Here is a 106,172-nt window from a genome sequence, read left to right as displayed (position 1 = left end):
GAGGGTTGTCGTTTCATTCTGTGGGTGGATTGAAAACTTTTCCACACTCCGCCAATATTATTCTCAGAATTTGGAACTCCTCATTTAAGTTTATTAATTTTGCATATAATTACTGTTTGTATTCTCTTCATGATGCCTCATACCCTTTCTAGTAGGGTAATCAACGATATAAATGACAACAAACGTCATTCAATTATTCAAACATTAAGTAAGTTTTCAGCACGCTCTCATATAGTGTGTCTGTTCTCTTAAATCCCTCAAATCTAATGTAAATGTCTGATATCCAGGACATTTTAAAGCAATCGTAACATTTTAAAAATTTAAAAAGTAATTTTTTAATTAATAGCTACTCACTTCATCGCATATTTAATCCTTAAAATCCAAAACGTTAATTTATGGTGTTTTATCGTCTGCTTCATGATTTATTGCAAAAATTTTCCTACCATCATCTATTTTATAAAAAAAAACTGTTTGGCCATACAAATAAAATGTTTTTTTAAGGATCAAGGGAAACTTTACGAGGGATTTTTGGCCGAATTGGCAATATTTTAAAATCGTCACACAACACATCATTCTAAAGGGGATATACTAAAAGAATTGTGTAGGAGAGAGCAGGGTTAAAGTTAGTACAAAATAAAATAAATAGGAATATAGAGAGGCATTTTACTTTAAATGGAAAACTGTTGAAATTTAAATTAACATTTTTCAATTTGCAACCAAAATAATACAATGTAATTTGACAATATATTCTTTAAAAGTCATTAATGTCTTAAGACGTTTGATCTATATTTCTGAGGATGGAGCCTTGAGGCAGTGCCAGAAAATAAAATCGTCTAATGGTAGGGGAGACTGGGGCAAAAAGTCACAAATCGAAAATTTCAAAATTCAATATCTTCCAAGATAAATAAGACAGCGGCTTAAATTTTTTTCCATAGATAGCATCCATAGACCTTCTTCGATGTTCTATGTTTGTTAGAATTCGAACAAGGAATTTAGAAAACAAAAAAATATCAAAATTTTAGCCCTATTTTTGAAATATTTTCCTTGAAGAATATATCAATTATTACCTACTTATTATACAAAATTTATGCACTGATGATTATTTCCTAAATGACTTGGATTCTTTGAATACGAGGCCGCTATCTATTTTATAATTTTACAAAGATTCTTCTCTCAATAAATCTTTTTTAATTAAGAACGACCACTTGGGGTAAAAAGTAACAAAAGGTATGAAGCAAAAGGTAAGAAAAACCGAAACAATTTATGGGGTCTCACGGCAAAAAAAAACATCAATGTCATGTGTCGCCACTTGTTGTTTGCATCGGTTAAACGATTTGCAGTCTTTTGTGTGTGTTTTTTTTTTCTAAAATAGCTTGAAAAGCACTTTTCAAGTTTTTATCGTTCAAATACAGAAAACGGTGTTTTACAAAGGTGTAGAGGAATTAATTTCCTATGAAAATATGTTATCTAGGATTTTTTTTTGTAATTTACGGAATCCCGTAATAAAGCGAATTAAAGTGTGATAACATCCCATGCCTGATACTATTTGCCCCAGCATTTTTGAGAATGGTCACAAAATTACGTTTTATAAAATGGCTCGATAAATGTACTTCCTTGCAAAATAGAGGAAAATTACTTTCACAAAGTTGTAAAGGGGTAAATTTCCTATAAAACTGCGCTAATTAGAAATTTCTGGGGCGTTCGAGTCGTTAGTAAAAAAAATAAAATATACGTTTTGCGACTTTTTGCCCCAGTCTCCCCTACATATAGCTGGCTATTGCTACCGAATTAACAAAACAAAAAAAACAATTTCCAGTAAAAATTCTTTATTTTTCTTATTTATTACTCGAATTGACCAAAGAAAGCATTTACATAATCTTATTTTTTTGACCTTTAAAATTTCCGAATTGTCTTTCCTAATATTAGAAAAGTGACATTGCATGTTTGTACGTCTTTTAGTAAAAACAGGCCTGCATGGTCTATCCGGTTTGATAAGATTGAAGGTTTCTTAGGTGTTCGACTATCGCATTTTCGGATCATCTAGTCTAGTCTAAATGCTCTGTCTTGTTAAATGTTATCATAATTCTTGAATTGTCTTTTAATTCTCATGTTTTCAATTCCTAATTTAATTTTATAACCATTGTAAATGACAACAACACGTGTTAATTTCTTAGCTAAGTTATACGGGATTCAGACCTAAGGCTTAGCCATATGGCTTAACTTCTCTAACTTCTTATCAATCAATATTTTTCATAAAATTTTCACTTACAATTGTATTATAAAACCCAAATAATCTATTGGATTCTAAAGAACCAAATTAATTGGTTGTTTTTTTAAGATTTTGAGACCTGCTGGAACTGGGCTAAACCTCTAGTCTGAAGACGGCCTTACCGTTTGCCCATTATGTTTCTATTCTAGTGGTTTCTATCTTATTTCCCAATGGGAATCTTTATTTGCTTCAATTGACATTCTATATGACTTTAGACAAGAAGCACACATATTTTTTATAAATCAGTGGAAGCCGAAATCCCGAAGAACAAAATCCCGAATGCTAAAATCCCGAAAGCAAAAATCCTGAAAGCAAAAATCCCGAAAGCCAAATTCTCGAATGTTCAAAATTCTGAAAGGGTTGAAATTATATTGAGGATAATTTCCCAAAACATAGAAGAGATTTCCTTTTGCATATAACTACGACCCAGATAAATTCGGGAACTTGGCTCTCAGGATTATGATCTTATGGCCATTTTCTTAATCTTCAAATATGTTTTACAGATTATCTAATTTCATATTTAGCCTATGTGATGTGTATTAGTTGCGTCCAAGTGTATTATTCGTTCTATGGAGATAAATATAATAATCTCATTTGAAGGGTTTTGGAGAACACAATAAATATGGCACAGACCTAATGGTTTCAAAGGTTTCAAAGGTTTCAAACAATTTTGAAGAAAAACATGTGTTAAATTGTTTGTAACTACACTGAGAGAAATCCGAAAAAGTTAAAATAACATTCCGGAAATCTCTATTTTACCTTGCATTTTTGATCCGAAATCTGTGTAAATATTACCCTTTTTAGGTGTATTAGGGGTTAAATTAACCCTTTTTCATGTTGATTTTACCCTTAAAAAGGTGTAAAATTAACATTAAAAAATGTTGATATATTTTTACACCTAAAAAGTGTTAAAGTTACGAGGAAAAAAAGTTAATCGCACCCCCTTTTTTTCTCAGTGTAGGTAATGACAAAAATCTAAACGAAATTTGCGAAAAGCACAAACTTATGCATATTTTTTCTTTAATTTCCGTTAAATTATTTTCAAAAAATAAGAAAAAGAATAAATCAATGCGTAACTAATTTTTAGAGTGAGCTATCAAGATTACGAGTATATGCCGCAAAGTTAGCACGCATTTTGCTGTATCTCTGCAATTCGAATATATCGAAAAAACATAGGTAATAATGTCTTTCTTCGACTATTGTCCTTCCACATTAATTCAGGTTCATCAAACCAATTTCTAATTTTCTGAAAGGTTATAAGATCGGAAACTCCTTCAACTAGCCTTGGGATATTTAAGGAGGTGAAGAGCTATTATACGTCTGCAAAGTAATTACTCTAGCAACCCCGCTTTTCCCTAGAATGAAACGATCATAGACAATAGATGGAAATTTATGTATTGTTGAATGAGTATTGGGTGCAAAATAAAAAAGAACGTAAAAATGCTAAAGCTATTCTCTTTTTTGCCTGAAACATTATGATGAGTTAGTCACGAAGTCCCTTTCGACGGATTGTTTGAATGAGGATGTGAATGGCAGAGAATATGATGTCCTCTTGGACAGGAATTTAGTTTGAACATCCATTTTCCCACGTCTGATGAATGATGCTGAAGCCCTTTTGAACCGTCAAACTTTATCACAGCTTATACATATAATGTTTCAAAATGAGATTTTTTTCCCCGAGAAACATCTCAGTAATGAGAATTGATTGACGTTTTGATTTTATGCGCAACTCTGAGGGATATATGGGTGTAATGACAAATAGAAAAGAAATTGATATAAATATATTTTGTACATCAGAATTTCAGATGTAAAATTAATTTTAGAAAAATTCCAAATGTCTCGTTTGATATAGATTATATCAGTGGCAGCACAACGTAATTATTGTTGTAAATGTACATGTTGCACAAAAGGTTGGATTTTGTTGAGATTTATTTGCCATCAAATCGAATTTATGTGCATTTTATTTGAAACTCCCCATAAAATTGATGTTCTCGAGGATTGAAGAAATTGCATTTGAAGCCAAGATACGTTCTGATATTTTCTATCCACATTTTCTATTCTCATGATATCCTTGCAGTGTAACCATTCAGAAAGATTTACTCCTTCTTCATGCTGTATGATTCCTTATCAGAAAGGTAATTTTTGATACTCCATCACTCTGCCTTTCAGTTCATTTTTACTCAAGCATAAAAAATGTGTGCTTTTAGTAAAAAACAGAAATATTGCATATAAAAGTGTTTCCTTATCGATGGGTTCAAAATTAAATCTCTCCTCAGGCTCATCTTATAGTGATACTGTGCAAGAAATAAAAAACAGTCAAGAGGGAAAACATCATGCTCTTGAAAGATTGTTGAGGACAGATAATAAAAATGTGAAAACGTTCTAAGCTTTATAATGTTCTTTTGGTATATAAGCAGCTTTTGAAGGTAATATTGACCATTTCACGGAGAGACTTTTTTTTTTGCAAAGACATGAGATCTTTTCCAATTAAAAAGCTTTCTACTTGCAAACATCACACGAAACGAAATTTCTTTTTTGTGTTAAGAAGAATAATATTTATCTTAAGGTCGTCATCATCAGTTCTTTTTTTTTAGTACTTAAGCTATAATTCTTTTACATACACCTACAATAGCTGTGATAATACACCATATCTGCAATATAATACCAAAAGCACATGGTAAACTGTACAGAATATGAAGCTTTGGGCCATAAAATGGTAGAAACAGCCGGAGAGCATCGCAAAGCACTCGTAAAGCTAAACGAAAGGGAAATCAGTGAAGCTCTTTGTGTGGAAAGTAAGAGTGGTTGATGATGAGGAAATTTGTTTGATGGCTTTTGTAATGGGTATCCCTCCTTTTTTGCAAATTTTCACCTTTGTCCCCCTGTCCCCATGATCCGTCTGATCCCATTTAAGAAATATCATTAAATATCTATTACAGACGGAAAACATTATATTCTAGGAATAGAAATGTGTACATAAGAGAATTTTTATTGATGACTTAAAACAGAAAATTAATTTCATAATTAAACTTATGAATGATTTACGGCGAAACACGAAAATTGTTCTTATGGTTTTGGAATTATGGCTTAGAGCTTAGATGATATTTCAAAAACCAAAATGACTCTAGAATTAGGGGAAAGTGCTCTCCCTTCGAACGTTCATGCCTTCGAATAATGCGAATATCTTTTGTTTTTCGTAAGAGATTTACACTAAATTATCACAGAATTATCAACAATTGATGATTAGCCAACTAATATTTAATAGAAATGTGTAAGTCTCTTCACTGAGAAAAAAAAGAGGGTGCGATTAACTTTTTTTCGTCATCACTTTAATATTTTTAGGTGTAAAAATATATCAACATTTTTTAATGTTAATTTTACACATTTTTAAGGCTAAAATTAACATGAAAAGGGTTAACTTTAACCCCCAATACACCTAAAAAGGGTAATATTTACACCGATTTTGGATCAATACTCCAGGGTAAAATTAACATTTCCGTAATGTTATTTTAACTTTTTCGGATTTCTCTCAGTGTTAGAAAAACTAAAAGAAAATTCACAATTTATCCGAAGGCATGAACGTTCGAAGGGAGGAGTACTTTCCCCTACTTTGTTGAATATACAAAAAATTTGCAAGTCCTTTGTATTCAAATGTCTAACCGTCTACTAAACAAATAGAAATAATAATAAAATTGAACGAAAGTGGCTACAGTATTGTCAATGTTATTGAACCACTAAACAACGCCAGGTTGAATACGTTCTGATCCCTACAGCTTATTACTTTTCTTTTTTTCAGGAGACCTTTACCCAAATAAGATCCAAGATAGATCATTTTATTTATTTTCTAAAATAATTGTTAGGAGCTAGGTGTACGTACACAAAAAAAATGATAAATGATACAATTTTTATTTATCTCAAAGGAATACTAAGTCATTTTTGGTTCTTTTTTCTGATTTTTTTTTTATAGAGAAGAAAAGAAAAAAGAATAAAAACCTGTTTTTCTCGCCCTTTTCCTGCTGTAGCAGTAACTTTTTCATGAAGATATTATATGTATTTCATCGCAATCTCCATAATTTTGGGTTAGATGAACCATAAAGAAAATGCTCTAATAATGGTAAGCCCATTAAAGCCCTATTAGGATGAGCAGTTTACGCAACTAATATAACTTTCAGTATTCCCAAGGGTAGTCCAGAGTCCAGGCATTCATTTCATTGGTAATTTGGTAATTTGGTAATTAATTGTTTTAAAAATTCTGAAGTAAAGTTGGAAGGCTGATTGAGAAATTGAGTTGCAAATAGCATTTCTTTTTGTATCTCTACGAAAATAATCATGCTTTACATTACACGGTCCCAAGCTTCATAATGACTAAACTTTTCCTATGTTTTTCAATAAATGTGACTAATCGCACCCATATATTTTAAAAACTAGGGGAAAGTGTCCTGTTTTCAAAATACGGAGTCAGATTTATTCAGAAATATAGAAAAAATAAGCCATTATGAAGCTTGGGACCGTGCAAAGCACTTTCCCCATAACCATATTAGCGGTTTACAACTTGGATTTTTTCATTGTTTTGTGAATTATTACTAATAATTAGATTAATTTAAATTTTATTGCTACCGTTTCGCAAGTAGATGTAATCGTGCGAGTATAAGGTAAGTTGGTCAGCTTGTGAAAGTGTCAGTCAAAGCGCCAGCTTTCGAATATTGTAAATTTTTATAGGATTTCTCAGGAAAAGGTAATAAATATTGGTCATCAGTCATCATAATGTCTTATTCGAATATAATTTTGCGTCGTGAAAAAAAGAAAAAAGCGCAAAATTCGAAGGCTGGTGCATTCAGCAACTGACAACGTTCCACGAACTGTTTAAAAATGAGCACTTTTATCAGAATATCCCTGATTTTTGTATTGAAAATCAAGAAAAGTTAATTATTATAGAGATATAAAATTGTATTTTTTGCATGTTTGATTACCTCGTCGCAGCCCTTTAATGTTTATTAAATAAATCTGTAAATTTTACTGCTCGAACTCCACAAAGAAAGTAGTGTACAGTGTAAATAATTCCTCAATTCCTCAATTTTGAGTTACATATTTCGATTCCTTACCCCCCACCCAAAGGGTCATATCTAGGTAAAATTTTTCAAATTTGAACTTTCGAGTTTTCGACGATACGCTGTTTGTCCGTCCGCCCGTCAGTCCATCCGCCTATAGGTCAAACGGTTAGAGATAGAGAATTGAGACCATCAGGGGACCATCCATAAGTTGACCCTGTTACCATTAACATGCTCCGCATTTTCCTCCTACCCTTTGCCAGCCCTCTAAAACCATGTTTTTTTTTTAATTGCTCGAAAATGTGTCGTGCGATTTTTTTTCATTTTTGGATATATTTTAGAGATTACCCAGACTGACCTTTCGTTCATTAATTCTTAATAACGCTTCAGGGGATCTATATCTTCTAGTTTAGGAGATATTCGCGCTTAAAGATTTGCATACAATATAGGCTTAGGCTTAAAATTCTTTTTATTGACAACTTTAGGGGGTCTGTCTCTTCTAGTTTAGGATATATTCGCGTTTAAAGATTTGCACACGATTTAGGCTTAAGAATTTTTTTTTATGTAAAATTTAAGGGTCACCACTTAGTTTAAGAGATAATCGCGTTTCAAATTTTGCACGCAATTTAACCCTAATTTTTTTTTTTTTGTGAAGTTTAGAAAGTCTAATTCTTTCTATATCTTCTAGTTTATGGCCTCTACCATGGATTACTATATTCTTGGATATAGTAGGTAGAGATTTTCGTTTCATAGTAGTGAAAACAAACCAAATAAAAGTGCACCCAGGAATGATGCGATTTGATGCTGAGAAATGAAAATGTAGGATTTAACTCTTTCACGTCATTAGGGTCATATTATATGACCCGGTGAAAAACAATTTTTTTGACAATTTACATTAATTGAAATCTATCGGTTTGTGCACGACATCATAACAGAAGGATGTAAGATTCTTGGCTAATTTTCTCAAGACTCCAGATATTCAGGAAAAGAAAATATTTGAGATTAAAAATCAAGAATTTCGAACTTTGTGAAATGACTTTTCTTTTTCAAAATTTTTTATATTCATTTATTTTATTTTAGCAAAAAGTTCTTTAGAAACACAAAATAGAATATCCAAAGATTGTATATTGCATATTTTGATATAATAAACTACTCTCGATTGTCCAGAAAAGCGTGTAGAATTTTCCGGGTCATATATGACCCTATTGTCAGCAAGGGAAAAGTTTATGAAAGTGTTTTCGTGCCAACAATGCAGTTGGGACAGTTGAGACATTGTTTTTCTTTGTGAAATACAGGAGGAAAATATCTTGCTCCTGGACATTTCATCTTATATCTGATGAATTATTTATAACATATTTTGCAATATTTTAGAATATTCTGCAAGCGTCTCATATTGTGCAATTGCATTGTGTGTGAATAAATAAGTAGATAATTTTATTTTTGCCAAATACTACTCAAAATATTGTGACAGTGACAATTCAAGGGATTACCAGGAAGATTTCTTGAACACCAGGAGTACAGTATTCATCAAGACAATCTAGTTTGCCATGGTTTTGGCCAAATTAATAACTTCAAGCAAAAAAAACTCTTAAAAAGCCCGTGATATAGATTTTGAAAATGGTATGTACACTTCCCTTGAGGACAATAGGGTCATATATAACCCGGGGTTTTTCCGAGTTTTCACGCAATGGAATTTTTTTTCCTCTCTGAACTATTATATTTGATTATTATAAAGCATTAGGAAAAACTCAATTTTACATGAATTCATCTGCTGCATAAAAGTGTGACGCGAAAGACCCATCAAAAATAGTCTGCTGATTTCGTCACGAAATCGGCAGATTTAATCGGCGCGTCGGCAGATAATATGCCGACCGTCCTCATATTCCCATCAACCCATCGATCCCCATCGAAAATTTTATCGGCATCGTATCGATTTTTCGATTAATTTTTGCCGCACTTTAACGGGCTTTCTCGATGAACTGTTAACAGGAAAGCAAAGTGCGAGTGGAAACCGCGAGAGCGCGTTAGTTGCTCTTAACATTTGGAGCTGAGAAGGTGTTTTCCGTGGTGCTCTGTGTTTTCTTCCAATTTTTAAGGTAAGTTTTCCATTTTCATTCGAGTAAACTAGTGAAATATGTTACTAAAAGTTTCTCAATGTGGTTCACAAAGATATTTTTATTGTGAAGTGTTTTTCCTGCATCAATTTCGCGAGTAAAAATACTTTGTGCAATTTTTGACAGCTCGCCATCTTTATAATTTTCCGCTTGTGAATTTATTTTCTACAACTTTATTTTTACGTTTTGTACTTTCAGAAAGTCATCATCATCAAGTCCAGATGAAGATTCCTGAGCGTAAGCTTCCAGAGATGCACTCCCACTAGAGAGACTTTACATGGAGCAATCGTAATCCCAATATCCCGAGAGGAGATGTGTTGAATCATGTTGAAATATTATTAAAAATAAATCTGTTTAAATTGAAATAAAGTATTTTTCTAATAATTTTGGGGGCGTGGGGAGTGAAATATATGCGTAGACAGGCTACTGAAAGTCTCAGCAGATTTTCAGACGTTGTGTCTGCCTTAATACGCAAGAGACATACGCATAAAATCTGCAGACATATCTGCCGACTTTTAGAACAGCGTCGTGTTGCACTTCGAGAACAAACGTCGGCAGATAATATGAGGACGGTCGGCGTATTATCTGCCGACGCGCCGATTAAATCTGCCGATTTCGTGACGAAATCAGCAGACTATTTTTGATGGGTTATCTGCCGACGTTTGTTCTCGAAGTGCAACACGACGCTGTTCTAAAAGTCGGCAGATATGTCTGCAGATTTTATGCGACTGTCTCTTGCGATTAAAGGCAGACACGACGTCTGAAAATCTGCTGAGACTTTTAGTAGCCTGTCTACACATATATTTCACTCCCCACGCCCCCAAAATTATTAGGAAAATACTTTATTTCATTTAAAATTGATTTATTAATGACACAACGTCTACATGTGTGAAGGTGTGTTGTGTGTTTAGCGAAATTCTGTCCTGGAGATGATGTTCTGTCCTGAAATCTCAAAGTTGAGATGGGGCTTGCTCCGTGAGTCCCTTGAAGTGACAGATAAGACCCTCCTGGAAACACCGTTCACCTTTTTTCCGGGCTTTGATGATGATTTTCTGGAAGTGTACAAAATGTCCTAAATTAAATATAAATTAGGAAAAAAATGTCTAAAACTTGTCTAGATGAATACACAATAACTCTATTTATATAAATAATGCATTAGGGAATTATTAAATCACAGAATTATCGTGAAATTCACGAGAAAATAAATTGACAAGTGAAAAATTAAAGATGGCGAGCACTCGAAAATTGCACAAAGTATTTTTTTTCTCGCGAAATTGAGGAAGAAAACAACTACACAATAAAAACAGCTTTATGTAACACATCTAGAATCTTTGGCTAACATATTCCACTAGTTTATTTGAATGAAAATGGAAAACTTACCATGAAAATTAGTGGAAAACACGGAGCAACACAGAATGCACCTTTTCAGCTCGAAATGTCAAGAGCAACTAACGCCTCTCGCGGTTTTCACACGCACTTCGCATTTCTTGTCAACAGTTCATCGAGAAACCCGTAAAAGTACAGTAAAATTAAATCGAAAAATCGGTGTAATACCGACAAAATTTTCGATGAGGATCGATGAGTTGATGGGGAGTTAAGTGATTTTCAGTCTCGAGAATATCAAGAAGCAAAGGGTACAGTACGACGTCTTTATTCGTACTTTTATTCACTTTGTTTGCACTAATGGGACACAAAAATATCTACCTACTATCCAGGAATATAGTAATCCGTGCTTTTACACACGTGTACAACTTTTTTCGGGGGGGAGGGAGTACAACGAGTACAACGAATGAAACATTTGATTTCAATTCGCGCGCGAAAAGCTCACACCACGCCTTATGGTACGCCATCGGCAAGCACTCGAACTAAACTTTTTAAGGTTAAGTACGTTGGCGATGGAAAATGCGCCAAAATTTGACGTTGCTTGTTTGTGTTTGTGGTGTTTTTGTGCGATATTGTTGTGAAATCCAAAAACCGGATTGGAAAACAAAATAGAGTTGCAACTGCTAAAAATTGTTAATCTGGATGATTAATTATTTTGCAAAGGAGATTGAAGATGGAGGAACAAATTGAAGTGGAACAGTGTCCCATAAATTACCGTTTTAAGGTGAAATTCCAGGCTTTTTTGTATGTTTGAAATCTTGACATTGACCTTCGGATTTTATTTCCAGACCATAATCACGAAATTGAAGGATCTCAAAGCTAAGGAAGCTAATACAAAGGAGATCTTCAGCACAGTGATGGAATTCCTAGCAGATCTTCCAAAATTGAAGGCGAAACATTTGGTGGAGACAGTTGAATTCTGTGAAGAGTTGATTCGGGATCAGGAATCCTCTTTCATTGCTTGGAAAGATATAATGCCACCCACTGTAGTTGCTATTAATGAACTCCCGGAGATCAATGTCAACGGGATTTCAATGGCTGGTGGTGAATACCGTCAGAAGATCATTCTTTCCTTGACAACACTGAAATGGAATAAGCAAATTGTAATTCCGTTGGCTGAGATGTTCAGGGAATTGGTGATCACGAAGGAGGAGAGGGAAAAAGTTATGAAGAAATTGTGTGAATCTCTTCCAAAAATCACTCCAGCGGAAATCCCTTCACTGGCCTATCAATTGTTTTCTCTCTGCAAGAACCCTACACTTCTTCTCATGCCAATCTTGAATCTCCAGAGGTATTTCAATATATTCCACTACCAGAAGGCGTACGAAGATGTCCAGAGCAATACTACAGACTTTGATGAAGCTGAGATACATTCGGACAAGGAGATGAGGAATTTCGAAGAGACTGTTTTGTATCATCTGAACAACATTACAGAGTTTTCCATGACGGAAAAAGAGATTGTGGCAACTTTTCGAGCTCTTGCAGCCACACCGAATTATATCCTTACACCTTTTGTCACCACAGCTATCCTGACAATCTCCAAGATCAATCGACAAATTGATATGAATCGCTTGTCTACATCTATATCCCTCTCCTTTTTGCGATCTGTGATCAAGAATGCTGAGAAGGAGAAGGAAATGGCCAGTGAATCTGCTTGGTGTCGAAGCACATTCAACAGAAACTTCATCAATATTGAGAAACTATTTGAGATCTTATTTGAACAGAGCAAAGTCGGAATGGATGTAGTGACTCCAGGTTTTGTTGGACTACTCTTCATCTTGCTGAAATCAAAGAATCAAAGCAGTCTCAACACTCTGGCCGTCAGTCTTCTGCAGCAATTCCTGCGAAAAAGGCCACAATTTGGCCGTGGAATTGTCAAACACCTTCTAGAATTTCTCATGGCCAACTACGAAGCACCCCAGTTGGCTGAATGTATGAATAATCTCAGTCTTACTAGCACCCTTGCGGTTTCCGAATGCATGGACGGCCTGAAGAATCTCATGGACTTCCTCCTGATGATTCCAGGACTTCAGGCCATGAGAATTGTCTCATTCATCTATCCCCTGATCAGAATTTCCTACGTCACGAGGGACTATTTGATAGATACCCTGAGGAAGGCAATGTTTTCGCACGATGAATGGACCAGAACCTTTGGTATCTATGGCTTTTGTACACTCCTCAAGCACCTGAAGAACAGCAATTCACGGCGCATTGGCTCAAGCAATGTCGGGATTATGAGTCAAATCAGCATTTCAGGTTTTTCCATGATGTCCCAATCAACTCTGGGGAATCGTGGTAATCCCAATCGGGACTTTGATATGCTAACAATGGAAATTCTTGGTATTCTCCGAAAGGTCTTTGACGAAAATATCCAAATGAAAGAGATTCTCTATGATACTCTCCTAAGAGCAGTTGATCAAAACACCCAGCTAGCTCCTCATGTTCTCTTTTTCATCGACTTCCACTTCCGGAATTACTTTGAAGTGGATCAGCTCAATTTCACCATAAAATTCCGGGAATTTATCACAGAATCAGAAGACAAGATTGAAGTATGGGACAATCTTGGAGCCCTAATCTACTTTGTGGGATTCTGTGTGGTCACATGTGATAAGTTCGAACTGCAGTACGATACGGGAATTCTCAAGGATCTCCTGGAATCGCTGATCAATCGCATTGCAGATGTCACTTTGGAGAGTTTGGGTGTTTCAGGAACAGCCTCTCCGCTCAACATTGCCATCGGCACTCACTTTGTCCAGTGCCTGGAGGGAGTGATGGCATACTGTGCTCTGGCTTCAACTCCCTCAAATCAGTATATAGGGAAAATTGGAAAGATCTTCGAGCACTACGAGAAGTGCAACAAAACCCTAAAGGATATGTGGGAGTCAGTGAAGAAATCGGCAGGAAAGAAGGGCAAAAAGGGCAACATGACTAAAACCACAATGATCACTCAGCAGATGTCTCAATTACCACAATTTTCAGCTGGAAAGCGTTCAAGCATTTGGGATTTTGCTACGTTGGAGAGATTCCTGATCGTTATCTATGAGTGAGTACTTATGCTATATAAGACTTCTAATAATCACAGCTAGTAGGGGAGACTGGGGTAAAACTTGTCAAAACGCATATTTAATTCTTTCACGAGCTCTGAGAAAACTTAACTCTTTCGTCTCTTTTGGGACTCTGAGTACCCAAAAGAGACGAAAGAGTTAAACGTTTTATAATGAGCATATTCTTATAGGAAATTTACTGCTCTACAACATTGCAGAAGACTATTTTCCTCTATCTTTTCGAAAGAAATGTGATTTTCAAATCATTTTCTAAAAGTCGATTTTGTGGAGATTTTAAAAATTTCTGGGGCAAATTTTGTCAGTCTTCGGATAATTTGTGACGTTTTACTCCCGCAAACGTTAAAAATATCAAATAGACATATTTTTATAGGAAATTTATTCCTCTACAACTTTGTCGAAGATAATTTTTCTCTATCTTAACGAGAAATGTGCTTAAATTAAGCTAATCAGTATTGATATTTTTCTGCCAAATATTCCAAAAATAGGGCTCAAAATTCCATTATTTTTTATTTAACATAATCCTTCCTCGAATCCCTTGAAACTTTGTAAGTTTAAGAAGGTTGATGAAGGCTGTCAAGCCGCAGTCTCTTTTATTTTAGAAAATAGTGAATATTGAAATTTTCGTTTTGACAAAGTTTGCCCCAGTCTCCCCTAATCATTAGAAAATTTTGTATTTGGTACGCCCAAAGCAAAAACTAGCTGCATTATACGATAGAGAGTTAAAAGAGTCTCTGCATAACTCCCAAAAATAATCTTGGGATTAGTGATTACGTTCAAAGAAAAAATATCTAAGAAAAGGGACAGATAATCCTAATCGGCTTATGTAGGTGAGATTCTTAACGTGAGCTAACTTGGAATGCATGCAAATTCGATTTAGAGCTGAAGTTGGGAGACGCCATTCAGTTATCTTGAATCAAATTCGTGAAATTATGCAAATTTTGTATTTAAACCAAAATATCAAAGATTTGGATGGAGTGGCAGAAAAGTGATATATGGGTGAAATGTAGACCAGAAAGTTCTCTATAATTTTGCCGTAGAACTTGATCTCATCAATTACTCAGAAGCCGAGATAATCGAGATTGTTTGTTTCTCAACTCGTTTTTTCAACCAGAGCGCCCCAAGTGTTTATTTGATGAACTTCAACTATATCAAAGAATTGTTGTATTTTGTGAGACTTTCCATTTAACTCTTTCGCCTCCCACTTTTATTCAGCAGATGAATTCATGTAAAATTGAGTTTTTTCTAATGCTTTATGATCAAATATAATAGTTCAGATAGGAAAAAAAATTTCCATTGCGTGAAAACTCGGAAAAACCCCGGGTCATATAATATATGACCCTATTGTCCTCAAGGGAAGTGTACATACCATTTTCAAAATCTATATCACGGGCTTTTTAAGAGTTTTTTTTTGCTTGAAGTTACTAATTTGGCCAAAACTATGGCAAACTTGATTGTCTTGATGAATACTGTACTCCTGGTGTTCAAGAAATCTTCCTGGTAATCCCTTGAACAGTCACTGTCACAATATTTTGAGTGGTATTAGGCAAAAATAAACTTATTCACACAATACAATTGCACAATATGAGACGCTTGCAGAATACTCTAAAATATTGCAAAATATGTTATAATTCATCAGATATAAGATGAAATGTCCAGGAGCAAGATATTTTCCTCCTGTATTTCACAAAGAAAAACAATGTCCCAACTACATTTCGCTATAGATTTGGGACGAAAACACTGTTATCCTTGGGGACAATAGGGTCATATATGACCCGGAAAATTCTACACGCTTTTCTGGAAAATTGAGAGTAGTTTATTACATCAAAATATGCAATATACAATATTTGGATATTCTATTTTGTGTTTCTAAAGAACTTTTTGCTGAAAAAAAAAAAATTATTATAAAAAATTTTGAAAAAGAAAAGTCATTTCGCAAAGTTCGAAATTAGTGATTTTTGATCTCAAATATTTTCTTTTCCTGAATATCTGGAGTCTTGAGAAAATTAGCCAAGAATCTTACATCCTTCTATTATGATGTCGTGCAAAAACCGATAGATTTCAATTAATGTAAATAGTAAAAAAAATTGTTTTTCCCCGGGTCATATATGACCCTAATGACGCGAAAGAGTTAAAACCCTATTTTAAGTGTCTTGGTTGAATAGAAGCAGTCAAATTGGCATCTGAGTGGTTTCAAAGCATTATTATGGGAAAAGTCATTTTTTTTCACACTAAAACGACAAAATTGGACAGATAGCATTGTCTGAACAAAAAATGATATATGGACGAAATATAGATATAAATGTCCTTTACAATTATGCCGAAATAATCATCAAGATCGGTTAAGCATTTGTCGAGTTGAGGTTATTTTATATTGAAATTGGTTTTTCGACTGTGGCGCTATAGCGCCCCTAGCGTTGGTCCTACGAAGTTCAAATGTTTTAGAAAGTTGTAGCGCTTTGTCATACCTTTAATTTGCGCCCTCGCCCTCACTCGACAAAATCGGTCAAACAGAACCGGAAATATGCCATCATATCTCCGGTTCTATTGTAACCACAGCGAACCCACGCCACTTTTTGGAAACTTAATAGCCTAGACTACAACATTGTGAAATTTGATCAAAATGCCCAATGGCGTGTTTAAGAAAAATTAGTTTGAATGTGCTAATGTAAAAGTGCTCATCGAGAAGAAACCAAAAGCCCAAAATGTACGTCAAAATGTGAATTAGAACCGGAGATAGAGGCTGGTCAATTTTAGAAATTTGACCGGTTATAGTTCGGGTCATGGGTTATCGATCGACTTAAGTACTCTTTTGTTTGATAGGTTGTAGATCTTACATTTTCCGCCTTAGCGCAGAATCACATTGACAGTGCAAAGCCTCAACTTATTTGGTTAATTTACGCATTTTCATTGCAATTTTTACGCAAATTCTCAATTACCGTATTACTTTATCTCATACTCCGTGGCACTAGGTGAAAATAGTATAAGAAAATTTAATAAATAAAACGAAAGTGTGATAAACGGTGAGCAAAAGAACTGTACGAAAAACTGTAGCAAAAAACCTAGTTTTTTTGTTGGTCACTGTTTATCGCATTTTCATTTTATTTATACAATTTTCTTATACTATTTTTACCTAGTACCACGAAGTATGAGATAAGGTAATACGGTAATTGAGAATTTGCGTAAGAATCACAATAAAAATGCGTAAATCAACGAAATACGGAAAGCATATTACTGTCAATGTGATTCTGCTCTTATAGCAATAAATGCTCTGCTGAGACAATCCTAAATATTCGCGGAGACGCAATGTCTCCTTTCTAGGCCAACGCCTCTGGTGATGGTGAAAACGACTGTAATAGTTTAGTCGATCGTTCGATCTCAGTGAGTACGGTCGTGAGTTCGTCTGAAGTCGTCGTACAAGCGATAGAACATAGTGCGGAAAGCTCGCGACAGTTTGGAGCCCACACCAGTCAATTGCATAAGCAGGTCACCTCCTAAGTATATTAGATTTAAGAATAGATATTGCTTATTAGGTACCTTATAAGGTATAATCTGCGGCTACAACATACTAAAATTTGTGCCCGATGCACAATAATGGAGTTTTTGAGTTAGTTAATTTAGAAAATTGATTTTTTTAATAGGCTAATTCAATCCAATTTCCAGACGCTTTAACTTTGACAGAGGATTCAACACATTATGTTCGTATTTTTTCTGAAGAGAATTACATAAATTTGCTCCTTGACTCTTCTAGAATGTCACTGTTTAGTGAAAATTCTTTAGATATAATTTGAAAATTTCTTAAATACAAGAAGAAGACACGAGTGCAAAATGCTTCTATTGGAAACAAATTAATCCAAATGGAGCCAAGGGAAAGTTTCTAATTGGAGACAAACAGTGTAAGTGAAACCGCGGCGAAAAGCTTCCAAAACCTTGTTGAGTTGCTCTTGAGTGCAGGATTTATTCTTATTCCTGGTCTTTTCTACTTTCTCATCTAAAACAAAAAGAAAATCTCTCCAAAAAAATCATATTTCCGGGGTTTCCTATTGAAGCATTTGCAGACATTTCAGATAAACCCTTTTTATTCACGAAATAGGTAATTATTTCATTTGAACTTCACGTACCGTTAACAATAAAAATCAGCACTTAATTTAACTAAAATTATCCAGAAATATGACATAAATGTTAAACAAAACGAACAGTCATCTTATTGTGTTTTTCATTGGAAAACATGGTCGACCTATGAAAAATTAAATGGTGAAAAGGTACACTTTTAATTTTTCTTACAAATTAACAAATTAAAATTTGTGAATATCAATGAATTTTCGCTTTATTTGGACCAAAATTAACTGTATAATGAAACTGACGTATAGAAAATATATAAATATAGTAATTTAGTACTGTATTTATCATGAAAACAATGACGTTTCCATTTGGAGTAGCGAAAAATTTCCATTTAGAGCAGGTTTTGAATTAGCTTAATTTACCCTAATAACACTCCTAGCGTTGGTTTTATGAACTGGCGATGTTAGAACGGGAAGTGGCATTTCAAGATACTCGCTTTCTTCCAGTGTCCCAACTTAGAATTCTCTTTGGGTCATAAGATTTCTTTGATTTGAAAGATCTTTAACATTTTGTATTCCATGAGATTCACTGTGTTAATTGCACAGGGCTGTACCTACATAAAATAATGAATGATAATTTATTAGTTTATTAGTTACTTTATGCAAAGGATGTTATACCAGTATAACATCCTTTTTAGCATAATAATTTCTCAATGAGAGCCTATAATTAGGGAAACCTACATAAAAATTACTTTCAGGAAAGCCGGAGTTTTTGGATCAACTCAGCATATAACTTCCGTTAGGGAAAATCGCGAGTTTCACTGTCACGTCTTAAGGATGACCAGAGATTTTATTAGAGATTTTCCCTCTCAGCCAGAATATAAGCATGTGGCCAATAGTCGACGGCTCTCAATGCTTCTCTGTTCTTGTTCAAAGACCCTCTTTGAACACTGCGTAAAGAGGTAATTATTGCAGATCTTCAATCAAATCTGATGATTCTCTAGAATGTTCTTCTGAATTGCAGATTATTTTCCATTATGGAGAGATTTGACGTGGAAGCAGCAATGTTGGGAGTAGAGGCATTCAAGCAGTGCCTTGTCACGGCAAATGTTGTGTACAAAAGGAAACTGGCAGAGATTTTGCGAATTGTGACGGGTCAGAATCAGTCAATTCCAGAAAATATTTCCATTCTGGTGGCAGTGATTCAGGAACTTCTGGAGAAATGCATGGAGGAGACATCTCTCTTTGACATTGATGCCAATTCTCGTCAAATTCCGGGAATTTTGCTCACATGTCTGGAGATACTCTACTCACACATTCCACCAGAACGACCAGAATCACCGGATGCATTCAATTGGCTCCACAATTTTTGCCAGAAGTATTCTATTGTGGGAAAAAATCTGGAGAATGTGCACAAAATGCTTTTTGTGCAGCATCTGAAGACAGATGAGGGATTTTTTCTCAATTCTGTGGCTTCACAGTTGAGTGATGTAATGGGTGTAATTGGATGTGGACCAGATAATCCTACTCCGTCGAATCTTGAGTCCATTGAGGAGGACACTGCTGAGAGTTGCCTCTTGCATTTGTTGCAGGTATTGAGGAAGGAAGTGACAGATGTTGACTATCTGATCATGAAGGTTAAGAGTATCCTGGCCAAGTTGAAAATCATGGGAACGATGAATGATGATGAACATATTGAGCCTCTGGTTGGGATGGAGAGAGCAGTTTGTATGCATCTTATCAAGGTGGCAAATTGTATGCTCACACTTTCGAATATCCAGATCAAGTTGGGAGCTCCCGTTGAGACCATTCTTCGGCTGATTATCTCCTTCTATGGGGCAGTTACCAGTGTGACTAAACACTTTATTGTTAGGCATCCACTGATTCCTGTTAATTTTTCAGTCACGCGTTTTGAGAAGTTAGTTCAAGTTAGCGGAGGATCTTTGGCCAAGGGATGCTATCAACTGATCAAGTACATTTATGATCAATTATCACCAGAATCTGAAGAAGATGCACCCGCCAGAGGAGCCAAGAAGAAGGAATCTGTGGCTATTGTGGTGAGAAATACCCGGTATTTGTCCACAGTGATCCGTGAAATGGAGAATTTCAACAAATTCGTGAGGATGCTTGGCAGAAAATCAAAGAACAAAGTGCTCGAGAAGTATCTCCATGAGGACTGTGTCAGGGATTTTCGTATCAAGGCAGATAGGCTCAAGGATGCCATGCCTGGTGACATTGAGGAATATTCTTCGCCTGAAAGTGATGAGGAATGCAATCCCAATTCTTCCAGTGACAACGAAGACTCTCAGGAAATCCAAGCAACAGGCAGTAGTGCATCGAGCACAGTTCAGGATGTTGTCCCGGAATCTGATCATGAGGATGCTATTCGTCAGAATGTCCGGAAAATCCGCAACAAGACCAAGAAAAAATCCTCAGAATCCGATAAAGAAGAATCTCCCCCGAAGGCTGTCAAGAAAACGAAAGCCCCAGTGAAATTAAACAAGAGAGCAGCAGGGATTGTTGTAAAGTCCACCAGGAAGAAGCCGCAAGAGGATTCAGCGACGCCTCCAGTTGCCAAAAGACTCAGAAAGTCAAAGTAATTTTTATATTTTTTTTTATTCATGGAAATTATGGGCACATAAGTGAATTCAATTGGAACGAATAAATTATGGATTATGAAGCAATTAACACACAGATTACTCTTTGATTCTGACAAGGAATGTCTCAATTTTGCAATTCACCAAGTGGAAAAGGGAGGATCTCGATGACTTCATCTCGACTATTCCTCATTAGAAATCAAAGTTGGTACAATATTTCTACAATAAAGCCCAAAAGTGTCCACAAAAGTGCAACGGAAGATTAATAATCAGAATATTGAGAGAAAAATGTTTCAAATATTTTTTTTTATAATTCTAACTGTGTTATCACACTTGCACATTAAAATTTTAATGATTCACATTAATTGTCGATGATGAGAGTTCAAATGTGTAATTTGTATGTTTGAGTCATTTTATATTCAAAATTTGATCTATTTGTTGATAAAAAGGTAGACTTGGCCCGCAAAATTTGATATAAATTGATTTATAGCATAAATGCGAAAAATTAATGCGATTTTCTCTTTAATTTTTTAATGTGAAAAATATTTATGCTTTAGGTAAATTTAAACTTATTTTTGCAGGCCAAGTCCACTTCTTTATCAATAAATAGAAAAACCCCAAATATTAAGTGACTTAAAAACACAAATAACATATTTGGACGCTCACACGCGACAATTAATGTGAATCACATTAAAATTTTAATGTGCAAGTGTGATAACGCCGTAATAAAGAGTTCAATTCTGCAACGAGATCAAGATCTTGATCTTATCTTGGCTTCAAGGCTTCAAAAATGAATTTCTACATTTTGAAAAATTCTTTTTAAATCCTATTGGAATATATGATAATCCTTAATTTTTGAAATTGAGCTCTCACTAAATTCTAAAATACTTGTATATTGTTTGTATTGTCCCTAATACAATGCTTCATGCTTTTGAAATTTTTGCATAATAATCTCCATCATAATAAGTTGTGATTCTTTATATTCATATCTTCTTTATAAACAAGCAGTCAACAATAGGGAAAATTGGGGCAGCATTGAAATTGGACTTTTTTTTTATTTTTAAATGAAACTGAACGTTATTTTGATATAATTTAGCTCAACAATTGAATTGCGAAGCTAAATTGTAACATGATAAAGCTCAATTCCATTTAAAAAAAAAAGGAAAAAGCCAAATTTCAAAACTGCCCCAATTCAAAAGTGCCCCACTTCCCTCTACGCCATATTTTAAATTAGGGGAAAGAATTCTTATAAATTAATTTAAGGGTAAGTGTGCTAAATTCCGGCCAGCTTGCAATTTCGGTCACCTTTAGTGTTCCTCAAATTTCCAAGAATTTTTAGTTTTTACATACTCTAGAGATTATACAATGCAAAAAAATAACAAAAAATGCATCATCGACAAACGAGATGACGTGAAAAAGGCTTTGGGAGAATTTCTGAAAGGCAAAGATCTATGAGAACGAAGGTGGCCGAAATAGGCCACCAAACCTATGTCTACATTTTTATTCATTCATTCATTTTCAACCGCTTATCCCTATTGGGGTCGCGGGCCCATGACATCCAATCTAGCAGCCCACGCCTGTCGGTCCTCCGCCACTTCAGGAAGATGTTCGGGTTCGATCCCGAGGCGTTCCAAGGCAAGATTCTGAATTTGATTCAGCCACCTTGTCCTAGGTCTGCCTCGAGGCCGAGGTCTCCTCACAATGGCTTGCATAGCTTACATTTTTATTCATTTTAAAATATATTAAGAATGATTTTAGAGTTAATAAAGACGGTAAACTGTCTACAAGGTTCCTAGCAACACTCCCTAAGTATAAGGAATAAAAAAAAATCAATTTGTATTAAAATTATTAAATTTCAAACTTGAGACTTTGACGCTTGCATGCAACTATGCCGAAATTTAGCACACTTACCCAATAAAATCCTTTTTCGCTTCTTTTTATTAACATCCAAAGGGATCTTTTAGGATTTCTTTTCAAAATAATATTTTTTTTTTGAAAAGGGGCAGAAGATATTTTAAAAATTGTCTTTGACATAATGTCTGAGAGGTAAATTCCTATTGAAATCAGTTAATTATGGCTCCGGCGCTCCTTTTAGGTCACAAAAATTTCATAAAGTCGAAATTCGAATACTTTTCTCTCTCAAACGATTTGCATAAGTCTCTCCTACTCTTTAGGACTCTTCTTCTTCTTTTGAACATCATAACTAATTCAATTTAGCTCAATTGAATTTGGAGTGCTAGAGAATGAGATAGACATGTAAAACGTATGTGAAAGAAAGGAATGTGAATTTTGATTTCATGAAATTTTCCCGATCTAAAAGGTGTGCCGCAGCCATTAGCAATCTTTTAGCCCTTTTTGAGTGTTGAAAAAAAATATTGGTTTTGATACATTTGACCTAGGTTCCCTTATTCAACCTCGTTCTTTCTTGAATATCCGTTAAGGAAAAATATATAGAAAAATTCCCAGATTTCTATTCAAAAATTCTTCTTAAGGTTTATATCTAGGAACTTCCTCGCCATCCCCTATAGCTGAGAAATGAAGTGGTAAATAGAAAACTAATTTTCTGCACAGTTACTGCTCGAACTCCACAGAGACGCCAGTATTTCTCATCCGAATGGCATCATGTTTAAGCTTGTTGGAAAGGTCTTGGAATTTCCGATACAACTGAACCGGTTCCAATTACGAACCGGTTCATAACCAATAAATATTTTTTATCTGAAATTCAATTCACTCCCAAATTATTTTGAGCAATGTTTCGATGATTTATAAATAGTTTCAAAACGGTTATACAAATCAGTAATGAATCGGTTATGAATCGATAAGTGTTTTTTATCCGAAAATAAATTTTATTACCCCAAAGCCATTTTGGGGGATTTTTTGAGTGATTTATGAATCGATTCAAATCGATTGAGAACCAGTAAACGTTTAATAATGTAAAAGTAGGGGAGACTGGGGCAAAATTTGTCAAAACGAAAATTTCAATATTCACTATTTTCTAAAATAAAAGAGACTACTTAAACTTACAAAGTTTCAAGGGATTCGATGGAGGATTATGTAAAATAAGAAATAATGAAATTTTGAGCCCTATTTTTTTTTTGAATATTTGGCTTACAGAAAATATCAATACTGATGCTCAATTTAAGCACATTTCTCGTTAAGATAGAGAAAAATTATCTTCGACAAAGTTGTAGCACTGAGTGAGAGATATCCGAAAAAGTTAAAATAACATTCCGGAAATGTTTATTTTACTTTGCAGTATTTATCCGAAATCGGTGTAAATATTGTGCTTTTTAGGTGTATTAGGGGTTAAAGTTACCTTTTTTCATGTTAATTTTATGCTTAAAAAGGTGTAAAATTAACATTAAAAAATGTTGATATATTTTTATATCTAAAAAGTGTTAAAGTTATGAGGAAAAAATGTTAATCGCACCCCTGTTTTTCTCTCAGTGGAGGAATAAATTTCCTATAAAAATATGTCTATTTGATATTTTTAACGTTACGAGAGTGAAACGTTACAAATTATACGAAGACTGACAAAATTTGCCGAAGTAATTTTGAGAATCTCCACAAAATCGACTTTTAGAAAATGATTCGAAAATCACATTTCTTTCCGGATAAAGGAAAATAGTCTTCTGCAATGTTGTAGAGCAGTAAATTTCCTATAAGAATATGCTCATTATAAAACGTTTAAGTGTTCTCAGAGCTCGTGAAAGAATTAAATATGCGTTTTGACAAGTTTTGCCCCAATCTCTCCTACTTTTGAGGTATAGCATCTAAGTAACGAGTTCGAGCAATTCGCAACTCTGGGACACTGCTCCCTTTTTGATATTAAGATGTGTCGAAACGGTCAAAACTTTTAGCTCCGCCCATAATCGAACACTTTTGACGTGGCTCATCTTACAAGTCGAATTGATAGTGAAAGAATCACAGCTCACAAAGCTTTAAAAAGAAGCATTTTTGCAATGTATTTCAGGACGCAAAAGAATTCAAATTGTAAAATTTTCTCAGTTAGATTTTATCTCTCAAATATTTCTATTCACCTTTACGAACACTTTTGAACGATAGTGTATATCTTATACGAATTATTATCAAATACAAACTGTAGTAAGAAAACTGAATTATAGAAAAAAAAGAAACTGTGATAATAAACGATGGAATTGGTGGCTACAAAAATGATTAAATACTGTAATGAGATGAAATGATTCTTAACTGCTAACATTTGAAATTCTTTTTTTTTTAAGAGGCTCTCCTGCAATTTCTTAATCAACTATGCATGCTTTTTTGATGAGAATTTCTCATATCCTTTTTTTCCTTCTTCTTCTTTTTGTTTTTGGTACAATCACAATAATTTTGTAACAATAATTTCTTCATTTAACTTTTAGTGAGGTATATTTTTATAATTTTTGTTTATTTTTTTTATCTATTGAGCTATTGCAAGTTGTGTGTGTGTGTGTGGAAATCCAGGAAGGATACAAGAATTTCCTTCAGCTGAATTTTAAGGCTATGGCATTGGATTTGATTTGTGTTGTGGTGGATTTACCCAATTGAATTGAATCCCTGATTTACAATACAATTCCCCTGCTGATGCTCTTACAGATCAAGAGCCCAGGGAAAATTGCATTTCCTGTAAAAATTTATAACTATTGCAAAATTTAACATTTGAGGTAATACATTTGTAAATAACTATTGCTGTGTTGGCTGTAAAATAAAATAACTATTGTGGTTTTATGTGGCTATTGTAGGTGTGGAGGTTTTGTAATAAAATAATCTGTTTTTTATAGTTTGTGGTGAAAAAAAAATACCCGTCACTTTCAGTAAATATCCTTCTGAGATTGATTTGATTAGTGATTTGATAACAGAACAAAAATTAAAAAAAAAAAATGAAATGATAAACGAAGAAATATTCAACGGGAGGTAAATTGCAGGTAGTTAATGTTATCGTCGCGACTTAAGATCTCTAAGCGACAAAATCCAGGGGGCGATTGAAGCCACCCTTTCGGTTCATGTACTGCCGGTACTTTCGCTTGAGAATCACGTGAACTTCTCCGGCATTGTTACCCTCTACCTTCTTGTTTTTAGTGGTGTCAAAGCCACAGAAGCCCATCGTGCGCAGCATCTCTTGCTCCTCTGGACTCTTCCCCTCGAGATCTGCCTCACTCACTGACGGACGTTCACTACCGCCAGCACTAGAACTCCCACCGCCGCTTCCGCCTCCGCGGCCTCGAGATCTCGAGGGGCCCGGCTGTTCACGACGATCTCGCTCACGTACATACTCCCTGGATCTCGATCTAGACCTACCCCATGTCCACCAACAAACAAACCCTATTAACTTCAGTCACAGGGACAAGAGATCCAAGCCAAAACTACGTCAATGACATCAATTCAAAAATTTACCAGATTCAATGCATTTGGAATATCGTCGGTTCCGAAGAAGACTATTGTAAGTCTACCTAAACTGAGAGAAATCCGAAAAAGTTAAAGTAACATTCCGGAAATGTTAAATTTTACCCTGCAGTATTAATCCGAAATCGGTGTAAATATTACCCTTTTTAGGTGTATTATGGGTTAAAGTTACCCTTTTTCATGTTAATTTTACCCTTAAAAAGGTGTAAAATTAACATTATAAAATGTTGATATATTTTTACACCTAAAAAGTGTTAAAGTTATGAGAAAAAAAGTTGATCGCACCCTCTTTTTTTCTCAGTGTACAGTAGTATAAAAAGATGGTATCATTGAATGCAGAAACCTTAGATCTACATTCCCACAAAATTTTATGTTGATTAATTTCTTCCTGCAAAAGTTACTAAAAAAAACTAAAAATAGTTCGGAGCATTTTTCGAACTTATTCCAAAGAATATTATTGTAAAAAGGGTAACAATAGTATTCCCCGGAAAATATTTAATCTTTAATTATCGTAAAATGGTTTACAATACTCTAATCTGTAAAAAAAATAAATTGGGAAATTTAGGTATTGTAACTCGTTTTATAATAGGAAAACTAGAGATAAGCCCAGATAAGCTTATGGTAGCAGAGATTCTTTACAGGTAACCTGGAAATGCGTTCAATTATGGAGTGCTTGCAACTCGGAATGTGTGAATTGAATTTTGGGGGTAAAGAATCGCGTCGAGTAAACTGTTCTCGGCCACCGAAATGGATAAAATTGGCTCGACGCGATTCTTTACCCTCAAAATTCAACTCACAATCGAATTTTCACGCATTCCGAGTTGCACGCATTTCGAGGATATCTGTAAAGAATCTCAGCTACCATAAGCTTATCTGGGCTTATCACTGGTCATTTTCTATTTTAAATAGTCTGAGTGGGGAAGACCAACAAAAGAAAAAAAAGTTCATTGAAATCGGTTAATAAACATAAGTGATAGAGTCCGGTCCATATGGATATTAGAAAGGGTCGGGGTACAGTGGGTTGGGGTAGTGACGGATGGGTCCCATCGTTAGAAAGATCTTGCTCTCAGATACAATATATGCTAAAATTTCATCGAAATCCCTTGATAAAAACAGAAATGCAGTCCGGTCATGAGATTTTTGATTATAGCTCGGATCAGGGAACATTGATGGAAGAGTGCGACCCACCGTTGGAAAGGTCTCGACCTCAGCTACAACATATTAAAATTTGAAGAAAAAGCGTTGTCTAGTTTTCGCAATATTCGAGATCGAGTAACTGAAAATCGATTTTTCGATTAATCGGACCTTCGATTTAATCGGATGAAATTGGGAAGTCATAAAGGTTGTATTACTCCACGAGAGCTTTCCAAAACATCAAAATTTTTCCAAATCCGACAATTAGAAGCGGAAATATAACCATTTGAAAATTGAATTTTTGACCCCCTCCAGCTCGTGTCAGGGGAGTCGAAGGAGGTTAAGTTCAGTATCGATCGAAAGGTCTTGGGCTCAGCTATAACATACTAGAATTTGAGATCGATCCATGCCATAGGGGCTGAATTATTGAGAAAACAAAATTTGGGGGTGTTTCAAAATGGCGGAAGGAGGGGGCGGGGGATGGATCTGACGTCAGCTACTTCTAGCCGCCCAGCGACATTTAACCTTTGCCGAAAACCGCTTGTGGATATCTCTTTCCGTTCTCTCTCCAGAAGTGGTTATACGACGGACGGACGGACGGACGAACAGACGGGACGTCCACGAAAATCGATTTTTGGCGCATATGATATTCATGATCTATGAGTGTCAAAACGCATATATCCAAAATTTGGGCCCGATCTGATGAGGTCGGATTTCACCTAGGACAACAAAACCGAGATTGTAAAGAAACTCAGCTAAAGAGAATTTGCGATTTACAATAATTCTGCGCGGAAATTTTGACGAATTTCGTATTGCAAAACGACTTACAATACTATAACTTGGAGTTTTATAGAGTAAAATCCGAGCGTTTGCATGGCAATTCTATTGTAAGTCATAATTTCATGTAAACAAGAGGTTATAAATTTAACGCGAAGTCAATATAGTCAATTTGCCATTATCAAAATAGTCAGAAATTGAAGCAAATTTGTATGCAAAAATTAATTAAATTTGACCATGCAATAATTATAATTTCACAAAAAAATAGTCCCTAGATAACAATTTTACCTATGAATTCAAAAAATTGGGAAAGAGCGCAATAAAAATGTAAAGATGTAATTTTATGTGATAGACAAATCAAATTTATATATATATATATAAGGTTTATAAATGAAATTTGTATCTTGAATTCAGTTCTTTGTTCTTTAATGTTGTTGAATTTCAAGATGTTGAATTTGGAATTGTTGAATTTAAAAATTATTGAATTTTTATGTGTAAATTCAAAAATTGTTGAATTCTGTTTATTGTTGAATTTTCTTTTCATTTCGAAGATTTTGATTTTTTTGCCTTTTTAGACATTTTTATTGGTTTTTCCTGTACTCGGGATCCCCCCTAATGCGAAATGATTACATCTGATGCTCCGATCTTCACGATATACTTATTATGCAAATAAATATTTGATGTTCTATATGACTTTTGCCCAATGAAAAGCATCTCGACAGAAGTATAAGTCTTAATTCGAAATTCAACAATCTTTCTTTACACAACTTTTGTTTAAAAATCAACAACTTTTGTCTCAAAATTCAACAAATTTTGTTTAAAAATTCAACACATTTGGTTGAAATACACAATGCTTCACACTATAATAGTGTTAAAAATTATGATCAAACTATAATAGTTGTAATTTTTGATGATGTGCCAAAAAATACCATAAAGTTGTGTATTTTTTCACATTATAATAATGTGAAAAACTGTAATCATACTATAAAAGTGGTAATTTTTAGAACTTGTCAAACAGTTTTAAATCACGAAACATTTTTGAAAAATTTTTATAATTATAGCAGTGAGATATTTTACACAAAACGCAATTAAATAATTAATTTATCCGATTTCACACTATTATAGTGTTAAAATTTTACACATTTTTTCAAATTAAACAACATTGTTGAAAATTTTTCAACTATAATAAGTGGTAATTTTCAATCACGTGACAATAAATTACCAAAATGTTGTGCATTTTTTAAACATTTTTAAATTAAACAAGTAAAATGGTCGATTTTGCACTATTATAGGGGAAAGTGGTCTGCCTTTGAATGCGACAGCCTTTGAATATTGTAATTTTTTCACTTTTCTTTAAAGCATAAATTCTTTTCTATTAACTATTAGATAGCTATTCATAATCCTCACAAGTCATCAAAAAATGCAGACCCTAGCTCTTATTTTCTAGGTGCTAGGGCAAAAAAACGAATCTGAGCTCTAAACTGTAATTTTGATGTTCCACAATTCATGTGTTTTTTCATAATTAAAATAATTTTTCGAACAAATCTTCTATTGTGAGTCATAGAAGGTTATTCTTGGATGGTATTTCTCCAAATACATTTTGATTCAGATGAGACAATTTTTGTGGGTGATAAAAGTTTGCAAATATTGCTCTGCGGCAGCCTTTGAATCTTAATGTTGTGTGCCTTTGAATCCTCTCTTTCCATGCATTGAAACATCTGACAGCTTCCTGTCCGGGAGCAGAATAGAACTCCTACTTTGGTCTGACGAATGTCATACAAATACTTATAAAATGCTATCTTGCTCCGGCCGGGATGTTTCAAACTGACAATTGTCAACTTCAATGGCGTTTTATTACAAATTTTCAAGTGAAAAACAGAGCTTCAGAAAAATGTAAAAAATGTTGTTGTATAATGACTTTTGACTGCAGTGGTGGTTTTATTGAGTGCATTAGGGTTCATGCTAATCAATTATGGGCCGTTTAATGTTACAGCCCTAATACTCTCAGTGAAAAATTAAGATTCAAAGGCTGCCCAACCACATTCAAAGGCAGACCATGCAGGCTGCCTTTGAATATATCGACATAACATTTTCAAGTTCCTCACTAGGAAAAACTGAGGACTTGGGAGTCCTGAATGGGGTAAGCATAGAAGCTTAATGAACAAGAGAATATTTTGGTGTAGTGAAAAGTAAAACTCATGTTGTAGTTTACTCTGAAAAAAATCTCAAATTTTGAACATCATTTTTCGTTCAAAGGCAGACCACTTTCCCCTAATAGTAAAATTTTACACATTTTTTTACTGTGTACGCTCTATTTATATTTCTAAAAAATCGGTATATCAAATTCAATATAAATATTTCTATTGTAAGTCATTTTAAATTACCAAGTTCTGATTTTTTTCCAATATTGTATGTCGACTTATCACATGCATCTTGTTAAAAATTCCGCTCTAGGTTATGATAAGTCGAGATACATTATATAGATTTTTCCGACTGTTAAATTTTCCAAAAAACATTAATAGATAGGCATTTTTTTTTACATTTTCCACTAAAACTGCAATCGTGGAACATGTTTCATGAGGAAGTACTTACATTTTTCTACGATATATTGCAAAAAGTAGAGGGAAACTAATTGCAGTAAAATTTTTATAGCTTAATATTATATCTCAAACATTTAAACTTCTCTCCTGAAAAGTTGTATTTTAGAGACTTACAATAGTCTTCTTTGGAACCAACGATATGAGCTTGGATTTCATTGCAAGTGGAGAGAAGGTGAATTATAAAAAAAGAGGGCACACAATACACTACACTTAGTCCTTCACCTCGATCTGCGTGGTGGACGATCGCTCCTCTCCCGGCTCCTTGAATGGGATCGATGTGATCTCAAGCGGCGGTCGCTGCGCTCCCAGTCATCTCTTTCGCGAGATCTCTGACGCTTCTTCCTCTTCTCTCGATCACGTTCCTTCTCCTTTCGACGGTCGCGACGTGTAGCGGGGCTCGGTGATGGTGTGCGCCCCATTTCCCTGAGAAAGCCTCTCCTCTGTACCCAGAAAAAGTGAGGTTATTGTATCAAACTATACGTCTACTACAACTAAATAAACTCAAATGCACAAGAACTGAAATGGAAACAATGCGACAGACTTGAAACTTACCTTTGTGCAAGAAATTAGTTCACTTAACAATCCTTAAAACTAAAAAATGCTAAAATAAGAAAAAAACTATGCAAACATCGCGCAAGCGGTGTGTCAACTGTCAACTGTGCAGTGCAGTTGTCATATCCAGCCACGAGTGGCGCTTGCTATGTTAAAGAGGTCGATGTTTAAGGATTTCTTCCAATGCAAAAAAAAATTCTTATAGCAATCTTTGATTTCTCAAAACTTTTTTTTTGAATGTTTCTTCATTTATAATTCAGTAAGCTAAAGTAATTGCTGTTTTTTATTTGGTTTTATTCTTAAAAGATATATAAAAACCGTTAAGAGCTTTGAAATAAAATGCGATAGTGGCGCATTGGGTGATGGGATTTCTAATTACAAAATATAGTTCTAAGATTGCCCAAGAAGCCAGTGCAAATTGGCGCTGTATGCCTCTGGCGACAAGAAAAGTCGACATTTTGGATATCGGAAGGAAGTTACGAACGAGCAGAACGACGAAAAGTGCCCCCAAAATTGGTAAATGCTGTAGAAATTTGTGAAATATCATCAAGTCTGTGTGCTCCATGTGGCTGGTGGTGTCTAAATGTGGCGGTAGTGCTGTAGATACTGAGAAATAGTTGATTGAAAAGAAGAGAGTCTCATTTGCTCTTGGATATTGGGCGTATGCCACTTATTTGGTGAAAAAAAATTTGGACGATATTTGAGTGTATTTGCCACCATTTGCGCCCGGATACTTCTATCCAAATTGCCAGGACGCTTCCCAGAAGTCCAGAAGTTGTGTGTGCAGAGACGCCAAACAATTGGATAGGACGGCTGCAAGACGGTAAGTTATCTTGGGGGTCACTTTCCATCATCCGGCGATACATAATAATTTTTTTTTTACCGTATTTGTGTGTTTGCAATGCGGCCGCGTCTATTCCTTCCCGCTTATATAATTAATGTTGAGTCGCTACTTTTCACTGATTCAATTAAGCGCCGGTTGTGCTAACTCCTCTTTCTCGCCATCTCGGCCACAATGGGAAGACGTCTTCTTCTGGGTGTGGTGCGTCAAATTGGATATTTTTCGCCCATTTGCCCGTCCGGACACTGTGTGTGAGTGAGAGATTCAGGGAGTGGGTTCCAAAGTGGTCAAATTGAGGCTATATGAATATGCAATTTCGGGGAGCAAATGGTGGACAATAAAAGTTTTTTTTTTGGGGGATGCGTGATGAGATGCTAAAAATATCACCCAGCAACACACATAATTCCACCTCTCAAATCAATTAACCCAATTACAATTTCCTTGACACTGCTTCAGCTTCTCTCTCTTGTTTAATCCTACTTTCAAATTTGGGAATCTGGACAGTAGTGTGTCTATTCCAATAAGAAGAGATGTTCCTTAACAAGTTTCTTTGTTTGAGTACTCAGAAAAGCAAGAAAATCGATTTTTCACCAATAGTGAGAGGATTTCTTTTCGTCTCTCCCATCTTTTTCAGCTCTCTTCCATGTGAAAATTCTCAGTGAGAGAGCAGGAAGAAGCACTGGGACTGGGACTAGGTTATTATGATTCTCTTGTTAGCCCACTATTGGAATAAGTTATTTTTTCAGATGGCTAAGTCAAATCCAAGCAAATATTCGTAGAAACACATCAGCATGGGATCCTTGTGTTAAGATCCCCTGAAGCCAAAATTGATTCTGATTTCCTTCCTGATAAGAATTCTAAACCTCAAACTTACCAGTTAATCATGCTTCCATATCAATGTCATAAAATCAGTTTATTGAGAACTAGAAATTAAAAGTTTTATTACAAGTAACTCGGCTGCTGAAAATTTTCCATAAGAACTGTGAAACATAAAAAAATTCATAGTGAATAGAAGTAGGGAAAGTTTTCAGGCTTCGCATATACTCTGGCTTCGAACACTTCATATTTTACTGAACGAAATCCGAGCGAGGAGAGAGAGCAGTGTCCATTCAGATGCTTCAATCATTTACACCGGGCGGGACTCGAACTCACATCTGTTACAGGCGACCCGAGGATCACACCGCCCAAGGGCCGAACGCTCTTACCAATTGCACCACGGACCCCTAGTGTATAATAATCCCTCGACTTTTTCATCCCCAAATTTCTATCTTCCACCATTCGGGGACCACCACTTTCTCAACAAATCTTCGCGTTTCAGACGATTTCTGAGAAATCTTGACACGCTGTTTGTCCGTCCGTCTGTCCGTCCGTCTGGTCGCCAGCTCTAGAGGCCAAACGGTAAGAGCAATAACCATTTATTTTAAGCTTAACACAGGGGACGATTAGATATTGACTATACGATAGATGAGGGAGGAATAAATTCAAAATTCAATTTGTGCAAAATATATTTTGATCGACTGAGATGAAACTCGGTAAACACTTTGAAAATAGCCTTTACAATAATAAGTGATAATTATGCTGGTTCAACATTCTAATCCCAGAGGAACTAGGACACTTGGGACATTCGAATGGCACCCCCATAAGTCAACCCAAAAATCGTTAACATGTTTCTATCAAAATATTTGCTTATGAAAAGAATTGTTTTTTTTTCTAAACATTGTTAACAAAGTATTGCCCAAACCTCTACGTCCTTTAAATTAAATAACCCAAAAGAGATTGAGAATCTTTTGATGTATTACAGGTTTAGGGTACAGTCAGCCCTTTTGGCCATGTAAGCACTTTTGGCCACCTAAAGTAAAATCACATTGTAAGGCAATTATAAGTTTATTTAGAACTAATCTAACGAATCAGAAAACCATATTTGATTTTGTATCGACTTGATTAATCCTAAGTTATTGAAAGAAATTCTCGACAAGGTAAACAATTACTAAAAAAAACATGGGATTCTTAAGAAACTTGTTAATATTAAGAGGAATTGTTTTGCATTATTTCATATTTTGATGAAAATATTTGATGTTATTCAATGAAAGTCCACTTCTTAATTGACTAAATTTTATTGTGATATCATCCTTAATAAGATTTTCTAACAAATTAAATAAAAATCGGATGTGGCTAAAAGAGCTTACTTTTTTCGGCTGTGTAAGTACTTTTGGCCATTCATTTTCCCTTACATTTTACATGTGGATTTCAGTAAAAAACAATCGTAACTTTTGACTGATTTTTATATCAAAAAGAAAATGTGCAAAAAGTCGTTTAAAATACTCTAAAATCACATAAAATTGGTGTTAACTCTTTCGCGTCCCACTTTTATTCAGCAGATGAATTCATGCAAAATTGAGTTTTTCCTAATGCTTTATGATGAAATATAATAGTTCTGAGAGGAAAAAAATTTTCCATTGCGTGAAAACTCGGAAAACCCCCGGGTCATATATGACCCTGTCGTCCTCAAGGGAAGTGTATTTACCATTTTCAAAATCTATATCACGGGCTTTTTAAGAGTTTTTTTTGCTTTAAGTTACTAATTTGGCCAAAACCATGGTAAACTGGATTGTTTTGATGAACACTGTACTCCTGGTGTTCGAGGAATCTTCCTGGTAATCCCTTGAACAGTCACTGTCACAATATTTTGAGTGGTATTTGGCAAAAATAAACTTATCCACATATTTATTCACACACAATACAATTGCACAATATGAGACGCTTGCAGAATACTCTAAAATATTGCAAAATATGTTATAATTCATCAGATATAAGATGAAATGTCCAGGAGCAAGATGTCCCACCTGCATTTCACAAAGAAAAACAATGTCCCAACTACATTTCGCTGCAGGTTTGGGACGAAAACACTGTTATCCTTGGGGACTATAGGGTCATATATGACCCGGAAAATTCTACACGCTTCTCTGGAAAATTGAATGTAGTTTATTATATCAAAATATGCAATATACAATCTTTGGATATTCTATTTCGTATTTCTAAAGAACTTTTTGCTGAAAAAAATATATGAATATAAAAAATGTTGAAAAAGAAAAGTCATTTCACAAAGTTCGAAATTCGTGATTTTTGATCTCAAATATTTTCTTTTCCTGAATATCTGGAGTCTTGAGAAAATTAGCCAAGAATCTTACATCCTTCTATTATGATGTCGTGCACAAACCGATAGATTTCAATTAATGTAAATAGTCAAAAGAAATTGTTTTTTCCCCGGGTCATATATGACCCTAATGACGCGAAAGAGTTAAATAAGAATAGGACTTGTGCTGTGTATTTGTGAAAGTTTTCGAAAGCTATTTCTTCTGTTATTTTATTAAAATTCTATTGAAAACAAGTGGCCAAAAGTGTTTATACACAATGACCAAAAGTGCTTACAAAGTGGCCAAAAGTACTGAAACATGCATAGTTGCATAAAATGCATTTTTCACTAAAATATCCAAAAAAAAATTGGAAATTCTCTTGGATTATTAGGAAGAAACGGCTTTAAGGTATCTTTGTACAGAATTTCATTTTATTTAAATAAAGATTATAAAAATTACAAGCACATGAAACCGTAAAGTGGCCAAAAGTACTTACTCCACCCTATCTCAAAATTTTCAAAATGTACAGATTTAAAGGGTCCTTGCACTTTAAATTTAAAAGAGATTTAAAAGAAGAATAACCATTTATTTTAAGCTTAACACAGGGGGCTATTAGATCCTGACTATACGATAGATGAGGAATAAATCCAAAATTAAATTTCTGCAAAATATATTTTGATCGACTATGATCAAACTCGGTAACCACTTTGAAAATAGCCTTTACAATAATAAATCATAATTATGCTGGTTCAACATTCTAATCCCAGAGGAACTAGACCTTCTCGCAAGAGGAGTTCGAAACAGGCATTATTATTTTTTTCTTATGCAGGAATGGGGTTATCAATCAATCCCATGCCCCGTTAAATCAAGTTCAGTGAAGTTCAATGAATGTAATTCAAATACCTTTAATGCCTGAAAAATTCCTGGTGACTTAAATCAAATATCCAAATTTTCATATAAAATTATGAATATGATACCTTTTGATATTTTAAAAATGTGAGATATATTAAGCGACTCCCGTTTACGATCATCCCGATCATCTATAACAGCTAAAACCATTTTGTAGATTTTTTTTAAATGCTCTCTGGTGAGAGGCAGCCAACGCGATTAGCATTATCTGCATCTTTACGGTCATATTTAAAGTTAGAAAATCAATGCTCCTTCGTTGCTTTTGGTGAGACAGGAATTTAGATATTACTCATCAAGCCAAGCTTTTGCTATGACCGTATTTTTTTCTTATCAAAAACCAATGGTAAATCAACACACGAAATTGTCTTAAACCCATTTGGTTTTGATAGTATCAAAAGTTGTTTCACTATTCACTACATTCACTACATACTCTGAAGTATATAAAAAATGAATACAAAAATATGAGACTGATGAACACCTATCAAGACTAAAGCCTCCCTCTTTAATGTTTATTGGAGTGTATCCGAAAAACGGGCTGACTTGAACCATCTTGCCCTTAACAGGGGTTAACTTAATTGAGGATGCATAATTTTGTTTGTAAATATGTTTTCAAAATTTCCTATAAGAGTGAGCGAGATGACTAGTCTAGATTTCATTCACCCTCATTTAAACGTCAAAAAAATTGTTTACAAAACAAAAGTTATTGTGCGCTGGGCATGAATCTTACGCAAATAATTAGATTTGTTATAAAACCCTCGCAAAATAGTCTTTTGTCTGCTACTTAACTGTTAAGCATCTGTCAATTATAGTGCAATCTATATGTCACGTTTTGGAGCTTACTATACATTATAAAGTTTAGTCACCAAATTATTCATAATATATTGTATTAATTGATGTCTTGATATGCAGGTTTTCTTTATTTTGATAAACACACTCATGGGCTATTAATTTAGCGAAAAATCATAGTATAACCTATTTAAATCCAATACGAACCACTTGGCTTTACCTAACAGTCAGGTTTTAATCAAGTTAGATTGCAATAGTTGTGATTTTCAAAGGTTTTCCAGGTGATAATTTACCCTTTTGCTGACACGCAATTTACCACACACCCTCTCAATTTCATTTCAAGCCACACATGAATCCTCTCCTCAAGGCGTCTTGTGGCAAAAAGGTCTATCGAGTGCCAAGTAAAAATTTTTGGTGTTTTAGGATTTATTAATAAAATCTGACGTCAACTTCGAATGCGATATCTCTCATTATTTCCCGTTCACTCGTCTCACGGTCCTCTCTTTTGATATAATAATACACTCTTAATCAATGCAAACATTCATTGGATTTAGCATGAATGAGGGGAAAAAATAATGGAAACACACATTTAACGCGGGATTTCTTTTATATCAGAAAACCACACATTAGTATTATAGAGTATATAGAATAATTCTGAGTTCTGAAGATGAGAGGAAATTGCATGATGATAATTCTGTCACAATTCAAAGGTCTATTGCTTGGAAAATTTTCTAGGGGATTTATTTCACACCCTCTTGCAATTTCCGGAGCATTTGCACATGATAGTCATCTCGAAAGAACGAGACGGACAACAGAAAATCATTGAGTCAGTGAATCCATGGGAAATGGGGTCAAAGTTGGTGTGGAGGAAATAAATGGATAATGTTACGAAAAAGAAGAGTTCTTTGTCTTGCTGTGCGAATAAAAAAAGAATGTACACTCTTGGAAAGATTTCTTGTAAGTTTTTAGAGTTCTTTTAGATGTAAACTATTGGTAAACTTGATAATTTTGCTTTAAGCAATCTAACTTGATATTGCAGTTTATGGCAAGGTCAATAAACTCATGCGTTATTTAATTTAATTTGAGATTATTTAAAGCCGGTTATTTTAAATAATATTTTTCAAAATTCAGAATTACCATCACAAAGCCTTGCTCAAGTTTACCCAGTTAAGAATACAAAAGATTTTGTGTGTGTGTGGTTAATCACTTTAAATTTCTAAATCAAACATCAAAAGTTCATGTAGGTTGAATCGCAAAGAGCGTCGTGTTGTGTTATATTGTTGAACGGAAAACGGGGCAAAGGAAGAGGTTGAAGATCTCAAAATGAATGTACTGCAAGTGGGAGAAAAGGCAAAAAGACACAGAAAACAGTTAAAGAAGTTGAATGGTAAAATTGTAGAGTGGTAAATACTTTTTCTTTTAGTCCAGTCGATGAGGAGCCACAAGAAAAAAAAAGACGAACATTTACGAGAAGCAACAGTTATGCAATAAAATTACAAGTCGTCAATGTTGATGCTTTTTAGCATATATCTTTTTGTTGTTGATGCCATATTACACAAAGCCTACAAAGAGTGAAACTTTTTATTCGTGCGCGAAATTTAAACTCAAAATGGCAAAATTCTACGACTTTTTGTGACGAATTGTTATCAAGTGTGGATTTATGTTTTGGGATATTTATGGACATTTACCTCACACATTGAATGCGCGGCTTTAAAACAAAATGAAAAATTGATAACATTTTAAACTCTGTGAGTGTGATTGCACAAAGCGAAAGGGAAGAAAAATGAAATGAATATGTTAGGCAAGTGGAAGTGGGTGAAAGATGGAAAATATTATTTGTGTGACAAGTCTTGAATAGGATGGAGAAAGAGAAATAGGAGTGAGAAAATTGTATCGTATCGAGCACCACACCTATATTTACTTTAATGCACGTCAATTATCAATAATCAGTGATAATGATGCGATGTGTGACTGGAAAATGTTCAATCTTCTTACTGGCACGTTCGTACTATTCAGACAGCAATTTGCTTGAGGGTTTCAGTTGAGATTTTAGCTGAGAATTCACGGCTATTGCCATTTAAACCGAAGTCTTAGTTAAGATGACTGGATATAATTCTATATTTCTAGTCTGCTTCAAACAATTTTAATTTTTCATTAAGAGTAGGTAGTCATAACAACAAGAAAGTTGTTTTGGGAATACACAGGCGATTTGCTAAACAGCAATATTTTTAACATTTTCACATCTTAATTTCTTGAATTTGCAAAAATAACTGACAATAACAAGCTATTTGTACATTCATCTATTATTCATTAGAAAATCACATTAAAAAAAACTATAATTCAAAAGGAATTTTTACTTTCATTGAGTCATAGAATTTAAATTAGTTTTCCTATAACAAAGAAACTTCATTATAAGAAAACGTCACTTTTAGCACTCAAGTGGAATATAGCGAATTAGGTCAGTACTTGTAATTCTTCTTAAGTGGAATTAAAAGGGAATAAATTTTGCAAAGTGTTTACATTATGAGGAATTTTAAGAAATTTTGAACATTACAGAGGGTCCCGGGATTAGCATATCGGAATTATATGCATATTATTATGCAAATACACTCATGCAGGGGCATGACATTTCCTATGTTTCCCATATATCTAGCGAGCCGAAAAACTTTTGAGTTTATTAGCTGTTTTCTGTCATTGTAGAATGAATTAGCAAAAAATACTAATATAAAATAAAAGCCAATTTAATAATGAAGAGGCAACCGAAAATCCTAAATTGGCAACCTACGTAATTTTGGAGATATCTCGTGAAATGTGTACGAAAACAGGGAAAAAATTACACTAAAGCCGGTCGCATTTTTTAGAACTAATGTCACCCCCCCTGCACTCATGCATGTTTGCCTGCTATTAGGAGCTCATTTTTGAAATACCCCTAAGATGTATGTAATTCTTGCATATTTTACAGCTTTCCGTAACTTATTCAAATGAAGTCTCCAGAAAATATGCAAAATTTCTTTATTCACAAAGCCATTTTGCGCGCTTTTTTCTCTGTCCTGAAAATATGCATAGGGGAGACTGGGGCACATGTAACCATTTTCGATAGATGCGAATTTGAGGTGATTTTCCAAGGACACCGTGATTTTTTGGAAAATATTTCTTAGCTCATGTTTTACCCTTTGGTATAGGCAATTCGTCGAGGGTAATGCGGATGCTGGAAAACAATTGAGTTTTCCATAAAAATAAAATTTGTGTCACTGTGCATTTTTCTCTTTTCACAAAATACCTGGGGTAGAAGTAACCACTTTCTGGGGAGGATGTAAACACCTTTTTTCCCACCCTTGAAATTAACTTTGCACCACTTTCGATTATTTTAATTTCTTAAGAGATATATAAAACTGTATATTTTTCAAAAAATCACGACACTTTTTACAAAGAATAATTAAAATAGCAAAAAAACTAAAAGCATGCATATCAAAGACATTTTTCAATGGATTTTCCCCATATTTTGACATCATGTAACTTTTTATTGAACACAGCGCCACCAATTTTTTTCGTAGTCAGTGAATTATAGATATTTCGCATGAAGGTCAATTTCCCGCTCTTTTACCTACTCATTTTGTGAAATTGAAATTGCCTGATTACATCTACCCCAAATGCTGTTTTCTGACCAATTATTAATTCTTTCAAAAAAATGAGAATATGAATTTCTCTAGTAAATGCATAAATATAATCCTAAAAGATGTAGGAAAGAACTGATATTGCTACATTTCGATTATTCTACACAGTTTTTAATTTCCAGGTGGAAATCCAAATGATCAAAATAATTGAAATATCAACATTTTCAGGAAAAATGATTTTTATTTTTAAAGTATTAGGAATATATTGACCAATTCATCTGTGGACATACATCCCCATGGTATCTATGAATGCTTATGGGTTTTATCCTCTGGAGTCTTAAAATTATTGAAAAAAATCACAGTGTTTACAACTACCCCAGATTACTACTGCCCCAGTTCCCCCTAATCCCGGAACCCCCTGTACGTTTAACAACAACTTAGTTTTAATCCTTTTGTAGCCGACAATTTCTCTTTTTCTAAACGAGAAATGTTTAGTTTTCGAGACCTTCTCCAAAAAATGTTTAATAGCGCAAAAAAGTCTTTTGGTTTAGCATAGGCAGACAAGGCGAACTGGAGACGAAATAGTTCGATGGTCATTTTTGAAGAACGATCTAGGTTAAAAGATTAGGTTCTTACGGGGGTCCCATGATTACTCACCTGTCAGAATTATGCAAATTACGGAAGCCAGCTCCTAACAAGGTCACCTTTTTTTAAATGGAGCTATTTGAAGCCAATTTATAAATTGATTTCGGACTCAGCCCGCAGTGCTCTGAGGAGAAATGTATTTAAACAGAAATCTAGTATATTTATCCCTCCATACAGTACCGGATCTTATAATATGAAAGGACTTTCTCAGTTTTCAGATATTTCGTGTAACGGTGGCCAGTGCACACAATTCCTATATAGGGGGATAGTTACTTTTAAAATTGAACTTTTTTCTCTGATTTTTAAAATGAATTAAGATTTACATTCCAGTTTTATTTAAAGTTGTCCAGTTCTATTTAAAAATGAGAGAAAAATGTCCAATTTTAAAGCTGCCCTATTTCAAGGGTGCCCCACTTCGCCTTATGAATTTAAGTGAAGTATGAGGGCTAATGATAGTTTGCATATATTACGGTATTTTTGTAACTCACAAAAGAAATATTCTGCACACTGCATAAGCAATTTATCATGGTGCATAAAACCAGTTCGTGCGGTTTTTATCGATCCCGAAAATGTGCATAATCTCGTGACCCCCTGTATCAAGTACTTAATAGATAGGTACTTAATTTAATGCAACGCATTAATTTTAAGGAGTTGTATAACAGCTAATTAACTAGCAAATGTATGAAAGGGGATAATCCGAATAACACCTTATCTTTATACTTACCCGTATAATTTTTAAAAAGAAAACTAATCGGGAAATCCTAAAACGAACAATAGTAAATTCTACTATTTTGACGATTTTAGCTAAAATTCTTTACAATCTCAGCTTTTGTGGTCCTAGGTGAAATCCTACCTACCTCGTCTGATCGGGCCCAAATTTTGGATTTACATGTTTTGACACTCATAGATCACGAATATCATATGCGCCAAAAATCGATTTTCATGGACCTCCCGTCCGTCCGTAGTATAACCACTTCTGGAGAGAGAACGGAAAGAGATATCGACAAGCGGTTTTCGGCAAAGGTTAAATGTCGACAAGCGGCTAGAAGTAGGTGATGTCTGATCCATCCGCCACCCCCTCCTTCCGTCAACTTGAAACACCCCCAAATTTTGTTTTCTCAATAACTCAGCCCCTATGGCATCGATCGATCTCAAATTTTAGTATGTTGTAGCTTGGCCTAAGAGCTTTCGATCAATACCAAACTTAAGGCCCCCGACCCCCCTGACCCATGCTCTAATTATCGGAATTCGAAAAATTTTGGTGTTTTGGAAAGCTCTCGTTAAGTACTAAAAACCACAACCATACTGATACCCCAATTTCATACGATTTAATCGAAGGTTCGATTAATGGAAAAATCGATTTTCGATTAATCAATCTCGAATATTTCGAAAACTAGACGATGCTTTAGGCGAATCCCTATTTTATCTGGGAAGATAATTTAAATTTTAATTTTTTCTTTTACTTTACCTAAAAGGTCTTAAATTTTCTGTCTTGTCACATTTTGCCCCAAATTTCCGTCCCCATTTGACCTAGGTCATTAAAGTTTTGGTTTTATTGCTTTTAAAATCATGCAAATTCTATTCCACAGTCTTTCAAACTAGAACATAATTATCTCTATGAGTGTTTATTGTTAATTAATTCTACTGATTGACAAGTCAATTGAATTTGCAAATATTTAAATTCAAGGTGAGATGGTGGCTAACTGAAGAATCATAATTTCAATAAGTTTTCATGTTCATTTGATGAGTTTTACCGTGATCCTCAATTGTGCATGAGATGGATGGAAGAATGTGTGAAGATGCTGATAGGGGGTAATTTCTAATTAAATAATTAATTAGAAAAGTGCAATGGATATAATAGGGGGGAGAAAATAAATGAGGAGAGAGACTTGGTCATTGAATTGGATAATAAACAGTTTTCAATTTCATTTGATCCACTCACATGTCTCATAATAGCAATTTCTTATTCTTTTTTTCTGCTTTTAGAGCTTTTTGTTTTCCTATTTGTTCGTGCAAGAGAAATAATAAAAAAAGAGTTTTCAACACATGCAAAATAGTGTAGGTACACACAATTTATTTCTAGAATGAATGAGTAGTTATTGTGAAAATTAAATGCACATAAATATACATACATATGTATGGGAACTGCGAAATGTCAGAAAAAAAACCATAATATTGTTTAATAAAAAAAAAGAAACATTGGAGAGAAAAAAGTGAAAGAATGAGAATTTAGGACACTTTCAAGTTAATTTTTTTCCGCTTTAGCTCTCCTAATTCTCACCAGTTAGTTATTGTGTTTTTGTTGAAAGAAAAGATGACAAATTTGCTGTTTACTTGGGTGATTCAAATTACAAAGCAAAATTATATATATATAGTTTATGAAATATCCACTAAAATTGCAATTAGTATGGCTTTTTCGTGTGGCTTTGCAAAAGTATCACCATGTGAGTACTGCGGGAAATGTTGGAAAGAATATTTTTGTTGCTTTTATTCACCCATGAACGATGACATCATCGTCAGAGTGGCAAAATGCGCACGCTTCGTTAGCACGAATGGCGAAGAGATGCTGTTTTGTGAATTCTGTTCTTTCTATTTGCCATTCTCTTGCTGGCTTTTTTTTCCTGCTGATCACACGGTATTCTCTCTTGGATTATGACCACACACATTCGATGTGGTGTGGATACCAGTTGATAGTAATCAGCAGTATGAAAAAGAAAAAAACATTGTGAGATAAGTTTTCAAATACGGAGAGTCGCCAAGAAAAATGTGATTTAGGTCCATCAATATCTCTTCCCTTCAGCATGTTTCTTCTCACACATTCCTCTCTTTCGCTTCCCCTAAATCACTTGTAGCGAAAATTCTCTGATTTTCTGGTTTATTTTTATCATCATCTCACCAATAACACAACACACACCATCATCAATACGCAGAGGCCACACAGTCAAGATTGTAAGGCACTTGAACGGAATTTTTAGTTGGAGGAATTGGGAAGAATACTTGTGTCTATATAGTTTCTTATTTTTTTCTTGAGAATGGCACTAGAGTTTAGTGAGAGAAGAGGGAAGAACAAGTTGTAAGAACGATTTTGGATAGAGCAATAATGCTACCTTTTTTATTTCTCTTCGTTTCCCCCCAAAAAAAAATTATTTGGCTTCCATATTTCGATTTTCGTGAGGGAAGTAAGAAGACAAAAAACAACAACTAAAGCATAATCAATGGACAAAAATTCAATGTAAGTGTTGCGTGTGAATAGTTGCTAACGTTTGTAAACAAAAAGGCACAAAAATTGGCGCCGAGATGACTGAGGGCAGCGTTTTATTGCAGTGTAGTTCACAAGCATGTGTAGACAACAAGTATTCAAAGCATGTAATTTGCTTCCAAAATAGGGGGTTCTCACACATGAAACATGATGTACAGTTTTTTTTTTGTTTCTGCTATGTTTCATCAAGTGATTTTTCATGTTTTTAATATATAGGGTAAGTGTGCCAAATTCCGGCCATCTTGCAATTTCGGCCACCTTTTTTGTTCCTCGAATTTCCATGAACTTTTAGATTTTACGTACTCTAGAGATTATACAATGCAAAAGAATAACAGAAAAGCAAAAGAATAAACGAGATGACGTGAAAAATATATTGGAAGAATTCCGGAAGGGCAAGAAACTATGAGAATGAAGGTGGCCGAAATAGGGCACCAAAGCTATGTCTATATTTTTATTCATTTTAAAATGTATAAGAATGATTTTAGAGTAAATAAAGACGGTAAACTCTTTACAAGGTTCCAAGCAACACTCTTTCAGAAGAAAGAATAAAAAAAATCAATTTGTATTTAAAATATTACATTTCAAACTTGAGACTTTGACGCTTGCATGCAACTATGTCGAAATTTGGCACACTTACTCTAGCTAGGAAAATCTGTGCCTTATTTCAATTATAAAGTGTATTAGCAGAACACACTTCATATTGACCAATCTAAGTTCTAAATCTCAGAAAATGTTGGTTGATTGTCGGAGAAGGGATGGAAATTAAAATTTTATCCCTTTTTTCTCACACATTTTGTTCTTTAGTATTATGAACTAGACTAGACTTTAAGATCGGGTTTAAATTTGAAGCAGTTAGCATGTTAATTGGGACGCCTCCGTGAGTAGAGCGGCGATTTGACAACTACAATACCGTGTTCAGAAGACTAAAATTCATATTTAGTAAATTTAAAACTATTTTCACAAAGAATGGGACTCTGTGTCATAAAATTGAAAGTAATATCCTAGATAGACTTAGGGTTTAAGTCTAGAGCGAACTTGAAACTGATAGGAATGTGGTCTAATAATTATTTTGATTATAATTACATTAAACCGTTAAATATAATAGATGATCTCAAATTGTAAAAGACCTTTAACGCCAGAAGAATTTCTGGTGATCTAACGAGGATTCGATTCAGGAACATTTGCATCATACTCTAAAATTACAGCAAATTCAATTTTATAATGCCGGCACAATATTCCATACAGGAACTAGGTCTTCCCACGCAGTGGTATATCTAGACATTATATATTAGGTGAGATTCTTAACAATCTCACCTACTATAATCCTAACAAAATTTCATGTCGTCCGATCGACCTCAAATTTGGCCAAAATGTGTTTCAGCACTTCCTGATCACGAATATATATGTGGCTAATTTACGTTCCCGGCCGGCCGGCCGGCCGCTCTTTGGAGCTTAATAGCTCCTAAACTAAAATAGATATCGACTTGCGGTTTTCGGCAAAGGTTATATATCGGGTGAAAATTGCAACTTGGTGCATTGACCCCCCACCCCCCACCCCTCCTTCCGCCATTTTGAAGACCCCCCTTTTTTTGTTTTCTCAATAGCTCCGCCCCTATGGCATCGAGCGGGCTCAAATTTTAGTATGTTATAGCTGGGCCTTAGAGCTTTCCATCAATACCAAACTTAAGGTCCCCTGACCCCCCAGACCCGAGCTATAAGGGTCCAAAAAAAATTTCTTAAAATGGCCATAACTCAGGTTCTAATTGCCAGAATTTAAAAAGTGAGGGCTTTTTGGAAAGCTCTCGTGAAATGCCACTTCCCCTTCTAACATCGCAAGTTCATAAAACCACCGCTAGGGGCGCTTTTTTTTAAAAGAAAATTTTTATTTCATTTTTTTTAATCTATCTCCGGTTCTAATTAACATAGCGACCTAAATTTTACCTTTTTGGTTTCGTCTCGATGAGCACTTTCAGATGGAAGTTCAAAAAGTCACCACAGGTGGCGCTGTGATAGCGTCAAAATTCATCGAAAATCAAAGTCACTTTTCTCAAAAACGGCATTGTGCAAGTTAATGAAATTTTAGTATGTTGTAGTCCAGTCTAGGACGTTTCCAAAATGGTGCGTATGTGCGCTGTGGTTTCAATAGAACCGGAGATATGAGGGGTCAAAGTTCACAAAATTCAAAAAATCATATCTCCGGTTCTATGTGACCGATTTTGATGAATGAGGGCTTAAACGAAAGATCTCACCAAATGCTACAACTTTCTAGAATATTTGAACTTTGTGGGACCAACACCAGGGGCGCCACAGTCGAAAAACCAATTTCAATATCACATAACCTCAATTATCTCGACTGTCGCTGAACCGATTTTGATGATTACTTCAACATAATTGTAGAGCACATTTGTCTCTACATTTCGTCCATACATCATTTTCCACTCAGACTACGCTATCACTCCGATTTTGCCGTTTAAGTGTGAAAAAATTGATTTTTCCCATAATAACGCTTTGAAATCACTCAGATGCCAATTTGACTGCCTCTACTCCACCAAGACACTTAAAATAGGGTTTTAAATGGAAAATCCCACAGAATACAACAATTCTTTGATATAGTTGAAGTTCAACAAATGACTACTTGGGGAACTCTGGATGAAAAAACGAGTTAAGAAACAAAAAACCTCGCTAATCTTGGCTTCTGAGTAATCGATGAGATCATGTTCTATGGGAAAATTATAGAGAACATTCTGGTCTACATTTCACCCATATATCACTTTTGTGCCAGTTCATCCAAATCCTTGATATTTTGGTTTAAATACAAAATTTGTATAATTTCACGAATTTGATTCAAGATAACTGAATGGCGTCTCCCAACTTCAGCTCTAAATCGAATTTGCATGCACTCCGAGTTAGCTCACGTTAAGAATCTCACCTACATAAGCCGGTTAGGATTATCTGTCCCTTTATTTTTTTCTTATACGAGATGATTTTGTCAGTCCCATGTTCCGTTTAAACAAGTGCTGTGAAGCTCACTGGGTGCAATCCGAACCGAGCACCTTTACCGCCAGAAAAATTCCTAGTGAACTAAAGGGGATTCGAACCCAAGACACATAAATAATAGATCTAGTGCTTTACCACTTGACCGCTTGACCCATTTGTACGATCCCTAGCTTATAGTTATAATTTCTAAAGTGTGTAATATTTATGACACCTGGGCTCATGCCCGTTTGGCATACAGCTCACTTGAGCTAGCCATACTACTCTCGCAATGCTTTGATTCGCGGAAATCGACGGAGCAGCAGTTGACTGATTTGCCTTTTTTTTCAAAATTGTTAATGCAATTTTGTAAGGAATGACTAAGCATTAAAAGCAGTTTTCTTTTCTGCAACGGCTTATACAACCTGTGAAGGAAGATTTCCAGATTGCCTCTGGAGGTTGGTCACCAACACTAAGACGGCGGTGGACGCAATAGAGGGAAAATAAGTCACTATTCCTGTAATCTTGTTGCGCTTTTAAAGCATTTGTCGATGAATAAAATATCTATCTATCTATCTATAATAACTAATTTTTTCCTGTTTCTTAATAAATGTGATACTTCGCACGCATATTTTAAAACCTAGGGACAATTGTCCTGTTCTTAAAATTATTATTATTAATAATCGGAATATTTGTTACAATGTAATCATACTTATATGTTACTGTTGTTCTATCCAGTGTTATAAGAATCTGCTAGTCCAGACTCGCCCATGAGCGCCTTCCCCGCATTGTGGATACTTCTTCCATACTCCCGAAGTTGTTGGGCAAAGGCGGTGCATTTTATTACATGTGAAAATGTTTTTTTTTTTCCTAAACATTCAGTTGTTTGCACCGGGCGGAACTCGAACTCACAACTTTGAGCGTCGACTCAGAGATCTCATCCGCCCAAGACCAACGGTCTTACCTATTGCGCCACTGAGATCCTCGGTTTTTAAAATATATTGCGAAGTTACATTTATTCAGAAACATAGGAAAAATTTAGTCATTACGAAACTTGGGATCATACGAAGCATAGACACTTTCCCCTAATCTCTTTCATTGCGTATGCTATTTTGTTCTATGTTATTTATCTTATGGTCACACCAATATTTCATGCCTTGTTTTATAAGATAAAATCACACGTTAAATCTTACATAGATTAGGGGAAGTGCTTATAATTTTGGACAGTCTGCTTATAAGCATCGAAGTTCCAAGTTTGAAGTGCGATATTTTCTATACTAATTGACATTTCTTGTTACTCTCTTTTCAGAAGGGTTGTTTAGAAACTTAGCAAGCTATTTATCGTCTTATTTTTATTAAAATTAGTTTTAATACGTTTAAAAATGAATTGATATGTAGAGGTGAATTTGACTCTTATTTTGGACAACTTGGTTATTAATTTTTACAACTTGTCTGTAAATTTGGACAGATAATCTGCCTCAACAGGATGCCCATTGTTCTTCATTTGATGAACCAATCTTACCAAGTCCTCTTCCTGTTCATGTAAGGGAAACGTAGAATGTCACAGAAGCCCGGAAACTTTCCATATCATTCATTAAAGTGAGTTGACTTCGATACTCCAAGTACGTGCGGATTCGCTCATTCCCTGACTTTTCCGGGAGCCTTTCAGGGCATTTCTCGCTACATCTCTTTCGTAGAGATGATGCTCCTTTGTTTCTCCAGGCATTTGTCCAGCCTAGTCATCACAAAAGCTAAAACTTCACGAAATTTCGTGAGAAAAACACCTGTCCAAAATAAGACTCATCACCTCACTGGTGAATGTCTTAAAAAATTTCCCATTTTTCACACGAAAAATCTAATTCACAAGGCAAATCTCACTTCAGGTCAAATGTACAAATCATCAGTAACGTGAATCAACACAATATTCAATGAATATTCAATAATATCACTCAAAAACAGCGAACAAACTTTGTTAGTACTTCACCAAAACTAAATAAGACTGAAGTAAGCCACGAAGTTCTGTCATATTTCTCGTAAGCAATTGCTCACACTGAATTTTCAACAAAACAATTTCAACTTAAATCATATTCAAAATTTAACGTATTTAGTGTCAAAATCTTCCAAAAAGAACAAATATTTAGATAGAATTCATTTTTCATCAAATATTGGAATAAAAATCCATCATTTTAATCAATTTATTTTTAGTGTCCAATTTTACCCTCAAAGTGTCCAAATTTAGAAACTGTCCAAAATTATGAGCAGTTACCCTATAATTCGTCAAATAAAACTGTCAAATTTAAGTACGTCTAATCTCAATTTATTCTTTGGGTTTCAGTTTTTCTTTTTGGATTTTGATCAATAAACAATACTTTAATATTTTTATTGTTTATAATATTTTTTGTGTTTTCAGTTGAGATTCTGTCTTTTGGTAATTTTTACCTTTGTTTCCATTTTTCTTAGTCCATCATTTTGTTCAATTTCTTGTACAATTCTACAATGCTATATTCCTCACTTGAAAGCCCCTATATAATTTTTATATAAAAAGGGTAGAAAAATATTACGGCGACTCGAAGGGGTCATAATTTCAAACAAAGCAAATGGAAAAATTTTATGTGTGAAACACGTCAGAATTTATTGAGATGTGATATTGTAATTGAGTTCCGTGGTTCCTTATATATTCAGCAAAGTGATGATGTATGCGATGTAATATTTTGTAGGAGAATTCAATTATAATATTTACATTTGTCGCGTCTATTTCATAAATGCTGACGTGATATTTAGACATATTTATTCCAATATGATTGGAGTTGAAGAGAGTGTAAAAGACTCACTGAATCTCCGCCTATTGAATTGTTCATTTATGTTAATATTAGTGCGAATGTGTTTGGGTAGAGATGAAAAGTGTACAAAAAAAAAATAAAAGTGAGACAATCCAATGTGTTTTGGTATGTTGTGAGAGATGAAGGGAGAGAAACTGGACAAATTTATGCAAATAAAATGATGACGGGAAGCTAGTGAATTGATGGACAAAATAATAATAAGTGATAATGCCAAGAGTGAAGAATAAACAGTTTCATATTGACTTAACACAGTTGGGTACAAATCCACCATTTGCCAACAATTTATTTCTAACTTTCTGATATAGTATTAAAAAAAAACTTACTAATAGCTTTCTGCTGGAGAAACACTAAAAGAGATATTATGCAAAATGTTGCTGCATTCAAGTTTGCAATCGGTTGTTGATCTCACCAAGAGATATTGCAAGAAATAATATAAAATAGGATCTCTGTCTCTCTCTCTCCCTTGAATACTCCATTGAAGCGTCACAGGTATTGATTTTCGCCAAGGTGAATGTTCATGTGACATGAAATGGAATAGGCGAAAAATGCTGCAAGGTGAAAAGGATGGTGTTATATGGCAAAAAGTGGGCGATTTGTTAGGAATACCAAATTTCCGGACATATTACATTTCACTACTGCAACTATTATAATACATCATCGTTTCACTTTCCATTTCATTTAAGCTTTAAAAAATATATCACAGTATATTTGCTTTTCAACATGCATAGAAGAACTGTGTTGAGACGCCTTAGAAATTTTAATTATATTTTGGAAATAAAAAAATAGAATAACTTCAGCACGAGCAAATAAGGAATGTGATGTGTGAGTCCAAAAAAAAAAGAGAATTAATGCCCTGAAAATGGTTCAATGAACTCCTTTTTGTGTGGTGAATATACAATCTTTCTTTTTCTTCCTTTTCCTACGGATTTTTTTGTAATTTTAGAGGTGTTTCTTTGGAATTAACTTAGTTGTATATGAGTGTCGTGGAGCGACCAAGAAAGTCTTTCTGTCTCTAAGGAAAATATATAAAACCATTTCTCATCGCATGGTCATGTTATATTCTAACTGTGAGTAATATTTTAGTGAGGAGTCTAGTCCAATTGATTTATGAAATATCTGTCGGAAGACTGGGCTAACAGAGAAAAATTGATGAGTCAGGAGTTATTTGTCCTATCGTGCAATTGATAAGGTTTTCATGGAAAATTTGTATTTTTTTAATCACAATTAAATGACTTGATTCTTTTTATTGCTACATTAAAATTAAAATGGTAGGTCATATGTCAAAAGAAATTTATCAACGGAAGCGTAGTGCATATTGAGCATTAACTCATTAATATTTCTTTTAAAAAGTGTTTGTCTTTTTTTTTTAGAAATATTGCTTTTATTATTATTATTATTATTCGAATGTTGAACATTTATAATAATCTGTATCATAACGTGAATTTTCTAAGAAGGAATCTTGATTTAAAACGACTGCTGGGGGTAGAGTAAGTGTGCCCAATTCCGGCCAGCTTGCAATTTCGGCCACCTGTTTTGTTCCTCGAATTTCAATGAATTTTTAGTTTTTACATACTCTAGAGATTATACAATGCAAAAGAATAACAAAAAATGTAGATTCGACAAACGAGATGACGTGAAAAAGACATTGGAAGAATTCCCGAAGGGCAAGGAACTATGGGACTGAAGGTGGCCGAAATAGGGCACCAAAGCTATGTCTACATTTTTATTCATTTTAAAATGTATTAAGAATGATTTTGGAGTAAATAAAGATGGTAAACTCTTTACAAAGCTCCAAGCAACACTCTTTCAGAAGAAAGAATAAAAAAAATCAATTTGAATTTAAAATAGTACATTTCAAACTTAAGACTTTGACGCTTGCATGCAACTATGCCGAAATTTGGCACACTTACCCTAAGTGGAATATGAAATATGAAAAAAAAAGAATAGAAAAATATGAAATGGAAAAAAAGTTTCTCGCAAAGCTCGAACTTCCTATCATGATTCTACAACTGTACTTCACTTAATTCATGAGGTCGAGTATTCAGAAAAGCTAGGACGCTTAGGAGGAAGTGGGACACCTTTGAATTGGGGTGGCTTTGAAATTGGGCTTTTTTTCGGGTCTCGGTCAAAATCCCGAAAGCCAAAATCCCGAATTTTTAAAAGTGTCATAGCTATACCCATAATTGCACCCGAACTTGCTGAAGGCAAAGGAAATTATTCTACACATTATTCTTCCTATAATTTCATCCCTTTTAAGGTTTTGAACATTCGGGATTTTGGCTTTCGGGATTTTGGCCCTTTCGGGATTTTAGAATTCGGGATTTTAGAATTCGGGATTTTGGCGTTCGAGATTTTGGCTGCCTCCGCTTTACCGATCTACAATTGATTTTTACTTCACGTCAGACTGTTCAAAATAAATTAGAACTGGTGACACCGATTAAAACTTGTCAGATATTCCAAAACCTTTTAAGTGAGTCCCTTGTTGTCCCAAATCGGCTGGGAAATATATTCTCTACAACTGCTTTACCGTTGACCTTGAAAACTTGAATAAAAGAAGACGACAAAGCGTCCCAGCTTTGCGGAATGCAAAAGTCACAAGATAGAGCTATTCGTGAATAATGCCCAGCGCACAATAACTTTTGTTTGAAAATATGTTTTCAAAATTTTCTATGAGAGTAAGCGAGATGAATAGATCTAGATCTCACTCACTCTCATTGAAATGTCAAAAAGATGTTTACAAAACAAAAGTTATTATGCATTCGGCATAATCTTTTTGCATGTCTTTTTTTTTGGGGTATACACAGGTTTATTAACGACTGAATTCATTCCCAAATCAAAAAAACAATTCCGAACTACAAAATTAGCTAAGTGTGCATTTTAGAATGTTTTTATCATTAGTAACATGCTTAAAGGCAAATAGAAAGTAAACTATATCAATTAGGAATACTTGAACAATTAATTACCAATTGGAACTGATGTAGCCGGTTAAGAAATATCGGTTGAAAAATTTTGCCCTTCAAAGTGATTGACCTTTGACCTTCAATAATTCAAAATAAAAATTTTTCCGGTCATAAGTATGTATAGACGAAATGTTCGCCTATGCTACCTCTAAAACATATCCAAAAATAAAGAAATCTACAGTGAGTGTCAATAGTTTGTTGCCTAATGGATGTTTGAGAAATCAAGTGAAAAAAATGATAGAAAAAAATACTTTTCCAAATTTTTCTTTTTGCAGATGAGTTCCTTGTAATCCGTATATATTATTTATAGTTTTCAAAAAAAATAATTAATTTTATTTCATATCAAAAATAATTGTTTTCCAAAAGTTGGTCATTTTTGAAAAATCAAAAGTTTGTTGCCTCATTAAAAAAACTAATTCAAAATGGTGAAAACGTGCAACCAACTTTATGTAAACCGGTTACATTTTGAGCTTATGTCATTTGATAGGCAAATGATGGATTTGTACATTTTTAAGGCTGTCAATGGTAAATATATAGGTGTAAGAGTGATGATAAATAACAAGAAATAATCAGTTTTTTGATAATTCATAATTTAGGTTATAATGGCAAATTACAAAAAGTTGAAAGGTGTGATATTGTCCAGAGATACTGCTGGAAGGAATCGGCGTCGCTTAATTGCCAAATTTTATGGAAATTCATGAAAAGTTATACATAAAATGGTCAAATATTATAGTTATGAGGCACGAGTACATCTGAAAAACGCTACTGGTAGACCCAGGGTTTCGACTCAGAAAGTCGATAACCACATTCTAGGTATCTCTGATAGTAACCCCATGATATTTGCTTCAAAAATTCAAAGTCGGTTGGTTACAGAAGGCATACAGGCTTCAAATGCTTCGAAAATCAAACTCAAAATGAAAGAAAATATAAGAATAGGTACTTGGCTCGCAAGATTCCATTGGTAAGCAAAACCAAACTGCGTAAGAGGTTGTATTTTTACGTTTTTAGCATGCTCCAAGTGAATTTACAACCTTTTAATCAGATTGGTTTTGTTTACCAATGGAAACCTGCAAACCAAGTAATTATGCTTACCACTTTCATTAAATTGCGGTTGGTTTTGAAGCCTGTATGCCTTCTGTAACCAGCCGACTTTGAATTTTTGAAGCAAACATCATGGGGTTACTATCAGATATACCTAGAATGTGGTTATGGACTTTCTGAGTCGAAACCCTGGGTCTACCAGTAGCGTTTTTCAGATGTACTCGTGCCTCATAACTATAATATTTGACCATTTTATGTATAACCTTTCATGAATTTCCATAAAATTTGGCAATTAAGCGGCGCCAATTCCTTCCAACAGTATCTCTGGACAATATCCCACCTTTCAACTTTTTGTAATTTGCCATTATAACCTAAATTATGAATTATCAAAAAACTGATTATTTCTTGTTATTTATCATCACTCTTACACCTATATATTTAACATTGACAGCCTTAAAAATGTACAAATCCATCATTTGCCTATCAAATGACATAAGCTCAAAATGTAACCGGTTTACATAAAGTTGGTTGCACGTTTTCACCATTTTGAATTAGTTTTTTTAATGAGGCAACAAACTTTTGATTTTTCAAAAATGACCAACTTTTGGAAAACAATTATTTTTGATATGAAATAAAATTAATTATTTTTTTTTTGAAAACTATAAATAATATCTACGGATTACATGGAACTCATCTGCAAAAAGAAAAATTTGGAAAAGTATTTTTTTCTGTCATTTTTTCCACTTAATTTCTCAAACATCCATTAGGCAACAAACTATTGACACTCACTGTATAGTGCCATTTTCGAAATAAACCAGAAAATATAATTTTGGAAGGGATTGAGATGGTGGGTGGAAGGTTGAGGGAAGAAATTGTTTGGAGATAATGCTTTTTATTGGGAGTCACCGAAGACTGGAAGTTGATATCTCTTATCGTTTAAGCTCCAGAGCGGTAACAAGTTGGGAAAAAGCGGATTATATAGCTGCTCTCTCTTGGAGTTCGAGCAAAAATAATTGTTTTTGAAGAGATAATTCGGATTATATTATAGTTTTCAAAGTTTCGGACTGGTCCTCGAAAATATTTAGCTTGCAAAATTTATCGGCAGAGAAGCTTTAATCAATCATTCTAAATTCTCAGTGTATCATTATTTGGGTTCATCCTTTATTGCTAAATTTTACGGGCTAAATGTTCTCGAGGATCAGCCAGAGTCTATTAAAGGCTTAAGTCAACTTATTTGGCAGATAGGGGTGCCTCGAAAACTCTAAGCAGCTATCTCTTGCCGCTTGGCCTGTAGCTCTGACAAAGATTAGACGCGCGAATTATGTTCAAATAACGTTTTTTTTTCTTTAAATATCATTAATTCTTTTCTGTTAACTGTTATTTGGTTATTTTAACAATTTTTCTTCATTAAAATACTTCTTTATGTGGAGTTTCACGCTTTTCAGATATGTAACTGGCGTTTAATTAAAATCCAATTAAATAAAAATTACCGAAAAAATCATATTAAGCAGATGTTGTCTGAAAAAAAAAGTTATAGAAACAATATTTCTGTCTAAAGAGGTCTTTATATAGTGAGAGAAAGATATTTTTATTATTTCAAATGACTTTTTCGACTTCCGTGTTTATTTATTAAAAATTTTATGAAAGTCAAGAACCCTATCTCTAGTGCGATATAACCACATCAAATGAACAGATGATTGTGAATGTTGAAAAAGAGGAAGATATTTTATGAATATCTTTCCGAGAGATGATATAATTGACATATTTCGTTTATTTAATGTCTATATAAGAATGTCAAAGGGTCAATAAGTTTTAAATAAATTTCCATGTGATGAGTGAAAGAGGCAAATATGTATGGTGTAAATATCAGTGTATTCACTGCATTCCATTTTACATACAATCTTCTATTTTCTTTTTGAGAGCTCTTTTTCCAGACACAGAAGATGATGCTCAAATTTATATAAATTATCTTGTCGTGTTAATGCATTGCAAGCCATAAATTGGCATTAAAAATTCATTGCTATTTGATTATGGCACTGCAAATATCTGCAATAGAAGAAATATATTTATATATGAGAAATGAATTAAAGTTATGCCGAGGCGGATGATTGCATTCTACTTTATAGTTTTTTTTTTCTACACTCTAAAATGCAGCAAAATGCTCATCAATGTGGTGTGTATGGATTTAAATTTGTTTTCAGAATGAAATAAAAGGAGGATTGGGATTGTAGAGTGGGATAGAGGGTCTTAATTCACTCTGACACGTATTGTTTATATTCATGACCAAAGAGAAGGCGATTAGATGTAACCTAGCTAAGGTTGAGAAGAATGAATGTAATGAAAGAGAGATCACGTACCTACTGATCTTTTGGAGATTCCACAGAAAAGAGCATAGGGAGGAGGAGGAAGAATCTAAAAAGTAGTGAGGTTTTCTTTTAAAACATGAAAAAAAGAAAAGTGAGGAAAAGTCTCACTTTTTGGTATGTTGGGATGGGCATAGAAATGTGTGAAGAATTTTATAAATAAATCACAATGTAAAGGAAAAATGTTGTATGTAGATTTTCTCTTTTTCTAATTTGAATTTGTGGGGAGAAAGTTTGGGTGATATTTTAAGGGTGTCTGGAATTGTTTGAAATTAATAAATTGCCTACACTTTATTTAGTCTATTTCCTAGCGAATGGTTGATATTTATAACACAAGTGTGACAAACTTTCTAGTATGAATGTGCGAAGGGGAGTATTTGTGAGAATCTACATTGAACAGTTCAAGGAAATACTAATAAGTAACACTGTTCTAAACACATTCAATTACCATTCATGTTATGATAATTCTCGCACAAAGAATCACTCTAGAGGAACGACAATTTTGGACAGTATTTTTTCTGAGTGTAGAACAAAAAAAAATAGTAATAAAATCCATTTGTTGGTATAAAAATTACCTGAAATTGCTCCTCATTATAATACGATTTTCTCGTCACTTTTTACACAACGTCGAATTTCTTATGTTAGTTTCTTGCTTGAGAACTTTTAGCACAGGTATTCACAGATATTGTGATAGATACAGAACACAATTTTAACCTTTCAGAAAAAATCTACCTTATATGACGGATAGATTAGAGGTTTAACCTCATTCGTTACATTTATTTGCTTGATGTAACCCTTGTAAAATGTAATAGTTTTTAAATTCAACGACGTGAAGTCAAAAAGGAAACCTTCGTAGTTTACATTAAGTTTGGCAATTATTGTCTGGTTAAAATAATAATTTTAGCGATTTTAGCCGTGGTCATTATCAATTATCTCATACAACACACTATTTCCCCTTAATCCGGGACACTTTCCCCTCTTTTAAACAGATAAGTGATATTAGTGTTGTATCAACAGAAATCGTAAAAAATTTTGTTCGGTAACTTTCGTAGATTATGCCTCCGTTCATCTCAAATTTTTATACCCAATTATAATTGATTTTAAAATACTTCCCATCTCAAATATGTTCTGTATAACAAATGGTATAACAGCTAAATCAGCGTATAACAACTTTTTCACTTATCTGTAAAGACATAAAGGGTCTCGCAAAATGATCTTCTCCTTAACCCTGGAAATTCATAGGAGTTGTTGATTGCTGACAGGAGACAACATCCTAGTCCTCTTCCCCTTTACCTGAATGGAGAGGTTGCCCCTTAAACTATCTTCAGACTAGAGGTATAGCCCAGTTCCCGAAGGTCTTAAAATCTTAAATTGCGAGCATTTTTATTGCTTTTTATGAGCCTAATGGGCAATTTATCTTTAATAATCCAATCCTAAGTTAAATTTTTCCAACAAATCGTGATTGATAAAAAATTAGAGCATTTAAGCCATATGGCTAAACCACAGGTCTGAAGCCCGTATTACGTCCATAAGGCGAAGAATCTTTCAATGATTCTCCATGAAGTCTTTGCTTGGAACAACCATATCTTCTACATAAGGAAAAGAGCTTACTTTTCCCTTTATACCCTTCAAGGGCGTTTATAGGGAGGAGGGGGCTTTTAATTCGAAATTGCCCTTTCGAAATAAAAATATGTATCTTACTGAGCCTTCTCTCAGTGTCATTTTGCCTAACTTCAAGCTCACAAAATATCCCACTGAGCATTCTCTCAGTGGCCTTTGCCTACCTTATAGGCGCACGAAAATAGCACTTTTCGAAATCTTAATCAGTTGTTTTTATTACTGACCAATAAATGCTGGCAATGCAGTTATAATTATATTATTATTATTAAAGAGTTTTCACGCTTTTCTCCAAGGATACCTTTAAAAATGCCTGATGTTATAGTGAGTTAATTGTTTAATAAATTTTGAGAAAGAGTTAAGACACTAAGACGGCTGTGGCCGCTATCACATAAATGTTGAATTTCTTAAAAACCTGGTTTTTGTCCTTTAGCTCAAAAGCAATATATGAATTATATGAATAAATACATAAAAAAACTAAAAATAAAAAAACATAGAGGTCGTATTTTTTACGTAATTCAACATTATATAGGGTAAGGGCTCATAATTTTGCCCAGTCTGCTTATAAGCATCGATGTTCCAAGTTTGAAGTGCGATATTTTCGATACTAATTGACTTTTTTTGTTACACTCTTTTCAGAAGGGTTGTTAGAAACTTAGTAAGCTATTTATCGTCTTATTTTTACTAAAATTAGTTTTAATACCTTTAAAAATGAATTGATATGTAGAGGTGAATTTGGCTCTTATTTTGGACAACTTGGTTATTAATTTGGACAAATTGGCTGTAAATTTGGATCAACAGGATGCCCATTGTTCTTCATTTCATCTACTAATCTTACTAAGTCCTTTTCCTGTTCATGTAAGGAAAACGTAGAATGCCACAATTAGAATGATTGACTTCGGTACTCCAAGTACATGGGGATTCGCTCATACCCTGGCCTTTCCGGGAGCCTTTCAAGGCATTTCTCGCTACATCTCTTTCGTAGAGATGATGCTCCTTTGTTTCTCCAGGCATTTGTCCAACCTAATCATCACAAAAGCTAAAATTTCACGAAATTTCGTGAGAAAAACTCCTGTCCAAAATAAGAAGTATCACATCACTGAATGTCTTAAAAAATTTCCCATTTTTCACACGAAAAATCTAATTCACAAGGCAAATCTCACTTCAGGTCAAATGTACAAATCACCACTAACGTGAATCAACACAATATTCATTGAATATTCAATAATATCACTCAAAAACAGCGAACAAACTTTGTTAGTACTTCACCAAAACTAAATAAGACTGAAGTAAGCCACGAAGTTCTGTCATATTTCTCGTAAGCAATTGCTCACACTGAATTTTCAACAAAGCAAATTTTAACTCAAATCATATTCAAAATTTAACGAATTTAGTGTTAAAATTTTCCAAAAAGAACAAATATTTAGATAGAATTCATTATTCATCAAATATTGGAATAAAATTCATAATTTTAATCAATTTATTTTTAGTGTCCAATTTTATCCTCAAAGTGTCCGAAATAAGAAACTTATAACTTATTTTTTATATCGGAAATATTTAGAATTTGATAATATGAAGTACTAAAAAAAAACTTTGAAAAAATATCATAACGTTGGGATAACAAAAGAATCTAAAAAGCTATAACTTCATCAAGATTTTCTAATGTCTTTTCAACTATCTTTGATGTTAAAGAAGTCATTTTTTTCGTTTTTTTTTCAGATTGGTGAACATTAAATACTTGCTGAAGTATTGAGCCAGGAGTGAAGAAAAAGCTCCATCAAAAAAATGACTGAGGTTGAACAGCCACAGACAAATGGCATTGCCAATGAAGAAGAGGAGGACAGTAATAAAACCCGTCCGGCAGATATAGAAGCGGTTCGTAATAATTTCATTTCTTACAGCTGAAAAAAAAAGTTATATCCATCCCATAAGATCTCTCCTAAGAGATGATTCAAAAAATGTTTGTGATTACTGAATGTGCAAAATGTGTGTGTATACTTACGGTTCTTGTACTTTGCGTTCTATTTTATTTTTCCACAACGGTGTATATAGGATATGAAAGAGATGGAGAGGAGGAAGAGAGTTGAGGCGATAATGAATTCTCGTCTGTTTCGCGAGGAACTGGAACGTATTGTGGATGGGCAGCTGAGAGAGGGGCCTTCGGGGATATTGCAACAACTGTCGGATATGATGGGTGTTCCGGCTGCACGAGTAGGCAGTGTTTTTAAAAGTTCCAATTGTGTATTGCCTATCAACGATATTCGTGGTATTGAGTCAATGGGCTATGCCAAAGGGGAAAAGATCTTGCGGTGCAAATTGGCTGCCACATTTCGTTTGATTGATCTCCATGGATGGGCACAGGGGTTGTCGGGGCTAGTGACGGCACGTCTCAATGCCGATCAGGAGCTCTTCCTTGTCAATCCATATGGAATGTTTTATCATGAAGTAACGGCATCGTCCCTCAACAAAGTGAATATGCAAGGAGTGCTCATAGAGCAAGGAACTACAAATTTTGGCATCAATAACACACGTGAGTACTTTTACTTTTTTTTGTTTTCTTCAAATTCACCGTATTTCTTCATCAAACAGTTCTACATCAAATTTGTAAACACATGAAAATTTTACATTCAGAAAAATGCTTAAAACATAAGAGTTAAATGCATTTACAGTATTAAAGTTACTGTGGTTAACCACTGAGAGAAATCCGAAAAAGTTAAAATAACATTCCGGAAATGTTAATCCGAAATCGGTGTAAATATTACCCTTTTAGGTGTTTTAGGGGTTAGAGTTACCCTTTTTCATGTTAATTTTACCCTTAAAAAGGTCTAAAAATTAACATTAAAAAATTTTGATATATTTTTACACCTAAAAAGTGTTAAAGTTATGAGAAAAAAAAGTTAATCGCAGCCCCGTTTTTTTCTCAGTGTTTTATTCAGCAAGCGAATTCATGTAAAATTGAGTAAAAAGGATGTTATTTCACAATTTGACAAAACTTTTTACAAACAAGTGACAAACTTATCCTTTAAAACTAATTTTGGACAAAACATGATACATAGAGTTTCTATTAAGTGGAACAAGGGGTAGTCTCAAGCAATTAATGACTTTTGATAATATAAAATCATGGGGTAATAAATTAATAATACCAAATACCCACAAGAAGTCGGATCCTCCCCCTGCATAATTATATACCGATCCAGGGCATTTTTTTCTAATTCTAGAAATTGTTTTTACTAGTAAGGTTTATGATCAATTATTGTTGAAATGTTTGCATTTTGAACGTTTGATGATGTGGAAACTTACGCTAATAATCGCAAGTTATTGACCACGCCCCTTTAGACTTTAAAAATAAAAATTATATGACTCTTTTCAATGGCTCTTCGAATAATTTTTTCTTATTATTTTTTAAACTTTAAAAAGCATTAATTTCCATACAGTTATACGATATAAATTTCCTATACTTTCTATTTTATTTCGATTATCTTCATAATTTACAAACAGAGGATTTCTTTGGTCACGCCCCCTTTGCTATCACTACTTTTATTTATAGGAAAATCTGAAAAATGCGAAGCAAGCCACATTTTAAACTAATTTTTTGCTCGAAGTTTATTAAATCTTTCTTAACCTTGTAGAGCGTACGGCCTATTCGACGAATGTCAACCCTGTCGAGGGCTGTATCCCACTAATCCAAATCCTTTATTCCTTTCACACGCCCAACCCCTACCATCCCAAGGTAGTGCCTCGTTTGCAGTGTGTTAGGATCTGACTTGGCTATAAACGAGCTTAGTCGTGTCTGGACTTTAGTCGTAAGTCTCAAAAAGTTAGTCGTAACTCTCAAGAAGTTGAAATAAGGTTGGCAACCTCTTCCCCATTTTCCCTCTATAAGATTGTAATATTATTTAAGTGAACCCATCAGGGCTTACAACCTCTTGAAGAGTTCATAATTTCATGTTTTCTCCGTCCATTTATGCGGTGCATAGATGTCAAACAGTTAAGAAATATTGATTCGAAGTCTTCTTAAGGACCTTCTTCTATAAGATCACATTGGGATGTTTACCTAACAAGATCTTCAATTTTATCACAATATTCAATCAACAATTTTGTGGTCCAACTTTTTTACTTAGGTGGTTACAAGTTACAACGTCCCTTGATCCCCCTATCACTCAATACGGTCTTCACAAAAATCACATTTACTGCGATTACAAAGTTTTTATTTATTTAAAAGGACTATAGTGTCCTCGGTAATAGTCTTACTACCATCTTTTAAAAGTTTGAACTCATTTTGACTCTTCGTTCAGTTGCTATCCCTAGTTTTGTGTGACAGGCCAGAGAAAAAGCAACAAAAAATATTTGTGCAAAAAGACTCATTTCCAATTTCCATAAAAATAGCGATTTAAAGTTATTGTCTAAAATAAATTTATTTTTTACTGAAAGATATGGCATTCTACTTTGTATAAGGTAAAGTACCCTTTATTCGACCGGTTCCTCTATTCGACCGGTAGATTTATTTATTCAATTTAATTATATTTGCTATAATATTTTGTATATGATCTAACATTAATAGGTCAATTATTCTTTAAATAATACGAATCAGTGACAAATTCATAGAAATATATGAAATTCACCATCAAATATTAAAAAATTGACCCACCGGTCGAATAGAGGAACCCGGTCGAGTAAGGGTACTTTACCTTATTTTTAAAAAAAATTGAAAGAAATAAAAATGTAAATTTTAGAAGAAAAGAGTTTCAACATTTTTTTTTAATTTTCTCTCCTAGCGCCTAAACTAAAAAAGATAATGAAGAATGGATAGTTTTTTCGACTTTATTGGATCATAATTATCCTAGAAAACATTTTCTTATAAGTTTTTTCTCGCATATTAGCCCTTTGAGGACTAATGGAACACCGGTGTCCCATAAAAAAAAAATTTTTCCTAGGGGAAAAATTATCAGTAGGGGAATTCTATAACAGTATGACAATGTCATATGACAAATTTAAAAATTTTTATATGGTAACTTCTGAAAACTTAATCAAAAATCAGTTTCACATCAGTTACAAAAAGATTTTTTAGAGCTCATTGCAATGGCCATTCGATGCTTACTGAGCTTTAATATTGTTCTGCTCTCGAATTTATTACGGAAATAAGTCATGTGACATTGTCATATCGTTATAGAATTCCTCTACAGATCCCTTGTTTGTTAGCCTCAGGTTCATGACTTCCCACTGAGCTTGGTTACTGATTCTTCTATCATTCACTTGAGTGTACCAGGAGGGGAATTCTGTAACGCTCTGACAATGCCATATGACAAATTGGGTTTGAATCTCAGGGGGCTTTTTGAAAATGCGATTCTGCAGCCGTGACATTACCATTTCAGCTCACGTGGCATTGTCAGAAGTCACATATTTGAGATTTCTGGCAATTCAAATGACAATAAATGTTGTTCAACAAATCAACCAAGACAGACTGTATTTGCATAATATTACTAAGTAAAGACATTTCATTAAAAAATCAGTGAATTGCATTTTCGAACTCATATGATATGACAAAAAAGCTCGATTGGCATTGCCAGGTTTCGAACTCACGCGTGACAATGCCACGAAAATTATAGAATTCCCCTACAGGGCCTATCAGGCATCTATCCCGCTGGGTGGTGAACATAGGAATTGAGGGGAAGAGTCTATATGTCTCATTACCCATCGAACCTCCCACCACTCAAAATACATGGCTCAACTGGTTTAACTTCATGTAGAAAAACTAGGCTAATTCCAAAGCAATTTTTCTAAACATGCATTAGGGGAATTGGGCCTAATTCAGGACAGATTGCATTTACCCTGATTAAAATCCCGTCTAAAATTGCCTAAAATTATTATAACATTTTGTTGCCTTACACAAAAGAAGTAAAAAGATGTTGGATTACCCCTGGCGTCATAGAGAATCTTGTAGAATCTTTTAATTCTCAACCCAGATAAGGTGAAGTGCTCTCAAGTCAGCCGGTGGAATTATATATCGATTTTTTAACGTTTCATAGTAAATTTCTATGAAATTTTCACTGATTTTCATTATGTAGACCTTACAATGTTAGACCATATTAGGGTGGAATAACCGGCTATCGCCATGTTTAGGAAAAAATTAAATTCATTTAATCATAACTTTTGAATCCTTGTTACAAGATAAGTCAAATTTGACACAAAGTTACTTAGATGTATTGGCTCTAGATACGTGAAAACAATAATCCTAGAACATAACGCTGGACTACTTAAAAAACTAATTTTTATTAATAATGCAAAATTAACCATTTCGTCGCCACTTTTTGCCACTTTTCGCCAGTTTTGTAAAATTTGTAACCACTTCTCGCCACCCACTTGAAAAGAACCACACTCGGTTATTTTAGGCAATGCTATGAAAAGAATACATTCACCATTTCTCTTTCCTTTTGATCACTTTATTATTACTCTCTTTAAATGATTTTTCTTCACTTTTATTTGATAAATCAAATTATGGGCTTTTGCAGAAAGTAAACAATGCAGATTTGACAACTGAGAATGTACGAAGTGAAGTTAGCGTCGCCTATTTAAAAGATATGGCGACAGGTGGTAAAATCAATTCCAGAATATTACCACTTCTCGCCATGCCTCATTTTTATACAAAAATAATATAAAATGAAATATTAATTGACTAAATACAAATTTTATGTATTCCACAAGTGCAATTAAATATTCAATAGACAAATTATTTACCCAAATAGGTATTTTGGGCCTGATGAAAATTTGACGACACTTAGTACATTTGGTAAGAGATGTTGGATTCTATGCACTTGCTTAAAATATTGCTCTAAAAAGTGATCAAAATCGTGAATCCAAAACGAATAATTATTATTTTTCGATTCTATGCGTAGAAGCAGAAACAATACAAAAAAAATTGCGACTCATTTATTTCATAAATTGCGAAAAATAGCGATTTCAATGTAAGTGGCGAGAAGTGGGGCACTGGCGAGAACTGGTGATTCCACCCTATAGCAAATCTAAGTAAATTGAATAAATAATCCTACTATCCGAGTTGAGGAACCGGCCGACTACAGAGCACTTTACCTTATATTGCTAAAACTGGATCCACCATAATTTTTACATTTATTATACAAGATTTTGTGAAAGTTTTGTTCAAAATTCTTATTTCTTTAAACATAATATAAGACGATTTCTGGTGACCTAAACAGTAAATGTACCTAAGATACTTGATCTATAGAGCGAAAGCTCTGTAACGAAATCAATCTCGTGCAAAACTCAGGAATCATACACACACATTTTTTGTTAAATTTTCGTAAATTTTTGTGAATTCTTACTCGAGCCTTACGAAATGTTTGTAAATCGTATAACCCACAAACAAGTTCGTAACATTATCACTTGACGAGCATTTTTAGTTCTTTTACAAACATTTATTCGTAAAAAATGGTAAAATTTTGTCATTTGTTCGAAAAGTTTTGTCAAACATAAATATACGAAAAAATGTTTGTAAAAGAACAGAAAATGCTTGTCAAGTGATCATGTTACAAACTATATTTGTGAAAAAATACAAACTTTTACGAATTTTTTGTGTAAAAAAATTTTACAATTTTTTTCCTGTGTAGGTCAGTGAACATTAACAAAAAATGAAACTTTTTTAATCATAAATTCTGAAAAGATGCTGCTCAAAACAAATTACAGATGTTTTATCGAAGGAACTCTTATACTCATTTTCAGTTAAAGTTAATTACTTTATGCTAATTTCTGGCTGTTTTATAGAGGCCGACAGATTGTCACACGGTTCTTTTAGAAGCAAATCACGTCTTGGAAGCTTAATTAAAATTTATTAAAACACTACTAAAAAAAAAACATTGTCTTTAAGTCGATCGATTGCAGACAATTTGCCTCATAGTTGTTTTTTTTTCTGTCTACGCATTTTCAGAATTCGTATTGCATTCCGTAATTCATGCGGCTCGTCCGGACATTCGCTGTGCCATCTTCTTGTGCTGCAATCCGGTTGTATCTGTTTCGGCGCTCAAAACAGGTCTGTTGCCGTTGATCAAAAGCTCAGTGGTGTTGGGTGAGGTTGCGGTGCATTCGTACACGGGTAGCCTCAATGAGCCAGAGGAGAGGGAGAAGCTCATCCGGAGCCTTGGACCAATTTCGAAGGTGCTCCTTTTGACAAATCATGGAGCTATATGCTGTGGTGAAACGATCGAAGAAGCATTCTATGCTGCATACCATATTGTTCAGGTGAGAGAGAAATTGCTGCAATGAAAGAGTCTTCAGGGTGTTTTTGTTGTTGTTGTTGTTTAATGATTCGTTTGATTTTTTTTTAATGCTGATGGGTTATTTTTGTTTGTTTATTTCTCCTTTTACTTTCTCTGAAATCAAAATAAAAGGCTTGTGAAGCACAATTGAAACTTCTGCCTATGGGACTTGACAATGTTGTGTTGATTCCGGAAGAGAGTCGTAAGGCGATATATGAGGCTTCACGTCGACCACCTGAGGGTTTGGAGGCAAAACAGGTGCAACAGAATAACAAGGAGAGTGACAAGGAGAAGCAACCACAGGCCAAATGGCGTGTTGGTGGGGCTGAATTTGAGGCAGCGATGCGCATGATGGACAATGCTGGCTTCCGAACTGGTTACATCTATCGGAATCCACTTGTTAAGTCGGAACTGCCTAAGCCCAAGAATGACGTCGAACTGCCACCGGCTGTTTCATCATTGGGTTATTTGCTGGAGGAGGAGGAACTCTATCGGCAAGGGTAAGTTTTTTTGTGCGTCATATTGGACAATCCATAGCTCCTGGGATTGCCGATCTATTTTTAACAAACTGATATTGTTGTTGTTGCAGAGTGTGGAAGAAGTCGGATTTGCGCAAAGGTGGTGATAGATCCAGGTGGCTCAATTCACCCAATGTGTACCAGAAGGTCGAAGTGTTGGAAACTGGAACGCCCGATCCGAAGAAAATAACAAAGGTAGAAATAATCAAGTTTGAAAATAAATAAGATACTCTATCTCAATTGAATATATCAAAGTTATTAGGGTTTTCTTTGTGTCAGAAGCTACAAGGTTATTCATGAAATATGCAAAGATCGGTAAAATATTTTATCTAAAGAGTAAAACATTTATTTTTTATAGAACTCGCTATCTTTGAGTAGAATAATCGAAGATTTATTTTAATATCCGCTTATCATTTTTTATATGAAAAAGCATATCTATTCCGAAACATATCTAATTGCATTAACTAGGTTTATAAAATATTTTAAAATTTTCAGCTACAATAATAAAGAAAAAAAAAACGCTTTTCTTTACTGCACAACTTTTTGTCTTTTAACCCATATAAAATTCAAACGGTAAGAGATATCAACTTCCAATCTTCGATGACCCCTCCTCAAATGACGTTATTACAGTAAAAATAATCTCTTTAGTTTTTCTCTCTCCCCCTTTTAACTAAAAGAAAATGGCAATTTTTAGTCTAGGCTTCCTCAAATCGATCAAAACTAAAAATATTCTTGACCACTTGCCACTTTCGCAAAAATATTTGGTACCTAAAAAAATGTTGAATTTAATTCAAGTAGGAGAACTTACTGAAAAATATGGCAATCCGTAAATTTTAATGTTCTATATCTTCCAAGAAAAAGAACCCAAACATCCAAAAGTTCAGTGGATTCGTGCAAGGAATGTAGAGTTTTTGCAGAATAACTTGGAATCCCAAAGATAAATCCGATGTAAGATCGTTTCAAGAGGATTTCCTACTAGGAATTCTTTTATCAAAATTTGCCACTTGACATTTTTAATAAGAATGTCAATGAGGAGCCCTTTCTCAAAGAACAGTAAATTTACCAAAGAATATGCAAATAAGAATTTTTTTACGCATTCTGAAATCTCATGAAAAAAACATTTTGATTCTGGTATTCCTATTTGAGAAATTTACATGTTCCTTCTCAGTTTACAATAAATATTGAAAGCCCTCTAAATTTATTTACAAGTCATAAGTCAACAAAATTGAAGATTTCTATCTATCTGTCTGTATACCACAGGTCAATTTTTCTACAAAAATATAAATAGGGGCACCTTTGCAGTTTCGTTCAGAAAATGATATCTAAGTTTCAAGATTTTTTACCGAATGCCACATAAGCGGAATCAATTATATCACTCTGTCAAAAAATCTCTTACTAAATTCGTAATCCCACCTCATAAAATTCCCGGATATCCCTCAATTTTCCTCTACAGGAAAATGAAAATTTATTGGTAAACAAAGCTGCCCTGGTTTCTTCAGTTACGTGTAAAATTTGTCATCCCGTAGGGGAAGGTTTTGTAGCTTCGTAAAAGTTGATTTTTTCCAAGTTACTAAATGAATTTCATCCATGGTCGGTTATATATTCTAAAAGCTAGTCCAACATCTCACATTTTCTGACAAACTTGGAAGTCTAAGCCTTTTTTTCTGGGTGCAAAAGGTAAAAATAAAAATTACCACCTTTGCAGCTCAGGAAAATTGAATTTTGCAGTTTCGTAAAAACATCTTCCCAAATTATTGACCACTGAATTTGAGAATTCTTCACTGTTTTGTGTCATTCTGTGCACATCGCTCTGGAATATTTTACCCATCAGAGTTTCCACTGAATAAATTCACAAGAAAATTGGGATATTAAACAATCTTCATGAAAAGCTCGAAGAAAAAACACGCACTTTCATAGGAAAATGAGACTTCATCAAATTCGACAGAAGTAAATCAAACATTAAGCTCAATTCCAAACACACAATAACTTTCGTTTTGTAAACATGTTTTTGACATTTCAATGAGAGGGAGTGAGATCTAGATCTAGTCATCACGCTCACTCCCATAGGACATTTTGAAAACATGTTTGCAAACAAAAATTATTGTGCTCTGGGCATTAATCTGCTTATGATAGGTGTGATTCTTTCATTGCCCATACGGTGCGTTTTGAGCAGTTTCCATTTAATTGGCTTTGTTTTCAAGCGGAATTTTCCACATTTTGCTTTAAATTGCTGGTTGATCGTTTTCGAAATCAGTTACAGTGGCGGCCAAAATAATAGAATCACTTTGTAAAGCTTAAAGTTTTTTAACTTTTGTATTTTTTCCCAATTTGTTGATATATTTCTGAAGAAGAAATCTTCAAATTATTAGAATCGTAGAATAAGGGTTGTTTTGGCCGCTAGAGGTCTCTATTTTACACAAAATACGTCAATAGTGAAATTCAGTTGGACCAAAAAAATTGGAAAACTATCTTTTATGGTTTCTAAATATGGCTTTATTTAAACATATTCGATTTATAGACCACATTCTTTAATTTAAATGAAAGTGGTCCTATCGTGTTGTTCCATCCAACCAAATTTCACTATTGAAGTATTCTTTTAAAGTGGGAAAATTTCATAAAGTCGAAATACGTATCCTCAAATTTCTCAAATTTTCTCAAATTTCTCTCAAATGTTTTCTTTTCTCAAATTTCTCAAATGTTTGGCATTTATGTATCTCATTCTTTCGTATTCAAAAATAGATTGAACTAAATTCAATTTGGTGTGATGCTCAAAAGAAGAAGAAGAGTCCTAAAGAGTGGGAGACACCTATGCAAATCGTTTAAAAAAGAAAGGGATGAATTTCGGTTACATGAAATTTTCCTGATCCAAAAGGTGTGCCAGAGCCATTATTTTCAAAATATAGCGTATTTGATAAATCTTAAGTCATTAAAGCGGTCTTCAGACTAGAGGTTTATCCCAGTTCCCGAAGGTCTAAAAATCCTAAATCGTGACCAATTTCATTGCTTTTTGAGAGCCTAATAGGTCACTTATCTTTAATAATCCTATCCTAAGTTAAATTTTTCCAAATAAATTGTGATTGATAAGAAATTAGAGCAGTTAATCCATTTGGCTAAGCCTTAGGTCTGAAGCCCGTATAAGTCATCTTATCAGGGGATTCCATAAAGACCTAAAATCCATGCTTACCTATAATCATTTGGTTTTGAAAATTTAAGATTGGGAAAGTAAATCAATAAAAATATACGCTTTTTTAAACGGAAAGAGGTGGGGTCATTTTATAATCTAGAAGTGAATAAATTATATTGTTCTTTTTAGAGTGTAAGAACAAAGAGAACTTGGCATTGAAATTTTAATAAATTCTACTGTTGGCATATTTCATGAGTAACCCTATATTAAATCCTTATTGCTAGTCACTTGCATATCAATAATTTCTTATATCTTCTAGTCTCTATATGAATATTTTGATGTTGTTTATGAGAAGATTCCATTGTGAAGAAAGACATAATATAATTGAAAAAAATGATTAAAATTAAATGCAAGTGCCATGCTTTTCATAGTGAAGATATTATAGATTTTATTGAACATTCCAAAGTAAAGTTGAAAGCGTTCAAGAAAAAAATATATTATTGCATGCTTAAAGTAAAAGAAAAAAAAAGATATTTGGTGGAAGCACAGAATTGCTTTAATTAGTAATCCAAGTGTGTAGCTTTAGTTGGTACAAAATGACATTTTATTGATTCCATTTGATGATGATATTAAAATGATGTCTAAAAATACAACTTAGTTTTTCTAGTCCTCATTTAATTTCGCTCGAAATTGGTGAATATTGATCTCTGAGAAAATAATTTGTATGCCTTTCGTATCCTTTTGATTTTTTTTATTTTAATCCGTTTTTGTGAGTTTTTTTTTCTTAAGAGGGATTTCATTGAGATTCTGTCCCATTATTTTTTTGGTAGAGAAATAATCCCTACTGCCAAAAAAAAGATATATTGCAAACATTCACATTAGCGACAATTAATTAGATTTAAAAAAAAAAGAAAAAGTCAAATGGGCACGGCATGCAAATTATATTTCTTTCAAAATCATCCTTTCACCAAACACCACAAAGCTACTGAAAAAAATAAAACATAATCATTTATTCATTTTACATAGTTGCAGATGAATTAATTGACAAAAAAGATGTATAAAGTTAATTATTTGTCGCTAATTTGAATTTTTCAATATATTTTTGGCAGTGGGTATCGGAAGGTTCTCCAACACATTCCTCATCGACTCCGGTAAGAATTGAGGGTGCACTACAATTTGTGCCACCCGGTACAAATCCACGTGAATTCAAAAAACTTCAGCAGCAGGTTAGTACATTTCTAATTACAGGGTGAGGCAATTGAACTACAACTAAATTTGCGTAAAAAAATCATAGACGAGAGCCATCGTTCTTAAAGTTAAAAATAGAATTGAAAAAATCCGCGTCGTAGTTGCAGATAAATAGTCCAAGTGATGCATATATCGCAAATAACCATGAGTCAGATATTGAGAAAGGACCTCTATATGAAACTTTAAAAATTCTAAAAAGGGATTAGATTTCATTGTTGTTCAGAAGTATAAAATAAAATTTGGTCAGTAAAAATCAAATTCGGTCGGAGAAAAGTCAAACTTGGTCGGTAAAAAGTTAAATTTGGTCAGTAAAAAATCAAATTTGGTCAGTGAAAAATCAAAATTGGTCAGTAAAAAATGAAATTTGATCAGTAAAATATAAAAAATGGTCAGTAAAAAATAAAGAACCTGGTCAGTAAAAAATCAAATTTTCTGTGCTACGGGAAGTTATCTGTATCGCCTGTTGAGGCAAAGGGAAATTTTCTGTGCTTGTGATTCAACGTAATTTTTGTATTTGGATGAAAAGTGCACCTTGGTAACCTTTAAAACATATTAAAAATGACAAAAATTGCACGACGCGTTTTCGAGCAATCCCAAAAACGGTTTTTTAAGAGAAGGGAGGAATTGAGAAGCATGTTAATGGTCCTTAGGTCGATTTATAGGGGATCCCTCGAAGGTTGCAAGTCTCTATCTCAAACTTTTTGTTCTCTAGACCTGTCGACAGATGGATCAAACAGATCAGGTAGGGTAAATGTCCTAATTCAGAACCATTTCTAGACGCTTTAACTTTGACAGAAGATTCAACACATTAAGTTCATATTTTTTCTTAAGAGAATTACATGAATTTGCTCCTAGACTCTTCTAGAATGTTACTGTTTAGTGAAAATTCTTTAGATATAATTTGAAAACTTGTTAAATACAAGAAAAATAAGCGAGCGTAAAATGATTCTATTGGAAACAAAATAATCCAAATGGAGACAAGGGAAAGTTTCAAATTGGAGACAAAGAATGTAAGTGAAACGGCGACGAAAGGCTTCCAACTTATTGAGTTGCTCCTGATTGCAGGATTTCTTCTTATTCCTGGTCTTTTATCCTTTCCCATCTAAAACAATAAGAAAATCCCTCCAAAAAAATCATATTTCCGGTCTTTCCAATTGAAGCATATCGCTCCTTGGAAATTACAAGGGGCCAACTCACTTTTTGGCGATTTTGAGGTTTTAATGCACTCAGACAGAGAATTTAATAAAATTTCAGATGATATGAGTCAATAAATTTCGTTATTAGAAAAGTTTTTCAAAATTTCACTTTTTATGATTGCTTGCGCGGTTTTATTTGAAGTCAAGGGGCACAAAATAGATTTATCGTTCAAATTTTTGTAAAACAAGGGACTAACTCAAGCAAGTTGATCCCGTGTCATTCTAATTTCATGAAAATTTGCGCATCATTTAGAATGACAAAGAGCTAACTCATAAAAAAACATAATTTGAAAGGTAAAAATATGTATGTTTCGATGTTTATAATAATGCTCATACAAATAGAAAAGAACTAAATTGTTTTTATTAACATACTTAATTCAGATAATTATTTATACAAAGTTGAATCTTTCATGCTGTCTCCTGAAAAATGGCTCAGATTGAGTTGGCCCCTTGTAATTTCCAAGGAGCGATATGCAGACACTTCAGATAAACCCTTTTTGTTCACGAAATAAGTAATTATTTCATTTGAAAAATTCACGTACCGTTAACAATAAAGGTTAGCACTTAATTTAATTAAAAAATTATCCAGAAATATGACATAAATGTTAAACAAAACGAATCAACAACAGTCACCTCATTGTGTTTTTCATTGGAAAACATGGTCAATCGATGAAAAAATCGATGGTGAAAAGGTACACTATTAATTTTTCTGAGAAATTAGCAAATTAAAATTTGTGAATATGAATGGATTTTCGCTTTATTTGGAGCAAAATTAAATAAATAATAAAACTGTGGTATAGAAAATTATATTAATAATAATTTAGTACTGTATTTATCATGGAAAAAATGACGTTTCCATTTCGAGTAGCGAAAACAGCGAAAAGTTTCGATTTGGAGCAGGTTTTGAATTAGTTTAATTTACCCTAAATAGACGGACAGAGCGTGTCTGTGTAGAGTTTGAGCAGAGAAAAGTTAAGTTCGATGGAGGGAAGGTGATTCGCTTGCACATTGATTGCAGTTATCCAAAACATCGTAATTTCTAATCAGAAAACGTTTACAAGGTTTACAATATTGAACAATTCGTCGATAAAACAAACGATCATGCCTACTTGTAAGGGAAATGTTTGGTGATATTTCAGATTTTTGAATGACCCCCATAAGTCAAAGACCTTGAACTGCTTCTTTTTTTGACTTTAACGTCAAGACAAATGAAAATGTTATGGGAAAATTACCGTGGAAGGAATTCTGAAGCCATAGGCAATGAAAATTTTGGGAAGAAACAGTGGATGTTCCCTTCCCGTCTCAGAAATCGAACAAAATTCGTTAAAAAAATCTAAGTTTTGTTTGTTAATTTCGAGCACAAAATTGCTTCTACGGTTCCCGGATAAAAATTCGCTCGACTTTATAGTGAATGGGTTTACATTCCAAAGGCTCTCGTTGAGACAGGTTGCGATTCGTTCATCGACAGTCACAGGGCCGTAGTCCATGACAAATGTGGTTACTTTGAAAATTTCAAATAGATTCTCAAATATTGAAAGATTTCTGAAATATTTCATTGAAAAGTTGAAGTTCAATTGCCTAACCCTGTAGTTCGTTTTCTGGGAGTGGAACTTAATATATCTGGATTTATTGGGCTTTTACTCAGATTAAGGATAATCGGCGTGCTGACATAATATCAGCTGGCCCTCAGTCTCACATTTTGGAGGGTGTTTCATGGGACGAGGCAAATCGCATCAAAGATGCCACTGTTTCTGGTACGAGTGATCAGGTGGTGCTGATGGGTGCAGCATCTAAGGGAATTATTCAGCGTGGATACCAACATAATGCAACGGTTTACAAGGCGCCATACGCGAAAAATCCATTTGATTCTGTGACAGATGACGAATTGTCCGAGTACAGGAAAACTGTTGAGCGCAAAGCTCATGGAGATTGTAAGAAAGTCTCATACAAAAGGGAAATTAAAATCAAATAAAATGGCAAATTTTAAAAATTATTTTTTCAGACACCGACACGGATTATTCGGAATCAGAGGCCCTTAGCTCACTGCAGACATCTGGTCCACCGAAGAGCTCAGCCCTATCGCCTCCCAGTCAATCGGATAGTGAGCCTCAGGTCTTGAGAATAGAAACGAAACAGGCTCCAAAACCCAGCCAGCCAGAAGTTGTACTCAGTGATGGTAAGTACCGCAAATTTTTTTCTTTTCAAATTTCTCAACTATCTTTCTTTACGTCTTTGCTTGGGCAAAATTGATTATTTTGTGATTGGAATTTGTGTCTATTTATTTTTTTGTTGCTAAGACAAAAAAATGGTGATTGTCCAGTGTAAATGTTTTTATATTTTGATTGATGAAAAAAAATCAAAATCAGATTGGCTTTAGATGTATTTTTTTTTTATCTTTTGTTGTTGAAATATCTCTTCTTCTGTTGCAGTAACTAAGACACACTTTAACACAGTAAATTTCGTCTATTACCTATTTCTGTTATTAACTATATAGCTGGCGGTCGTAAAAGTAAAAGAAAGTGAATTAAATTTAATTCGGTGAGTCATGATTAGGTTGAGAGAATGGATTATCATGCCACATCCATTATGCATATAGTCTAAAAAATATATAATATATAGTTGGATTGCGAGTGATTTAGAGAGACTAATCAGTTTCAAATGATACATTAATTGAATGAAATAACGAGAGAAGAAACTAAGAAAAAATATTGAAATTCTAAAAAAATGCACATTTTTCTTTCGAATGAAATAGCTGAGAATGATATCTTTATCAGTTTTACTTTCTACTTTTTTTTTGAGGAGCATGAAGTGTGATGTATTTTTTCTACTGCCTTTGATTTTAAGGAGTTTCGTACGGACTTTTTTAGTGCAAAAATTGATGTTTTGTATTGCTCATTGTCTACGGTAAGGAAAGAACACTTAGTGATTCATAGCTTCGCTAAGCTTAAACAAATCAATTTTTAATTTTTAATCGTAGAAATTACAATTAGTAAAAACTACAATAATTTCGTTTAAAGAAAAGATATGTAGAAAACAATGGGTTATTCATAAACAATTAGAGTTGTTCGAGTTCCCGGTTCTCTGAAAAAATATTCCCTGAGTTCAGTTGCCTGAAGAACATATGACTTTCCCGAGTTCTTTGAAAAAAATATATGGATTCTCCTCCAGAAAATCCCCGTGTCCCTGGAGTTTCCCATGAGTTCCCTGAAAAATGGGTTTCCCGAGTTCCCAGAAAAATATATGATTTCCTCGTGAGTTCCCTGAAAAATGCATAGGTTCCTCAAATTCCCCGTGAGTTCCCTGACAATATGTATGGGTTTCTTGAGTTCCCCGTGGGATTCTTGTCCAGATTGGCTCAAATTCCGCAAAATGAATTACTCCTTAGTAGAAAATTGGATTAAAAAATATTAACAAAGAATTCTCTCAAGACTTCAACGATTATTGTAAGTCAAAAATGAATATTTTTGCATAAAGAGATAGTAATAAAATTCTTCAGTAACCTCCATTCATTCATGAATAGTTTTAGGTCACGCCCATTCGCTCAGAGACTATTAATCCTTATGCCAAAAATTACTAAAATTCAGTTTATTAACACTTAATATGAGGACATTCACCAAACAAAATATCTGGAATTTGAACTATTTTAATCAGGCATGTGACTAGAATAGCCCTGCCCATCAACATCCCATGCCACTATTATAGTCATTTTATTTTCTTGCACAATCTGTACAACTCTTCTTATAATTTTCAACAAACGTTCTGTGCAATTTAACGATATGCTCATCAAATATGTATTTTCTAATGACAAAAATTCCTTTAATAAGGATGATTTCCCCAATTTGAGAAATTAGGCCCCGCCCCTTTAATTTTTTTTTAATTCAATTTGTAATGCTTACGGGATCGCGGACTTGGGACATTCAGTTTAGCAACCCACATCTCTTTATCTTCGGCCGTTTCAGAAAGATGTTCAGGGTTAATTTCAAGACGATCCCAGGCAAAATCCTAAATTTGCTTCGTCTTGCCCTAGGTTTGTTTCAGGGTTGATACCTCTTCACAATATGTTTGCATAGTTTTTTTTTTGGGGAAATCTTGCGTTCTTGCGCTGAACGTGATAATATAATCGGAGTTGTTGAAAAGAAATTACTCAACCCTTTGCTCCTAACGGGTGGTTACGTTCCTAACGCCATCAGGCCACGCCCCTTACATTTTTTCATTCAATTTCTAATGGTTATAGGATCGCGAGCTTGGGACACTCAAGTTATCAACCCACATCTGTTTATCTTGCGCCGTTTCAGAATGATGTTCAAGATTGATTTCAAGACAGTACCATGACGCTTGACGCCAGTGACGCTTGTGTTTTTTTATGAACTTCACAATTTAGACCCTTCCTTTAACCCTTTAACGACGAGACAGTTTTCGTGGACCGAAAATCAGCAATAAAAATGAAACCAATGAACAAAACCAGTAAAAGGCCTTGTATCTGGCCTTCGAAAAGCCAACAGAGTCTGATTTGGTGTATTTTTTGTCTCTATGAACAATAGGGACAAAAATAGCCTAAAAATTTAAGTAATTTTTCTGACAATACTAATGAATGTCAATTTTTAATCTAATGAAAAATATTATGTTCGAATATTGTAGTTTCTTTTCTCGGCTGAGAAAAAACGGGGCTGCGATTAACTTTTTTTCGTCATAACTAACACTTTTTGGGTGTAAAAATATATCAATATTTTTTAATGTTAATTCTACACCTTTTAAGGATAAAATCAACATGAAAGAATGGTAACTTTAACTCCTAATACACCTAAAAGGGGTAATATTTACACCGATTTCGGATCAATACTGCAGAGTAAAATTAAATTTTCGGAATGTTATTTTAACTTTTTCGAATTTCTCTCAGTATCAAAACGGTTTTGTTTAAAAAGAAATTGGAAGTATAAAAAATATTTAAAATTTATTTTCAAGATGAGAATTTAAAAATTTGGCATTTTTTAGCTTTAAAATTTACTAATAGCAAATAGCTGGAGACTTCTAAAAAATATCCTAGATTCCTTCAACCTTCTATTTTGCAATTACGTATAAATATAAGGAAAAAATAACTTTAGGTAGACAGGAAAAATTATTTTCTTTGGAGATGGAAGGGTGCAAATTTACCTGGAAATATATCCGGTTGAGAAGGAACAAAATTCCGTTTGCTGAGGTCTTCCAGTCTCCGGGATAATTGAAGCAGTGGATTGATCTGATGATCTTTAAGTTCACTTTGGTTTAGTTGTTGATTTAGTTAGGAGTTTAAACGAGATTTAGATAGGTTATTTTAATTCACACGCGTGAGCTCATTGAATTTCAGCGCAAGACTGATGAAATTTAGGGTTGTCTTATTAGGGTTTTTTTTTAAGTGGTGAATTTGAAATGTCCGCTAGAGGCGCGCGGATGTAGTGGTGAGAAACTTAAATTTAAATAGTGAGAGGCATGATCAGCCGCTACATTCTTTATGGGACACCTTCCAATCGTCCTTAAAGGGTTAAGGCGGATTGATTAAATGGGGAATTTTAGAATACCCGTTTACTTAGAATTGAATATCCAGAATATTTAACTTTATTTGAATATCGTTATGGAGAGAGGCGTGGCCTAAAATTCGTCGGTTGCCTCAGCAACTGTGCTAACTGCATCTGCTTTGTGTCTGCATTCTTTGCAAACGCCGCGCAGCGATGCGTTGCTTACAACGAATGCTGATACAAAGTAAATGCAGTTAGCACAGTTGCTGAGGCAACCGACGAATTATGTACGAATGAAGGCTACTACTTAGCCTAGATGGAGGTCAAATAGGTCAAATATTAAGATCACAATAAAATATAAGCATGAAATAATTTTCTATTGAATCAAAATTAGGGAAAAAAAACAAATCAAATTTTTACATTCAAAAATCCGTACGAAGCTCTTAAGTAGAGATTTGCAAACAGAACAGTGGATTGGAAATTAGGACTAAAATATATAAGAAAACGTTATTGCTGGTGCAAAAGCAACAAGAAGAACCTACGAGTACAAATAACAACAAAAATCTCCACTATTTCTGCCACAAATCTGTACATAATTTATAAGCTTATTTATTATTTTTTAGATTTTCCTTTTCTCCTCTTTTCTCCTTCTATTGGCATCTTGTATTTTGATTTTATTTATTGTAGCAAATGCCGATTTTCTGAGCAATGAACGAGCTCACACAAATAAGAACAAATCGCCTAGGGGTACAGGTAAAGTGCATTTTTCAAGTTTGATTTATATTTGAATTATAATCAGTTTATACAGTCAGTGCACATATATTACATAGAAATTTTGCATGGTCACTTTCACAATATATCTTGATATGCAGCTTTTACTTGTGCACAATACATTGTCATTTTGCTAATTTCTGCTTTTTTAGCTATTTTTGATGATCAAGATCATGGCATTTTTGTGACTGATCGCAAGAAATTAACTAAGACAAGAGGCAAGTTTCCAAGTGCATGGAGCTTGCCAAATTATTGCATGTCTGAAAGTACTTTTTCACTGGGTAATTCAATGAGTAATTCAATGTTGTCGACATGTTCGAGCCATTGGTCGTACTACTTCAAGATTCCGTGTCGTCAGGAGAAATCACAGAAATGGTATCCCTATCGAACAATCTCACATTTTGGTCACAATTGTCCGGATTTTGTCAATCAGCCACACTATCATGTAAAACAATGGGAGAATTCATATGTGGCAATGAAGAAGAGCCTGTCCTACGAGGATATGTTTTCCACACCAAAATATTTGTCCTTGTCAGAGGAGAATGTGGAGAATATTTTGAAGAGAAAGGCAGAATGGAAAATTGAGCAGTGGAAACGACATTCAACTGAAGTTAATGTCAATAATTTGGAGGGTGGTAAGAAGCGAAAGCTATCGCCACCGGAAGATCGACTAATTTCGACGGATTTTGTCATGGATGATGATCCAGTTGTGAGGAATTTGCTGGATATGTTCAATGAAAGTGCCGAAGATGATCGTCTGAAGAAATCAATGACTGATCAATTGAGTCCAATTACGGAAGAAACAAGTCCCAATACAACAGATGAATCAAGTATCATTGCAAATACGATCATCAATGGGATTATTGACAATGCTGTGCAAGCTGTGTACAAAGAAGAAGCCATGGAGAATCTTGTGAAGAAGATTGATAAACTATCGTACAATACGACAATGTCAACGGATGATGGGGAGAATTCGTACTGTGAGAAGAGAATCAATGGATCGAATTTGATGACAAGGGCTGAAAGGGAAAAGCGTCAGATTGAATTTCGTAAAATGCTTATGCAATTTCGCAATTCCGATGATAGTGATGTTGATCTTTCGTCACAGAATGATTCGTACATTGGCGAAGAGAGGGGTATGTTGTCTCTCAGTCCAGAGAATACCTCTATGGATTTTATCACAATTAATTCAAGCAGCAGCACTAATTCGACGGATTTTGCCACAAAAGATGGAACATCTACAAATGGATTTTTCACGGCACATTCCAAGACATTTTCGCCACCGTCTAGTGCACGAGAATCCCCGTCGAGGATTCCAGTGTGGAAGGGATCCCCTGTGGTGAAATTTGCTTCGACAATCACCACAGATTCAGAAGGACAAGAGTCAGTTGATGACATAAGAAGTACTCCAAATATGTGGGTGACCCAGAGGAAGGAGCATCCTTTTAGTAGCTGCGGAAGAACACCAAAGAAGATTATGCAGAACAATACAAGGGGAACTGCAGAATCCACTCCAAAAGTACCAGTTTCATCCTCTATTCCAACAACTCCCAATTCCGTTCGATCAAATCCAGGGGCGATTTTCTCCCCATGTCCTTTTTCCAGTGACACATCGGACAGGATGCAGTCGGGAAGAATATCTAGAAGATCTGGCAGTGATGGTAGCACAAAGATTACAAGTTTTCAACTTGATAAGGAAGATACTCCAAAACTCTGGATAACTTTCCGCAAGAAGGATGGAAAGAAGGCCAAGGGAGATAATGCAAAGAGTGTAAAAGAAAATCTCACGACTGGAAAAGTAAAAACCAAAAAAATGCAGCACGTTTCAAAGAATGTTCCTGCCAAAACGGATTCCAGGGCACTCAAGCAGCTTCAGCGTGAAACAGACAAATTGGAAAAAACAATTACGCGTCAGCGTGAAAAAATCAAAGAATTTGGTATCCACAATTCCAAGTGATAAGGACAAGGTTAAGGGATCCTTAAAAGAATCTTGATTTTACATTTTCAGACATGAAGTTCTTTGTATATTTTTCCTATTTTTTGTACCATTTCTCATTTGCTTCTCTATTTTTTTGTTCTAAAAATTGTGTTTCTGCTTATGTGAATTCATACGAAGCTTTCCTGTTGTAAATGCATTTTGAAGCTTGAATTAAATATCTTCAATAATCTTTTGCACTAAATTTGCATTTTTGTACTAAAGCTTTCATCACCTCTTTCCTGTAATTTGTCTATTTATGTATTTTTGTGTGTGCTGTGTCCCTAATTTTTGGTGAAAAGAAAATCTCATATGGAGCTTTATTATCATCATGACATTCACGTTAGGTTAACATGAATTTCACAGGTAATTAAAATCATTTGTAAATATAATTGCATTATAATACAAACAGCTTCACACACAATACACACATAGTGATAATATTTTTAATCCATTTATATTACAATTTGTGTACGGATTTATTCCCAAGCAATTGACTGTGATTTATGTTTTCAGGCGAGAATGTACACAACGGCGATCACTCAGATGCTCACGTGAGCACATTTTCGCACAGCAGTAAGGAGGTGAGTTTTATAACAAATTCTTTACTTTAAACTAAAAGGATTTAAACTGATCTTTGTTGAGATTTGTCAAAAGTTATCAAGATTTTTAAAAATTGATACTTGGGGCTAGAAAAAATAATTTCATGTATCAATAAATTATTACTTGAGGAAGTTTAAGAATATATCACATGCAGAAAAAAAATATTTTGTAAAATTGTTCGAAAATTATCGTGAATACAACAAAACAATCGTATAAAGTGCCCTCGAGTCGACCGGTGGTCAATATTTGAATGTTTGATGGTGAATTTCTATAAAATTGTCACTGATTCGTATTTATTTATGGAATAATTGACCTATTAATGTTAGATCATACGCCAAATATTAGTGTAATTATAAATAAATTGAATAAATAACTCTACAGGTCGACTTGAGGGCACTTTACCTTAAATCTCACTAAAAAAGTTCGTACTTTTTTTTTCACAAACATGGTTCGTAACATGATCACTTGACGAGCTTTTTTGTGCTTTTACAAAAATTTGTTCGTACATTTTTACTTGTCTGACAAAACTTTACGAACAAAATGACAACTTTCCAATCATTTTTTTTTATTTATTTACGAATATTTACGGAGAAATGTTTATAAGAGAACCAAAAATGCTCGTCAAGTGATCAAATTACGAATTATATTTGTGAAATAATACAAAGTTTTACGAATATTTTAGTGGGTTATACGAATTACGAGCATTTCATATGTTTCCAGTACTCTGAAGAAATATTTTATCAAATTATTATTAGCCGTACTCACTATGGCGCTGTTATCTTGTAATATCGTTATCTCGTTATCTCGTTATGTTCTCGTAATGTATTTTATAAATGAAAAATTATAACAAGATAACAGATTACGGAGATTACGAGATAACAACGCCATAGTGAGTACGGCTATTATTATTATTATTATTATTATTATAAATGCACAATAATAGGGTCATCCCTTTTACAATTGTGAAAGAAAAAAAAATTAAAAACATCAATATAACAGAAGATTAACAAACAAAAAATTAACAAAAAAAATTGTGAAAAGGATGTTCATCCATACAGAATATGGAAAAATTTTGTTAAATCGGTGGCTAAGTGGATTTTGGTTAAAGTTTGTCAAAACGATGTTTTTATATATATAATGTAACAAAAAGTTGTGTCAAACTGGTAAACAACATCCTTTTAACAAAATTTGAACAATATCTATTTGTCCATTTAACAAGATATTTTTTCAGAGTATGAATTCGCAAACATTTACGAACAATTTTACGATTTTTTTTCTATGTATTAGAGGATATTTCTGCTCTACACTTTACAAAAGAAGTAGACTTCGAAATGAACTAACAATTCTATTTGTTTTAAATATTTCGTCTCTTTTGGAACTATGAGTATCTAAAGCAAAACATGGATATTCTGTGTAAAACAATTTTGTTGGACTGTTTAGACAATGACAATTACAAACTATAAGGACATTCAAATATAGGTAATTTTTGTAAGAACCTGATTAATCCATGAGCTAAGATATTCTTGATCAAAGGGGTGGCAAAGCGTCCCAGGCTTTACGAAATGCTCGAACTCGTGACTTAAATGCTATACCTTAAAAGTACTTTCGCATCAATTTTATTATTCACTGGTTCTCAACGGATTGGAACCGATTCATAAATCATTCAAAATATCCTCCAACATTTTTTCAAAAATAAATAGAATTGATTTTCGGATAAAAATTAGTTATCGGATATGAACCGGTTCAGAACCGATTGAAACCGGTTCAGTTTTGTAGGAAATTCCAAGACCTTTATAATAGTGTCTTTTTAACGTTTGACATTGAAAAACCGTCATTAGGAATGATTAAACGGTATTTTCGTCTAAGGACGAAATGTCCGCCTGGGGTAATCTCTAAAACATATCCAAAAATCGCACGACGCGTTTTGGAGGGGAAGGGGAGGAGTTGGTGCAAAATGAGGGGCATGTTAACGATCCTTGGGTAGACTTATGGGGGCCCCCTATAAGTCAAAATGATAGGGTCAAATGATTTACGAAAATGACGAAAATACTTATCATTTTGATTTTGAATCCAGTTTTTACGCTTGGAATATAGGCAAAACCATTTTTGCCGTTTTTTGATACTTACAGTAGACTCTCTCAAATTCGGGCATATGGGACCGAAATGTCAGCCGAATTCCACAGAAATTCGGGCGACAAACTTTTTGAAATGCAACGATTTTTTATTCATGTGCATATAGATATTGAGTTTACACACTCATATATAACGTAAATTGCATGAAAATCCCTCAATAATGCAAAATCACATTAAAATTGAGACAAACCATGTCAAATTTGAGCATATTTGATTCATTTGATAATCATAATCAAACTTGAAAAATGACAACAAACTTTTTTCAAATGTAACCGATGCCCGAATTAAAAAGTAGCCCGAACCGATTTATTTCTTAATACACTCGACTCTTCGTTATCCGGCTTACGTGGGGACAAAATTACATTTTGGTTTTTTGAATCTTGTCAACGTTTTTTATATTTTCTGGTGTGGGAATTTTTTTTTCTCTCAAAAAACAACAGAATTTTCTTTATGGTGTGTTTATGTTTAATTTTGTAGCACGATTGTGTGTCAAAAACTTTGATAAAATGAAAATAACACATTAATTCACTCTGGACAAAGTGCATGTTTCGTAAAAAATCGTTTTGAGTACATCAACCGCCAGTGTTTGACAGCTGTCACCCGGATGGGAAGTGCCGGATAACGAAGAGCCGTGTGTATGGGAACATTTGTTCTCCTTTATTTGCCCGATAATCCTATGGACAGATGGAGTTCGTGAAACTGACGCCAGCGGCGCTGTAGTCTCGTATATATCAGAAAACATAGAAAAATCGAACTTGTTAGCAACTTTAATCAAAAATATCTCGAAAACTAGGACTGTCCCTAACAATCTGTTTCGTGGGTTTAATACAGAATTTTATTAGCTACATTTTTGTCCATGTACAATTTTTCTCTCAGATTATTTTTTAACCTCGATATTGAGGTTCAAACGAAAATCGAGCAGTTAGCCAACTAGAGAAAACCTTCACAATTTCGGGTGCAATTATTTTTTTCCTACCGATTAGGCAAGACAAGCCTTTACTATAATATTTGATGCATAAACAGCAGAAACAAGCTTAATTTAATGTGTGTTATATTTAACTTGCTAATAGGGGAAAGTGTTCTCGCTTCGAACGGTCATGCCTTATTCGAATAATGTGAATCTCTTTTGTTTTTTGTAAGAGATTTACACTAAATTATCACGGAATTATCAACAATTGATGATAAGCCAATTAATATTTAATATAAATGTGTAACTCTTGGGAAAACTAAAGGAAAATTCACATTATTCAAAGGCATGAACGTTCGAAAGGAGAGTGCTTTCTCCTACTGTGGTACTTTTCCTAGACATTAATATTATTATCTTATTTGAATAAAAACGAAAGTATATCGGGGACTCATTGTAAAGAACAGTCCGACGTCAACCTTATTAATCTCAATTATTTCAGTGTGAAGAAAGGCATAGATAATGTCCCAGATTTCTCGAAAATTGCAATAAAAACACATTATTGCAATTTTGTTTATCAAAGTAGTAAAAATTGGTGTGAATTGTTACAAAGTGCCTTTATACGGGCTTCAGACCTAAGGCTTAGCCATATGGCTTAACTGCTCCAAGTTCTTATCAATCACGATGTTTTGGGAAAATTTAATTTGGGATTGGATTATTAAAGATGAATGACCAATTAGGCTCTCAAAAAACAGAAAAATTGCTCGCTATTTAGGATTTTGAGATCTTTGGAAACTGGGCTAAACCTCTAGTCTGAACACCATTTTTATTCTCTGTGTATAACCTGTCCAACCCAACCGAGCAATAAATGAATGAACGAGTGTCAGTGAAGAGCTTAAATAAGAATTGACCACTGATGAAAGGGTTGAAAGCTTGATGCATTTACATAGTAATTTTCATTTCTCGACGATTGACAAACCTCAACAAAAATCTGGATAAACCTTTTTTCAGAGTTATTTATTTTTATTAAGTATTTTTAAGTAATTTAGAGTAACTTACATAAAAAATGTGTTATTTTTGCAGGATGTTTCTACTGAGGGTTCCCCGAAAAAAGACAAGAAAAAGAAGAAGGGCTTGAGGACTCCGTCTTTCTTGAAAAAGAAGAAAGATAAGAAACGTGTTGAGGGTTAAATTATGTTTGTTTAGAATGTGAAAGAATGACGCATTATATAATTAAAGTAAAACTACTATTATATATATTTTTTGATAATTTAACATGATCTACGCGAAGAATGAAAAAAAAAACGATTCAATAAAAGTGTGTAGAGAGGAGAAGATCATTGAAAACTTTAAAAGTTTTATTTTTCTGAGAAAATTGGAGAAGTAATAAAAAAAAATATATGGAAAATATGAATGATAATGGAACACACAATAAATCCATGGCGATTTAGCGATACTCGTAAGAATTCAAAGGTGCATTGACATTCAAAAAGATATAAACAATTTTATGTGGAGAATAAAAAAAAACAAAAAACAAAATATAGAAAAGATAGAGATGGGAAAAATTGGAGTGAATAATATTGAATAATTTATTGATGTTTGCCGGGCAATGAGAAGCAAGAAAAACAATGCTAAAAAACACTGAAATTATGATTGCAATATATTGTTAACAGCACTCTCTCAGCATTAAAATGTAGGAAAAGATCGCATGATTCTACAAAAAAACAGATGTAATAATGTAGAAAACCATTCCAAGGTATTTTCACAAATTTGAGAAGAAAAAAATAAAGAATATTAAAATTGGTACGAATAATATAGGGAGTAATTCGTCCAAAAGAGATCGTGAATTAAAAAAAAAAAACAATCCATTTGAAAAAAATATATAAAGAAAAAAACTGCTGATTAATGTGTTCTGGTCAATTGTTGAATAGAAATAACAAATTTGAAATGCAATTCAACAGAAGATTCTGCAGATAACATCTCGGAAATAAATTGCATATTTAATAAATAATTTTATTCATTGGTTCTGAATAGATAAGGAACATATTTAATTGTAGAAAATAACGCGAATGATAAAACAATACATCTTTTTCTAACGATTTAATTGAGTTAATTTGTTAGAAATTTTTAAATATATTTTCAATTAATTGCTACTTTAAATGTTTTTTTTACGTACAAACAAAAATGATTCATTCATTTAAATTTCAATTTATGACGTCTAGTTTTTTTTTAATGTTCTACAAACACGAAACCCAAGTGAGAAGATAAATTTATAATATGAGATGAAAATACAACAAAAAAAAACTGCCATCTTATGAACTTATTAATTAAATTGCAAGGAGGAAGAAAAAAAAAAAGATTTCACACTTTTTACAGAAAATTACTTCGAATTCATAAATTAAAAAAAATAATAACTTTTAAAAGCTAGGAGAAAAATTAAAGTTAAAAATTGTTGTAATGACACGATTTTAGTAATTGAAGTAGATTGCCTAAATAAAATGTTTCCAATTTGTCTTATTAATTATAAAGAATTAATAACATACAATACAAAAGAAAAAGTCCTCGGAAGAGCGCCTCAGAATACGTTAATAATAACTGTTTAGATAAAAATACATCACACAAGGTTCTTCTTCATTTTTACGCTGCAATTTGAGAAGAATTTGAAATTACTCTCTGATATGTACTCGCTTACATAAAATGAATTAACTAGCAAATAAACTATTGATTATAGAGTTAGGGAAGTAATATTGAAAAGGATGGTAAGATTGAGTAATTATGTAAAATTCTATTATTCGCTGTTCTCTATAATTGGTAAATTAATATATATTTTTTATTTTATTTTTTTGAAAACACTGAAATTTTTTATAAAATATAAAATTGATGCAAAAAGTGTGTTACAAAAAAAAAATAAAAGAGAAAATAAATTGGAATAATTAGGAGCTTGCGCAGAGCACTTATTTTTGCTAAATTGAATACTAATTAGGTGATAAGAGAAATGATGAAAAAAAAATGAATGAAATATGCTTTCAAAACTAATTTTTCCCCATGGCAAGTGTGCTAAATCTTGTGAGAAAAGTCATAAAAGATAAATGTTCTTATATTGCTTTTATGTTCTGTTTCGTTGCTCTTCTTATTCGATGTCAACGTCTGAGGGTAATTGTGTCCTTTCTGTTGCTACAATTTAATATCTCTTAGCAATGACATACATTTGACTATAAGATATTACATAAGAATCACATCTTTTAATCCATCATACGACACACACAATCTGAATTTGAAAATGAAAAAAAATGAAGAAAAAAAATAATCATCAAGTATATTTTTTAGGACCTTGATGGAAACTTGCCTAAGTGAAAGCGATATAAACGATATTGGTATGATAAAACAATATTTTGAGAAAATTATGTAAAATAGTAATAATTCGATAAAAGTTTATTATTACTTTTATACTATTTTCTGTTATCACATTATTTTATAAAATTGTGAAACGACTTTTTTTTTATTTACACATTATATTTTTGCTTTCATTGTACAGCTAATAAATTAGAGTTGCAGAGTTTCTAAGAATTCACTTTTAAATAAAAAGTACTATGAATATTCTCTATATTAAATGAAAAAAAAAACATTTATTGAGTGTAAGAATAAATTTCAAAACACATTGAAAAAAAATTGTTCTTAATTCCCTTGCTAACCAGACAACTTTTGAGTTTCAGTTCTCCCAATTCCGATTCTCCAAAAAGGCTAATATGAATAAATTTTCGATTTCCAGTCTTATGCCCAACGCACAATAACTTTTGTGTGTAAACATGTTTTCAAACTTTGCTATGAGAGAGAACGAGATAACTAGATCTCGGTTTCATTCACTCTCAGTGAAATGTCAAAAATATGTTTACAAAACAAAAGTTATTGTGCGCTGCTCGTTATGACCGGCACACGATACCTTTTGTTTGTAAACATGTTTTCAAAATTTCCCATGAGAATGAGCGAGATGACTAGATCTAGATCTTACTCACTCTCATTGAAATGACAAAAACATGTTTACAAAACAAAAGTTATTGTACGTTGGGCATTAGGGGAGACTGGGGCAAAATTTGTCAAAACGAAAATTTCAATCTTCACTATTTTCTAAAATAAAAGAGACTGAGGCTTAAAATTTTTATTATAGATAGCCTTCATGAACCTTTTTAAACTTACAGAGTTTCAAGGGATTCGAGGAAGGATTATGTAAAATAAAAAATAATGAAATTTTGAGCCCTATTTATGGAATATTTGACTTACAGAAAATATCAATACTGATAAGCTCAATTTAAGCACATTTCTCGTTAAGATAGACAAAAATTATCTTTGACAAAGTTGTAGAAGAATAAATTTCCTATAAAAATATGTCTATTTGATATTTTTAACGTTTGCGAAAGTAAAACGTCACAAATTATCCGAAGACTGACAAAATTTGCCCCAGCAATGTTGAGAATCTCCACAAAATCGACATTTAGAAAAAGATTCGAAAATCATATTTCTTTCGAGATAGAGGAAAATAGTCTTCTGCAATGTTGTAAAGCAGTAAATTTTCTATAAGAATATGCTCATTTTAAAACGGTTAAGTTTTCTAAGAGCTCGTGAAAGAATTAAATGTGCATTTTGACAAGTTTTGCCCCAGTCTCCCCTACTCTCATTGAAATATCGAAAACTTGTTTACAAAACAAAAGTTATTGTGCGTTGGTCATTAGGCATTATGCCTAGCACACAGTAACTTTTGTTTTGTAAACATGTCTTGCGTTTCAGTGAGAGTGAAAAATATCTAAATCTAGTTCACTCTCATAGTCGCTTTTGAAAACATATTTTCAAAACAAAAGTTATTGTGCGTTGGGCATTAATATTCAAAATTAGCCGAAAAAATCTCAACTTGTAATTCGACACCTTTTACTTAACTCGGACACTTCTATAGTTTTCAACAGGATTAATTTTAATGCCTCATAGATGAGTAATTTAATATAGGGGAAAGGCTCATAATTTTGGACAGTTTCTTATTTTGGACACTTTGAGGATAAAATTGGACACTAAAAATAAAGTGATTAAAATTATGGATTTTTATTCCAATATTTGATGAATAATGCATTCTATCTAAATATTTGTTCTTTTTAGAATATTTTAACACTAAATACGTTAAATTTTGAATATGATTTGAGTTGAAATTGCTTTGTGGAAAATTCAGTGTGAGCAATTGCTTACGAGAAATATGACAGAACTTCGTGTTTACCTCAGTCTTATTTAGCTGTGATGAAGTATTAACAATGTTTCTTCGCTTTTTTGAGTGATATTATTAAATATTCATTGAAAATTGTGTTGATTGACGTTAGTGGTGATTTGTACATTTGACCTGAAGTGAGATTTGCCTTGTGAATTAGATTTTTCATGTGAAAAATTTTTAAGACATTTACCAGTGAAGTGATACTCCTTATTTTGGACAGGTGTTTTTTTGACGAAATTTCGTGAAGTTTTAGCTTTTGTGATGACTAGGTTGGACAAGTACCTGGAGAAACAAAGGAGCATCATCTCTACGAACGAGATGTAGCGAGAAAATCCTTGAAAGGCTCCCGGAAAGGCCAGGGAATGAGTGAATCCGCATGTACTTGAAGAACCGAAATCAATTCACTTTAATGAATGATATGGAAAGTTTCCGATCTTCTTGTGCCATTCTACGTTTCCCTTACATAAACAGGAAGAGGACTTGGTAAGATTGGTTTATGAAATGAAGAACAATGGGCGTCCTGTTGAGGCGGATTAGCTGTCCAAATTTACAGCCAAGTTGTTCAAAATAAGAGAGTCAAATTCACCTCTACATATCAATTCATTTTTAAACGTATTAAAACTAATTTTAGTAAAAATAAGACGATAAATAGCTTGCCAAGTTTCTAAACAACCCTTCTAAAAAGATAGTAACAAAAAAGTCAATTAGTATTGAAAATATCGCACTTCAAACTTGGAACATCTATTCTTATAAGCAGACTGGTCAAAATTATGAGCCCTTACCCTAAACAGTTTAGCAATAGAAAAGAATTTTTGCGAAGTTTTTGAACACTTAAACACAAATGTTACCGAGTAGTTGGATCATTAAAATATTTTGTTAATTTAAATAAGTAATGTTAACATAGTTTCTAGTAATGTTATCATAGTTTCTAACTTAGGAATGAGAGTATTCCGCTGAATTGCTTTTCTATCATTTGTTTTTCTAAATAAAATTGGGATTATTGTGTATGCTAACTGAATATTCCGGCTTTGTCGGACAGCAATAGTGTAAAAGGCATTAAATTCTGTACTGGGTGTACTGTATTTATGCGGGTGACTATGTCCCCTGCTGTTTGCTTTTCTGTAATTTTAATATTTAAGGATAACCTTCACCTATCCGACGTGGTAGATCGGATCAGTGAGGGACATCCTTAAAAGATGGAATTAGATTAAATTTAGAATTAAAGAAAAGCTAACCAACAGCAGGGAGCTAATGATCAACTCTAGAGAGCAAAGTCACTCGCATCTGCAGTAAACGATGCTAGACTGAATTCACTTTTACACTATTTGAATCTAAATGAATTTAATAACGAAAATATTAAATGCTAGTGATGTAGTTTTAGACTACACGAAATCTGACAGAACGAAGTTTTCACATTAACCGTGTAAACAGACGGAATTTCCACGGGAATTCCCACGAGCAAATGGTTAAATGGTAAATTTGCTATACAAGCGCCCTCTGCAAAAGTGCACGAAACTGCCCGAATGTCTTGAAATATTTTGAATTTCAAATGGAAATTTTCCGTTGGAGGGTGAAATATTCAATTTTCTAAAATGGAAAAAAGCTATCTCGCTCGAGATAGCTTTTTGCTTCCGGAGAATTCCGAAAATTTAATTTGGAGTGTTTTTAAGCAAATAATATATGAAAAAACATGTAAAATCTCCGGTAGTGATCAAAACATTGATTTTAAAAGCAAATTTGAAATCGAATAATAATACTATAATAATTTTGAAAGGATTAGTGTTTCTGGATTAAATTAAATATTCATCAATAACATTTCAGAAGAGGTTTAAATGATTGGAAAGGCAGATTCAAAATTTATCTTTTTCAATAAATCCCATTATTAAAAAATATAAAGAATATAATAATGTAGATAAGGAAATACAAAGAATAGTAAGAACTATCGAAGTTCACTGATGAAAATTATAGCCAGAAACCATATAAACTGCCTTTTCGGATATAAAATATTACTTCAATATTTTTTATTGTTTACTTTTTTTGGAAATAAAATTTTAAAATATTTTACAGTCTTCTTGTTTTTTAAAACAATTTGTATTCAATTATTATACAATTAACTAATTTTTGTAAACATCTCTGTTCCGAATGAATTGACTGCTTGGGCACCCAGGGATATTTTATACACTTTCTTCTAACACTTTATAAAATTTTAAATTATCAGCACTACAATTAAACGAAAATTAATCAATAGGTCCTATCAGCAAAGATATCCAAAGCCTGTCGTTGATTTATCCACTATAATTGGGGGTTTTTGACAAGATATTTACGCTATAACAACGTTTCTAATCATTTCTCGAGAAATTTTAAAAGATTTTCCATGAAATGTATTAATAGATAATATTACTAATATCCTTGTGGTATAATAAAGCCACTTTAATAAAATAAAGTACGTAAAATATGTTCTAAATACACATTCCGTTATTTATATTCGGAAAAAACAAAATTTGAAATTCAAGTCTTCGGAGCATTTTTGTGTTGCGCTTGAAGTCCACCAGAGGCGCATAGAGCGGATGGTAAAAATTTGACAGTTCAATATGGGAATTTCCATCCGGAATTCTCATCCGGAATGGAAAATCTCATGGGAATTCCGTCTGTTTACACGGTAAAAGTGATCGCATTCTTCGTTGGTTCTTCCTTAAATAAATGGGGTATGATAATTTTCTATGTTATAAAAACAAGTTAAATTGATCTTTATATTTACTTTAGACAAGTAATTAACTGTTTAAAAGTGAACCACTCAAAGCTTTCAATTCATTAGTTCTCACCATGTGTTAACTCTTTCCGGACCGCAGCATATGCTGCAAGCCAATTTCACAATTTTTTAATCAAAAATATCTGAGCTCAGGAATTAATTGAGGTCCTACAAAAAATATCTTACATTTGGACATCTTTATAGTTTGTAATCATTCAAAAGAATTGAATTTTTCTCAGTTCTGAATAATGAAAAAACACTGTTTTTCACTGAATATTCATATGCTGCTTTGGGTACTCAGAGTCCCAAAAGAGACGAAAGAGTTAAACGCAAATTAGGCGATTTTAGATAATTTAGTTCCACGTTATCGATATACGAATTGCTGCCACCATAGGTTTTTTCTTGTTACTTTAGTTCTCCAACGACCTGAAAAAAATAAACCATAACAGAGGATACATTGCACTTCTTTCACTTCACGGTAAATTATGTAAAGATTGTGCATGGAAAGTGTGACATCGCATCGATTTTAATAATATTTTTCTCCGTTCTCTTTCCTGATTTGAATTCTAGGTGACAAATTCTTTTCTTAAATAGTTACACTATAAATAAACGGCATTTCTAAAGGTTTAATGTAAAGAATATTAAGTGATCGTTAGAATGCGTTTTTAAATAATACTTCCAGTAACTTAGTTATTCAGCAAAACAGATGCAATTTATATTAAAATTTTATTGATATATTTTGTTCAATTACTCAAAATTCGTGTAATATCAAATAATTAAGACGTATGCATACATACAAAACATTGCAAACTTACTGTGTCGCTTTTTTTTAATGATAAATTTTGATGCCTCCGGGAGATTGATGGTCACTTGGGCCATTCAACACTGTGTGGTGATACACTGAATTTGAAGTGAGCTTTTACGGCAAAAGTGTGTGCCAAGGATTGTCCTTTTGGCAGACGAATTATTACGCATTATATGCCTCCTTGGGGAATGACTAATTTCTGACGCCTCTGAGAAGTGTAACAGGAGAGGAAAATCAATTCCATCAAGTGGCCACCCCTTTCTTTCTTTTTTTTTTTTTTGCTCCGACCGGACAGACCAGAGGAATCGTCTTGACGGAAAAAACATGTGATTTCACTTTACTTTCCACATCTATCCATCTCACCCAAGAAGTAATTTAATTCCACCTTGTTTCAGGGGATTCTTTTATTTGTTCTCCAACATCCGCCCGCCACTTTTCCCAGCCCGAAATACTCACCCTCTTTCCGAAAGAGAACAAATGGTATGGTGTGTTGCGTGTTTATCGATTGGAAGCAATTCACATTGAATTAATTTTATTTTATCGCGCGATTGCCGGTGATATTTTCAATTTTTTCTTTCCCTCCACAGATGATGAGTGGGTGCCAGAAGTGGTTGTTAAATGCTATGTCGATTGTAGATATGGGGGTAAGATGAGATATTTGGTTGTGACATCTCAATAGGAGCAATTTCACGCAATTAACTCGATCCCGCGTCGATATTCATTCGAGAGTTGAGCGATACAACCGAGTCTTCAATACGAAGCCAATCACAAGGGTGGCAGTACATCTCTCTCAGTTGTGATACTCCCGGTCACAAGTGTAATGGAACTTAAGGGAAATTTCCTGTGAATTATCACCGTTCGATTTTTTTTTATATTTATTTCACACAACAATTTATATATTCCATATATACAATTTATGTATATTTCTTGTAAATTTACAAGAATAAATTTTCAAGCAATTATTTCGTATTTATCAGGTTTCTTGCTGATATTCTTTACAATATGCACAGTATCAATTTCAATCCTCCACTGCTAAAAATAAAAGGATAAAATTAATCAAAATTTAATCTTTTTGCTAAGAATAGGGGAGACTGGGGCAAAAAATCACAAAACGGATGTTTTATTTTTTACAAGTTACTCGAGCGCTTCAAAAATTTCTAATTAGCGCAGTTTTATAGGAAATTTACCGCTCTATAACTTTGTGAAAGTAATTTTCCTCTATTTTGTAAGGAAATACGTTTATCGAGTCAATTTCTAAAAGGTAATTTTGTGACTATTCTCAAAAATGCTGGGGCAAAAATAGTACCAGACATTGGGTATTATCATATTTTGATTCGCTTCATTACGGGCTTCCGTAAATTTGAAAAAATACCTAGAGGACATATTTTCATAGAAAATTTATTCATCTACACCTTTGTAAAACATCGTTTTCTCTACGAGAAAAGTGAAAAAAACAAGCTATTTTAGAAAAAACACAAAAGACTGCAAATCGTTTGACCAATGCAAACAACAAGCGGCGAGACATGATAATGACGTTTCATTTCGCCGTGACACATCAGAAATTGCTTCGCTTTTTTGTTACTTTTTCCTCTATACCTTTTGTTACTTTTTACCCCAAGTGGCCATTTTTAATATAAGGATTTCTGGAGAAAAGAACTTTTGTGAAATTCTAAAATAGATAGCGGATTCGTATTCGAAAAAACCCAATTATTTAGAAAATATTCACCAGTGCATCAATTTTGGAAAATAAGTAGGTAATAATTGATATCTTCTGCAAAGAAAATATTTCAAAAATTTCTTTTTTTATAATGAACATTAGAGATAGAGTCCGGTCCATTTGGATATAGTAAGTGTCGGGGTACAGTGGGTTGAAGTAGTGACGGATAGGACCCATCGTTAGAAAGATCTCGTTCTCAGATAGAATATGTACTAAAATTTTATCGAAATCGCTTCATGAACACTGAAAATATTGTCCGGTCAAGACATTTTCGATTATAGGGTAGAGTCAGCCCTTTTGGCCATGTAAGCACTTTTGGCCACCTAAAGTAAAATCACATTGTAAGGCAATTATGAGTTTATTTAGAACAGGAAAATGGGTCTTATTTCGTGACCTCTAATCTAACGAATCAGAAAACCATATTTTATTTTGTATCGACTTGATTAATTCTAAGATATTGAAAGAAATTCTCGACAAGGTAAACAATCACTAAAAAAAACATGGAATTCTTAAGAAACTTGTTAATGTTAAGAGAAATTGTTTTGCATTATTTCATATTTTTGATGAAATTTTTGATGTTATTCAATGAAAGTCCATTTCTTAATTAACTAAATTTTATTATGATATCATCCTTAATAAGATTTTCTAACAAATTAAGTGAAAATCGGATGTGGTTAAAAGAGCTTACTTTTTTCGGCTGTGTAAGTACTTTTAGCCATTAATTTTCCCATACATTTTACACGTGGCGCACTTCGCGGATTTTAGTAGAAACAATCGTGACTTTTGACTGATTTTTATATCAAATAGAAAATGTGCAAAAAGTCGTTTAAAATACTCTAATAATCACATAAAATTGGTGTTAAATAAGAATAAGACTTGTGCTGTGTATTTGTGAAAGTTTTCGAGAGCTATTTATTCTGTTATTTTATTAAAATTCTATTGGAAACAAGTGGTCAAAAGTGCTTACACACAATGGCCAAAAGTGCTTACAAAGTGGCCATAAGTAATGAAATATGCATAGTTGCATAAAATGCATTTTTTACTAAAATATCAAAAAAATGTTGGGAATTCTCTTGGATTATTAGGAAGAAACGGCTTTAAGGTATCTTTGTACAAAATTTCATTTTATTTAAATAAAGATTATAAAAATTACAAGAATATGAAACCTTAAAGTGGCTAAAAGTACTTACTCCACCCTAGTTCGGGTCAGGGAACATCGAGGGAGGAGTGCAACACATCGTTGAAAAAACCGCCTAGTTTTCGAAATATTCGAAATCGAAATTTCGAAAATCGATTTTTCGATTAATCAGACCTTCTATTAAATCTGATGAAATGTGAGTGTGTAATAAGGGTTGTAGTACTCCACGAGAGCTTTCCAGAACACTAAAATTTTACAAATTTCGATAATTAGAACCGGAGATATGGCCATTTGAAAATTGAATTTTTGACTCCTTCTAGCTCGGATCAGGAGGGCCGGTCCACTAAAACCGATTTTTAGCGCACATTATATTCGTGATCTATGAGTGTCAAAACTTGTAAATCCAAAATTTGAGCCCAATCTGACGAGGTCGGATTCCATCTAGGACCACAAAAGCTAAGATTGTAAAGAATCTCAACAAATATTTGGCCAAATCGGGGTGATCCATCTGTCCCTCACCTTTTTCAATGCCTAAAGATACAGTATTTTTTTAACTCATTTATTTAGATGACTATTTCTATCTAGCTTTTCTAATATTAATATCTTGAAGAGGCTTCTATGACAAACCGGATAGATTCATTTTTGCCTCGCGTTAAAAACGCATCTTTAATATTGAATATTTATTATAGAAAAGGTAGTACAGCTCTATTCAAGTAACTACATGTCTTTATTGAATAATTCCTACATCCTATAGATTTTAAAAAATTTGGAAAAGTGTGTAGTATTTTTCTATCATGATAACTATTATTTGTTTTAGATACCATATTTATTTATTTGTCATTATGAAACCCATTTCGAATAATGCAAAATAAAGCAAAAACATAATAAATTATTTAATTAAATACTTTATGTGTCAGATTTGATGCAAAAAATATTAAAAAGTAAAAAATCAAAGCTAATTTTATAACCAAGAAGTACCTTACATTTTAGCTATGAATCCTTTTATCCTCGAAAGCACTTTCGTGCAGTTTTTTTGATCCATTAGGATTAATCGTAAAAAATTATACATTTTTTATCACATTTCATATCCTGTGCCAATATATAGGCGACCTATACTCTCGCAGAGACTATGGAAAGGAAAATGAAATGTGTATTACTTTTATGATCCCTAAAAATGATGATGGCTTTCATAGAGTTTTCTTCACTCTCTTCAGTTTTTTTTTTCTTCACCAACTAATACAGTAGAAGAGCTGGAAGATAAAGAACACATAGAACATGTCATGAGAAAAATATATTGTGGGGAGAACAATAAATAAGATTTAGTTTCGTTTGTCACATAAAAAAAATGATAGTTCTGTCTATTTTGTGGCCTCTTGAAAGGATTTTCCTGCATGCGATAGTATGAGCTGTGAGAAAATGTCTCGACGTGGAGATGATGCTAAATTAGGGATGATTCTTTGGGAAGAAACTCAATTGATTTTTTTCCTTCAGGTACAAGCACTGCAATTGCTCAACATGAAACGGATATTCCTCAAGTGTACCTATAACAGGCAAACATAAACACCTTTTAATATCGGAAGGTATGTATGGGAAATTGATGTAGGGAGGAAACTACCCTTTTTTCTGTACAACTGTGTCACCCTATAAGAACGGTTTTCTGTCGTCTTTTTTTTATGATCGATAAAGCTTTCAGCATAAAGTGCTTTTTGAAATACTTTATTGTTGTGGCAAAAATGACCATTTTGAATTGATAGAAACGTTTCCCGTGCCTCCTGTCAGCTCTAAGACCACTCGCCGGAACTTGCAAGAACCCTCAGGATGGGTGAATGTGCCTGGGTGTGGGAAAGTTGGTGGAAAATCCTTAGATAGTCTTGTGATCAAATGAAAAGGGTAATTCTTCACAATTCACACAACTTTCTCTTCTCAACATAACTTTAATTGTCCCAGATGAATGGGAAAGTTCAATTTTTCGTATACTATCTCTATCTCGTTAATTTGAAATATTAATTGCAGATTCCTTTTAGCATTGCATAAGGGAAGGGTAAGTGTGCGAAGAAAATGCCAAGTGAAAGATGAGAATTCCAACCGGATTCACCCTGCATCCACCATGAGGCACTTGTTGAAGTTGAGGAGTCGTTTGAATTCTTGGCACGCGATAGCTTTATTTCATTCATCCTTTTCAACCCCTTAAAAACCGACGAGATGTGGTGAAATCATCCACCACAGCTTCCCAACCATTCTACCTCATCATCCTGACCTCCCTTTCTAACACTGAGGCGTCGTGGCGTCAAGTTGGGGATGGGTGTGCATGACGATGCCTCTACATATGAGCACCATGAGGTTGAGTGTACAATGAAGAGGGTAAAAGAAGTTAATAGTCCGGAACGAATTTGTCGCCCGCCAAAAATTTTCAGCGCAGAATTCTTCCACAAGCAGATACCGTCGAATCATCTAATGTAGAGAAGTGGTGAATGCCAATGCAGAGGGTGAGTGTAATTCTTAATTTAATTTTCATTCGTCAGAGAGATCCACTTGGCATCTTTCCCATTCCTCTTCCCATGTCCGATATACCCCAATGATACTGAGTGAGGTATTTTAGATGATAAAGTTGCTCTTTGTAATCGGATTACATCTACTATTTCACGATTTCTCTGCTTCACAATGTCCATATCTCCTATCATCTTGCCTTCATCATTTTTTTTTACTTGCATTAATTAAGCGGATTTTGTGTCTCGATCTCGTAGTCAAGCGGAAGACAAATCAAAATCGATCAATGTGATTTGAATAGATTTTTTTATTATTGTTCTAGAAAATTGTCAAAAATATCTCATATGAGAATTAGAACTCAAATAAAAAACAGTTCTAAACATCAATGTTAATATCAATTTCTGGAAAAAAAATTCTCAATTATTTTAAAAGAGGATACATTTTTTTTCATTGTCTCGCGTAATAACCCAGAAAACGTGTTTTACTTCTTTTCTGTTCCTTTAAAATCATTATTAGACGGACGAGGGATTAGGATTTAAAAGAGATTAAAAATATAAAGAAAATTGTGGTAGTCTTAACTAATGCTTTGAAATGATTATAATTGTTGCAAGTCTTGCTTACTTGGTTACAGACATCATTTACCCGAAAATTGCTTTTTTGATAATGACTATTCAAATTTAACGTTTCAGAATAGCAAAAAATATTAAAATTTATAGAGATTTGACATGAAACATTAGTCAAGATAGATGTTTGTGGATAAAAATGCAGTTTATTCTATGATACCTTACTTTTCCACAAAGTAAATTATTAAATTCTCGGATTTTATGAAACCCTAAGAAACCCTTTTAGATTTATCTTATAACATCAACCACTAGACTATAATAGACAATTTTATGTAATCTTAAATTAAATCTGTTCAAGGGCGACAAACATATAATAATAGTGAAAAAAAGATATTTAAATTCAATTGCTCGTGAACACAGTTTTCCCATTAATTTAACTATGAATAGAAATTCAAAAACGACAACACTAAATCATTAGATTAAAATAATTTATTGATAAGTTTATCAATTATACTTTTATAAACTTTTTTAGCATTTACAGAAATTTTTTTAATATTGATTACTCTTTAATATTTAACGTAATGTGAGAGATCTAGTTAATTAATTTATAATGATTAATATTAAATTTCTTTTGTGAGTGATATCAAAACTCAAAAATCGAAGATATGAAGGACAACTTTTGAAAAATGTGGGCAAACATATAACAAATAAATGTAGACGTTTTTTTTGCAAAATATACATTTATGGACAGCAATTTGATAAAAGGTATCAATAAGAAATTACTTAGTAAATAAAAAAAATAACAGATGAAAAATGTATTTGTAAAATATATTCGATCGGTAAAAATATGAGTTATGAATAGTTAAAACAAAAAAACAAAGAATTTGCTTAGGAAAAAAAAACAGTTTTAATCTTAATTTTGGTCAATAAAAAAGTATAAATTATGAAAGGTAAATATGTATTTTGTTGAGAAACAATAGAATTTCACTCAGTAAAAAAAGAATTTACCTAGCAAAAGTATTTTTCATTCGTAAAAATCGGATAAATACATCAAATTTGCTGAAAAACAAATTAAATTTTCATTAATAAAAACTTAAATCTCTGAAAAAAGAGGAATGGCAAAGCATCCCAGGCTTTGCGAAACTTTCGAACTCGTGACTGTGACGCTATACTTCAAAAGTACTTACTCGTCATTCACCTGTTATCGGTTTACAACAGATTTCAACCGATAAATCACTCCAAAAACATTTCTCAAAATACCTTATGAGTAATATAATTTAATCTCGATCAAAACTTAGTTATCGGTTATGAACCGGTTTATTACCAATTCAAAAGCGATTGGAATTCTGAAGATTTTTCAGGAAATGCAAGTCCTTTCCACCGAACTTTAACATGATACTATTTGGTTGACGAATGCGTTTTTTAGAGCCTTTTTAACCTTAGGCCTTGACAACCTTTTACTAGGAATGATTCAACCATATTTTCGTATCAAGATGGAACAAAAAATCGCACGACTCGTTTTCGAGCAATAACCAAAAGCATGGTTTTGAGGAGGAAGATAAGAGGTGGGAGGAAATATGAGAGACATGTTAATATTCCTTAGGTTGACTTATGGGGGGTCCCCAGAAGGTCCCAAGCCCAAGTCTCTGACCGTTTGGGCTCTAGACAGGGTAACGGCCGGACAGACAAACAGCGTGACATCATTCCTCGGAAATCGTCTGAAACAGGGAAATATATTGAGAAAAATAGTCTCCAGAGGGTGGAAGGTGGAAATTTTGGGAGTTGAAAATATCGAAGTTTATAATGCATACTGCTCTCTTTGTGGAGTTCGAACAGTAAAAAATAGACTCGTTCATGAAATTAGCAGGTCAGGGTTCTAGAAAATACGAAACGTTTATTATTTTTGCTTTGCTTATGGCCTCATCGAGATTTTTGTCACAAAATGATTTCTAAAAACTACAAAAACGTCATGATCTATAATAATGCAACAAATATTTTTAATTTTCTGGTTCTTCGAAATCATTTTGCAACAAAAAATTAAGATTAGTGCGAGAAGGCCATAAGTGATGCCACAAACCTTTATATGATTTGCTTTTTTTTACCAAAAAAGATGATTAAGCAAAATTGAATTTTTATCACTAATTTTAATTTTTTTATGGCTTCTGCACACCTTTTAGGTCAGGAAAATTTCAAACAGTCGAAATTTGAATATCTTTCTTTTTCACACGCTTTGTATATGTCTATCTTATTATTTCGCACTCTTCTTCTTTTAAACATCAGTCCAAATTCAATTTAGCTCTATCGAATTTGAAACTCGTGAGAAAGAAAGGGATGCGAATTTTGATTTCGTGAAATTTTCCTGATCTAAAAGGTGTGCCGGGGCCATTACTAACCAAATTAAATTTTTATGCCTGTGGGCCATCTTTTTGATCAGAAACATTTCATTAAATCGTAAACTACCCTACCTATCTTTCTGTCTTCTTTCTTCATATGTCTATACAACTTTTTCACACTGAAATCTAAATTTTAATTATTTCATGGGACTTAAAAGAAAATGAAGAAGAGTCCAAGAAAGTGCTATAGAAATATTATATATAATACGTTAGAGAAAGAATAGGATGGTAATTTAGATTTGATGAAATTTTCTCAATTTAAAAGGCTTACTAGAGGCGTAAGTATATCCATTTTGAGTTTTATTATTTTAACGTAGATTGAACTTCTTGCTGACCTAATTTACTAATTCACTAAATGTGATTTTTGTACTTACTATTTATACCAAAATACTCCTCATTCTGGTGCAGGTTTATAAATCTGGAACCAGAGGAACTTTTATTACTCCCAAATAACATTCGTTATCAGTCGGTTCCAAATTTTTTTTTTTTTGACTCCCTCATTTTTATTACAATCTGTATTATATACAATAAGTAATTTTTTTGACAGTATTAGAATGAAATGACATGAAAAGCACATACCCATTGGTATGCCTTCAATAAAAAAACGCGACTTAACAAACAATCAAAAATCTCACATGTTGGCAAAATCAATATTATTTTCAGTGAATGACAGATTAATCTAATAGCTATTACCTTTACACATTATAGCCTATACCGCCTATACACACTAGAGAAATTTATGTCCATATTGAAGAGTTTTTCCTATACAAGAGTAGGTAATTTTCTTCAATATGGATATAAATTTCTCTAGTGTGTAGAGGACATTAGAGAAATGTACGCATTGACAGAAATCCGAAAAAGTTAAAATAACGTTCCGGGAATGTTCATTTTATCCCGCATTTTGGATCCGAAATCAGTGTAAATATTATGCTTTTTAGGTGTATTATGGGTTAAAGTTACCCTTTTTCATGTTAATTTTACACTTAAAAAGGTGCAAAATGAACATTAAAAAATGTTGATATATTTTCACACCTAAAAAGTGTTAAAGTTACGAGGAAAAAAAGTTAATCGCATAGGAATTGTTAATTGTGTAGGAAAAATGGTCAAATAAGGACATAAATTTGTTTAGTGTGTAGGGGCCATAATGATGTGAATTTTGTCATGGCTATAATAATTAATTTGAAAAAATATTTCTAACTTTATAATTTATTTAATTAAAACATAAAAAATCATTTAAAAAACAGCAAGTAATGAGCAGATAATTTTCAATTTTCTTGTTTAATTGTAAGCTTTTTATTGAGTTACACAAAGTCATATCAAGAATTCAAAGTTTCTCTTTAAATTAAACCACAATAGTTATAGCTATAATGTTATTTTTAATTGATGTAATTAAATTATAAGTATATTAAATGCAAATAGTTTAAATTGTTCTATGGTATTCTCATCCATTGACTAATGTCTTTCCCTATTTCAATTAACTTGTACACTTGATGGCCTGGATTTTTTTCCTCTCTTCCTACCCCGATCTCTGAGTTCTTCTCCTATCGAGTCAATAATGGGGGAGTAATTGAAAATTTGCCATTATTATTGAGAAATTATTATTCCAATGCGGTAGTAGAGCTGAACCTTCGACTACATCCCTAGGAGGAAACCCACACAGGGCACTAATAATTCAACCTACGCCGAATAGTTGGATGACACAACAATAGTCGTATGGATGATTGAAATTCAATGGCATTCCCCAGAAAATTGATAGGGTGGAGAATGTTGAAAGGAATATTTTGGACTTTGTGATAAACTGGCGCCATTTAGTATCATATTTTCATATTTAAATTGTTGGTTTTGAGATAAAATAAGTCATCTAGTTGAGATTACGTCACTTGGGTGATAAATCGGATTGTGAAGAAGATAGAGAAGAAGTGAAATGTGTGTGGGACTGTAGGAGAACTTTTCCATGCCAAATGAAGGGGATGACTATTTCATCTAAGAATTCCTGGCGGTTATTAGAGAATTCCAGATCAACTCCGTGAGAAAATTAAATTTCTTCGACGGACGATTTAATATGTACATGTAGGGTTTAGCATTTTTATACACATCTGCCCTACAATGGCTAAAAGTATATGACGACATAATTTTCTTCTGTGAATTCTGTAGAAAATCGCACTATGTGACCTCTATAAAAATAATATTAAAAAAAAAATTACTGCGACTTGAGAATTATACCAGAAGCATAGTGAAAAATTGTCGAGATATTCCTTCGCCTTTTATTGTTATTTTTATGCGGAAGTCAACACAATTGAAGAGAAAAGAAATAGATGATTGCTGAGAGAATAGATTTCGGTGTGTTGATTTATTCTTTTTCTAACACAACAGGTCTCCCAATCACTTTTCCTTGGGATTGGGTGTGAGGATGGTTAGGAAAAGTTTTCCTCTCACTTCTGGTGATTGCCCGAATCAAAATTCAAGCACGATCCAAGGCGAAGGAAAAAAAAGCCGATACAAAGTACAGGATTCACCATTCCGTATAGTGCAAGAAGTAAGTTAAAAATCTCTACAATTCTATATAAAATGTTTAAGATTTTTTCTTTTGATACTTTCTATATATTCCGCGTTGGAGAAAAAAAATCACGTCGGAATGTATGACACACTAAAGGTGGATTATAAATAATTTATATTCACTTAACAATTAACATTATGCAATTAGAAGAGAAGTTTTTTTTTTTACTATTCCAATTATTTTCTTGTGGAAAAATGCTCGTTTAGTCAATTTCTCACTGGGTGTTTGCTATTTTTAATCTTCCCCAATGAGATGCAGAGTATATTCCCCATCAGTGAAGTGTTATATCTGGCAATCAATGTTTTCTTTGTGTTTGGGATCAGCAGTCGTGAGAAAGTAATTTTTCAATTTGTTAGCTTTTATATCTCAAGTTCAAATCATTATGTATACGCACTTCTCCATGTTGAATGCTTAGTTTTCTATACAGACATCAAAGGAGCGATAATCCTTTTCATATGTAGCTCTTTTCTGCACTTAAATACACCCGCATGTAATTGCTTTTAAATGACCATGACAGCACTCAAATATGATAAGGAAAGACACTAGCGATAGTGTCCGTTCAATTTGAGGGTAGAGAACTCAGGAATTGAAGACAATCTCACTCAAAACTGCAACTGACTTTGAAATTTAAACACCAAATTCCACAAATCCTAAATTTGAGACAGAATATTAAGTGAAATTTCAGTAACATCGGAAACAATGATTATAGCAAATTAAAGTTAACAAATGGACATAATCAATTATTTAATATGACTTAAACTTATGGCGTCTACACACTAAAAAATGATGTCCATATCAAAGCAAATTCCCTACACAGTAAAAAAAATGTGTAAAATTTTAACACTACAATAGTGTGAAATCGGATAAATTAATTATTTAATTGCGATCTGTGTAAAATTTCTCACTGTTATAATTATAAAAAATTTTTAACAATGTTTCGTGATTTAAAACTGTTTGACAAGTTCTAAAAATTACCACTATTATAGTATGATTACAGTTTTTCACATTATTATAGTGTGAAAAAATACACAAATTTATGGTATTTTTTGTCACATGATCAATAATTAACACTATTATAGTTTGATCATAATTTTTAACACTATTATAGTGTAAAGCCTTGTGTATTTCAACCAAAGTTGTTGAATTTTGAGACAAAAGTTGTTGAATTTTTAAATAAAAGTTGTGTAAAAATTGTTGAATTTCCAATTAAGACTTATACTTCAGTCGAGATGCTTTTCATTGGGCAAAAGTCAAATAGAACATCAAATATTTATACGCATAATAAGTATATCGTGAAGATCCGAGCATCAAATGTAATCATTTCGCATTAGGGGGGATCCCGAGTACAGGAAAAACTAATTAAAATGTCTAAAAAGGCAAAAAAAATCAAAATCTTCGAAATGAAAAGAAAATTCAACAATAAACAGAACTCAAGAAATTTTGAGTTTACACATAAAAATTCAACAATTTTTAAATTCAACAATTCCAAATTCAACATGTTGAAATTCAACAACTTTAAATTAAACAATTTTAAATTAAACACTTTTTCCATATTTAACACTATAATAGTGGTGTGAAAGATTACACACTATAATAGTGTTAATTTTTTTACTGTGTACGCGTATGTAGAAAAAACTATTCAATATGTACATAAATTTCTCTAGTGTGTAGAAGCCATTAGACGTTGTATTTTTTGACCAATTACATTTCAATATTAGCAGGGCATGAATAAATAGGGTTAGCGAGTGCAGCGTGGGTAACAGATTGGCAGACTGGCTTCTATCAGTTATCGTAATCGTCTGATCGGCGTCGATCTGTCTCCATTAGTATGAATTCGAAGTTGATATTTTTAACCAATCCCAATTAAGAGATGATTAAGCACATAGTTAAAGAGATAACCTTAAATGACAGATTGCCTGATCATCACCGATCAGTCTCTGTGATCGGTTGATCGGCATCCCCACCAAGTGCTAAACCTGATTACCCTTTGATCATTAGATTTTAAAATTTCTTATATAGTTTTAATAATTTCTGGAATATTAATAATAATAATAATAATTATTATTCAACTTCGTATAACCCCCCGTACCATGCGTCCGCCGCCGTCTTAGCGTTGGTGACCAGCCTCCGAAGCCAAACGGCGGAAATGCTTCTAGGGAGCGCGTAGCCAATGGCTGTTTGCGTCCTCTTGGAGGTGCTACACCCAAAAAAAATAATTATAATAAAAATAAAGTTAAAGGTTAAGACTAAATATTAGAATTCAAAGCAAATCAGTTATTCAATACTAAAACTAAAATTACAG

General features: G+C 33.5%; 3 protein-coding genes and 1 long non-coding RNA gene across 7 annotated transcripts; 3 read left to right on the top strand and 1 right to left on the bottom strand.

Annotated features, from left to right (window-relative positions):
• The first annotated feature begins 9,228 nt into the window (after positions 1–9,228).
• On the top strand, positions 9,229–9,800 carry LOC129801512 (uncharacterized). Its single transcript, XR_008751702.1, has 2 exons — positions 9,229–9,413; positions 9,630–9,800. It is a non-coding gene; the product is annotated as an uncharacterized LOC129801512 (long non-coding RNA).
• Positions 9,801–11,327: 1,527 nt separating this feature from the next.
• On the top strand, positions 11,328–20,621 carry LOC129800670 (Fanconi anemia group I protein). The gene is made up of 4 exons (XM_055845246.1): positions 11,328–11,538; positions 11,603–13,857; positions 18,696–18,899; positions 18,962–20,621. Exons 1-4 carry the CDS (start codon positions 11,488–11,490, stop codon positions 20,535–20,537), a joined length of 4,086 nt encoding a protein of 1,361 aa, XP_055701221.1. The 5' UTR covers positions 11,328–11,487; the 3' UTR covers positions 20,538–20,621.
• A 4,070-nt stretch (positions 20,622–24,691) lies between these two features.
• Positions 24,692–31,122, bottom strand: LOC129801447 (U4/U6.U5 small nuclear ribonucleoprotein 27 kDa protein). Its single transcript, XM_055846511.1, has 3 exons — positions 31,001–31,122; positions 30,671–30,886; positions 24,692–25,828 (listed from the first exon to the last, which is right to left on the bottom strand). Exons 2-3 carry the CDS (start codon positions 30,865–30,867, stop codon positions 25,492–25,494), a joined length of 534 nt encoding a protein of 177 aa, XP_055702486.1. The 5' UTR covers positions 30,868–30,886; positions 31,001–31,122; the 3' UTR covers positions 24,692–25,491.
• A 271-nt stretch (positions 31,123–31,393) lies between these two features.
• Positions 31,394–87,882, top strand: LOC129800838 (protein hu-li tai shao). 4 transcript variants are annotated; one of them, XM_055845523.1, is made up of 12 exons: positions 31,394–31,823; positions 59,702–59,857; positions 60,035–60,512; positions 65,922–66,232; positions 66,382–66,749; positions 66,839–66,962; positions 71,001–71,117; positions 73,981–74,266; positions 74,338–74,511; positions 78,515–78,580; positions 81,090–81,157; positions 85,297–87,772. In XM_055845523.1, the coding sequence occupies exons 2-12, from the start codon at positions 59,768–59,770 to the stop codon at positions 85,402–85,404; spliced, it is 2,190 nt and encodes a 729-aa protein (XP_055701498.1). In that variant the 5' UTR covers positions 31,394–31,823; positions 59,702–59,767; the 3' UTR covers positions 85,405–87,772. The 4 variants fall into 4 exon arrangements, with proteins under 4 accessions (XP_055701498.1, XP_055701508.1, XP_055701526.1 ...); XM_055845533.1 differs by lacking the exon at positions 78,515–78,580 and having other exon boundaries at positions 31,416–31,823; XM_055845551.1 differs by lacking the exons at positions 78,515–78,580; positions 81,090–81,157 and having other exon boundaries at positions 31,416–31,823; positions 87,541–87,882.
• Positions 87,883–106,172: the final 18,290 nt, after the last annotated feature.

The sequence above is a fragment of the Phlebotomus papatasi genome, chromosome 1 (assembly GCF_024763615.1).
Source record: "Phlebotomus papatasi isolate M1 chromosome 1, Ppap_2.1, whole genome shotgun sequence".
Taxonomy (NCBI): domain Eukaryota; kingdom Metazoa; phylum Arthropoda; class Insecta; order Diptera; family Psychodidae; genus Phlebotomus; species Phlebotomus papatasi.
Note: the sequence above shows the minus strand (reverse complement) of the source record. Positions and strands in the feature narration are given on the sequence as shown.

Bases quoted from the DNA above. Each gene is read 5' to 3' on its own strand.
- LOC129800670 (XM_055845246.1), top strand. From the start codon at position 11,488: ATGGAGGAACAAATTGAAGTGGAACAGTGTCCCATAAATTACCGTTTT. The intron at 11,539-11,602 runs GTGAAATTCCAG...TTTTATTTCCAG, and splicing joins CCATAAATTACCGTTTTAAG to ACCATAATCACGAAATTGAA. The intron at 18,900-18,961 runs GTAATTATTGCA...TCTGAATTGCAG, and splicing joins TTTGAACACTGCGTAAAGAG to ATTATTTTCCATTATGGAGA.
- LOC129801447 (XM_055846511.1), bottom strand. From the start codon at position 30,867: ATGGGGCGCACACCATCACCGAGCCCCGCTACACGTCGCGACCGTCGA. The intron at 25,829-30,670 runs GTGAAGGACTAA...GACATGGGGTAG, and splicing joins CGTCCACCACGCAGATCGAG to GTCTAGATCGAGATCCAGGG.
- LOC129800838 (XM_055845523.1), top strand. From the start codon at position 59,768: ATGACTGAGGTTGAACAGCCACAGACAAATGGCATTGCCAATGAAGAA. The intron at 71,118-73,980 runs GTTAGTACATTT...GCTTTTACTCAG, and splicing joins TCAAAAAACTTCAGCAGCAG to ATTAAGGATAATCGGCGTGC. The intron at 78,581-81,089 runs GTAAAGTGCATT...TTATGTTTTCAG, and splicing joins CAAATCGCCTAGGGGTACAG to GCGAGAATGTACACAACGGC.